The sequence below is a fragment of the Anopheles marshallii genome, chromosome 3 (genome assembly GCF_943734725.1).
Source record: "Anopheles marshallii chromosome 3, idAnoMarsDA_429_01, whole genome shotgun sequence".
Classification (NCBI taxonomy): Eukaryota; Metazoa; Arthropoda; class Insecta; order Diptera; family Culicidae; genus Anopheles; species Anopheles marshallii.
The window spans coordinates 31,170,969-31,309,467 of NC_071327.1; the positions used below are offsets into that span (position 1 = coordinate 31,170,969).

The 138,499-nt window shown below is 45.2% G+C and overlaps 20 protein-coding genes across 20 annotated transcripts; 8 read left to right on the forward strand and 12 right to left on the reverse strand.

The window, feature by feature from the left end:
- Nucleotides 1-2,788: 2,788 nt before the first annotated feature.
- LOC128714828 (sodium-coupled monocarboxylate transporter 1-like) lies at nt 2,789-5,047 on the forward strand. The gene is made up of 4 exons (XM_053809709.1): nt 2,789-3,282; nt 3,350-3,440; nt 3,506-3,915; nt 3,985-5,047. Exons 1-4 carry the CDS (start codon nt 2,789-2,791, stop codon nt 5,045-5,047), a joined length of 2,058 nt encoding a protein of 685 aa, XP_053665684.1.
- A 2,367-nt stretch (nt 5,048-7,414) lies between these two features.
- Nucleotides 7,415-18,380, reverse strand: LOC128715970 (protein spaetzle 3). Its single transcript, XM_053810893.1, has 6 exons — nt 17,630-18,380; nt 12,034-12,167; nt 9,216-9,340; nt 7,854-8,261; nt 7,653-7,778; nt 7,415-7,571 (listed from the first exon to the last, which is right to left on the reverse strand). The coding sequence occupies exons 1-6, from the start codon at nt 18,378-18,380 to the stop codon at nt 7,415-7,417; spliced, it is 1,701 nt and encodes a 566-aa protein (XP_053666868.1).
- A 10,924-nt stretch (nt 18,381-29,304) lies between these two features.
- Nucleotides 29,305-31,383, reverse strand: LOC128712483 (ring canal kelch homolog). Its single transcript, XM_053807373.1, has one exon. It carries the CDS (start codon nt 31,381-31,383, stop codon nt 29,305-29,307), a length of 2,079 nt encoding a protein of 692 aa, XP_053663348.1.
- Nucleotides 31,384-31,851: 468 nt separating this feature from the next.
- LOC128716323 (ring canal kelch homolog) lies at nt 31,852-34,295 on the reverse strand. Its single transcript, XM_053811243.1, has 5 exons — nt 34,165-34,295; nt 33,714-33,866; nt 33,216-33,617; nt 33,050-33,146; nt 31,852-32,979 (listed from the first exon to the last, which is right to left on the reverse strand). The coding sequence occupies exons 1-5, from the start codon at nt 34,293-34,295 to the stop codon at nt 31,852-31,854; spliced, it is 1,911 nt and encodes a 636-aa protein (XP_053667218.1).
- Nucleotides 34,296-37,603: 3,308 nt separating this feature from the next.
- LOC128716324 (uncharacterized) lies at nt 37,604-39,050 on the forward strand. Its single transcript, XM_053811244.1, has 2 exons — nt 37,604-37,870; nt 38,865-39,050. Exons 1-2 carry the CDS (start codon nt 37,604-37,606, stop codon nt 39,048-39,050), a joined length of 453 nt encoding a protein of 150 aa, XP_053667219.1.
- Nucleotides 39,051-39,990: 940 nt separating this feature from the next.
- On the reverse strand, nt 39,991-52,136 carry LOC128715728 (thioester-containing protein 1 allele R1-like). Its single transcript, XM_053810639.1, has 11 exons — nt 52,018-52,136; nt 49,997-50,177; nt 49,531-49,890; nt 48,476-49,459; nt 48,151-48,402; nt 48,042-48,084; nt 43,202-43,454; nt 42,184-42,491; nt 40,508-42,117; nt 40,290-40,443; nt 39,991-40,220 (listed from the first exon to the last, which is right to left on the reverse strand). Exons 1-11 carry the CDS (start codon nt 52,134-52,136, stop codon nt 39,991-39,993), a joined length of 4,494 nt encoding a protein of 1,497 aa, XP_053666614.1.
- A 1,527-nt stretch (nt 52,137-53,663) lies between these two features.
- Nucleotides 53,664-58,778, reverse strand: LOC128713373 (CD109 antigen-like). The gene is made up of 12 exons (XM_053808230.1): nt 58,699-58,778; nt 58,241-58,421; nt 57,813-58,175; nt 57,029-57,747; nt 56,703-56,964; nt 56,409-56,639; nt 56,301-56,343; nt 56,030-56,228; nt 55,666-55,964; nt 53,991-55,597; nt 53,773-53,926; nt 53,664-53,701 (listed from the first exon to the last, which is right to left on the reverse strand). The coding sequence occupies exons 1-12, from the start codon at nt 58,776-58,778 to the stop codon at nt 53,664-53,666; spliced, it is 4,176 nt and encodes a 1,391-aa protein (XP_053664205.1).
- Nucleotides 58,779-59,494: 716 nt separating this feature from the next.
- On the reverse strand, nt 59,495-64,433 carry LOC128712484 (CD109 antigen-like). Its single transcript, XM_053807374.1, has 12 exons — nt 64,291-64,433; nt 64,049-64,226; nt 63,619-63,978; nt 62,801-63,534; nt 62,472-62,736; nt 62,125-62,343; nt 62,005-62,047; nt 61,806-61,926; nt 61,194-61,738; nt 59,840-61,134; nt 59,599-59,752; nt 59,495-59,520 (listed from the first exon to the last, which is right to left on the reverse strand). Exons 1-12 carry the CDS (start codon nt 64,362-64,364, stop codon nt 59,495-59,497), a joined length of 4,014 nt encoding a protein of 1,337 aa, XP_053663349.1. The 5' UTR covers nt 64,365-64,433.
- A 1,450-nt stretch (nt 64,434-65,883) lies between these two features.
- Nucleotides 65,884-70,715, forward strand: LOC128712485 (uncharacterized). Its single transcript, XM_053807376.1, has 7 exons — nt 65,884-65,902; nt 65,993-66,169; nt 66,238-66,914; nt 66,994-67,140; nt 67,206-70,099; nt 70,169-70,358; nt 70,428-70,715. Exons 1-7 carry the CDS (start codon nt 65,884-65,886, stop codon nt 70,713-70,715), a joined length of 4,392 nt encoding a protein of 1,463 aa, XP_053663351.1.
- A 392-nt stretch (nt 70,716-71,107) lies between these two features.
- LOC128712486 (uncharacterized) lies at nt 71,108-76,377 on the forward strand. The gene is made up of 12 exons (XM_053807377.1): nt 71,108-71,263; nt 71,335-71,471; nt 71,566-72,032; nt 72,097-72,387; nt 72,469-72,664; nt 73,202-73,337; nt 73,399-74,302; nt 74,374-74,569; nt 75,235-75,616; nt 75,684-75,771; nt 75,833-76,123; nt 76,184-76,377. Exons 1-12 carry the CDS (start codon nt 71,108-71,110, stop codon nt 76,375-76,377), a joined length of 3,438 nt encoding a protein of 1,145 aa, XP_053663352.1.
- Nucleotides 76,378-76,974: 597 nt separating this feature from the next.
- Nucleotides 76,975-78,501, forward strand: LOC128715343 (zinc carboxypeptidase-like). Its single transcript, XM_053810226.1, has 5 exons — nt 76,975-77,267; nt 77,338-77,719; nt 77,784-77,871; nt 77,938-78,228; nt 78,308-78,501. The coding sequence occupies exons 1-5, from the start codon at nt 76,975-76,977 to the stop codon at nt 78,499-78,501; spliced, it is 1,248 nt and encodes a 415-aa protein (XP_053666201.1).
- Nucleotides 78,502-78,632: 131 nt separating this feature from the next.
- On the reverse strand, nt 78,633-88,117 carry LOC128712226 (myosin-VIIa-like). The gene is made up of 11 exons (XM_053807122.1): nt 88,097-88,117; nt 86,769-86,906; nt 86,558-86,680; nt 85,364-86,482; nt 84,750-85,265; nt 83,797-84,672; nt 82,271-82,471; nt 80,414-82,201; nt 80,224-80,339; nt 79,989-80,151; nt 78,633-79,919 (listed from the first exon to the last, which is right to left on the reverse strand). Exons 1-11 carry the CDS (start codon nt 88,115-88,117, stop codon nt 78,633-78,635), a joined length of 6,348 nt encoding a protein of 2,115 aa, XP_053663097.1.
- A 711-nt stretch (nt 88,118-88,828) lies between these two features.
- Nucleotides 88,829-89,693, forward strand: LOC128713728 (inosine triphosphate pyrophosphatase). Its single transcript, XM_053808595.1, has 3 exons — nt 88,829-88,945; nt 89,042-89,285; nt 89,365-89,693. The coding sequence occupies exons 2-3, from the start codon at nt 89,048-89,050 to the stop codon at nt 89,691-89,693; spliced, it is 567 nt and encodes a 188-aa protein (XP_053664570.1). The 5' UTR covers nt 88,829-88,945; nt 89,042-89,047.
- Nucleotides 89,694-90,031: 338 nt separating this feature from the next.
- Nucleotides 90,032-90,903, reverse strand: LOC128715552 (mannose-P-dolichol utilization defect 1 protein homolog). Its single transcript, XM_053810458.1, has 2 exons — nt 90,816-90,903; nt 90,032-90,717 (listed from the first exon to the last, which is right to left on the reverse strand). The coding sequence occupies exons 1-2, from the start codon at nt 90,901-90,903 to the stop codon at nt 90,032-90,034; spliced, it is 774 nt and encodes a 257-aa protein (XP_053666433.1).
- A 493-nt stretch (nt 90,904-91,396) lies between these two features.
- Nucleotides 91,397-92,481, forward strand: LOC128715551 (39S ribosomal protein L28, mitochondrial). Its single transcript, XM_053810456.1, has 3 exons — nt 91,397-91,417; nt 91,570-91,711; nt 91,781-92,481. Exons 1-3 carry the CDS (start codon nt 91,397-91,399, stop codon nt 92,479-92,481), a joined length of 864 nt encoding a protein of 287 aa, XP_053666431.1.
- A 244-nt stretch (nt 92,482-92,725) lies between these two features.
- LOC128715550 (TBC1 domain family member 19) lies at nt 92,726-95,037 on the reverse strand. The gene is made up of 7 exons (XM_053810455.1): nt 94,993-95,037; nt 94,620-94,793; nt 94,113-94,534; nt 93,734-93,980; nt 93,522-93,659; nt 93,053-93,387; nt 92,726-92,981 (listed from the first exon to the last, which is right to left on the reverse strand). The coding sequence occupies exons 1-7, from the start codon at nt 95,035-95,037 to the stop codon at nt 92,726-92,728; spliced, it is 1,617 nt and encodes a 538-aa protein (XP_053666430.1).
- An 850-nt stretch (nt 95,038-95,887) lies between these two features.
- Nucleotides 95,888-97,555, reverse strand: LOC128712487 (sodium channel protein Nach). The gene is made up of 4 exons (XM_053807378.1): nt 96,918-97,555; nt 96,763-96,847; nt 96,422-96,707; nt 95,888-96,351 (listed from the first exon to the last, which is right to left on the reverse strand). Exons 1-4 carry the CDS (start codon nt 97,553-97,555, stop codon nt 95,888-95,890), a joined length of 1,473 nt encoding a protein of 490 aa, XP_053663353.1.
- Nucleotides 97,556-100,782: 3,227 nt separating this feature from the next.
- Nucleotides 100,783-125,927, reverse strand: LOC128712488 (bridge-like lipid transfer protein family member 3B). Its single transcript, XM_053807379.1, has 14 exons — nt 125,884-125,927; nt 113,284-113,485; nt 112,042-112,913; nt 111,394-111,513; nt 111,014-111,306; nt 108,306-108,392; nt 107,042-108,225; nt 106,804-106,969; nt 106,571-106,700; nt 105,927-106,493; nt 105,724-105,838; nt 101,689-101,831; nt 101,031-101,492; nt 100,783-100,957 (listed from the first exon to the last, which is right to left on the reverse strand). The coding sequence occupies exons 1-14, from the start codon at nt 125,925-125,927 to the stop codon at nt 100,783-100,785; spliced, it is 4,560 nt and encodes a 1,519-aa protein (XP_053663354.1).
- Nucleotides 125,928-127,139: 1,212 nt separating this feature from the next.
- Nucleotides 127,140-128,822, forward strand: LOC128714061 (U4/U6.U5 tri-snRNP-associated protein 2). Its single transcript, XM_053808939.1, has 3 exons — nt 127,140-127,173; nt 127,257-128,496; nt 128,567-128,822. Exons 1-3 carry the CDS (start codon nt 127,140-127,142, stop codon nt 128,820-128,822), a joined length of 1,530 nt encoding a protein of 509 aa, XP_053664914.1.
- A 1,265-nt stretch (nt 128,823-130,087) lies between these two features.
- On the reverse strand, nt 130,088-134,844 carry LOC128712489 (nuclear hormone receptor HR78). Its single transcript, XM_053807380.1, has 5 exons — nt 134,788-134,844; nt 132,180-132,537; nt 131,031-132,096; nt 130,677-130,954; nt 130,088-130,605 (listed from the first exon to the last, which is right to left on the reverse strand). Exons 1-5 carry the CDS (start codon nt 134,842-134,844, stop codon nt 130,088-130,090), a joined length of 2,277 nt encoding a protein of 758 aa, XP_053663355.1.
- Nucleotides 134,845-138,499: the final 3,655 nt, after the last annotated feature.

Consider the following 138,499-nt stretch of genomic DNA (forward strand, 5'->3'; position numbering starts at 1 on the left):
CTGTCTTCATCCGTTCCTGTAAACCGATTGCCTATATTTAGGCGTATTTAGATGGCTGTCCTGTCTGGTCAAGGTAATTTACACAATTCTTTTTAGTTCTTATTGTGTTCTAACTTAATCATTTTTTTATATTAAATGTTCGTTCGTAATCGTTCCCTGGAATTAAGGTTGATGTTGCCCACATTACCGTGCTCGATGAAACAAAAATATTTCACCTGCTTAAACGAAATATTCAACCCCACTCTAATGATGTTAACTCGACGCGAAGCAAACAGTGGGCGATATTTAATTTGCAATAATTAATTAATAAATCACGCACAGCAAATCCAACCAAACAACATGGCGCTTGACGGATTCGTTTGATCATGTACCGAACGCCAAAATAAATACATGTATAAACATTCATGTTTACTGAGCTCTTCACGGTGTGTGGTAAAATGTGTTCCACGGTAGACAGTATGGTGGCGCACCAAATAAAAAAAAAACCCTATAATTTTCCCCATTTTTCCGATGACATCAATCCATGATAGAATGTTGATTTGTCTGTAATGCTTTGCATTTCCTATGTGGCGTTCAAATATGATCGTCTAATTACTGCTGTTTGACTGTTGAGCTATGGGATTGAAATCAACCGGTGAATTAACGGGGGACGATTTGTTTGATATTTCCTACCAAAATCATATCAAATAATCATCATAAGCCATGGTAAAGCAAAAAAAACGAACAAGAAAGAGAAACACAGTGCAGTACCATTGTCACATAATGAGCGATAAGGGCAAAAATGGAGCATTAAATATTGATTTCGATGAATCCATCGAACGGGCCAACGAGTGTTGGCTTTCAATTATGCTATTTATGCACCCATCCAGTCAAAAGAGGTCTTTTTCCAATTCATAACACCCACGGAGCGTGGCACTTTTCGTTCAATCAAAGTGCACCGGGTACTCCAAAATGCAAATGATGCCAATTCTCGTTAGCGTGTGACCTGCTGATGTGGTTGAGAAAGGATGCGTTTGGATGCGGGATGGATAGATGAAGAGTGGTGTCAAAATTGAATCGTTATTTAAACGAGTAAAGTAACAGTGCTTGACACGTCCATTTTGATGGTTCTGATTACAATGAAGGATAAAGTATGGTAATATTGCATGTATTGTAGTGCGCGTCAAACAGCAAACTCGTTTGCCCGAACAGTGTATTAATTTTAAAATTAATAAGTAATTTAAAAATGCTCCTAAATGTATGCGATTTACTTGATTATACAATGTTACTAAGTACTTATTTCGAATTACATCTTCGCCAAACATTTTCGAATATGCTTTTTACCAGCAGAACTTCACATAAAACTGTGCAGAACAATTCATTATAATTAACCAACATTTTGAACACTTCCACTATGTCGTTCATTTACATAAACCTCAACAAACGTACAAAGACTACAAATGGAAAGTACCAACAATGACAAGTGTACAGAGATCTATCACAATCAGTCCAAGAGGAACGCATCCGAGAATGCAACCATACCAATCAGCATCATTTACTTTGTCCAACAACCAAGACACTGGAATGGTATCAACGTTTCGCTCCGTGATTGAAATGCCCACGCGGTTCGTGCCGTTTCACAATTCTCGCACAGCATAATCCGCTTCATTGTCCGCTCCATTGACCATAGATAAGATGCATCACAGTGGTTTGTATGCTTTAGAAGATATTTACGAATGAGAGCCATCTGATCAGTCACTTGCTGGACCGGTAGATCTCAAGTTCTAGTCAGTTATTTCTAGTGTCAGTAGTGACAAACGGTGCGTTACGTTACAAGTCAAAGTACACTCTCGGACTCTCGAAATACAGTGTAAAGGTGTAGAGGCCATCAAAACTTGAATACCAACCAGCTCTGTGTTAGATTAAACAATGGCCGAATAAAGCGCGCATAAAAAACCGTAGATCGTGTGGATTCGGAATGATTATTTATCTCGAAGACAAGTTTATCTGTGTTTGTTCGTGGCGTGGCGTTTACCTTGCTGTCACAAGATGTGAATGCAATTTATATGCTTAGCTCGAAAGCTACGACACCTCACTTGTATCTTGGTTGCGGATGTTCAGTTCCATCTTTGGATCTCTGGTCGCTAGTAACCCACCGAGAAGTAACGTCAGTTAATGTGAATGTGTAAAAGTGAATAAATTCGTGTTAGCATTTTGGAGGAGATTGTAAGTGAAAATTAATAACGTCATAAACGTTACGCATATCAGTGTCTGTTCGTGAACTGTTCGTAGTTCTTAATCTTATGTGATCTTCAATATGTCCTAAGCTTTCGAAATCAACCAATTCTTGAACTATCTTATTCTGCATCAAGCACTAAAGTAAACGAAGTGATATCATATAAAATAGAAAGCTCCTCCCAAACACTACTTACGCCGCTATGAAGATCAAGGCCCTTCCGTCCGGTGAAACTAATTCCGGTAGCGTGCAGCACCATCACTGCACACTATCAATTGAGCTAAAAATAAACTGTTCTGCTCTCGAGCCGTGCTGATCCGGGACACTTTATCCCTCGTATGATTTATGACCGTGACAGCGCAGATTGTTTGGGGGGGTGCCCCCACACGCGCACATTTGTGATATCTACTTGGGAATTGTTTTTGATCAACAACTTCAGCACATGTTTCTACGTCACGTTGTTGGGCAAACATTTACCAGTAGTACATATTTTTGGACGGAACAGGAACTAAATCTAATCTCTTGTGTAATTGTAGTTTCTTGTTTTCAAATATTACATCCCTACGCTACGTGATGGATGAGGACACAATTCTACTGGAGGACCCTAGCGTGGAATTTACCACCGGCTCCAATGCGGAAACCACACTGTCACCTTCTACCTTCGATCCTGTAACGATCATCACACAGCTTGTCACCGAATCTACCAAACTTTTAACCTCTGCAACGATGGAAACTACCTCCACTGTAGTCTCCACTATATCCAGTACTCCGAGTACGGTAGCAATGGAAACGTCCACGGTCGCCATCGAAACAACTACGGTATCGGATGGCTCATCGATCACTACTCCTGAGAGTATCCTCATAACTAGCACAATGGCATCGATTACCGAAACACTTCTATTCTCGTGGTTCGATTACACGATCTTCGCATTGCTACTGCTGCTGTCTACGTTTATCGGGGTTTACTTTGGATTTTTGTCAAAAATTAAGCAGAACAACAAGAAGGAGTATCTGCTGGGTGGTAAAACGATGAACAAATTCCCCGTATCGGCATCCCTTATTGCAAGGTAGGTAGAAAATGCTGAGATCAAGATGATCGTCTCCTAAACTACCCACTTCTTCCTCTGCTTGCAGTCATATCTCGGGAATAACAATGCTCGGTGTGCCTTCCGAGATGTACAGCCATGGAACACAGTACTGGATGTTTATTATACCAGCGTTCACGGTACTACAATTCTTATGAAACTAGTCATATCGCCTGTGGCTAACCGATTTAATTTTCTCTTGCAGGTTGCACTCCTAATGAAAACGATCTACCTACCGGTATTCTACGACCTGCAGGTGACTTCCGCCTTCACCTATCTGGAGCTGCGCTTTGACAAGTTTGTCCGATCGGCTGCAAGTCTGGTGTATGCGCTGCAGTGCCTCATCTACATCCCGATCGTGATCTACGTCCCGGCGCTCGCCTTCAGTCAGGTGACGGGAATTAATCTGCACGTAATCACGCCCATCATCTGTGTGATCTGTATCTTCTACACCACCGTCGGAGGACTGCGAGCGGTCGTCTGGACGGATACACTGCAGTTCGTGCTTATGATTGGAGCTTGTATTGCTGTCATCGTGCTGGGCATCAGCTCAGTGGGAGAATTCATGGAAGTTTGGGAAGCTGCCGACCGTGGGAAGCGCCTTATCTTTTTCAAGTAAGTGTTTGTATACTACGGTTTGTTTATTATGTACTACATGCATCTCTCTTTGCTGTATTCTAACAGCATGGACCCTAACCCTTTTGTACGTTCATCGTTCTGGACTGTCTGCTTCGGACTAACGACACTCTGGGTCTCCAATCTGGCAGTGAATCAAGGCTGCGTGCAACGGTTCTTAGCCGTCCCAGATCTTCGGGTGGCCAAAAATTCCCTCATCATCTTCACCGGTGGTTTAATCTTCGTCAAGAGTTGCTCCTGCTTTATCGGGTTACTGATCTACGCCAAGTACGAAACGTGCGATCCCTTCTCCACGCAGAAGATCTCCAAAATTGATCAAATTCTACCGTACTACATTATGGACGTGGGCACAAAGATTCCCGGGCTGCCGGGACTGTTTGTGTCCGGCATCTTCTCTGCCGCCCTGTCGACGATGTCCTCCGTGCTGAACACCCTAGCCGGTACCATCTACGAGGACTTCATACAGCATCGAATGCCAAACGCTAGCGAAAAGAAGGCAAGTAACATCATGAAGATGTTGGTCGTACTGCTCGGCTTCCTGGTGCTCGGGCTCGTGTTTGTGGCCGAACGGATGGGTCAGGTTATGCACATTGCCATCGCGTCTTCGGGCGTCACGTCCGGCACCATGCTGGGCATGTTCTCGGCCGGTATGATTTCGAGGCGCATCAACACGAAGGGTATTATCAGTGCGGCGGTTGTGTCGATGGCAATCACCGGCACGGTGATGACGGGTGCCCAGCTGAATCCTAAACCCCCGATGCTTCCATTGCGGACTGATGGATGTGATGCGAATGTTTTCACCAACATAACCACCATCTTGACGGAGACTATCTCACAAGCGGCCGAAACGGACACGGTACCTCTAATCTTCAAGCTAAGCTTTATGCACTACTCACTGTTGGGTCTGATTAGCTTCTTTATCGTGTCGTTCGTTGTAAGCGAACTCACTGGTGGTGGTGACATCGACGACGAACGGTTGCTGGCACCGTTTCTACGCAACTCGGACAAGCTGGAAAAGGAAATGACACTGCTGAAGCACAACATCAAGTATGAGGAAATCGATATGGCACTGCGGGAACTACAAAAACCATCCGATCCAGAGAAAAAATAGACGAGCACAGGCTTAGTTCAAGCTACATTTATGGTAACAAATAAAGCACCAAAACCACGCCGTAAATATATTACCGCTAACGAATGTCACCCTTTCTTTTATTTGTCCAAAAACTTTTCCCCACTTTCAGAAATATTATTTTACTCCAACTTGTGTTTTATTTGGTTGTGTTATTGTGAATAATTTGCGTCCAAAGTCTTCTTTTTCTGATCACAGTTTTACTTCGAAACTCCCGGCACAGCTACGACCGTGTTAGTATTTATGCTCATCTTGCCATTTTCCAACCTTCACTCAACTTTCTCGTGACGATTCGACGACTAGTAGCTACTTATTATTCCCAGCGAGCATCTTGTCTTGTTATTCGTTCTCTGTTTCACAATTTCGTATCCCTCCCCGTACCGCACTGCTGTACCCTTTTCCACCGGGCAAAGCTCCTTGAGACGGGGAAGCTTCACTGGTTGTATAGTGATGTGCCGTAGGAACTTCCCGGACATTGCGCACGTTCGTGAAATTGTACATTCACAGCACATAAGTCATTTTGGCATTTTTCGTCCGTTCGTTTTTCGCATTCCAGCTTTTTCCACTCTCGCTGGTTTGCGATGGTAACAATACGGCGAATGGAGCAGTTAGAAAACTCGCAAACCATCACGGACGTGCAGCGTAAGTAAACTTTCAACCCATTCGCTGCCCGAAATGGCTGGTGAACATTTGTGTTGCTTATGCGGAAAGGATGAAAAGTGTCCACCATTGGTTGAGTGTTGGAAAATATTAACAGTTTTTGTTATATGTGTAAGCTTGTCGATGTGACGTTATAGATATTATGGCCAAATGTGACACTTAAATCAAGAAAGTAAAATAAAATGTTTAATGGTACTTGTCTACTGATCGTTTCACCTTCTGCATATTTGTCGCTCTCACTCTTTCAGTTGCTCTCTCAAAGACCCACCCAATGCTAGACAGTCTTCGAAGGTTCGAAGAAAAGTGAAAAGACGCTTTGCCTGTACATACCCAAAAACCACCACAAAATCGATGATGAACTTGAAGTTGAGAAATGGTCACATCCTAAATGTACCATCCTTCGTTACTTTCTCCTTCCAATAAACTTCTTACCATTCCAGCATTTTAAAGATTCCAACCTCGCCGAATAACATTCTGCCTTGCACCAGAATAGACGACGACTTAAAATAGGACTTATATTTCGAGTTCAAACACGCTCCTCATCAAACATCATTCATTTTCGTTGGAGTCATTCTTTCCTCCTATACTTCAGCAATTTCCAACTGACGAGGATCGATGGATTTACGGTCCCTTCGCGAACGCAACGATGCGTGCAGCAACGACCGAATGGAGGGACTTCTTCCTATTAAAAAAAGAATCCTCCCCCAACAGTACAGAAAAAAAACCAACAACACACATACAGCACGAAGCAAACATTCAGACACGCAACACAAACCGACCAAAAATAATATTTATGCAGTGAAAAGACAACCCGGAAACACCCGGTGGCATTGGATCCGGTACGCCGGCAAAATGTTGGCCATTCGTCGGTAGCAGAACATATTATTTTGACTGCAAAAATTCCTACCACCCGAACGCATTTTCCATTTCACTTCTCGCACGCGTTGACAAATGATGTTTCTATGCTAAAGGCGGACCTGCGGGATGTGAATGGAATTCGGGAATTTAGACCAAACATTGTGCTACTGCTTTACTGTCGGAATGGCTTTAAGATACCTTTGCAGGTTATTAACATTATAGTTTAATTTTAAAATAGTAAAGAATGCTTGGAGCAATGAAATAAATGTATTCCACTTGCATACTTTCAGGCGTTTTCGATTAATGTTTTTCGAGTAGTTACTTGACAGTGCATACCTATTGGCGTACTTATTACAGGGGTATTCCAGAAGAAGCAATAAAACCTTATTTCGTTTATATTAATTTAAATAGAACAATTTTAGAAAAAAATAGTAAAGTATTTTCAAATATCTTACTTTACTCGAATATTTATCTAACTCATTTCCATCTTTAGGTGATATTGGAGCCCCACTGAAGAATACACAACGGCAGCTGATATTGTTTCAATGGTGGTAAGTAGTTGCCACGTTTTATTGTTATGCTTGAGAGCAGAATAAAATGGATAGATGATACTTTAAAAAATTAAAATAAAAACATACAGCATAAAAAGGAAAGTAATGAAGGAACACAACAAGCGATACAACTCGTTGAGCTTTGCCGGTGCTTACGCAGATACGATGGAAATAGAATTGTGACACATACAGTAATAAGGCGCGTTACTGTGTTGGGCGGGGAATCTTTGAAAAATCTCTTCAATTTGGTGTCTCTCCCTGACGATCCAGAGATCCAGAGCTAAGGATTGCACCGGCAGACGCAACACGACGGAAACAGGAACCAGTCCATAAAGATGCCCTTACAATCGTTGTCCGGATCGTACGCTAGCAATCGGTGCCATTTGTACTTCTGCTCACAGCCACAGTCTCCGGAGCAACGGTTCGTTTGGGTTTTGCTAGGCCAGGAAGTGACAAGGGTAAGACAGGAGTTAAAGCACACACCGCGAGCAACCATTTCCACTCGGCCATCTACTTACGAACACACTTCCTGGTGGATCGCCTGCTCAAAATGCTGCGTGTTGACGATGGCGCGCACCTTGCCGGCAGAATTCGTCGCCCAGTATGGCGTCACTATCTCGATCTTCGACTCGCAGGCATCAACCCTGTTGGAGAACCCAGCCCGACAATGTTACTACCGCTGCTCGGCGATCTTTATCTGCCATGTTGAGAGATCTTACCTGCCCGTGTTGGATTCGCCGTTCGCTCCGCCGCCATTCCCGTTGGCTGGAGTTGCCGTCTGGCGTGCATTGGTGCTTCCTCCACTAGATCCACTGCCACTACCGCCGCTTCCACGTCCACCATTGTTACCACGGGTGCTAGTGTTCTGATTTTGACGTTTCTTGCGCAGTTTGCTGAAGTACGAATCGCCACCGAGCCGCACCTCACCGCCCGGCTCGCCGTACAGGTCCATCAGTTCCGGCAGTAGCGTAAACTCGTCATCGTCACCGTAGGGATCCGTCCCCGGTACACTCCGCTTACGTTTCCGCCCCGGGGACGACGACGGAAACCGTGATGCCATCTCGAAGTCACCATACATTCGCTTCATTAGTGCTTTGTTCTCATCGATGAACATCTCAATCTTGTCACTAGTTAAAAGAAGAATTGAAAAAAAACATCCAAATAGCACATTAAATCCCAATACGCTGAAGAATTTCTACTGATAACCATCGGCTGAAGCGGGTCGCGCACGGTCTAAGATGTCGCGGTAGATACTTCACCCAGAGGATACACACTTAAGGCACACCACCCGAACAAGTGATCGGATCGGCCATCTTGTACAACTGCCTCCGGCTTGCCAATACTGTTTCGAATGTCACGAGGTAGAGGTGTCCAAACTACCAGACAAACGGCCATTCGCGTGCGTGTACACCGGCGATGACAGCTGGCCTTGCCATTCTAATCAACCCGCTGAACTTCTCTTCTCTAACCGATGCGGGAAACAAATCGAGTGGAAAATCACTTCACCACATCAGTCTCTACAACGCTCTCTCCCTCGATTTTCGCCCAACGTCAGCGATGATGTTGAGAGCGCGACGCCAGTGGCCTCATTTCTAAATGTCACTTATTTATCTTTCTCATATTTTAGCGCATCCGCGACCCGGTGGATTGGACCACATTTGAATTCCGGAGGCATTGCTGGAAGTTGCTAATGTGTACCAGAATTGATAAAAGTAAGGAGAATGCATAAAAAACACAACGAACCGGACGGGAGACCTTTCATCATTTGTGAAATTTGATCAGATATCAGGTAGGGGATATAGTAGTAGCAGACATTAGAAAGATCACCGACTTGATGGTGATATTTGAAAGTCATAAAATTCCGTTTGCTTACGTGCGACAGCTCAAAAGTCTTCCAGAGCCATAAAATATTCAACAACATCAGAATACACTCTAATGAATTCTACGTGCCATGCTGCTCTTGTACATTGATTGATGCAGTTCACAATGGCGCGCCATAAAGCGCACATGTTTATGGGCCACTTTACCGAACCCGAGCTACGATTGTACATGTTCAGCACGTTCCTGTCCTCCCAACTCACCTAGGATAGGTATTGCCCGCCGTTGGACAGAACAGTTGATGGTACTTCTTTATGCAAGGAACACCCCTGATGACATCTCCATGAATGCTGAGCCCGAGTGCGACGGATAAAGCTGTCCACCATATCTGAAACGAAGAAGGAAAGAAGTGGAGGCTAGAATTGCATCGAAATTATGACGAAATTCTTGGATTAAAGCATACATTATTAGATTCAACTGACAGATTCTAGTGAATGACCTGTGGAATGTTGTATCGAGTGAAACAGCAGAATACTACCTAAGGAACTGGTGTACGTGTGGGACGATCGTTGATCGATACAGTACGTGTTCGTGTTGTGTTGTGTTCGCGCACCGTTGATGAACCTCCGCTATATCCCGGGAGCCATTCGTACGGAGGCCTGACCGTACTGACAATTCGGTCCGTGTGTGATTCATCGAAATTTGCAGGCCTGTTGGCCGTACCATACCAAAGTCTGCTCACGTCTTCCGCCAACTGTCACGACACTGCCGGTGGAAGTATAAACAACCTGGAGCTGGACAGATTTGTTCGCTGCTTCCTTTGGGTTACACCACCGGTACGGCACACAGCAGCAATAAAATCCGACCAGCGAAACACACTTTTCGGATACCGTCTCCACCAACTTAGCATGCGGTGATTGTCCGGAACTATTGGTACACCAGAGTTACCGCCACACAATCCACCGGCACCGTACCGCTAGGTAGCAAATTGATTTATTTCTGCTTTTATGGCGTGATGGTTGCGGAGCTCGGCTTCTTGTTTAAATATAGCCTTATACACCGCACACTGGGCGAGTTGTCAATGGTTTGGACGTGAACGATCACGACAATGCTGGCGTCGTTTGCTGGATGTGGACAGTGTGAAATGCGATCAAATGTACACAATAAACGGGAGCACTCGCTACCAGGTGGCATTATCACGGCCTTGTCCTTGGCGTGTCTAAGGCTAGAAATTAATTAATTATCATTTCATAACCAAAGCGGCCTATCGGTGAACGTAGCCATAGCCATGGTCGGTCTGTTAACGGGTCCGTACATATCCCTCTCGTCGACGCCGGCACCTTCAATTCGTTCTCGGAGGAAACGTTCTTGCAGGTGGTACACCCCGTCCATCTAGCAACGCCCGAGTGGGGAAGTGAATGTGAAGGTCACAGTGACCCAACCTATGGGAGATTCGATTCGTTCCAAACACCATGCGGAGAACCAAATCCATGAGGCCACCACCGCGGAGTACGGTACCGATCGAGTCTCCAATTTTATTACACCACCATTCTCACCGCACAGTTGCACCACAATACCTAATGGGTTCAATCCAACAATCATTAAACCACTGAAGAACATTCACTAAGAACGGATGGGGGGATTGACTTTATTGTCCGGTGCTATATTCTCATGCAGGCCGAAAATATCAACCCAAATCGAATCAATCACAGCGCCAGGCCACACCATAGCTTCATGTACAATTTGGGTGTGTAACGACAGAAGAATCAAAACTCATTTTCGTCCATTGACTTAAACATTACCCGGCACGCCACACCAAACACGACCGAAAAAAATGGAACAAGTTTCCGCCAGACGAGATGATGTTTGTAGCACGTATTTTTCAGTGCAACAACCAAACAAAAAAACCGCAATAACACAACTAAGCTGACAATCGTTCCCCCAGGCCAAAACAGTTCTTACGCTCTTGGAGCATTAGCCGTGGTGGAGCGATCCTACCCATTGGATTCATGTTTCCAACAGAAAATTGTCACGTGGGCGTCCATGTAAGCCGGTTTTGCGCTTAGCCAGACTAGCCTTCTCCCGAACCCAGAACTTGCTTTGGTGATCAGGCCCACCAACCCGGTCTTGATTGATCTCCCTTTCCCTTGGGCAGTCGCGAAACCGCAGTACCGAAACGCTTGCCAGTGTGGATCCGAATTTGCATAAAAAATAACGATCTTTTAATCTATCGCATCGCGTGAATGACACCGTCAGAAAGGTGAAGTTTTGGTGGTTTTCTGCTACGGTAGAAAACTGTTCCTGTTCCTGTTCAATTGGTAATTGTCATAAGTAATAATAGTAATTAAACTTGTAGCCATAGGGGCTACAACCTATGACCTATGATCTTCTAAAGCATCTTAAAATCCTCTCTGAACTCAGATCTCTTGAGATTGCACACATAAAAAACAGCCTCGTGATATGAGTGGCAGCGTTGATGTCTAAGTAGTCTATCATATTTGAACCGAGTGAACTGGACCTAATTGGACTACAGTCAAAAACAAAACCTCCACAAGGATTTATAGATGATTTGTACAATAGAATACTGACTGCCCTGTTGGACGTAGTACAAAGAGTAGAATATTGAATGCCGGAACTGAGTTCCTCAACCAATATTCTTACAAGAACGCATCTCCAGTATATTTCTAGTGCATCTCTGCAAGTGCATCTCCGAAGAAGAGACCTAGTACAAATCTCTTACTCATGTCAGGCACTTTAAAATCGTGATGCTCCGGTGGGCTAACTATGTCATGAACGTGTCACAAGACATTCCAACACGCCGAATCCTTTCAGAATATCTAACATAAGGAAAGAGATGTTCCAAAGAGCATACTATTCTATGATGATTCCTGGCAGAGCTCCTGAGCACTGTCACACTTTATATTGTCTCTTTTAACACTGTGGATGCTTCTTATAGGTCCAAATATTCTATATTGCACCAAAAAACCCAATTACCCTGGATGAATAACTTTAATTTCCGCATTGTTGACGGTAAAATTAAACGGTTTGTATTGCACGCTTATGGTTACTATGCTCACTTACCGGTATTTGGATGAATGTTCCGTTGCTGACTTGAGGATACGCGAATAATGGCACAACAGGAACGGTCCCATTCTTTATAAATATGGGCCCCTGGATCGGTGTGACTGTTGGCATGCGAGAGTTTTTTCGGTTATCTGTAACGAAACGGGATGCCCATTACTTACTGGCTGCACTGAACAATGGTGGTGATTACTTAAGGTAGAAAACGAAAGAAAATCATTAGCAGCACAACCTGCGACCTAAACGAAACCCGCTCACCAAAACACGTTCACTTCCTACAACGGTTCGTACGTGAAATGGTACATATTGCGGCGACTTTAGCGCAACTGTTTAATTCATACAAAACGCATAACGAGTGTGCATAAGTTTCAACCGAATCCGATTAGATCTACGATTGCCGGTGGTTTGCGAAATGTATACACGCTGCGGCGACATGCACGAGATGCATCCCGTACAGCTGCATCCATCAGACGGTTGTACTGTGCTGTTGCATATCAAAAACAAAAAAAAAACACCTCCGAAAGCTTCCCCACGAACGAAGCCTAATCTTAGCTTCGCACGCCATCCGGCCCTACCGCCAGCGTACGTGAACATTGGATGCAGTTCATTGTGCGCTTCTTGGAAGTGGAGTCTCTCACACCTCTGCCGGGTACAACTTGATTGAGTCGAATCAGTAAGGGATTGTGTATTAATTGGAGCTATGAGTGGGACGGTGTTAATTGAATAAAACGTTTGTCAGTGTAGTCGCAGATGCTACAGCTCTGGATGATGTAAATGATACCTTTGTGAAAGGGAGGGTCCATCTTTTTTTCGTGCGAGCTTTTCTAGCCACTACTGGTAAGCTTGAGGCGTGCAAGCTACGAAATCAGACGTCATCCATATAGGCGGAAGATTGTTTGGCGTTAGATCCACAACGGTATGCATCGGGGCGTAACGGGCTCTACGCCCCGAAAAGGAATCAACAAACAAACCAAGCCCAACCACAGACAATAAACTTAACATGGTGCAAAATGCCATCCACCATTACTGACTGGCGCCGGCTGTCAATTTATGCTGTCAAATTTCGCGACAACACACGGTGCACACGCTTGCGCACCCTCTAAACGCTGTAGCCGATCCGTTGCTGAAGATCGAACGGGCTGCGGCGACGCCGTCAGAAACACCCAGACCTCCTCCGTTCCGAACGCACGCCAATAAAGAACATGATCGCCATTAAATGGCGGCCCCGTGGAAAACGACCTTTCGCGGGTTTCATGACCGTTGCATTGCCGGCGGCGAAAGTCAAGGTTAGCGGTGACCCTGTTCCACCTCTTTGACAATCGACGTCACCTACGCAATTCCGCACAGTTTTAGTGTCAGTGCGGTGCGCATGATTCACACGCGCACGCACACTCGCCAGGGTAAAGAATGTTAATCGAACAAGCGTATCGACCGTAGCGTATGCAGTTCCCAAAACGAATCGAGCTGGAGCACATTCTTCCGGCGTTAGTTGTCCGTCGGTTTGCTTGCGGTTTGAGGCGTGTACGCATGAGTAACGGTTGAGCTCTGGTGAGAACTGTCCTTCGCAGGTTCATGAAAGGAAGGAGGTGACGATTCCTTTCACTTATTCATTTTCCGGATACATGTCCACAAAGAACGATCTATTAGCAATCGTGTAAGAATGTTAACAGGATCTCCTCTCTAATGTCATCCTTCCGAGAAGTACAGATTGTGAACTGCAGTATTACTCAACCTCACCGCAATCATTGGTCTCTCTGCTTCCTCTTTCCTTATCTTTCTCTCCCTTTATATGTCTCTTTTCTCTCTCTTTCTCTCTACAAGATCACAACAGCAAGTAAAGTGTAAATTGGTTGACAAATAAGTATACAAAGGTTTCGCGCCACTTCGCGACATAACCAGATTAGTAAACTAGTGCATTAGCTTGCACCGTGATGCTAATTGCGTAGATTAACCTCCGAGACGCTACATATCTCTTCTACTAACACCGCCAGTGTACCACTAGAGGTCGATCACGTCTGTCAAAAGCAAAGGTTTTCATGTTTGTGTTTATGATAGCGAGTTGTGGTGCTAGCGTTTCTATAGAAAAGCAAACATGAATGTCGAAGGGTAAAGTTATTAGCGATTCTGGTCGAATTTGATGCCTAAAGGCAGCTTGCTACGTTTCAAATAGATAAAAACAAATTTTCTTAAAAAAAAATTTATTGAAAACGAAAGCGTTGCGATATGAAGCGTGTGATGGCATTCGCTCCTGGTTTTCTGATAATCGTGTCTGTTCACAGATAAACCGCTGCTGTCAATAGCATGCCACAAGTATGCTTATATTTAGTATCGTCATTAGTTAAGGTCACATGATGCATGTTTGACGATTATTTTAAAAACTAATGAAAATAAATGGTCAATTCAACTGTCTTTTTATTTATAATTAGATTTGTCCCTTGAATTCCCATTCTAATGAATCAATATATCATCAACACTCTCGACTGCTTTAAAAGTGTAAAGTCTGCCAACAAAGCGTCCGTGGCCCGACAGTACGAGAACCGACCGAGTGATTGCTTTGCATCTAATTACTCGGAAGATGCTTCTGTTTATTTGAAGTATTACGAAACATTCAGCATTCGAGGTACGTCCTTCAACGGCTCCTCACACTACATATTAGCGCATCAGCTGACGGGTAATGCCGCGATGGCATGACAATAATTTCATCCCAAACGTGCAAATGCTACACCACCGCCGCGAACCGGCAGCTCCAGCACTCCTAATCGTCAGCTAATCAAAGAGAGCGTTAATCAGCGGCACATACCAGCCCACGTAGCAGAAGGTGAGATATTTCCATCACGTACAACACAGCCCAATCGTGAAATACTAAAGACGATCTGTGCTTCGTGCGTACGCCGCAGCAATTATCAGTTGTTGATGTTGGCTGCGTTCCCATGCGGCTCCCCAAACACGTGTCTGAGACACAAGGGTGCCTGCCAGTGTTGAAAAACAAAACAAGACACCCGAACGCATACAGACGGAAAGCTCAAGTGAGCGCGGGCCTACTAACATACTGACTTACTGGCTGACTGACATTGACGTGAAATTGCCCATTGACGGCGCAGCTCGTAGAGGGAGATGAGATTTGTTTGTGAATCGGTTTTTTTTTTCTACCCAACACCCCACCAAGCCCTCGACAAACAATCTACCGATCATACCGCTCTGCTAGGTCTCCAGCATTCGAATTTCATTATTTTGTTACAAAACGTCTCAAAATGATGGCGGCTTGTTCGTGCCTATAGATCACCAACTTCATTCGTCGCTAATGACAGTTTGAGAACATATGAATCCAGTAGCTTGACGAGTTACTGTCAAAAGCAAAGCAATCGGGGTACATCTCCTCAGTGCTAGCGACTTGTTAAAACTGTTGTCCTCTTCTTTCTATGCCGACTTGATGTATCCGACCACGCAACTCATCCTCCTGTCGCAAGTTGTAGGCGACTACTACTGCTGCTGCAACCTTCTCCACCAGTTGTTACTGCGAAACCCGCACGATCATTCGCACGTGCCGACATCCGGTCGGAAGTGGCCGGATGTATCACAATGCGCCCCGAAGCTGACGTAACGAATCTCGGCGAATTCTCACAGGATGCTAACGCGGGAGATGTAGATTTTGTGTTTCGTTAATTAAACTTTGCGCATTTTATGACACGCTGACGCACGCGCGGTCACGGCACACTTTTGATGATCGCACTCTACCCGTTTGTCATGGTTTCGCAACACATTTGGAGCACCAGAACAGGGAATGATGGATAATGTTTGTGAAGCGTGTCGGAGACCGTCCTACGCCACAGCATAAAACAATGGAGACCGTTCTTGAGCGTTACAGTCTGAGAAAAGTCACAATGTCGTACGGTGGAAGCATATTGAATTCAAATCTTCTTGCGAGTTTTTTAGGTTGATTTGTTTATTAAAATTCTTTCGCATTATTGTGAAATATTCCATTTCTTCACCACAAACTAAAAGTTCATTTAAATGTATAAACAGACTGGGACTGTGCTTTGAAACTAAAATCACTCATCTCACTACTAAACCATAGCTCATCGTACGATCGTCCATTCAAGGTTAAGAAACACTGACATTCACTGCACTACTCTTAAGGGCACCTGGAAAGCTTCTCGCAAACCAATAAATCAATTAGTCGCTCGACCCGAAAGGACCAAAGGGACGAGCATATGCGTGGGAACGTCAGCAAACACTCATCACCGGCTGCACACGAAATGACGAGTGATGGATCACAGCTGGCTCGCAGTGATCTGCTGGGACCGTAGCGACGGTGTCATAAAACCGTGCACGGTTCGTGATCTTTAAAAAGGCAATCACCCTCTCCGGTGCCGGTGATGATGAACGGTCCAAACGTTATTGATTTTCGTGCCTCGGACAACACGGGCCACCGTGGCCACTGGTCCGCACCAAGCACAATCAAGCGGTAGCGATTGTGGTAAGCTCTTCGCTATCCTGTACCAAGCCGATGCAAAGGACGTAGCTTTTACCGAGTGGCGGCCCATCGTCCACGATATGTTTGCACTGTTTGGATCGCTTTTGTACCATACCATTAGCGGCAATACGCTACACCGCGTGTCAGGGTTACGGTAAGTACACGGGGTTTGAATGCTACACAACAAATTATTCATTCCTTGCGTTGACATCTTAAGCATTGGAGAGAGGCTCGACAGTAGTCGTGGGGTGCATGGTGCGATCCTAATGTTTATCAGCAATCGAACATCGTACGTACATCGTGTAGCGGCGGACATTAGTGACGATTTCTTCACATAACCGTGCTCATTGCTTATATCTTAGTAACCTATATGAGGTTGTAGTTATTTCTATGGATCATCATTTGGCTTTTTATTTTCGAAATTAAAAAAATGAGATTGTCTAATCTTTAACCTTTTTTAAAATTATGCAATACCAAGGTGACCAACAAAATGAGAAAGAAGAGTAATCAAACATCATCCTTTTTTATTTTTTGTTGTGATTTGTACGTCAAAACGACAACAAAGTCCGTTAATATTCATCTATCTTCATATCATACTCAAATGTCAAAGCGTACCAAGTTAGTACACATCTAAATACCTTGGTTAGTACTACCTTTGTGTCAAAATATTAGAATAGAATAGAATTAGAATAGAAACATAGTTGAAGCAATTATAAATGTTTGGTTGATGTAGTATCAAATTGTTTCATATGTCATGATCAAATTGACTGCTATGAAGTTATCAACTACCTGAATTACCGCCTGATGTTGACTATGTATTCGTCAGATAACATCCACTACAGCTGTCATATCTTTTTTTACGAATTCTACGAACGTTAAAATTTCTCAAATATGAAATTCTTGTCCCGATGTTATGTAAAAACTTGAGACATTTGATAAATAGTTCAAAGATCATTTAAAGATCTGTCAAGAAGTGATCTTGTAGCACATAAGGAGAGCAAGATGGACAGGGTCGTATCAATGTCCAACATTATCTCCAACGCACTTTCGTCGTGGGTTTGAATAATCCCACCTCATAACAGCAGCTTGTTATCCCCAAAATGTCTCCTGCCAGACACTCACCTGAGATCCCAACAATCGGAGTCACCTCCACCGCCTCGTCGTAGTAATCATCATCCTCCTCCTCATCGTAATCCAGCACCGGATGTATCGAGGTGCGGGGCCCGGTTGACCCCACGCTAGCGTACACGGGCGGTCTCTGCGGGTAGTTGGCGGCACCGCCCTGATTGACGGGCATTCGTGGTGCCGCCGGTTGTGGAGTATTGGTGCGATAACTCGTGCCCGTCTGTGGGTTCGCGTGCTGATCCGCAAATGGACGACCGGGTTGGGTGGCGTAGCTACCGGACGAGTACTCGTAGTATGCGGGTTGCTGAGACGGTGGCTGCGCTTGTTGCGGTACACCCGCGTTCGGTGGGTTACCGCTTCCGTCCCCGTACGTACCCTCGCCGTACGTCCGACCGGGTGGTTGCTGCGTCTGTGGAGGCGGTGTGGGTGCCTGTGGATAGTTGGCACTTGGCGGGATGTACGATGGAGGAGGCAAGTAGTTGTTCCTGGGCGTTTGTCGGTACTGTATCGAATGTTGCTGCGGTTGCTGCTGCTGTTGTTGCTGTTGAGGAGTAGATTGCTTCGCCTGTCGCTGCGGTGGAGCATATGGAGCGTTCTTGTAAAAATCCTGATCATCTCCCTGATGACCGGCCGGTCCGTACAGCAGATTGTTTACAGCCGATGCATGCTGGTTTTGCAACGGACTCACGGTAGCCCACGTTGGGGGCTGTATGTTGCCAAATGGCAGCGTATAGTTCACCAAAGCCATTTCCGAACACTTAACTCACGAATAAGCACTGTATAATTCAATATAAACACTTGCTCGTACGCGCACACAACTGCTTCAATGTACTTTCTATGTTTAAAGACGCGCGAGAACTACATAAGGCCATTCTATTTGCATCACACGGCACCAAACAATCACAATCATTCGTTAACACTTTGTCGGACCGACAAGAATCGAACCGTACATCCACGGACTACGCTCGATCACTTGTTCGTAACAACTTCCCTGCAGGTAAACATAAAACAAAATGTGTTAGTGTTCATAATGTATGTTAAGCTTGCTGGAGAGCATTGCTTTAAACTCATCACCATAACTTATGCTTATCAATCAGCTTAGCTGTTTGAACACTCTTTATCACTTCTGCCCAGAATAACGATTAACTTGCATCATCAACTGTCGCCCCGGTACGAAACTTTCTCCTTCCCGCAGTCGGAAGGCGAAACCCGGTACCACATATGAGCGCCCTCCCCGAAAGCCCATTACATAACCTCCCCCATAACGACGGCTTCATTTGACTATGATCGTCTTCGATCGTGGCGTGTGTCAAAATTGCCATTCACTGACGGTAACAGGCTCCTTCTCACACGCACCAGCGTGCTGCGTGCTGACGCTGAAAACGAATAAATTTATGATTATTAACCACGATCAAAGCGAAACCCGAAGCGCATGTTGATACAATGAACTTTGGCTAACGTTTGCCAGTGGTTGATTGTAACCTGTTTTGTCCTGCGCTCTGAAAGACGGTAGCCGATTCCGTGGTTGGCTGCATCGCACATTGCCGAGTGTACCAATCCTGGCTGACATTTCCTGGCAAATGCTTAACTTCCTGACTACATGCAAAAGATTACGCGTGGACGATACTTATGCCATCTTGTTTTTTTTATGGTTCGAGGTGAAGATGATAAGATTCGTATTAGCTGTACTCATTGTAGGTTGTATTTGTGTCGGTATTTTAAGTTAATTTCCCTTCGTTCAAATCAGTAGCTCAAATGTCCAACTTCAATAAAGTTCAACTTTTCCTAATACAATATAAAATATATATTGAGTTCTCCTAAGAATTACTAGCCGCAATCAGGGAATGAATTCTTTTGGGTATTTTGTAGTAATCTCATCAATTTGTTAATTGCAGTCTTCCAATTTACCATGGTAAAGATCTTCAGATGCGTATCAAATGTAGTTTTTTTTTTTGGCTTAGTAAAGTCCCATCAAAACTTAAGCAAACCACAGTCATCCTGAGTGATCCGTAATTTCTTCGCTCTACTCAACATCTGGACCGGTTCTTTCTATTACGAATTATAACACCTAATTCCGCCCTCGGTATGCATGAATCAACAGCATACCCACGCAAGGAAGTGATTTGTACCTACTGATCATTATCGGCGAGACGTTTGGGCGTTGCTGGTTCTGAAATTGGACAACGAGCTTACCACATTCAAGAACGTGTTCTACAAAACATGAAGCTTTTGTGAGGAGTTTTTTTTATGTGAGAATTTTATTGTGCTGCTCAGCAAGTATGTGACTCACTATGATTGGGGTGTAGGTACCGCGATTAGATTATTTGCGTACAAAACAACAAGATTTTCTTGAGTGTATGTTTCCTTACTCTTATTTGCAATGGAGTTGATTTCCCCAGTGTCATTACTTATACGATAGATATCGCCTTTAGAATCTCCCTATCGTTAAAGCAAATGATTTATTTTTTTCGTTAGAATTAAAGCAAATGATTCAAAACCTCAATAGAGCTTAATAAAAAAGATGGACCCACAATGATCCAATAGTTCTCCAGCACGCACTAAACTAAAACGCACACAAAAGAACCTACCAATGACAACTGGAGAGGGCAAGTTGCACTACCTTCTCCACTCCTACCTTCCCTTCTTACATCTCCTTCCGGATAAAACATCAAACCACGTAACAGTGTCTTGAACAAGATTTATCTCACCCAACAATGTTGCCCCAGCGGTGACGGGGCGACATCGTACGAAACAAAAGATCTGACCCCTTAGCGTATTGGATTATTAGGTTCTTTGTTGTTTCCGTGCCTTGTTTGCGGAGAGGATGAATAGCAAACGAGGCAACAATATTACTAATAAAATATACATCCCTAATTGGTTTCAATAAAACCCCAGACCCGGTGGCCGTGGGAAATGGACATGGACGGGCAGGGTAAAATAAAAGGAATTTCCTGCTAGATGAGATACGCAAGATGCAGTAAAGTTTCAGCATGGAAAGTGACAGCTTCTGGCGTGTGCAGCCTTGGAGTGGAGATCCCAGCGAGTGCGATTTGGTGCATAGTACGGTAGTGCGACGCCCGGGCCACCCGAAGCAGAACCTCCGTGCTCCATATATGCCAGCTGGTGCTGGTGCGCGTTAAAGTCGTGCACTTATTATGTATGCAAATGACTGTCAATCCTTTGGCGGTGGCGTCGCAGTCCAAGGACAGGCGCGACATGCACCCAGTCCGGAGTTCACACACGAGCCGGAGCATACCAATTAAAGCCGTTGACAAGATTGTTATTGATCATAAGCGATAATCGATCGGGCAGTTTGTGGTGTTTGCTTTGCCAACTCGTCGAACAAATGGGCAGCCATTACGTATCATCCGCCGTACTGCAAATCGGCTCAAATCAAGCAAGATCGTTTCAAATATTCATATAAACAAAAGAAAACATACTCATAACGGGATCGTTTTAATCGAACACAAATCCTTCCACCAACAAAAAGTGCGCAGTGATCTGACCTTTTTCTCCCCTTCGTTACGTTTTTTACCCTTGCATGATTTATGACTGTCCTTTTCAAAGCAGTGGACGCTCGCATAAACTCTCAATCAAAAGCAATTGGCTGGAGCGTTTGTGCATTAAAAAAAACTGGCCTGTTCGTGTCCAGGCGCTGGCTTAAACTCCACAGACGAAAGTATGAATATGTTAATTCTGAACAATATCGATCAGCTTCCTGGACGCAAAACACGCTTGTACAGCAGAACAAGCAACAACAAAAAAAACATCAAGAAACAGGTGAATGATCGGTTACGATACTCAGAAGCGGTATCACATTTGGATGACACAATGCAGACATTCTTGTCGAACCGCTTGACGTACATTGTGCGTACGCGTAGCAAAAGATAAAAAAAAAACAATCGGAACAGAGGAAAAATATCTTCAAAATACCCATACCGCTTCAAGCTCTCTGTTCAACATATTAGAAGCCCCAGAAGAAACCACCCTCAGCTGTGTGAAAGTGTTATTTATCATTATCAACCACACGGATCCGGTGAAGACACCCTGCCAGACGGCAATATAAACATCCCTCCACCTCCACCCGCCCAAAACAAAACAAGCCATATGAGTGACGCGAATTAAACACCCATACAGCGACGTATGTGTGGTCAGTCGAAAAAAAAAACAAACCCCCCAGGCATGAGGTCCATTGATGAATATTAGCGATAGCCACGCCACCACGAACCGCCATGTGCTCTTTTGATGGTTACGTTACATAAAAAACAAGGCGACATCCTCACGCTCGTGTCGGAAACGCATTGTCGATGACAGGTCCGAGTGCGCAAATATCATTCCCCTTCCCGTGCTGGATAGAGTGCGAGTTCAATTTGGAACGATTTAAACGAAAGACTTCAATCACTAAAAAATAAGCGACGAACCCCCGGTTCATACGTCGCCAACAAAACCATTTTAATTTAAATGGTTTGTGTATTATTGTTTTGTGATTTTTTAAAAAGAATACTCACTGATTGCATTTGAACTGAACCCAGAATCTGCACTAAAAACAAGACAAAATTGTTTGGCACCATTTTTACGCTCCGGTGCCCTATCGATCCCGGACGGATGAAAGTGAAATCAATGGTTCTTAAGTAATGCAGACCAGCAGCGTCACGATCAAGCATGCAAAGCCAAAGAAAACCTGACGCAATCGGTCACCACAAACCATCACATAATATCGTCCCATCGCACAGGTGTTGTGAAACCGGACAAAAAGCTCCACATCTCCGTGCCTCGTGGTGGACCGGGCGAGATCAACCCCACCGGTGATGGAAAAGCAGCGTCGGCCACACAAAAAAACAAAAGCCCAAAAGGAAGCACAAACACAGCCCCGCCGCTCGCCATCCCTTTTCCGTTTTTGAGTTACTCTCTTTCGTTCTCTCACACTGTCTCTTTCTCTCCCTTGTTGTCACACTCCTTTCACCGTGAATGTCACTCGAAAGAGGTTGGCAAGCCGGGGAACAACAAGACGTGGACCATACCAAGACGCTCCCAACGGTCCGTTTAAGGTTAACCACCATCAACCATCCCAAACAACAAAAAAAAACTTAACATAATTCCGACCGGGCCAGAAAGCGGACCACTGACGATGCGGTTGATATTCATTCAATTTCTCAATGTCACGCGTCCACCGTACGAACCAGATTTGCTAGCACATCATCTCAGCTCTCGCCCAACGTTTGCCGATCGACCGATCGCTCATCATATCGAATCTAAACCGTGGCCACTATTTCACCATCGCGCAGCCATTTGGATTCGCGCCGCTCCTCCACTATTAAACACACAAACAATAATGCACACACTCACACACACACACATATACACATCAGATGATGGGTCGCAAATGAACAATTACAACCGCTTTATGATTTCTGTGTTTTTGCCATCAAGATCGGTAACCTTTAGCGATGATTTGCACTTCCAGCCAAACGGTTTGGGTTTGGGGGATGGAGAAGAAAAGGAGAAGGGAGAAGAAAATAAAACAGAAGAAAAACACACAACATCGACCTTGTCCACACCCCAGGTTCTGGGTGGCAAACAGCGCGCCCGCGCCTACCCGTGCATTTCCACGATCGTAAGGGCGTTCGGCCGCGGTTCCAAAGGAAACGCAGCGAAGCCATAATTACATTCGCTCGTTTTTGGGGGTCAGTTTTTCCGCCGTTTCCTACCAAAAAGGGGTTGCAAGTGCACTGCACCCAACCTTCCCTGTTGCTAATTTTCCCTTTCGACCTCAGCTGGCAATGAACTTCAACACCATAGCGGGGGTGTTGTAATTGGCGCGTAAAAGAAGGAAGGCAAAAAATTCACATGAATCATTCGTGAATAATCACCAGATACTGGCACCGCTCACTCACTTTAAACGCCCGATCGAATCTGATCGAGTTTATCACTCGAACAATAGAGAACACAAACTGCACACACGCACGCGTTCGCTGTCGCTACCGACTTTTGATTGCTTGCTTGAGTTTGCCGACAATAATAATCAACCAGACGGAACGATCGCGCGTCCTGCCACTACCAGCTGACGATGCGCAATGAAACGAATCTCACCGATCGATTATGTAAAAACTGTCTGATGAGTCGAGAGCGAAACGAGAAATGTCGGGAGAGAGAGAGAGAGGGAGCGAACACGATACGTGAGAGACACACTGTAAATCTTGCAAGGTAGGGGTGTACTCGAAGATGAAGTAGGCTGTGAGAATTTATAGTAGAGGGATGCTTTAGTAGAAAAAATTGAGCGTTGATTGCTCTCTGCTGTGACTACCACAATCTTAGCTCTCCGGAACATTTTGCACTCTTTTTCAATTTGGGTTTTTATTCAAATTTTATTAGTAAAATATTCGATTTGCTTAACGCAATATTAGCAACATAATTATGGCAAATTTTGAATAATACCTCCAATGTTTTATCGTAATGTAACTTCTTTTAAAATAAAAGCAATTAGGAGTGAAATAGTATTAAAAGAAATAGATAAAATTATCAAAGCTTATAACGCAAACTACTTAAACTGTTCATTATTGCAAAAAATATTTAAAATCTACAAATAAAAATTAATCTTTTTTGGAATCCACTACATTAAAAAAAAAACAAAAGACTTGTTGTGGTTTGAACAACAAGCGACGAACCTAAGCAAAAACAATTTTGTGTATAGGAATGGAATAGGTTGTCAAAAAAACACAATTAACAATAAACTGCTTAACAGCAACTTTTCTTAGAAAAACGTTGTTAATCTTTTGTATTGGAAAGAAAGTTTGTTCAAAAATAAATTAATTAAAAATAACTAATTAATTTAATCTTTGAATATATATTGGTGACGAAAATTATTACATTTTCAAAAATAAAAGGAATTTCTTACAAAAACAAGCAATAATCTTTTAGTAATAAAAAAAATTAAATCACATGTTTACTTGGTACAACTTTTAAGGGACATAATTTTGTGGAAGCGGTATGAAAGCACCCTAACTTTTTTTGTCTTTAAATATTATGTTTAATTTAGCACTATTCATAAAATATATTACCAATACATCTGGTGCTTCTTACACTCCTTTCGCGCTTTAACGTTTGTCACACAAACTTCATGCCATTTAATCGCATAAGTTCCATGCAAAATTAATCCGCCCAATAGGCAACCTATTCGAACCAATTTCTCAATGAAGCAAGAGAAAAATCGGCGTTCAGAGCAAAGATCTCGCCAGTTAGGTAAACGCTCCTCATTTGCATGACCAACCGATGGAGCGACGGAATGTGACGCGGAACCGACTGATCGAGTCAGAATTGATCTCCGGACGCGGGCCTGCTCAGTCAGAACCGGAAGCGGACTTGAAGGGGAAGCAGCATAATAAAAATCAACAGATCCGCATCGCGGGAAGATCCCAACCGACGGGGGGTGCCGATCCGGGAATAATTGATTTGTACAGACGAGCATCGGAACTCACCCGCATCTTGATACGTCACCACCGTGACGTTAATTAAGTGCTGATGATGATGTAAATGATGATTAATCTAAAGTGTTTCGAAGGGTTTCACCTGCAGTAGGGACATTACATTGCGCGCGGGTTTTTTCGTCAGCTAATGTACAGCTGTCTTCAACGAGGATATCGTCTCGGCTTCAATGGCGAATAAAGTGATTCGCCAGGTGAAGACATCAGTCGATGTGCTTCTAGCAGACGGCTTGCATCCAGTTTTCGAATCGATCCGGTTTTGTTTTGGGTGTCTTCTTCAACACGGACGATCGCCCCGCGTGGATTCATCGATCAAGCGCGAGCAAGCTGCCTGATATCGGCATTCCACGAATTCCAGAGTTCAAGGTCAAATCGAATCGTCCTACGACTACGAGTTTTTTTTTAACTTTGACGTTTTTGCACACACATTTTTCTCACTGTGGCTCTAGGAATCGTTCACCCTGCAAAGCGCTAGACAGAAAAAATACACGTCTTCTAATCTGGTCGCATAAAGAGAGACATTCACCTGGTGCTTCTTGCACAAGAACCCCGTGATCGGTTGACATTTCTTCATCCAGCCAGATGGTGATTTATGTGGCTTGATTTGTTTTTAATGAGTCAAGTTCGCGTACAAACTTTCAAACACCGTGCAAATACTGACGCACGTGAACCAAATCTACTTCGGTTCGGTGTCGAAGGCCCTTCAATCATTTTGCAAAAGCACCAACAGCAATGTACGACTGCACCACCTGCAAGTACCTGAAGCAATTGCGAGCAACCTTTCTGTCTGTGGGTCTTTGTGCTTCAAAACCACACAACCCGAAGGGGAGTCTACTCTTCTCCACTTCCTTCGGTGAGGTAAATGAGCCCTAGAAACGCAAAAAGCTCCTTACGGCTACAGGTTAAACGGAATAAGGTCTTCTCTGCTGTGACCTTCGGGGGCAACAGTTATGCTGTATATCGCAAAACCTTCAATTGTTTGCTCTAGCAACATTGTGCGCCACTGCACGGATGTCTAAATGTCGCTAAACAATACAGGAAATCATCGGAAAGTTTGTCACACCACACACAAATCCACGCGATTTCACAGCCGTCAAGGCTCCGTAGGACTTCAACCGCAGTCGTCAAACCTAAACGATCACTTGTCTTTGGAGAACCGATCCGAAAGACCACCCGCCGGGGTGCTACAGATTAAAATCAAATTCAGCAATCGCCCATTCTCCCGCGATTGTGTGCCGCCCGAAAGCGAACCGATCCGTACTATCGATCGTATACGGTCCTGCCAATCGAACGGTATGTGCAGGTTCTAGATTTGATTAATCATAACGATTATAAACGTTTTCATGCGCCACTGTCCACGGTCTGTTCGGTACGGATTAAAAGACCTCGGAGCAGCCTTCGGACACGGTCTGGGGCCACACCTCTGGTAGCTAATTTGTATTTACCGATCGTACAGTCGTTCCGTTTGATGGTTATGGTGGGCAAATTATTGACATCCAACGGGCAGCAATGGCTACCTAATTGCATCGCAAGCCTGTAAGGCTATAAAATGTAAACGATTATCTGCGCTGTTTCGCTTAAGTTTTATGGACATTAAACGTGCTTATGGGTTTAGATAGTTAGACACACCAAATCACACGCTACGCGCCTCAAGTCACCTGCAACAGATCAAATTAAATTAACGATTTTACCTAATTGTATCAACAAACCAACTTCCTGGCTTACTTCCTTTAATCTGACCCGGTGACATTGCATTTTGACCAAGTCGAACGAAATGTTTGCACAGTGTTTGCTCCTGCCAAGAAAAAGATTAAAATCGATTAAAAGTACCGACAAATTCTGTTCCCGTACAACATGCAACTTACTACGAGGAATACATTCGACACGGAAGCACTCCAATCACATCCTGGTGTCTGGCTGGCTTTAGATCCTGCTCCCAAAATTGGAGTAACTTGATATCGTTCGACCAGTACGGCGCCAATTGGCTATCCTTCCCGTCGGAGGTGTTGTTACTATCAATCAAGATTCTAAATTAACTTGTCACACATTTGTCCATTATTTTATAGTGACGTATCCGGGAGCGATATGATTGATCTCGACAAACGGAACAGGATCCACAGTAAAAGCGTAACAGGTGTAACACGGATACTCAAATAAAACGTCCTTGGGTGTCTCTTTCGATTGAGATATTATGATCCCTGAGTCTCGAAACAGACAAAACGTACATCAGAGTCTCTATCTATTCTGCAGATGTCTGACGACCACTGAGTTTTGGAGTAGACAAAACCGATTCTGAGGTCGTATTTTCAAGACTTACTGCTGTATAAAAAGATAAACATTTGCTGTTAGATTTGCTGGAATTACAGTGTTTGTAATTAAGTGTATAAAGAGATAACCATTTGCTGTTAGATTTGCTGGAATTACAGTGTCTACTCCAATGCTTATACAATTATATATTTTTTATCCTCATCATATATTCCATACTAAGTAGATTACCATTTAAGCATTTAAGAAGATTACTCACCCGTCTTGTTTGATGTGAGCTGACCAAAATATACAAGGTCAGATATGTCGAACTGTGCTGGTATCTGTTTCCTTGGCAAAATCTTCAATCGGTTCAAAACAGAGCAGAATTTGTAAGAAATGTAATTCACTTTCGAATAGATTTCTCCCATCGGCTGTGACACATTCACCATGCGCCAAGTATGTTCCAGCCGGTACTAGCGCCCTCCACTAATGTCGTAACGTATTGCATCAACGCAAGCACTTATCGATGTAAATTTAATGCATGAATTGTAAAACCAGCAGAACGCGTCGCGTACGTCCGAAAGTATTACCACTGGTCGTAAGTCATTGCTTGCATGACACACGACACAAATATCTAAAGAAAATCTTCAAACTCCTAGAAACAAGAACTAAACGTACTTAGAAACGAAAAACTTTGTATCAAACACCATGAAAGCTTTATCGTTAAATCACATTTCACAGTTTATTATACTTTAATCTCAACTTCCTACAGATATCAAATGCATATTTTGCGAATGAACAGTACAGTGTGACACTTTTGTCTCTCCCCTCGCCACCAATTAGATGTGGACCGAGTAGTCCACCAACAGGAAAGGTGTGTAAATATAGGTATTACCAGAATAGACGCTACTTGGTGCGCTAAATGGTGCGCGCTATTAAAATATCGAACATTGTACGTTCTACCATACCGTTTTGTATTATTGTTTTCATACTGTTGATGTGCAAATATGTTGCTGCGGCATGGCGCTTGTGCTTTTGGGTGTGTGTTTATGTTGTATTTGTCTTGCTATTATTATGCTTTGTACCTCCTACCTGTTCACTGCGAAATTTACGTTGCTTTTGTAGCCTTTCAGGAGACTGGTCGCATTAAATTCGGGAATGATCGTAACCTAATCAGAATGGGAATTGCTTCTTGTCCCTTACGCCTGTCATAATTAACTGCTGGAATGCACCAAATGATCTTTGCGTGCTTGTGTTTGGCATCTACTTCCTTCCCTTATTTGTTCGTATCTGGAACCATTGTCGGTTTTGACCTGTCATACCTATTTTTAAGACTTGCGTAACCATCCCTCCTAGGAGTAAGGGTCAACCTTTACATTGTTTCATTTCAATCTACCTAACACCTACATCCTCAGCCCGAGGTAAACACAAAACCCACTACATCACTACTAAATCGTTTCTATTTATCTCACTCAATGTACTTTAGCTGTTTAGATGGAAGTGTTGTACTATATACTACATGGTTAAAAATCGACATTTAGTATTTCCCATTAGGTAACAGCGGAATTATTCATTATTGTTTTTGATTCTTCGATATTCTAGCGCAAATAGAACTGCCATCACTAGAGCAAAGTTGCACAAAAATTCAGATTCAATAAATAAAATTGTTCAAGGTGGTACGTACAAATTTGATGCAACAAACAGTGAATCATTAATAAATATTGAGCAAGTAAGTGTAACGTTCTGATTGCAAAAGATTTGTAAAATTTCTTCTAGAGCCTCTCCGAGACGCGCCCATTGGGGGGCGTGGTTTTTTTTCGTAATCACAGGAAGAGAGTAAACGATTTTAAATTAGGCCTACCACTTAAACTGCTAACTGGAGAAAAGTTTCACCTTCCCATTCTACGCTCAAACTGTCATATTGGTTCACTGTGTTCCTAAAACTTATTCCGACACCGTCGGGTCCGGTCGTTCGCTCCCGTCCACGTTGACAGCGCAAACAACTGCCAGCTCAACTTCATCCTCCGAAAGTGATCGATCGGCAGTTTCCGGCCCGTCATAGTTTAACGAATCGGATGTATCGTTCGAGGAGGAACCGACCTGTTCCTTTTCGGTAGAATTGCCCACAGGTCCACCATCCGGACGAATATCCGCCGACCGGGTGCTACCATCCTCATCCTCCTCTTCTTCCGGTTGCCCGCCGGATTCCGCGGCAAGCGATTCGATGGCAAAGTTATCCGAATCCGACGACGAAGACGCCGACGAAAGGCGACCATCCTCTTTGTCCGGTTCTGTCTGCTTCATGCCGACAAACTTTCCTGCCAATCCACTCGGTCCGGGTTTTTCTGTGTCTGTTTGTTGTATATCTCGTACGCCGAACGTTCCATCCGTAATTCGACGAACAGCACGCGGTTTATCACGGTTTATAGTAAAACTGGAGGATCCTGTCGTTAGCGCCGGACTACGCGCTGGACGGAAAGTATTGTTTTCGAAATTGAATGCCCAGGTACGCAGTAATGGATCAGCTCCAGAACGACTGGGACTTTCCGAGCGGGCTCGCGCTGGTTGAAGGGCAGAAATGCCACGTGTCCCACGTGTGGGCGGATCATTCAGCGGTACATTCTCATACTCATGTTCACGCAAACGAGCCAGCTGGGGTGTATTGCGAAGCACTCTCGGGTAACTTCCGGTCATGGTGGGATACTCCCGGGCCGGTGGAATATAATCGGCTTGATCGATCGTCCCATACCGTACGAGCTCTTGCTGCTGCTGTTGCTGCCCATGTGATCCACCTGCTGACGCACAACCGTCACAGTTTCGTGAAAACATGAAGTTAAAATCGATGAACTTGTAATCTGGAGGCGTTTGTCCGACCCATAGAGGAAGCCACTTGTTCACCAGTAACCACTGCAGCGAGGGCTTTGTAACCCGACCTCCACATGCATTCGAGTACGTTGGATCTCCTGTCCCAAGGGAAACATCAGATTGAGGCAAACCATTTCCGACAACGAGCGACGGTGGCGCCGGTACATTGCCAACCGGATCCGGTGGAACTTGCTGTGATTGTTTCGATTTTCGGCTTATCTTCGGTATCGCGCCAGTTGATTTGCCTCCCATTGTACTACCCGACCCGGTACCATTCACACCAACAGCGGCAGCACTCGCCAAGCCACCCATAATGCTACTACCTTGTCCCCCACCATTTCCTCCTCCTGCACTTGATGATCCTGCCGATCCAGGCACGGGCAATGTACTATCATTTCCATTGGTTGCAGACACTCCACCAACCGCCGTTCCATTCGATGTGGATGATTTGTTCAGATTGTTCATCGATTGTGAGTTCTCTCCACCGAGACAGCTGAAGAAACTCTTCACATTCACCGACGATGAATCCTTGGTTGGGTTTGGTTGTGGAACCGTGGTACCATTCGTGCAGTGCGGACCGTTTGCTGCACCAGCTACACCGTTCGATCCGCTGCTGTTTGTCTGATTAAGTCGGATGTGACCCATCGTTCCGAGATGGCTGTGTCCGAGCACGGCGTAATGTCCGCCGAGACTGTAGTGATCAATGTTTCCACAGGATGAGCTTAAATGGCGCTCGATACGTCCAACACCATGCCCAATCACATCGAACCGCCCGAAAAGGCCCGCGGCACGGTTGGCAGCCGGTGCAAAGGATCCCGTATTCTGGTAGGCCGGTTCCTCTCTTACGCGCTCGTACAAGTTGTCGTACTTCGCTATTCCGTTGGATTGATTTTGACATCGATAGTAATGGTACGATTCCGTGTCGTCGAAACTACGCTGGCGTGGTGTCCGTTGTTGCTGCTGCTGTGAGGTGGACCCTGATGGATAGCGAACACGGTTTAGGTCCAGATGAAGATTGGGATATCGTCCATTGGAAGTCCCACCAGAAGGCTGATTCTGGTAATAGTTTGGAGCTGGTCGACCACGTGGAACATCATAGCCGGCAGTGCGATCATATAGCTCGTTACGATACGCCATCGGATGATACAGCTGTTGCATACTATGGAGCATACTTGGAGGTGGAGGCGGAATACACCCACCACTAGCACCTCCCGCTCCAGCACCATTACCAACAGCACCGTTCAGCGTACGAGCGAGACCCGAAGGCCCTGGTTGTGGTTGATTCAATACTGCGTGTTGTAAGGGGTTCGAAACAGCAGGGATACCCGCATGGGCACCATTACCACCGGCACCACCATTACCACCACCACCGTTTAAGGGTGCAAACTGTTCAATCGATTCGTAAATGTTTTCGTAGTGTACATTGTTTCCGTTCAGCACACCGTTTGATGGTTCCGGATTGAGACCCTCCGCCTGGCTGTTTTCGTCGTCATTGGCTCCGGCTGCCAGACCCGCCGGTTCGTTCTGTACCGGCAGAGTGGAACAGTTCGCGTAACGGGTGTAGGTGGTGGTATGGTGGGAAGCGTAGGATTGTTTGGTGGCGACCCGTGCGCCCTGCTGCTCGCTTCACAAGGGCTTATCTATCATCGCTACTCCAGCATAACTGCGGCCGATGCTCATCGACGAGGGCAAAATACGCCAACTGTCAGTCTCCGGGCTGTACACTTCAACCGATGCAAGATTCGAGAGTCCATCATCACCACCGACCACGTACAGCATGCCGTTGTGTGCGACAACTCCAGCGTTCCGTCGACAGAATGCCATATCACCCACCGCACGCCAAGTGTTTGTAGCTGGATCGTAAGCTTCGACCGACTTTCGTACCAACGGCCCGTCGTGACCGCCCACCGCGTACAGAATGTTATCCAGCACACCGACTCCCGCTCCGCTACGTCGGGCAGACATTTCCGCAATCTGTGTCCAGGTGTCCGTGGAAGGATTGTACCGTTCGACCGAGGCTAAACACTGTCGCGACGCACCGTCATACCCACCAACGGCGTACAGGAGACCGTTCACTACACCGACTCCTACCGAACTGCGGCGCGTCGACATGGACGCAATCAGTCGCCACTCTTGCCGCTTGGGATCGAACATCTCCGCCGAGCTTAAGCCTGTCGACCCATCGAACCCACCGACGGCATAAATGCAATGGTTAAGTACCGCAACACCAAGCGTCGATCGACGTGCCTCCATGTTGTGGCTCGTGGTCCACTGGTCCAGTATCGGATCGTACACATCGACCGTTTTCACACGCAGCGACCCATTGAAGCCACCGACGGCATACACCTTGTCGCCTAGCACGGCCAGCCCGGCTCGGCAACGGCGTGTGGGCATCTCAGCTACCTGGTACCACTTTTCCTCCCGCAGATCGTAGCATTCGACCGAGCGGATAGCTTTCGGTGCTTGGCCACCGATAACAAGCAACACCTTCGGCAATCCAACGGGTTGGCGTGGAATGGTGCGGGGCGTTTTGAAACACGTTTTCTGTTCACCCTTGAGCAGATGATATTTGAGTGCCTCTATAATGTAGTCTTTGCACTGAAGGTCACCCTTCATGAGCTGCTCCTTCTCGACGTACTGGACGAGATAGTCCTGGGAGAGTAATGGTAACCGTACGTGTTCCATAAGCTCTGCCAGATGGTGCTGGCGTCCATTCACATCGTACTGTATCCAAGTGATGACGCATTCGTAGACCTGCAATGCACAAAAATGAGAAGAGTCAGTGAGAAATAAAGATGAGTTGTTTAGTTTGACGATTGTGTACCTTCTCCTCTGTTGGTACTGATAAACGATCGCTCTTGATCAGATGAGCCACTTGATCACTGGTCAGATTTAGAAACTCGTCAAACTGAACGACCTCCCTAATAATTGCAAAGAAAAGAATTTTATTTATTAAAAACAATCGCGCTTAATTGTTCTTCGTAACTTACGAAAAATGTTGCTCAATGTATGTTTCCGCATAGTTCAGTAGATCGATGCACCCGTGTATGTCGGCAAAATCGCGTATCCCCAAACAATTGCTTGGATCGAGCTGGGTCTGCAGATAGTCACAGCACGCATCCCTCACATCGGTCAGTTGCAGCAAATTGGCCGCAGTCAGCAGTATCTGCACGTTATCTTCCGTAACCTCCACTACCGCCCGGTACACGTACTCGATCAGTAGCTGCAGTGCTCGCGGATCGACCCCTTGCAGTGTGATGCGGTCCTGTCGGCTTTCCTCGAACCCGGTAAACATCGCATAGAAGTACGGGCTGCAGGATGCGAGCACCATTTTGTGGGCAGGGATTTCAATGCCTTCCGCGACCAGCACCACATCACAGAGAAGATTTTGCCTAAAAATGAAATGGAATGAAATAGGAACGATATTCCGACCTAGAGGGAAACAATGGATGGAGCAGACATGCAGGTGGGAATTGGGTTACACGTACTCTCGCATCATGTTCATGGCCTCGAATGAACGCTGAGTGTGGATGTTGTTACGGTAGGCTCCGGTCGTTTTTTCCTTCCCATTTGACCGTGGCAGCTGCTTCTGCGAGCTTTCGTCCAGTGAATTTTGGCTTGCATAACGTACGAGGATGCAGCTGCAAAGAAGACGACAGGTTTGGAAAAGGTGTTAAATTAAAATTTCATAATTGGTATTGTATCCTTGAAGAGTGGTTTTCTTTTTTCTCTCGACGTATAAATCCCCTCACCATACATCGTGCTGCGAACGGAAAAATGTAAACAAAACATTCGCATCTCACTAACACTCTCTCACATCCTTCCCGTACACAAAACATCATGGAACGCACACAGCGACGCGCGTGAGATGGGCAAAAATCGATAACACCAATTTTCGCTTTTGGAAAATTGGGAACCCCGACCCGTCGGGAAGCTTACCTTCCACGCTCCATTGTGCCTTCTGCTGCCGAGTTTTGGCTGCTTCCGGTGTTGCTGTTGATGTTGTGCTGATTGTTGCCGTTGCCGAGACTGCTCATGATTCCTAGTGTGTACTGTATGAATGATAGCATACACCGTTCAAAGCCAATCCAGTGTTTTCCCTTCTGTTTGCTGGAACAAAACTCAAATCCCTCGATCGTTTACAATTGCACAATCACTTAAAAGCCACACCACTGCATCGTGAACTACTGCAAACGACCCAACCACACGGTTCTGTGCTGGAAAAATGATCCGGAAGTTCTTTCGACGCTACTGCACCACAAACACCAACTGAGACCGAGCAGCAGCTGGAACGTAACGTGACCACTTCTTCATTAGCGAGTGTTATGGGTTTACACTTTATCCCGTCACGGATATTTCCCTAAGCAATCACAATGTAGATGGACAAGATATTACGTTGTTTGTAGCGGGAAATTCGATTATTTAGAATTTTCCTGCATTACGCACCTACTTTGCATCACAAACACTCACACCACAGTGCAAAGGTGACGGAACGATGGCAATGATCAAGCGTAGTTTGCACACCCTCGTATGTATGGACATACTAACAGCAACTTTGTTTTGGATTTTTGGGACCAAAGCTTTGCAGAACTTAATTTTGAGCAATGTCACTCTGAATTGAAACTTGTTCCATTTCAACCTAATTCAAATTAAACGGGTTGTTGAACGCTATATTACAATCTGAACCATTCTGCATAGTGTGTGTAAACAACGCCTGACATCAGTCGGGTTTGTTTTCGTTGACGTTTGTGACAGTAATTCAATAATTTGAATTTTCAATTCACATTTCCGTTACGAACACGTGACAAAGGAATTTTTAAGGAGCTGTTTAATATTATGGAGCCTGTGAAATATTATGGCTTTTAGAAGAACACACCACAACCATGTGTAAAATGTTGTTTTAAGCTCAAGAAAAATGTTTTAAATAATAATGACCGCTTACTTCCCTCAACGTGGTTGACAAAGAGAAATTCTTGTACAAAAATATGATGATAGAAAATTTTGTGTTGCTATCAAGAAACGATCGTTTGAAATGGCATACAAAAGCACAATTACAAACAAAACAAATCTAGCTGTGCGAAATGCACTAGCAACTGCACATCATAAATAACCCAAAACGCAAAACTCCCGAGATCAATGATGCGATAATTTGCCTTCATTTCATCAGCACACAGCAGCACATTATCACCGGAATGGATCGTAGGTTGTTTGTTTTCCGTAACTGATCTGCTTTTGAAGATCTCGGTTGCTTGGCGGGAAGGCATTAAATGGCTGCACCGATTGTGTTTTGTCACGTGAAAAACAGCACCACACTAGACAACGTCGCACTTGCCCAAATGAAATATCAGGAATAACAATGCGTCAATCACTTGTCACTACAAAATACAACGTACTAAGTGACGAATTCTCGCACGTGGGCTAGTCACTCAATGTACGTTTTATATTAGAACAAACTTACAACCTACAATTTACACGGCATGATGAAATCCAAACTTTAACACACGATTCATTCTTTCCAGAATAATTATACTAATCCGACAGTCATTCGTGATACGAAGAAGCGATATTTTTTGTCTTAAGTAACTTCGATTCTTTAGAACCGATCTGGAGGAAGAACAATTTGCGTTATCAACCTTATTCACGTACTGTAACACAAAGCAATCGAGCAAAAACAAACACCTTTAGCAAGCATATTTCTTATTAGCATAGAAGCGGAAAAATATTGACCGTGATTCATTTTCAACCTCAAACAACATCTTTTTTTCATAACCTCACTTCCAACACCGTATTCCAATACAATTCCGTGCGCAATCAACCACTGAGATGTTGGTATGCGAATGCTCGTAGTAACCTAAAAACAACGAATATGTTTGCGGTTGTTTCGGCAAATGAATCCTTACGCTTGACAAGGGCGCCTAGAAAAGAATAGCAGATATAACAAAAAAAACTACTACATGCACGTGGTAGAAACGAGTCCGTGAACCACTGAACTGGTCCTACCAGAATTGCGGTCGACACTCTCGCAGACGATTTGCTCTCGAATTACCGAATACAGCACACTACCACCGACAGCAACCAGCCTGAACCGAGTTGCGTTGAGGAAGTTTCAACCAATATCCAGTTGAGCTGCGGCTTAGTGAGGTTGAGTCGTTGCACGAGCTATCGGAATACCTACAACTGTCTATCGATTTTACGGGGACTCCCAACGCCTCGGACGCACTTTACCGTACGCAACAAGACAGACCTCATTACAACTCTAACTGTCGAGTTTGTTGACCTCCAGACGACCGCGTGACATGTAGTGGAAGAAAAAGTGGAGCAAAACGTCTGGGAACACCTAGTAACACCAACTAGTACAGCCAAAGTAAGTAAGGGTACATCAGTTAGTCTTTTAACCACACCCCCATAACCCAGAATTCGCAGATAACTTCGGCACAATTTGCCAACTGTGAATCACAATTGCATAATACCATCTTCTTCAACTTTTTTGTACAAGCGATTTACAAAAAAAATTGTACCATTCAATAAATTTGAACAATTGTAGACACTCGTTGATAACGGATTCGTCCAAATTGTATTCACCATTTCCAACATTCCGTAGCACTCTGTTCTGGTTCTTCATCTGATAAGAAGTTGGCTGGATTCCGTCTACCATCCATTCTGTCCAAAAAATGGCATCTCTCGCTAGACACAAAAGTCGATCCCTCGTTATCTCTTTTGGTTGTCTTCAGGCTGGATGGTCGAAGTCTAAACCGTAGTCTATATGAGAGTCTGTACGCAAAGTCTGGCCCAGAGATTTAGATTGCCCAGATCATATTTCGCTTGTACAGGGGTAGTAGAGGCAAATGAATCATGGCGGCACGGTAATACTTTGGTTCAATTCAAAAGTTGGTATGATCATTTTGCCATCCAGCTTAGCGCATCACCAGGCGTGTTCATGATGCAGTACTATCACCACGTCTCAGACAGGCCCAGAAAGGACCTAAACAAACAAATCTATGTTTTCGTTTTTGCTATCAAACCGACGGGCGTGCTGTACACACGAGAACACAGAAGTGTTGCGATGTCCCGCTTGCAACGGCCCACAAAATCGTTGACGTGCCCGCAAACCAAACCGGTGACGTCGCTACAAACCATCGAAAGCCGTCCCGATCCAACGTGCGCCCGTTCGTGTGTGTATGACTCGCACTGCAACGCGCACTGTATAAACTGCCCTGCAAACGGTCGGCACAGTTTAGTCTCATTCGGATTTTGAATCGTGACGGTCGTAAGCGATAGCAGCACATCATTTTCGGGCGACTCGTTCCAGTTACGGCAATAAAAAAAAAAAATCGGTGTCAAAGTGTCCTTTCGAGTGTTAAGTTACACGAAAATCAATATGTCCGCGGTGGAAACGCAGCTGCAAAGCCCGATCGAGGGAAGCGATATAGTGAATGGTAATCAAACGGCAACCATACTGCAGCTGGCAATGGCCGCGCTACGGTTAACTAAAGCGACCGGTACGGATGGCAACAGTAATAATGGCCACCAGCAGCGACTACGACAACAGATTACGCTCAGTGAGGTGGCTTATCACGATTGCTATGACGATTGCTGGATCGTGCTGTACGATCGTGTATATGATGTTACGAATTTTCTGAAATTGGTAAGCCGGTCCGGTATATTGACTTAGACTGCAAGGCCTGGTTCGTTGATAGTGTAGTAGATAAGCAGGTGTGGTGGATGGGCATTGACACTGAAGTGATCTGACAGGGGACGTGTTGTGTGCGTGTGTGTGGGATTGTATTATAGAAAATTACTACTTCCAAGATAGTTTTCTGATATTAACTCAAGTTTTGTAATAAAATGCAACACAGGCGTGTTTCTCTAATTAAAAATTCTAATATAGACACGTCTCTCAATTTTATCAAAAAACAGTAGTGGGTTACTTTAACTATGAATACACTCATAACCGTAGAACATCTTAGACCGCATCACAAAGCAAAGAGAAAGAAAAAAAAGAGTGGTGAAAGATTTGTGGCTAGTACTGGCGCTACGACTTTATGTACCCGTTAAATCCCCTAAGAAAAAGAATTCTGTCAACCATATACAAAATTAAACAGAGTTAAGCATGGCAAAGCCTACTCTTTAAGAAGTCTGATTTACCCGAGCTTCTTGACACTACCGTTCACATCGCGCACGTTGTCATCCAACCAGCAAACTCGGAACAATCACTTTGAGTGTAGTGCTTTCTGTATGGTGCATTGATTTATGAACGTTCTAGATAATCTTATATCATCATCGTGTTATCGTGATTTCGGGGCAGTGGTTTTTATGTTTGGAACAGATACTACCGTAACTGCGTGTATGCCTGCCTTGAGGCACGTCACCATGGACTGTGAGATAGTGTGACTATGATAAACTCTGCCAGTGGGTGGGATCGCTGTTATCACAACACTATACTTCATCTCGCATTCGGAGATTGCTAATCGGCATGAGAGGAGTACTTCCAAAACTGTGACATGATCTACAGTTCTTAGGGAATACATGAAAGTTTATCTACACTGTCATCGAACTGATAGCATACGTATCCTGTTTCGTGTACCATCTGTAAAGCGTGACTAATATCTACTTTCGCTTTATCTTTTTTCACCTTCTAGCACCCTGGTGGGCATGATGTGCTGGTGGAGAATGCTGGACGTGATGCTACCATCGCCTTCCTCAATGTTGGACACTCTGGTACGGCGATCAAGTCCCTCAAACAGTACGAAATAGGAGAACTTCCACCGAGCGAATGTATCTACAGGTGTACGGGAAAGCTCACCCTAACGAACCTGCCCGACTAGACAATCGTTGGGGACTGGAAAATTTGAATGCCTTGTACGCACCAAACACTCGCACTAGAGCCCTTATTCCTCTCTACCAGCAGCATCCATTTCGCACCATGATGATGGTTTATCGTACCATGCTCTACAGCTATTTATTGCATTTTCGTTATCCCTCTTACGTGAACAAATGGTAACAGAGCTTTAAATTTAAATCTAGATGTGACAGTATTCGACCATATTGAAAAAACGGGACTCCGTTATTTTTATTTAAGCACATACATTTAAGCGAGCGTGTGGTTGATGGTAAAGTAGAACAGAAGCTTATTTCGTGTTGATAGTTGATAGTCTACCAAAATACACGAAATGTCCATATGTTGTTATAGATCTTGCAGTAGTTACTTTCCCTCTGACAGGGCCGCTGGCAAATAAAGTCGTACCCGTTTATCGCATTGTAAGTGCTGCTCTGCTACAGTCAGCTCGGAGGTCACCAAATGATTGAGTGGGTCAGAACAAACGATTTCATGGCAACGTTGAGGGCTAATTTTAGCTTTTGCTGTTTCAGCACTTTGTTCCAGAGTTTGTAAAAGAGGGAGAAACAATAGTTAGGGGCGTTTTCGTGCACTTGGTGCTCTGCCTCAAAAATGGAACTATGGACAAGATTACCAGCAGTGAGTTGATTAGTAAACATCAACGCATCAGGTTAATTCTAATTCTAAACTGTTGAAACAATCTCTATTGAAATAAACTATAAAGTAATCAACGCGTAGTTAGACATCTTTCATTTATTTCTTATCAACCTTATCCTGCCCGTCCCGCTCTTGATTCCAATTGCTTTAGTACAATCCCACAACAAAATAGAGCGTACTGTACCTTACCTATCTACCCGTCGGTAGCAGAAACCCAATCGCATCTCCGAAATAGAGTTCTTGTCATTAGTTGTTCTTATCGTGGCACACCGTTAGTGAAACATGGTCACTAGCATCGATGTGAGCAGGAAAGTGAAGAAACTGACCGTCAGCGTTTGGCTGCTACTCGCTTCTGTTCCGCCATTGGCTGGCTGACGACTGGGACTGTCCGACGACCGTTGCTTCTGGGACCGAATGGTGCACGCCTCGCTGCAGTCCTCCTTCTCACATATGTCACACATGGAAGCCTTCGGTCCTTCGTAGAATTGACGTGCGATGCGAGCTAGTTGAGACGGAAAGCATCATATCGATTAATAGAAGTTCACACCAGCTGGTCCAGGCCAGGTCTTACAGTTATCGTAGTAATCGTAGATTACAACTGGAGCCGGCTTCTGCTTCGCGACCTTGTGCGTACGGAAGGCAGAGATCGTTGGGCAGAGTTCCCGCTGATCCAAACTATCGAAGTACAGCACAACCGTGGTATCACCATCTTTAGTTTCCACTTTCTGTTGGGTACAGGAAGATAAAAAGATTAATGTACGAGCGTGGACGCTAACCAATGGCACTTACCTTAATGAAAGGCATGTTTTCCAGCGACGGTAGTGTATCCGAATCAGCCGTGAAGCCACTCGGGAAGCTCACCTCCATGACGGCCATATTGGAAACGTTCTGGCCAGCGGATGGTACGAAACTGGCACATACGGACAAATGTAGGTGGTCCTGGTTGGTGTTCGCATTCACCTGCGGATCAAGCACAAACCGTGGCCACTCGCCCGTTACGTTCATGTTGTACTTGTACGACAGCTGTACCACCGCGAATCCACTGCCCGTAGCCTTGATCTCGATGTTGCGTGCGGCCGATGGTAGCTCAAACTTCTGCAAAATCATACCATTCTCGGCATTGACCGTCATGCGCTTTTCCTGGTTTTCGTTAATCTTTGCCGTGATCGTGACATCGTTGTTCGGTGAAGTGATTTTGGCTGCCAGTTTTGCAAGTGCCTGCAATCCCACGACCGTGTCCTGCGTGGACTGGAATCCACCCTTGTCATTACGCTGTCCGATCAGCCACTTCATAATCGGGAGCGCATCCGTATCGAGACCGGCCTCCAAGAAAGCCAACATACCGTACGCACTCATTTCAACGTTCACCGAGTTGGGCCGACCGTACCATGGGTTCTTCTGTTCCGTCTCCGGGATCGGTTTGTGCCACCATTTCGAGTCACTGTCGGTGGTCGCCTTCGTGTCCAACTTGCTCAGAATCAAACCCTTCGACGAGTGATCAGCCAACTGTAGGGCGTACGCTGCCAACGCTAGTGCGTACGTATCGTCCAGCGATTCCGTGTTGCGGTACACATAGTCGATCGCCTTATTGATCGTGTTTTTGTACTTATCCACCAGATTGATGTTTTCCAGGAATGCAATAAGCGTGTACGCCGTTAGTGCAACACCCGAACCGGACCCGCCCTGCATATCTTTGTGCGAAACGACGCCAACCTCCGGGAAGCTACCGTTCGGTGCCTGATGATCGCTCAACCACTCGAGCGATTTGTCGATAACCTTCTCATCGATGGTAATGTGGTTGGACGCCTGCTTGAACGATCTAGCCACGAAAGCCGTCAGCCAGGTGCTACCACTCTTATCATTCTCACCAAAAGCGCTGAACGATCCATCCGTATGTTTGTAGCTTAGCTCGCGCTGATAACCCGCCTCCATGAACTTCTTCGCCTTTGCTTCGATGTTGGCCGTCAGTTTGTTGGTGGCCTTCAGGTAATCCAGTACGACAATGTTTGGCACAAAGTTGAGCATGTTCTGCTCACCGCACCCGTACGGCATCCGGATCAGTGAGTCCAGGTTCTGAATGGTTGAACCCATCACATCACCAATGACCGCCACCTCAATGCGGGTCGAGTCCGGTACAGCATTCTTCGGAATCTCCACCTCGAAAGTCTTCGTCACCTCCGGTACTGCACGCAAATCAACAAAGGCAGCTTTGTTGATGAACTGTGGCAGTCCCTCCGGTTCAACTAGCAACTGGCGCTCCACGGCGTCACCCGCGATCTTCGTTTTCGCCGTCACCTTGATCGTAATGTGTCCGAGCTTTTTAGGTTTCACCATGAAGGATACCGATTTGCCCGTGTTGGATGCAATATCCAGACGCTTCTGGCGGAACAGTTCCACTTCTGTGAAGAATTGCAAACATTCGCGTTATTCGTATCAGATTAAGATGTTGATGTTATCACACTTACTGGACGACTCAACGACTTCATTCTCCACGTCGGCAAACTCAAACTCTTGCTCGTCGTTATGCAGTATGACTTCAGCTGTCTGATCTTCTTCCATGTAGTTGAATACCACGATCGGTATGGCTACCACTTCACCACGCTTCACCGAGTACGGGAGATTGGTGGAGACAAAGAATGGCAAGAACACCTTCAGTTTGCGTGGTTGCTGAGTAAGACCAAGTCCGTACACCGGGTTCACCGAGAAACCGGTAATAATCCACGACGTAATCGTATCGGGAACCTTCTTCTGGAGCGTCTTTTCTCCGCTGAAGCTGTGAGGTAAGGAACGGAACGTTAGGACTACGACATCGAGCACTTGTTGTGTTAAAGCTTTACTAAAGGTTACCGACAACTAAAAGCAAAGCCCAGAATCCAAAGCCCATTCTACCATTTTTTGCAAAAATACACACACACACGCACACACACACTTGTTAACACATTGCACGACCGATTGGTTAGTAGACACCAATTACCCAAAAATGATGTGAAGAATGAGCTACATTACCCGCTAGTTAGCTCTCACCGTGATGAATGATTGAGTTTTGTATGCGCGTAGCAATTATGAGAAGCGAGATGTTTTTTTGGCCGTAAGATTGAGTCCTGCCAGACGATCTGCAAGTCCTGTGCGTCCAAAATATCAAACATCGGTGAAATGTGCTGACGGCGGTCGCCATCTTGGCAAATGCTGTGCCATATGAAACGATCATGTTATACTTCCACTGATTTAACGTACACTCACTCACTTAGCTGTCACAACATTTCGCCCAGCTCCAAACTAACCTGAAGCGTTCACACATGGTTCATGGTAGTTGGATTGGTTTGTTATTTCGTAACCAAGTGTCTGTTAATAAGTGGTACACCTTTTGGCACATACTAGCCCTGAAGCGATCTGAGCTGGAGCAGATTTAGGTTTTAGATTGGTTACAAAAAAAATATCGGGAGGTAAGACAAATAGAAAACATCTTTCCATAATGGTATTTACCCGGAGTAGGCATTCTCAAAAAGCCAAGTGTTTTGAATTTCCTGCGCGAGGAATATGCGTGGTATGTCACGGTGTGGCCGCGGTATGCGGCTGAACGCGAATGGGCCAGCCAACGGTGGCCGCGTATTGGTTTTCAGCACGTGTTGTTGCTTCTGCGGTATCGATCGTTGCTTTTCGATCGTCGTGTACAGCACGGTACCGTTCGGGGCGCGGTGGAACTTATAAATCGGTACCTCAGGCAATGTGTTATTTGCTGGAAAAATGTGTCGATCGATAATGAAAATGGGAAACCAGCTAGCGTAGGCGAAGATGCTAAGATGCGGTAGAGAATGGTGGTGTGCATTGGAAAGTTGTGGCCGTAATTCCGCAACAGCATGACAATCTGTACTTTCCATCAACGAAGCTAAACATTAGACAAAGGACACCACATAGGACATTGCAACAATTGATGCTGTGCATGCGAATGAGCTAACCTAGTGAATACCTGCGGAGAATATTTTGAAGCTCCCATAGAATCGTACATTCTACTTCTACTATGTATTCCTTTTGCTATCTATCATTTCGTGTACTGTCAAACCTACGGATACCTTTACGGATTGGCAACTAATAAACATACAACCTCTAACAGATGAAAAAAAAAATATACAGCAGAAATAAACTATTTCTTACACGATCTAGAACCTCCTCAATAGTACTTCTTAAAGACGAATGGACTACATACAAAATGAAGAAAACAAAAACAAATTTCTATTTTCCAACCTTTCCGGAGCTATAGTCTGCCAAAGCCACGTTTCGGGGAACTCTTTACGCACAACAGGTGGAGGGGCCTGAGCAGTTTGCACCCCGGAGACCGACTCCATCATTACGCTAGTTCCATATGCACTAACAGGCATAGGCATCGCGGCGAAGTACACCCGATCCTCAAGCTCAAATGCGTGCATGTAATCTTTAAAAAAATCAATTATGTAATACTGATTACTGAGAGTATTGTTGATAGTACTTGTCAATTCGATAAATCTAAGAACTGAAAACTCATTTTGCCCATTAAAACACACTTCAAACACCGTAAAACAACACTCGTTTCAAGCTTTCCCCACACTGTGTATAGCCAGGTACGTACCCAGAATCTTCAGTTTCCCAAAGCCAACGATCGGGGAAAAATGTTCTTGTCGATGATCGTTTTACAAACCGTGTGGTCGGTTCAGCACCTTTGCCACCTGGTAGGAAATATTGGCGATGTTGATGTTGTTGACCTGTTGATTGGACTGCTGAAAATTTCACAGCAGACGTGATCTCGAACGCATGGCCATAATTTTTGGCGGGTGCTATTGGGTTTGAATTTGATAATGTACCATTCATTTACTACACCACACTATACCAACGGTCTTATAAATATGTCGTTCTAGTTTAAAATTCCTACATATACATATTAAGTTTAGCATGAATTTTTGACACCGTGCCGATCACGAGAAATGTGCGTTTAGTTACACAAAGTAGACGATAGACATAATGACTACTTGAACATCACATAAAGAATCAATGCAAGTTCAATGCGCAATCATTCACGAACCTGGGACTAGACAGCCATAGCCACGTTTCTGCAAAATCTTTTCTAACTGTTATTTCGGCAGATGATTTCGAGGTAACAGGTAACATACTGGTACCAGACGCAACAGCAGTTTTCCTGATGCTGAATACTGCGTCCTCAGAAACGATAAAATCTCTGTCTAGGCTTAATGCAATATATACGGGAAAAGCTGAAAGAATTTAGGTTTTATAACGTCATGTTGAATGATATCCTAAACAAACTGTGCTCACTGTCGTTCATTTTTCCTACAAACAAAAACTACACATACATTATAGTGCGTTAGATACTCCCGTGCAATGATTAGATGGTGACGACTAGCAGCAATGCGCAGTGGAGCTCTATTCTCCTTATCTCAGCAAATCATAGATACTCCTTCACAGACACAGAGTATTAAAGTTGACGGTAATGGTTGTTGCAGTAACCCACGAAAATCATGCATGGCCAACCATACCTATACGACGGTGTGGAATGGGAAGCAGACAGGGGGACACAAAATAACAGTATTGGAAAAATTAAGCACACATATCCCACCTTTCCGGGGCGATCGTTTGCCATAGCCATGTTTCTGGAAATTCTTTCCGAACCTGTGCCGGTGCTATAGGGGCTGCGACACCCGATTTGGCAACAGCTACTACGGGTAAACGTGCAGAAGCAGCCATCGGCATCATCATCCCCATACCAGGCAGTCCCGTTCTATGAAAGTAAAAACGCCTGAAATGACCTGCACAAAGTCACAGCGGAAATTAAAACACATTAATCAGCGGACAGGTTGTTTACATTATCGCAGTACGCACAGGACGATTTGGCAGACAAAACGAAAGTACGGTGTCCGGTCCTAGCACGAAACCTACTTATGTCTACAAAATTTCACGATGTTGGATTAAAAATTCCTTCTACTACTTCGACAAAATGCAATCGACGGTTAGTACACAAGGTTGCAAATGGGATAAAGGTCTAATACTACGTTTCATACACAATGCAGTGAGTGTGTGTGCGGTAAAGGAAGAACAACACAGCGTCACACAAACCCCATAGCCGGAAATGTGCTCCAAAGCCAGGTTTCCGGGAAAGACTTTCTAGTGGCGGGTTCGTTTACCGGCGATGTTCCATCTACATCATCAAGTTGCAGGCTAATGCTAGCTTCCAGCGTTACTTGACCTTTTCGACGAAGCTTGTACAAGATCGTTTTGCCTGCGAATGAAATCGACGATACAGTGATCTCACTGCAATTACATCCTTTATGGTTAAAGTTCACGACTGAAGGAGAATACGGGACACCGAGTACCGCAAGATATGACTACACAACCGTTCTCAGTATCTCCTGTGGCAAGTTGCGGAAGGCGTGTGACCCATAACACTTACATCGGAGAACAATTTGTTGATAAGAGCATTACCCTAGTTCGGTAAAGAAAAGAGCTGTGCTATATAAACAAAGTTTGATGCATGGTGGGATCAGCAAGAAATGATTAATTATGAGCGGTGTCACTGCTCCGGTCAAGTCCTCAAAGCAACTTGCACAAAAGTCAACAGAATGATAAAATGATCAGCCAACTTCCGCACAATAATCCTCGTTATGATGTCTGGAAAATCCCTAATCGTAAGAAGAAATAGCAACGAAAACGAGTCCCTAATAATGGTATTGCGATGTATAACAATTTAACATGTGTTTTTCTCTTCCGTTAAGAGAATACAGCTTTACAGTATTATTCTCCGCACGACTCCAGTTATAATCTATACTGTACAAACAAAAAACAGAAAGTGTGTGTTGTGAATAAAATATGCACTCCCACCCTTCGTAGCTGGTTTTAGACAAGAATATTACACGATTACTCATTAATAGCACAACCGTTTACTACAGCTTCCACCAATGAGAGATAGAGATAGGAGGAGTACTAGCAGTAGAAAGTAAACAAAAACAAAATCCAAACACAAAACCACCAGCATGAAGAATGTACGCACCCATCCTCGGCCGCGCTATACCATATCCACGATTCTGGAAACTCTTTCCTTACGGTGGGGCTATCAGCTACGGGTATGAATGCGCTGGTGCCCAGCGAAGGAGAGGCAAACGCAATGGCTTCCGGAAACGCAATTTCTGGGAAAATCAATGCTTAATTGAGTAGAGTAACATTCGTACGATTACTTCGACATTTTTAACCAAATGACCCGCACCGGAGCAAGGTTTAGCGCTGTCCACTGTTCAACCGGTGTGGCGCGATAATAATGGGTACCGCGTGTATGGTGAAACGATACTAAACGATCAAAGATGAGCGAGTAAGTTCCTGTTTACCGAACCGAACCGTTTGTTTTTTTTTTTTTTGGTTTAACTATGATTTGTACAATCCCCCACTGTTGGGTGTGTAGTTGTTAGTTTGGGCGGACACCTAGGCCCTCATACTAGCGGTGACAAACCTGGCGATCGTGTGCCATATCCATGATTCGGGAAAGCTTTGCCGAACCACCGGTGCATCACTGTCTGAAGCCGTACCCGACGTGCCCGGAGCGAACTGCAATGCTCCACCAATTCTGTCCTCTGCTGCCACACGAATATCAACCACATCGTCTGTAACGTGACAGCAACGAAAAAAAATGCAGATCCTGGGACAACAATCAAGCGCACGGTAACTCCGATCAGATCATGAGAAATCAAGGTGCATTGTTCTTACGAGCTGCAATGCGGCTGAGTGTGGTGACACCAACGAACCAGAAAACGAACTATGATGTAATTGATGGGACGGAAATCTACTATCCACATACGTTCTGTTCTACCAAGCACGGGCAAGGTGTTATGTTTTGCACAAGTTATACTAAAGGCAAATGGTCACCAATCGAATCGAAAGCAGCAGTACAAACCCTTCAACGACACTTTCCCAAATCCACGACTCTGGAAAGGTGCGCCTAACAACGGTCTGCTCGCTTAGGGAAGCTATAACCGTGGTCGTGCTCGATAGAGTCGTTCCGGAAAACGGTCTGGCAGAGGTTATAATCACACCTGCTGGGACCGGCCTACTAGCAAATTGGTAGTATATTGGTGGACGGTCTGTGGGAAAATAATGCAATAGTGGTCAATCGTATAAGGATAATCAACGCTAGTTCTACCACTTTCCATGCCAGAAGAGTGTCATACTCTAGCAGACATGAGTGCAAAATTCTCTTGCAACTCTTGAATAACTGCTGAATGTTTCCCCGAAAGAAATTCCACCTGTTGGGAAGAAGGTACTACTCATATCCCGCCCAACGTTCAATACTTACGGGGAGGATCATTGGCGTTGGATAGCACGAATGCACCGACAGTCTGAAATGTTGAGCAAAACTTATGTTAGCATACGCATCCTTCATGCAACTCTACCGACAAACCTACATTGAAGTCTTGATGCTCGGAACGCGGGTTCCACGCGAAACGCTTCTTCCTGCGATAATATCCGTACGACCGCTCCTCATACTTTTCCAGCTCACTAAACACCTGCTCCTTTGTGATGTCATTGCCGCTCTTCAGTAGCAGTACGCTCTGATCGACACCCAGCAGTCCGACGTACGAATCAGGATTGGTGCTAATGCTAATTTCCACATCCTGGCCCGGTTTTGTCTGATCCTTCGAGAGGCCTACCTTCATCTGCAATTGACACGGATTGCTTAACATTTAAGCCGCAAATCTTTCAGTAACCTTTGCAAACCCAAACACTTACGAAGTTCTGCAGCTCACTATCGAACGTGATCACCTTACTATCGCTCACCATATCACCATTGGCGGCGATGAAGTACACGATCAACTTCGCTCTCGGCACCATAGCGAAGGTGGCAGGGAATTTGAACGTATGAGTTTTGGTTTCCGGTACTGCTACCGTATTACTGAGCAACACATCCCCACGTCCCAGCAGCTGGTAGGTAAAGAACTTCATGGGAGTAGTAGCGGTCACCTCCACCAAAACATCCTTACCGACGAGCGGCATCTCGGTTAGAACTCTCGCACGGATGTAAGAGTCAACGTCGGAATCGGCTTTGGAGATACCACTCAGGTAGAACTCTTGGCCCAGATACACACCAACCATGTTGATGTACGTACTGTTCACATCGGTGTTGATCTCCAGCTTCGCCATACCGTTCTGATCCAACGTGTAGTTCCTCACGAACTGCGTACTTTCGTAGGTGGACTGTTTTACTTCGACCTGGTTAGCCTGATCCTGTACCGGTGTTCCATCCTGATACGTAACCTTCAACCAGGCGGTGTAGGGTAGTCCTGGTTTGAAGTTATCATCCGACTTAACCAGCTCCATCTTGTACCGTCGATCGTAGATCATCACCTTGGCGGAAGCGTTCTGTTTCCTTCCGGTCAGTTCCTCCTCGACTACCGCCTCAATAACGATGTTCCGTGAGTAATCACCCTCTAGCCGTAGTTCCTCTCGTAGGTCAAACTCCACCGAACCCTTGCCGTCAATCGGAACCACCTTGCGGGTGATCACATCCTTGGCGAACGGTTGCACATAGTGAAACTGGAACTCGGGACTGGCCGATACTGTCGCCTCACCCTTCACCGGTTTACCGTAGGTGTACTTCGATCGTATGATAGCCTTCACCTTGCCATCTTTGAACGTCGTTATGCCAGGCGATTCTACCGTTACCTCAAATTTCGGCAACACATACTCATCCACCTCGAACACTTTGTTGTGTTTCTGTACCGATGGAAAGAGCAGAAGGTTGATGAAATATCAGCTACCCCATACGAAACCATAATCATCCATACCGTTCCCAACACTTCCACGTTGATGGTCCAAGCGCCGAGCACCGGCGCGGTCGAGAGTGTCAGCTCCGATTCGAACACTCCCTTCACCAGCTTCCCTTCCTTCCATTGCTTGATGCGGTTCGCCTTTGCATCGTTAATGTGCACACTGATGCTGTCCGCCTTCGGGAGCGGCTTGGTGTTTGGGTCCAGCACCAGCACACGGAACCGCACCGTATCACCCGGCTTGTAGATAGATTTGTCCGTTTGCACAAACACCGAGAAGCTCTTCTGCTGATACTCTAAATCGGTCTCGTTCTTGAAGGTTAGACCTGATAACCCTTCGGCCACCAGTTTGTAGGACGATTCCGGAATATCACCAATCTAAGCACAACAAAATGGAAACAAAACCACAATGGACAATCTAATTTGACCCTCTCCCGGTGCAGTAAAGCTGAGCGTTATGGGGTTGGAGGTTGGTTAAACTTACCGCAAACGGAACTAGCCGTGTTTCACCGGTGTTTAGTGTAATCTCCTGCTTTTCGATCACGCTGTTTGCATCCGTAATGGCGAGGCTGAAGCGGATCGGTTCACCCACGTCCTGATTCGTTACCGCCACGTGGTATTCCGAGTTCGGGCGCAACAGCTTTGCTCCAACGATCGAATAGTGGCTTCAAGAAGTGGGAATCATTGAGATAGAGAAACAAAATCAAATTATAATGTGTAATATAATTATGGCAATAGTCTAGGTGTCCCAACCAATCTAACTGCAATGTTGCGTGTAATTCTAAATGATACCTTCACACACAGCAACAATAGGATGTGAAGTCGAATATCCGGTGAAATACTGCACAAATTATCATTTTTATTCAAGATGGATTTACGATAAGCAACCCTATCCTACTGCCAACCTAACCCCATTCATTACGTGTGGTTAGTGAGTCAAAGCGCACGTTGTTTTCCCACACGTTTACTACAACCACTAGATGCACGGTGCTAATCTTGCCAATAGATCTCTCGTTAAATAAACTGTATTTTTATTTAACTTCCTGGCACTAATATTCAAGACACGTTGCTGTTTTCCACCAATGGATAGCCGCAAAAATAAATAGTGACATCACGTATCGTCTACTGCTGCCCTCCATTGTGCGCTTGTTAAGCACCAAAGTGCCATTAGAAAAGGGACCAAAATATTGCTGCATTCTGATGCATCAGCCTTTGCCACCCCGCATATCGCATCAACGTATTGTTCGGTTCAAACGTGTGGCAAGCTGACCACTTTTAATGGTCTGTTTATTTTTTGTTTTAGTGTACAATGTTGAAAATCAGCGAATCACGACTGAAAATGTAGTTAATATGAGTTTTTTTTGCGTTCTCTCTGTCTTTCCTCCTCCCAATCTTTCTCTTTCTATCATGATTCCACAACCATTATTATTCTGGCTGTTTTTTTGGGGCTAATTCTCGGTCGATGCTCTGCCGTTTCTTAGAGCTGGTAATACCAAATAGCGTCGATCATCCTCTTCAAGTATCAATGTACGATCATTAATCTCAGCGCTGATTATGTAATCTCAGCAGCAGCTGTCAGGCAGCCGTAAAGAATGACCTTCATCAAATGGGTGAGGTTATTTCCGAGTATTCGCTTGCGAAGATTCGCTCAACGATCGATGCGAACGATCAGTCAAGGTTAACGCAACGATGCTCGGCCGGGATTGGCTTATGGCCGAAGAACATGTTTTGTTTTCTTCTCGAGGCTATTTTATACCTCTTCACGTCCAGAAAGACGAACAAGAACTCAACTTTGTTTTTTGTTGGAATATGTCTTAATCCCTGTTTCGCGAATGTGGCTGTTGTGTGGTACAAAGAGTTTTAGTTCCGTAATGAATCTTCGCCCGAATAAAGAGAAATAACCGTCGGTACACGAACAAACTGACTGGAATTAGTAATGACCTCATGGTGGAGTATCACGTTCGTGTGGGTTGGCCTGTACGCTGGCCTGTACGCTCCAGTACACAAATGCGTCACCAACGTGGAAGGTAAACAATGCGCTTCGCCTCACCAAGATCGTTTCCTACGCAGAAACGGTTTGATTGGTATGGAGCTATAAAGGGACCATCCGGACATACACCGACGCACAGTTACACGAGCGTCTAAACCCCAAGATCGCCACAATCAACCGAGTCTCACACAGACTCGCTCAGACTCGTACGGAGGTTGTTTGTGCTTCCTGACCAAAAACGGAAGACTTGTCCTCCAGCGCCACTGCGCCACACTGCGCGTGGCTTTAAAAGTGGTTCGACCACTTTCTGCAACGATTTCGTCACCGTTCATCGGTCAGCGAGCACGGAAGGTTGGAAAGCATGCACCCCAAACCACACACACCAACTCAAACACTGCAAATTGGGAAAGAATCTTCTCGATGTGCCGCATTACTCACAGGTTACGCAGTCATCTGCATCGCGGACGTGTATTCTGTAGCCGAAACGAAAATCTTTAAAACATTTGCATACTAACCCATCGCCCTGCGAACCGGTTACGAACACTGCACTCAGCACCAGGCACACTAGCAGCACCGACGAGGACGTCAACGACGGCCACAGGATCCTCGCCGGATCCTTCGTTGAATGTCGCATGATGTGTTGCGACCAAGGTGATTTCAACGCGATACAAACAGCAAACCCCTTCGATTCGATACACTCGGCACCAACAACGTATTCGTATTCCTTCCGCGTACTCTTATCACAATAAGCGCTGTGAAAAATTAAATACTACAATAGAAACTGAAAATAACAACGTGTGATTCCCCCCGATTGTATCTGAAAACATATTGGACGAACAAAAAAAAACGCGCACTCTTGAACGGTTCGCATCCACTAATGAGTTCACCGCCAGTGGCCATCACAAATGGGAAGTGCACGATAAAAACACGACAGCGGGAGCGAGATGGGAATAATGGGACGGCGGCGGGGGTTGGAAGATTGTGATCACTGTGTTGCGGGGGTGTGATCAAGCACAAACACACACGGAAACGCACCTATGGTAGAAAAAAAAACGCACCCAAGCACAGCAGCGTCACGCCACAGACACCGATCAGTTCGGTTGTGGAGCACGAACTAAACCTCCAACCTGTTCGGTTAGGCTTTATACAAAGCTTCCAAACGCTCGGCGAGATCACCGCTGCTCCGAACGCGATCGCGATGGTGTGTAATCACGCACTTTCATCCATGTTGGTATGCGTCTCCTCGGAACCGGTCTCCTATTGCAACGCTGGTAGCGATCCTCTCTATGTCTAACGTCTACTTGCCGGCTCAATTTACGTCCCACTTTCCGAATTTAATGTATCCTTTGGCTTGCTCGAATGATTAAACTTAATTCTGCACACTGGTTTTTGGTGACCCTTTCGAAGGGTTGTATTCGGGCTTTTGTTTCACCACACCAACACACAGCCACGAAAAAAGCCGGCATCGCTCACGTAAGAAACCTGTTCCGCGAGCTTGTAAAACTTGTTTTTATTTACCACAAAACCCAAAACACGACGACGAAAACGTCAAAGAAAACCGTACTCAAAAACAAACCCAATCGCAGCTTGATAACTTCGCCGCTCATTCTTGTTTCCCTTGTCCTTCCCTTGTGCTACCACCTTACCGACCTGCTCGCATCATCCCTCCATCCCTTAACACAACAGTAACGAATCGAAGCCTAATCCATCCGAATTATCAGCATCTGTTGTAACTGCGGGGATTTATTATGTGCTCGAGTGCAATCGTTGTACGGCATCGAGAACACGTACCAACAAGCGGGAAAACCCAAGCTGATCGAATGAAAATTTTTTCTCACCTCACCCCCCCACCTTCTACAAATCATGACGTGCAAGTACACATTTCTGCGAACAGAGTGGGTAAACAAGAGTGTTGTTTGTCGGCGTTCGAAATGATTCTTTAAATTGCTGCCTAGCAGGAAATTCTCTCGCTTTCATTTTCTAGCACTGTTTGCTTATTGTTTGAGTTATGTACAGTCCAGTTGCAAAGAAAGACAATGTTTGCAATTATAGTATATGCGTTTTTATTGTGCGTTTGTATTTAAATCTGGGCTACAGTTTTATTTGCTTTTCAAAGGGATCAGCATCCGGGTCTTTAACATTATTCGGTTCCTATGGGTGATCAAACAGCGATCTCGTAGAACGATCGAGCACAGCGAGCTGTAATGAATATTGAAACATTATGAAAAATGCAATCAAAAAGCACATACTCTGTTGAAATATATACTTACTATTGTCATAATAATCATATATGATCACATTTGCCGGCTTCGCGTTCTTTACTTCGTGCTTCTGGAACGCAGACATGCTCAGCTTTATGATGTCCTCGCCGACGTTGTCAAAGTACAGTACCACCGTCGTGTTGCCTCGTTTAGTTTCCACCTTCTGTAAGAAGATTTCATCCGGTTGTCAACGTTACACCAATATCTACGCCATTTAGTTGACCTACCTTAACCAACTCGTGCTCCTTCAGTTGTTTCAGGGCTTCACTCTCAATGATGAACCCGCTCGGCATATCCACCTCCATAACGGCCATGTTTGAGACTGCTTGATCCTCCTTCGGGATGAAACTGGTGGAAACGGACAAATCGATGCAGCTCTTGATTGATCCTTTCCTAGCTTCGGGTTTCAGCGTAAATCGAGGACTGTTGTCAGCATCCTTGATGTTGTACTTGTAGGATAGCTGGAACAACGAGCAACCCTTACCAGTTGCCGACATGTCTACCTTTTTGGTGTTTGCAGCAAGCTCATGCCTCTGTAGCACCAGTGTATTATTCTTGTCCACCGATAGAATCTTCTCCGGGCCGCCAGGCATCGTCACCTTAATCGACATGTCCGCTTCGGAAGAGGACAACTGAGCGGCCATTTTGGAAAGTGCCTGCAATCCAACCACCGTATCTTGAGTCGACTCGAAACCACCTTTGTCGTTGCGCTGCGAAACGAGCCACTTCATGATGGGTAAACCTTCCAGTCCAGAGGTGGATGTTTCGAGCGTTGCCAACAGACCGTAGGCGCTCATCTCGACGTTCACCGAGCATGGACGATACCAGCAGCAGCCGCCTTTACTCTGTTCTGGGAGAGCTTTAGTCCACCACTGCATATCGCCTTCGCTATTCGCCTTTGACTTCAGGCTAGCATACACCTCGTCTTTGAGAGGATGTTTGGCAATTTGTAGAGCGTATGCCGCCAACGCGTGTGCATACACATCATCAAGTTCGCTGATGTGTTCCTTGATGTACGCCAATGCTTTATCAACTGTCGATTTAAATTTCTCCCCAAGTTTTGCATTCTCCAAAAACGCAACCACGGTGTACGCAGTTAATGCTATACCCGATCCAGCTCCACCTTGCATATCCTTGTGACAAATCGAACCAACCTCGGGAAATGCTCCATCGGGTGACTGTACCTTGCTAAGCCAACCGAGCGCCATGTCAATGACGTCCTCCTCAATGGTGATGTGCTGTGCTGCCTGCTGGAACGATTTCGCCACGAAGGCAGTCAACCAGGTGCTACCGCTCTTATCACTCTCACCAAACGCACTGAACGACCCATCCGCATGCTTGTAGGTCAGCTCACGCTGATAGCCTACCTCCATACATTTCTTTGCCTTATTTTCGATCTCCACCGTCAGTCGCCGGCAAGCGTTTAAATAATCCAGCACAACGATACATGGGACAAAGTTGAGCATATTCTGCTCGCCACATCCGTACGGCATTCGTATCAAGGAATCCAGATTTTCTATCGACGATCCCAACACATCACCGATAACGGATACTTCAACTTTCGTCGAATCGGGAACGGCATCCTCCGGTACCTGTACCTCAAATGTCTGGCTGATGTCTTTCACCGAACGTAAATCAACCAGCAGTGCCTTGTTAACGTACTGCGGCAAACCTTCCGGCTCAACGAGCAGTTGCCTTTCGATGCCATCTCCTGCCAACGCACACTTGGCAGTGATCTTCAGTGTTATATGTCCCACCTTGGTTGGTTTGATCATGAAGGTAAGCGTTTTGCCACTTCCACGTGATACTGGCAGCTTTTCCTGACGGTGTTTTTCTGTGAAAAAGATTTTTGCTTATTTTATCCCACCTCTCTACGTCAGAAGTCATACAATCGATACATACCTGTACGATCACCAGCGTCTTCAGAGATAAATTCAAATTCACCATCATTGTTAAAGAAAACGACATCTGCCTGTTGGTCCTCGTCCATGTAGTTAAACACGATCACGGGTATTCGTACGGTTTCGCCCAGCTTGACCGAGTACGGCAAATCGATCGACAGGAAAAATGGCATAAATACGTTTACTTTCGAGGGAGCGTCCAGCAATCCAAGTCCATGACTTTTGCTGAGCGAAAATCCGGTAATGATCCAGGACGTTATCGTATCTGGCACGATCTTTCGAATACTTTGAATGTCTTTGCTGTAATGCACGACAATCACCTTTTGGTTAGCAAATAATGGGTGATTTTATGAGCTATTACTAACCTATTTTCAATACTCTCCCAAATCCATGTTTCGGGAAAGTTCGCACGGACAGTCGGTTCTTGAGCAGATTGCACTAAAGTATCTGATTCCATTACAGCCATTTTGGCCATTTTTGTAGATCTTAGCATCATTGGCGCCGCTCCAAATCCACCAAATCCTACAGCGCTGCAGGCAAATACCCGTCCTTCAGGAATCAAATCTTTTGAAAATAGTCCAAAAATAGTAAAAAGGGTCTAAAAACATAGGTTTGAAGAATTTATATATTACTTACCTTCTGGAATAAACCTATTCGAAAGCAGCACCGCCTCAACTGCCTGTAAATAAAGCCACTGGTTAGGATGCTTCGTCTAAACACACATATTAATTTCTGCTACAGTACCTGACAATCCGACGTATTTCTATTCATCCAATAGCCGTGATAGTGTTGAGGTGAATCATACATTTCGAACTCTTGCTTGATCTGCTCAAAACTAATATCGTTGCCAGACTTTAACAACAGAACGCTCTGATCAACAGCTAGTAAACCAACGAAAGATCCTTGCTCCGTCTGTATGCCAATGTCTAATGGTTCTCCTGGCTTTAGCTCGCTCTTTGAAAGATTCAGCTGAATCTGAAATGAGAAGCAATAATGAGCATTATCATCTTCCCAAGAGCATAGATCCGACTATTTTACCTTATTTTCGAACAATTTTTCAAATTTAACTTTCGCATAACTGCTAACCATGTAACCGGTAGTAGAGATGTAGTGCACTAGCAGCTTAGCACAAGGCACCATGCAGTAGGTGGACGGTATAGTAATACTGATAGTTTTATTGTCTGACCCTGCTGCAGTCCCTCCTGCCAGGAGCTCCCCGCGCGCTAGTAACGTATAAGCCACAAACTGCATCGGTTTCGTACATGCCACTTCAAACTTTAACTCATTTCCTGGCATTGTTCTGCAAGAGTAACGAAAAACATAAAGTCTTTCTGCGTAAATATGTGCTATTGACTCTCACTTACTGTTTCTCCAACGGCAAGGTCCTCATAAGTGCATCCTCGTCGACCCGGGGCTTCGTGATACCTTGGACGTAATAGTCCTTTCCCCGATACTTAACCTCAACGCTCAGATATTCAAAGTCCAGTTCGTCTAGCTTTGCGTTCAGTTTTGCCATTCCACTATCATCCAGCGTAATGGTTTCCTTGAACAGATCAGTGTTGTAGTTGCGTAGCGATATCTGCACATCCTTCGTTCCTTCCTGCACTGGGCTACCGTCGAGATTGGTCACCTGTATCCAGGCAGTGTATGGTAGACCCGGCAAATATTTCGATTCTTCGATCATTCGAACTTGGTAGCGATCATCATGCAAAGTCACGGTAGTGGACCCTTTCTGGGTGCGTCCAGTTAATGTTTCACACACTTCCGCCTCGATCTCAAGCTGCCGTATGTATTCCTTTTTCAACAGAATTTCCTTAAGATTGAACTCCACCACCGTCTTGCCATCGATCGGCACCACCTTCTGACAAATGCTAGTAAAGTTGGAACCACCTCTGAAGCACATTGACGAGCCTAGCTTCACGGACAATGTTAACTCGCCAACTACCGGTTTTCCGTAGGTGTACTTGGAGTTGACCACTACCTTCAGTACGTCATCATCCAGAAACGTATAACCGGGTGACTCTATGGTTACCTCGTACGTGGGAAGTACGTACTCATCCACGTCGAACGATTTGAACGTTTTCTACAATCAAAATAATCATTATTGCAGCAAAAAATCCCTAGTAGGAGCCATTCTCTGTCACTCACCAGTCCAAGCACATCAACGTTAATGTCCCACGCACCCAGCACCGGCTCGGTACTCAGCGTGAGTTCCGATTGGAACACACCGCACTCCCCAAGCGTTGCGTTATTCCACTGTTTGATTCGATTGCCCTTACCATCGCGAATGTAAACCATCATGGCACTGTCCACCGGTAGCGGCTTCATGTAGCGATCCAGCACCAACACACGAAAGCGGACCGTATCGCCCGGCTTATAGACCGACTTATCGGTCTGTATCAATACCGAGCAGAATTTGCTATCAAAATCTAATTTTGCCTTAGTTTTGAACACCAAACCGGAAAGACCTTCCGCAACCAGCTCGTACTCATCCTCGGGTATGCTGTCGATCTGCGATTGAGGAAGAACTTAAATGTCATTGTTTAACTACCAACTGGCGTGATAATCATACTCACCGTAAAGCTTAGCAACCGTGACTCACTCCCATTCAAAGTGATCTCGTCGGATTTAATAATCTTCTCTTTCGCCACGATCGACACACGGAATGCAATTGTTGATTGTACATCAAAAGTCGACACCAGTGCTCGATACACCGAGTTTGGACGTATAACTCTGGGACCTACGACCGAGTAGTGGCTGTGCAAAGATCGAATAAACATAGCGTTACTAATTGCTGTCGGAAATAGATCATGCGAAACAGTTCGATCCATTATCCGAAACAGATGGACACCGGGTTGTTTTCTGTGCACAACATTCTAAAACAAATAAAAACCATCCAAACAAGCGTTGCTAGCGTTGGTGATGACTCATGCGTAAAAATACGCCCCACACTAGAGCAGGCGCTGACATCACCAACACCGAAATTGCTGTTGGTCTCCAAATTCTACTGGCACAAGAAATTACACGAACTTACCCATCTTTATGATCTTTCGGATCAGGCAGAGAACGTTTCAATTCACTACTGAAACACATTTCACCGCCCTTAGAAAACATGACGAGTGTTGGGAACAAACTTCTTCAGGCAACAAAATACCACTGAAAGTTGTAATAAGAGTTAAGGTCACTTTGTGTTTTACGCCGCACAGCCAACGCTCTAATGAGCCGCGAGTTCTCAGCTGTATGCTTTTATGCATCATCGTGCCAGGCTCCGGACCAACAGTTTGTGTGTGAGTACGCGAACGCGCATAGAAATGTTGGTGACATCGCGTTCGCGTTTGCGGAACCAAAACATACAATCACTACAGGTTGAGCGTTTGTGCGCAGTCGTCCGAATTCCACCATGCTCGGCCGCTTTTTCTCTCACGGTGGGTCACTCACATGCCGGTACAGCGATGTAAACAAAACATGACCTTGAAAATACGCGCTTTATAGCGGTGAGCAAAGACACCGCGAGGCAATCCATAGCTCTTTAGCGAGATTGCATTTCTCATCGCAAACATTTACACTACGAGTTAGTTAAGTTGAATATTTGCAGCATTTATTTCCAACGATACATGGACGTTTCTTCTTCATCGACACAACAACCTGAAGAGGTTTAGGTCTGCCATTTCTTGCTTTCCGTAACTTTATTTACCCGTAGCTGGATAGTCAGTCCTGCGTACAAGGGGTTGGTTCGGATAGGATTTTGGTCCGTTCCGTTCCGTTCGTGAAGACAGGCGCCGCTACCATCCTGCCACCGAGTCGCCCCACACATGGACGTTTTACGTTTTTCAGAATGAATAAACATCAACTACATCTGTGAAATAGAGTTAAACAAAACAAATGTTTAAAGCATTGTCACGAGTGCTGTGGAAATTTCGTGGAAACTTCATACCTTTCGTATCAAATGAGGAGAGGAAAATTGATCCCTGTGGAATGGTTTTTAACGCAAAACGGGCGTACATTGTAATTGTGTAGCAAACATCCAACAGATGCCGACAGTCCCAGACGAGTGCCACATGAGACTTATTCTCCAGCAGAATTACACTCTAAATGGAGAAATTTAACCAGATGGAGAAAATTTTCAGACATTCTAGAAGCGCTTTTAAGAAAATTCCTTCAATGCGTATGCTTACCTCGGTGGCATTACCGTAATGCTTCGGCTGTTCATCTATTTCATATCCTGTAGGGAGGTCTATGGCCGCTTTCCAAAGACCCGAATCGTAAACATACAACGGCTGGCACCTAACGAAGCACAGGTGCAATTCGAGTTTATTGTTTTCCATTGCTTTCCTCGTGCTATTCACGCTAATGGGATAACGGGTTGTGATGGGATTTGAAGATTTCCCATTGCTGCCACGGGCTTTGGTCAGACTGTATCGGTAGGAAAGCTTTACTAAAACCATCCCACTTCCTACTGCTGACATGCTGACGCTGCGGGTATTCTTCGGAAGGATACTATTTTGCAACAGTCGCTGATTCGTCGAGTTAACTTGGAAGGTTAAATTCCCCGCCTGTATGTGCATATGTGGTACGGTGATGTTGATACGAGACGCCACCATGCCAAGCGCTTCCAAAGCGATAATCCTTTCTAGTGAAGGTACGTAGTGATCACCAGCGAAGCTGTGCTTTTGGAGCCATTGGGCTACTCGAATCATATCCAGTTGGTTGATAGTGTTCTGTTTGATGTTTGCCATCAGTGCATAGGCAGTCGTTTCTTGATCTCTAATGTGTGCCGTCGCCGTTGGCTCGCGGTTCACAACTTCCCAGTAGCGATACTTCCCATCCGACACTGCCTTCTTGTTTAGTGTTTGTAGCATTGTTGTGCTGGCTGGATGATTGAAAAGAGTAAGTAAATAGGCCGTTTTCGCCATCAAGTAGACATCTTCGATAGTAGAATTCAGTAACAGCGAGACTGTTTTGTTAACGACCTGCAAATAGTGTTCTGCCCTTTCACTCTCAACGAAAGCAAATAAAACGCTACTTGCAAGCGAAAGTTCCTTTCCTCCCGTTCGCTGAATGTGTGGGTGAACGTTCGTGCAACTTTCGTTGAAGCTTCCATCCTCGGCACTCTGTGACATGAGCCAATCCAAACTTTCAGTAAGGAGAGACTTTTCCACGGGATAGTACTTGGATAGCTTCTGCAGCGATTCTACTGTGCTGGCTGTAAACCAGACGCCACCACACATGCGTAAGTTTCCAAACAGACTGTACGAAAAGTCATCCAAACGGTATCGCAACAGTTGCTGGTAACCCACCTCCATGTAGGAGAGAAGTTTGTCCCTAATTATTGGTTGCAGATCCTTTGTCTTCTGGAAGTAATCGTAGACAGCCATTGCACTTTGCAGGAAGAGTAAACTTTCCTCTCCATTACCATGGTAGGATTGAACCATCCGCTCCAAATCGAACGAATCCAGATTAAGAAACGTTCCTGTAAGTAAAATCAACCATGATTATCCTAGCTGATACATCCATTTTACTTCCTCTTACCGATGACCGAGAGAGTAACCTTTCCATTGCTTATAGTACTATCGTTTTCAATTGCCGGCAGAGTCAAATTAAACTTCAACGTGCTCTGTTTTCGGAAATCCAAAATACGCACATCTTGCACAGTTTTCATTAAACCTTCGGGTCGAACTGAAATCGTTTGTTTTAACGCATCAATCACACTTCCATTTGTTCTGCTTACGATGACTTCCACAGTTAGTTTGCCCACTCTGTCAGATATCAGTTTGATGGGAACGGTTTTAGTGGCACCTTCCGCAAGAATCAGAGAGGTGGGTTGCAACCAGGAAGGCACCACTAACGACACATTTGTTGCTTCACCATAGTTATGGACGAGACAATGAACCGTAACTTCCTCCAAACGTTTCATTGATGGTGGCATGTAGAGCTGTGCAAAGATCCGTTTCGTCGATTTTACTGTCAGCGGTGTCTTTAAAATTTGCAAACCATAAACTTTGCCGACCGCAAAACCGTTCACTACCCAGGTAGTAATAGTATCCGGAAGCGTTTTCTCGATCGAGATCTTTTGGCTGAAAGAAAAAAAAAACAATTCACATGAGATCCATTTTCAGGGAGATCCCTTTTGAGGAGACTTACTTCGGCACTTTCAACGATTCCCAGATCCATGTTTCCGGAAAGTCTTCTCGTGAGCTATAGTCGTGGTTTGGAGTTTTATCAGCTCTCTCAAACCCACCGAATGCATGTGGAATGAACCCAACTGTAAAGGTGTAAATGCATTAGAACGTCCTTAACAAATCATGTAATCATGTGTGCATGATCATGTTTGCCACATTACCATCTGGAAGATATCCATCCGTTAGCAACGTTACTCCAACACTCTGCTCGGTTTACGATATTGAAGAAATGGTATTCAATTCTACATGAAAAAGATATTTATCCAAGTATTATTACTTACTCCAAAAACATCATACGGAGACCACATAGCATTCGAAACGTCATCTTGGGCACGCATTGCTTCATCTAGCTTGTATTGTGAAATGTCATTGTTTATGGTCGAACTTTGCACAACACGCTCATCAACTCCCAACAAACCAACAAAAGCATCGGGCTCTGCCAAAATGTTGATCGTACATTTATCGCTCATTGGTTCCATTAAAGTGGACGTAATATTGAGCTGGTGCATACGATTCAAAGATACATGGAAGATACAAAGATAGATAGGAACGAGTATGTAAATCCGGTGTTGTAATAATATCCGCGCTTTTGTGCGCTGAAATGAATGATCCTGATAGTGTTACTTACAGCCGTTTTACTGGTTGGCAGAATTTGTATAATGATTGAAGAACTTAAAATTTTGCCATCCTCTTTGACGATAAAAGCCAAAAGTTTCATCTGTGGCTTGATTGCTGGGGTTGCCTTCAGTATAAACTGGTAATTATTGACCGGGGAGGAAACTTCCTGAACTCCACTTTCACACACTCTGCCAGAACAGTAGCCAATGTAGTAAACTCTTTTAAATTTTACATTGGAATATAGATTAACAGTGATGTTCTTACGGTAGACATAGCTAAAAATAAAAAATGACTCGATTGAATTATTAGATAAAGTCATTTTAAATTACCGTAACATACTATGCCTGATGTGTATTGAGGACAACGTATTCGACGGCGCTATCTTCGTACATCGGATAAGCGGAGACTAATGAGTAGTTGTGATTATTGTAGCTACCATCCACGTTCACTTCAACCGTGTTCAAGGTTGTGTTGATTGAAAACTGTATGATTCCGTTTGAGTTGGTCAACAGCGTAAGGATTTTGGGGATCGCTGCATTGCTGCTATCTGCGTCCTGCACAATGTAAACGATGGTGACACTTGCTTTTGTTAGCGGCTTCTCATCGAGGGTTGAAACTTTGACTTTGATCCACATCGCCTGACCCGGAAAGAAGGCATCGTTCCCATCTATTGCCTCCATAGTAACATTTCCATTATTGTGTACGGTAAATGCGCTGGTGGTGTTGTAGCTCACCCCTGTAGAACTCTCAGTAACCGTCACATCGAACCAAACGTTTCGCTCTTCGTAACAATTCTCGGCAACGATATTCATTGGAAAGTCCACGGTCTTCGTTCCAACTATGGGAACTTTCTTGCGTTGCACCTCCTTTGTTTGCGAAGGATAATTGTTGTAATTGGCCCGCACCACTACCGTGGCGTTGCCCCGTACCAGGCCACCGTGCACATAGGAAGCACTTATTTTCAGAGACATTTTTGTGTCATCGCAACGGAAGTAGGGATTCGGTACAGGTTCTACCTGTATTTTGAACAGCGGCAGGGTGTACTCCTTTACGCTGAAAGATGCTTTGTATTGCTGCAGTAAACGAAGAAAGGGAAGAAAGTATAGGTGAGGCAGTGCTTTAACCCAATCATTAACTACACGGTCAGCTTAACGAACCTGCTGATTCAATGAGGCACTGATCGTCCACATCCCATGCAGGGTGTACTCCGCCAACTGAAAGCTACCCTCGAACACTCCGCTCGTTAGTGACGCATTGATCCACTGCTTCATGCGAATCTTGTCCGGGTCAGTTATGCTAATGCTTGGCCGGGCAGTGTCCGTAACCGGGTATGCATTTGGGAATAGAAATATTACGCGGAACTGCACTTTATCTCCCGGTTTGTATGCAGGCTTATCAGTCTGGAACAGCACCAAATAGCTTCTATCGATGGATTCGAGCTCGGTTACATTGAGCAACACTTTATTCTGTTGTTTCCAAACTTTCAGCTTATAGCTTTGTTGCTCCAAACCTTCGAGCTACAAATAGTATCGATGGCGTCAACGCGTTCAATTTATCCAATGCCATTGGCAGCAACATTCAACTTACTTGAATCTGTACCGTGCTTAGCTGATTCGGATTGACCGTGGCCGAGGACCGGCCGACTACCGTCTCATTTGTGTCAACAATTTCACACAGAAACTCTTGCTCTTCAGCTGCTAAATTTGTCACTACCAAGTCGTAGGTATTGTAAGCTCGTACCGTACGTGGAGCAAGAATTGCATACCTAAACAATATCAACCAATTGATGTTCATGCGCATGTCGCTCAATCGCTTCCCGAATGACTCACCTTTGACCTGCACAATCTCGGGGAAAAACCCACGCGATGGAAAGCACTAACAACATCAATCGCACTATCGCCATCGCAGAACCACGCTCCGTTCGCTACGACTGCAAAATGATAACTGATCTGGCTGTGCGAAAGAGTAAACTCACTAAGCTGTCTAGAGTGCATTTTTTTAATGCTACGGTAGCTGATATGGTCGATCCGCCACGTCGAAAGATTCGGTTTGAACGGCCTAGAACCTGTAAACGAAATGGAAAATATAATTAATTAACTTTAGAATCATGGGTATATAAGAACAATCTCGATGCGAAAATGCATCGATGACCTACCGCGTGATCTTAATCGAACTGGGACCTTAATAAAGGCCGTTGCAAAAAGGAAGAGGTCAGCATTCAGGCTCCGCTTTCGACTGTCTTTCGACATTGGAATATATACTGAGGTTTGTTCATTAAACTACTTTCCGCAGCATCTAAGGAACCATCTCCGGTTTAGTGGTCTGTTGAAAAAATATTTATCTCTTAGACATGATGGGAGACCGAACCAGACCAGACGAAAATTCCACATCCTATTTTGCGTGATACTTCTTGACGAAGACGCCAACTTGATGAAGGCAGCTCATGATTATTACACTCCAACACCGCGTGTCTGGCAGAATCACAAACATTCCCAGCTAATCATAAATATTTGATGCAATTTCTTTAGATACATGGTGTTGTGAAATGAGTGAAATGATGGGATCACTGCGCTCTCGATCTTCGTATTTGCTGCATAAGTACTGTGATGGTGTGGGTATTTGATAAAATGTAAGAATTGTAATATAATAATCCAATGTACTGAAGAGCGGTTGCGACGCCGCTCTTCATACGAACGGACCGGACCAAAATCTGGACATCCGGACCAATCTCCCGTAGCAAGGAGTTACTCTCCGTCTACGTGGTAAAATTGGTTGACAGGCTGTTCTAACAAAAAAAAAGTGCAGTCATATATTTATGGAACACACTGTGCAATTTAAGTTCTACTCACTTTGCATAAAACTTGCACACAAGGTAGCTTCCATTGCCGTTCAACGGTTAGTCAACTGCAGCACCATCCTATTACAGATGTGTTCTATTCGAACAGAATGTTACATGCGGGTCAGCTGACCATACTGTTGAGTAATGTTTTCAATTCTAAAAATTGCAGCAATAAATCTCACACCGTCATAATTTTTCCTGCAATAATCGAGAACGTTGGTCGTTTCGATACGGACAAACAACAATGTTACGGCGGGTTCGTTCAACTTCGCTCATTTCGTCCGCATAACAACGCACCCAAAATGCATACAAATTATCACCGTGGCGATACACTTCCAACTTATCTGTCCAGTGTTCGTTATTACGTTCAATTGTTCACCGATGACCCACCCAGGAACATCATTGCAACGGAAAGGTAAACAAGGACTTGGGATGCGTGATAAGTGAACGCCTTTAAAAGTCGCACTTCGCACCATCCCCGTGAGCAGTTGACTGGCTGGCGTCCTTCGGTGGCGTTCGTGAAAGCTAAAAGCGAGGTAACAAACGGATCGCATCGCAAATCGTGACAATAGTTGGTGACAGTATGAAGTGGTTAGTGTTAGGTGAGTTAAAAACATTTATGTTCTGTAGTAGGCAATCTGATGCGGGTGCCTGTCTGTGAATAAAGCTGTAAAATGTTGTATCCTTTCCAGCCTTTGCCCTTGTGGCGGCTATTAGCTGGGCCCATGGTAGTGTCGTGAAGAGTGTCTTCGTGGGCACTGGCACTGACGAGTACGTGTATCAGTACGAGCTGGATGTGACGACCGGTGTGATGGAACCGGAGTACGGTTCAATGTACCGCGTGAAAGCCCAAATGCATATCCGACCAGGTACTTACATGAATGGTTCCCATACCCTTGAGTAGTCTCTAAAAAAGAGAAGCTGTTAATTTTCACAGACCCTTCTGGAAACGGAACATTTGTGTACTTCGACGATCCGAAGGTGTTTCTGTACACGGGTCATCTGCCAATGCCGGTAGAACCTACGGCAGAGAACTACACCCAGTACGCCAAGCAAGCGGAAGCGTTCATTCAACCATTCTACGTGACTTACGATAAGTTTGGACTGGTGCAGGAGGTGTTCACCACCAAGACGGACGTACTATGGAGCGTGAATCTGAAGAAAGGAGTCGCCGCTCTGTTGCAGCTTCCAGTCGACAAGTTCCCGGCGAAGAAGTTTGTCAAACCATTCGTGTTCACCGAAACGGAAGAATCCATTTATGGAAAGGTGAATGTCACCTATGCTGTACACTCCCTCGACGGACAGAAAGTCCATGTACTGAAGACACCGGACTATGAATCGTTTACTCATCTGCCGTACGATGTGTACTCCAATGTTGAACCGTTCCATGTCTATCACAACATTAGCACATTTGATTCTGTGGTCCCAGTGGTGGAATATGAGATGATCTTCAATCGGGATGGTGTGAGCGTTGTCAAAGCGCACTCCGAAAGCACCAAGTACTTGCAACCATTCACCGTTCAGGGTCAGAAGCAATTTATCACGACTAAACAGACAATCGTGTTCCGGAATACTGTTGCTCCCAGCAAGACGTTTGAGTTCTCCGGATTCCCAGTAAGTAACGCAAATGCTGAATGTGTCCTTTAAAGTTATCCAATTTCTACTACTTACCAACTGATTTTACTCGTTCCAGATGTACCACTACGTGCACTATGAAACGTCCGAGTCGGTCTTTGAGGAAACTTATCCCACCCTTGCCACCATCACACCGGTTGTAGACATTTCTACCGTTGGCCCCAAGGTTCAGGTGATGCTGTATGAAGCTGTCCAGTATCTGCAGGTAACCTAATCTACCTTCGAAACCGTGCGGGCATTTTATTAAGAACACGATACCTTTCGGTACAGGAAAATCAAATCACGAACCAGGAAACCGAAACTAAACACGGGCTAGCGATCACACGCATCATTGAAGCTCTGAAATCGTTTACCGTTGAGCACTACGGCCAGTTCTGGACCGTGCTGACCAAGTCAACCACCCCGAAGGATTTGATGGCAGTGGACATTTTCTACAAGGTGCTCCCATCCGTCGGCACGAAGTACTCCGTACAGTTCGTGATGGATATGGTAAAGAACCACAAAGTGAAGGAATCGGTCGCGTCCGGCATGCTGTTCTCGCTCGGCGTCAACGTACGTGCGCCGTCCGTAGAGCTTCTGCACAGTGTCGAAGACTTCATGAACTTCCCCGAATACGTGAAGCCAGATGTGGCTCACGCTGCCATCCTAACTTTCGGTACCATGGTGTACAAGACGTTCCAGCACGAAAAGTACTCGACGGAGATCGAAAAGTACATTAAGGTGTACTACAAACATCTGAAGGAAGCGAAAACGTTCGAGGAGCAGCTGGTTTGGTTGCACGGTTTGAAGAACATTCAGCTGGGAACGGTCGGAGAACTGTTGGTGCCGCTCGTTAAAGGTGAACCGGTGTTGGATCTGGCGTACGATCGTCACCTGCAGGTGCATGTGATTTATGCGCTGATGCAAATTATGGAGCACGAGCACGACACGCTCTTCGAGGTCGTATTCCCGATTGTGACCGATGATACGCTGCCTATTGAGCTGCGTGTGGCCGCTGTCAAGGTGATCGTCTCGATGGAAGATGTACACTACTGTTCGAAGCTTGTTGCCTTCATGACAGTGGAAACGAACGTTCATCTCTACTCGTACTTTATCACCACCATAAGAAGCCTGGTCAACTCGGATGTTCACTTCGACACTGACTTCTACCACTATCTGCAGCACGTCGTCACCGAGTTCGTCCACTACGATCCGGCAGTAGCGACAAAGGCTTTCTTCTACGATTACGTTGATGTGCAGCAGAAGGTAGGCAGCATCATTCGCGGTAATATGGTCGCCGATGTCAAGCACAACAATATGAACCAGTTCTACATTAGCTTCGCTCCTTACGTGATGGATCACGTATACGATCTCTACTCGGTGTATGTCAAGTTCGAGGGAGTTCACAATCCGCTCACGCTCTTGTTGCCTAAACTGTTCAATGTTGATCCGAAAACGATCAACGAACCGATTACGCACAGTCACAACAATGTTCCCGTACACGTCGAATTTACGTTCATGGCCAACGGTAAGGTTGTGTACACGAAGTACTTCAACGAGGAAACGATCAAGCAGTTCTACAGTTACACCTATCTGACGATCCTCAAGACGTTGCAGTATCAGTTTACGACCGTGCTAAACGTGGCAGAAGTCGAGCTGTATACACCGACGTATGACGGAGTGCCGGTTAAGGTTGCGCTGAAGATGCCGCTCGTGTCCCAGTTCAAGTACAACGTAGTGGTACCATCGACGACCAATCAGAACGAGGTGACGCTCACCATCAACAGCTTCTTCCGCATGTGGATGCACGGATACTACGGTGTATCGGTGTACAATCCGTTCGCCCTAACCTGGCAAGGTACGCGTCGCGTGCAAGCGTTCGACTTCCACGTCCCGCTAGTGTTCGATGTCATCTTCAACTTCCAGCAGAACTCGTTCAAGCTCGTCTGGAGCAAGCACACCAACGAGGTGTTCAATGTGGTCGGCTTCAAATCGCACGTCAAGACACAGGTTTACGCTAGACCAGACACGGAGGTGGACTATCTGAAATCCACTTGCCCTGTGTGCTTCCACTACGAAACGGTAACGGCCGTACCGGTACCAAAGAAGAAGGATGTTGTACTGTACGAAGCCCATTCTAAGTACACTGGACTGCATTTCTATCTGTCGGCGTTCGACGTGGAAGTTACACCAACGGTCAAATACTTCAAGTCGCTAAACGACATTTTCGCGTCGGAACTGTTCCACGACCTCGAGCACGTAACCGTGTTTGACTTTGTGACGAAGTACTTCACCTGGTTCTATACGACCGTGTTGTCCCCGAAACCCACGAGCTTCGGTGTTGTCGGATACGTTAACCCGTGCAAAGTCTATCCCTTCGATAAGGTAGAGTTCACGTTCAAGGTAGACAGCGAAGCAATCTCACACAAACTGTGGACCACACCGGACTTCCGTCAATACGTCAAGTTCACGGCCGTCTTTAAGAAGACGGATGTTGTCGTTAACCATTGGGACGTTAACGTGTACTACACGCACGAGTATGGAACGTTCTTCAAAACGGTCAACATGCAGATAACGCACCAAACCCCGGGTGAGAAGAACATGAACATCTGCATCGACTGGGTGAAGAACGTTGTGCCAGAGTCGGTTACCGGAAAGCTTTCGTACTTCCACGGTTACTCGTACGATCACAAATGCGTCAAGGATGATATGGTGGTGTCTATCGAATACGCCGGTGTACAGTCGGATGTGCAGAAGAACTTCACGTACGTTACGTCGTACCATAGCGTCCCTACGTACTTCTACCAGCAGTGTGTACCGCGCGACTTGCCCCAGTTTGAAGACTACTCCGTACCGGTTACGCACGAATGTGTTAGTATGCACAGCACCGTCCGTAAGTATCTCTATACCGTCGACTACCAGCATGTCTACCCGGTGTACGAGGAGTTTGTTAAGCCGTTCTGGTTCTGGGTGAAGCACGTCGGACCGGCCTACTACCCGCAGGTTGAACAGTTCCACTTTGTGCCGGAGAACCGGTTCGTTGTGGAAGTGGAGTATCCGATGTACTACACCTACCCGATTGTGGATGTCGTAGTAAAGTCGGCGTACGAAACGGTTGCGTTCGATCACGTACCATACTACGACTTTGTGTGGATGTTCCAACCCGACAGTACCGTGTTCACCAAGTAAGTACATCAAACAGGTATATTGTGGGGAAAGGTTTCTAGTTTTGGCTATTGTACTTTCTTGCTTAGGTACTTTGACGTGATGAAGTTCTTCGGCAATGTAAACAGCTGCGTTGTTAACCCTGTGTACGAATACGCTCCCTATCACTACACCGTCAGCAAGACGCCGGTCTTCAACGAATGGGTTCTTTACGCTTCCGACCATCCTGTCTCATACACCTGGGCCGTTTATGTGCAGAAGCTGGAAAAGAACCATGTTGTAAGTGGAACAGTCGCTTCCCGTAACTACGGCCGGGTTTTACATACTTTGTTTCCCTTCAATTATTAGGCCTTCAAGCTCGTCCTAAACGGTCACAGCGTCGTAGTTCAACCCCTGTTCGGAAAGCAGTACGAAAATACCGGCAAGAAGTACACCTTCACGGTTGATAGCGAGCTGATGTACGCCCTGGAGCATGGTAGCGTCGATGTGTACCCGTTCAAATACTACTACGTGTACGATACGATTGTCTTTAACGTACCACACGTTTCGCTCTACGTGGTTTACGATGGCTATCAGGTGAAGATCGAAACACCTACAATGAATAATGTTACATTCTATGGCCAGTGCTATGCGTAATTTTGACGCGAGTTTGCTTGGCTTCAGCGCCCAACTGATTCTGTTGAATTGAACAATTGCTAATAAACGAATACAGCTCTTCACTTTACTTAGCATCCTTGTAACTGACTCTATCCAATGCGTGTTATCACACGAATGACAATTCTAGACTCGTCACGCCCCTATAATGTACAATTGATTGACAACCGTAGACTATCGCGTAATCCTACAATCATGCTCACGATCAACTTATCATTGTGATAAGAACTCCCACCGTGCACACAATTGAGATTCCGATAACTGGCACTTGCTTTGTTATCGGGAAAAAATGGAGCTTGCGGTTATCCATTGTGTCCCTATAAAAGGAACGTTCCACTCGATGCAATCGGTTTCAGGTGTGTCCACTGAAAGAAATGATCGTTAAAGCTGTTGTACTGCTGCTGTGCTGTGCTGCCGGGTTGCTCCGTGGGGAGCAAGTCCGGTACGATAACTACCGCGTGTATGAAGTGGCGATCGCGGATCAAATGCAACTGGAAGCTCTCCAACATCTGGAGCGTTTCCCGAATGGAGTGAGTGTGCAACAGTGTGCCGTACGTTCGTGATTTTAGTACTCTACGGATGTGGGTTTTGTTTTTTTTAGTACCTCTTTTGGGAATCGCCTGTGCAGACAAATATGAAGCTTAACATTGTTGTGCCACCGCACAAGTATGCCGAGTTTGATGAGCTTAGCCAACAGCTGGCGTTAGCGCACCGTTTGAGGGTTCCGAATCTCCAACAGTATGTGACATGTTTCTGGCGTACGCTGTGCGCGCTGTAGTGCTCGTATTAACAAGGTTTTACTTTTAATTCGTCCACAATCCATTTACGCAAGGCTCATCGATGAGGAGAGTCCGCAACGATCGAGACGTGCCTTTGGTTGGGAGGAATATCAAACGCTGGAAGACATTTACAGCTGGATCGATGAAAAGGTGGCCGAATTCCCGGCGATCGTTTCGGTAGAGACGATTGGCAAGTCGTACGAGGATCGTGATATGAAGGTGGTCAAGATTTCGTACAAGCAGGGCAACCCGGGCATCTTTCTCGAGTCGAACATTCACGCACGTGAATGGATCACGTCTGCCACCGTAACCTGGCTGATGAACGAGTTCTTTACCTCCACCGCACCGGAGGTGCGTGAGCTGGCGGAAAACTACGACTGGTACATCCTGCCGGTGGTTAATCCCGATGGGTTTAACTACACCAAAACCACCAACCGAATGTGGCGCAAGAATCGCTACCCGCACAATGTGCTTTGCTACGGTGTGGACATGAACCGTAACTTCCCCGGCCATTGGATGGGTAAGCAATACGGGTGGGCTGCTAATGCACGGATTTACTTGACGGGGTTTTTCCTTCTCAACAGAGGGCGGTGCATCGTCTATCCCCTGTACCGACACGTACGCCGGACCGGAACCGGGTTCCGAGGCCGAAACGCAAAACATTATGAACTACTTCGAGAGCGTGAAAGAGAAGGTGCACGCCTACCTGTCGTTCCATTCGTACGGTCAGTACATACTCTTCCCGTACGGTCATCAAAACGCGGAATACTCCGAAAACTACTACGACATGATGGAGATGGGTGAAGCGGCCGCTGTCGCCATTTACAATCGGTTCGGTACGCCGTATGAGTTCGGTACCACGGCTGATGTGTTGTGTACGTACGCGTTCCACTATCGCTCGGAAAACTATTTTCCCTGTGGCGCATAATAACCGCTGGTTTGATTCTTCCCCACAGATATTGCCTCCGGATCGTCACCGGATTGGGCCCACGGTACGCACGGTACACCGATTGCTGCCACCTTCGAGTTCCGCGACAACGGTTATCATGGATTCATTCTGCCCCCGGAGCAGATCATTCCGAACGCGATGGAGGTGCTGGACGGCCTGGTGGCATTCTTCCGCAAGGGCAAGGAGCTCGGTTACTTTAATGTGTAATGATAGATAGTGCGACCTACGTAACACAGTAATCGATTTAGCATGATTAGATTAGAGCGTACGAAGTGTGTTCCAAGTGATACATAATAATAAACATAGCTCATTGTTGCACAATGCTACCGAATCAGTTATTGATCTTTGTTTTGTTCTTTACCCTAGTACCGTGTACGTTTATATTCCCCGTAATGCCATGATGCACAATTGATAACGGAATACAGTGTAGGGGATTTGTCCTTCACTGATATACTGGGTACCGTACAATGAACGATCGGTGAACATGTGTTTCGGCGTGATTTCTATCAATAGACACAACATTGATAACTTTACGCATGAAGTCGTAAAAGTACGCTAAATCATCAGTATCTTATTAAATAATGGAGCAGCTTTCGCGATAAGGCGTGAGAAGACTTTTGCGGATAGCAAAGACCAGTTTGCAACATTTTTGGCAACGGGCTGTAGTATAAAAGAAGCACCTTGGTGGCATTACTTTCAACCGTACAGACCAGTCGTCGCAAAATGCAATCATATTGTAGCATTTTGCTTGCCCTACTGTTGGTCACCGTATCCGGGGAGTTGGTACGGTACGATAACTACCATCTGTTTCGGTTGCCAATTACTGACAAGGGGCAACTTGAAGTGCTGCAGCAACTGGAGCAACGGAACGATGGAGTAAGTACGATCACCTTAAGCGTAAGGAGCACGGATATTGTAACACCCGTAGTTTGGCTAGTTTTTTTTCCTAGAACCACCTACACAAGTTCGTATGAATGTCAGCGTTCTTGTACCGCCAAGCAGGCTGGGTGAATACTTTCAGCTGGTAAACAACGAACATCTTGCCTCACAACTGGCCACCACCAATTTCCAAGCTATTCTTGATGCGGAAAACCCACCTAGAAAATCGAAACGCAGTGAAACTTTCGGCTGGGATGAGTACCAAACGCTCGATGCCATTTACGAATGGATCGAGGGGCTAGTGCTGCAGTACCCTGCCATTCTCACCGTGCAAACTATTGGACAAACGTACGAGGGTCGTGACATGAAGGTTGTGAAGCTTTCCCAACAGTCTGGAAATCCGGGAATCTTTCTCGAGGCTAACATACATGCACGCGAATGGATCACCTCTGCAACGGCCACCTGGCTACTGAATGAGCTTCTCACATCTTCCGAACCGGCGGTACAGGAACTTGCCACTTCCTACGACTGGTACATACTTCCGGTAGCCAATCCGGACGGGTTCCATTACACCAAGACGACCAATCGACTGTGGCGCAAGAATCGCTACCCGCACAATGTGCTATGTGCGGGGGTCGATCTGAACCGTAACTTTCCCTACCACTGGATGGAGGGTGGCGCTTCCCAGGTACCTTGCAACGATATATACGCGGGACCGGAACCAGCATCCGAGATTGAAACTCGTAATACGATCGAGTACTATGCAACGATCGCCGACCGGATTGAGTTCCATCTACAATTCCATTCTTACGGTCAGTACATTCTACTGCCGTACGGATACCAAGACGCCGACTATCCCGAAAACTATCCCGACCAGATGGAAATAGCGGAGGCTGCCGCGATCGGATTTGCCAGCCGTTACAATACAGCCTACACCTTCGGTACCATTGCGGATGTGTTGTGTAAGTGTCATCTAGTACATATATTACACCTTGCGTCGTGTGACTCTACCGTATGCGCTACTCCATTTCAGATGTCGATTCGGGATCCACAACCGATTGGGCGCACGGTTATCATCGAACCCCGCTGTCGATGTGCTTCGAGTTCCGCGATAATGGCCCGTACGGGTTCGTACTGCCGGCGGACCAAATCATTCCCAATTCCCAAGAGACCCTCGATGCGCTGATAGCTATGCTTGCCAAAGCCAAAACAATGGGCTACTTCCAACGATCCTGAAGTGGCGAAAACGAATCGTCAAATCAATCAACCATCGTGCTGGACAAGTTTTACAGCTCTCATGGTGCGGAGAATAATACACCAGCTCCCTGTCAGTTAGATAAACGTGTTGAGAGGCTTGCACAATTGAACCGAGCCGATAAGATGTAATAAAAATGCAAAGCTTCTTGGCGATTGTTTAAGCAAAACAGACGGTAGTACTCATTTATTGCCGGTAAGTAACGATGGCAACAAAACGGATCTTCGCGTTAGCGCTGGTTAGCGCTGTGACCTTGATAGCTTACGCACACGGTAAGCTAAGTTACGAAAACTATGCAGTGTACAAGGTCGATATAACTACGGTGGAGCAGCTTACGGAGCTCCAAAACCTGGAATCCTTGCCGAATGGGGTGTGTAGGACGAGTTACAGTGCTTGGTAGCAAGAGGTGTAAAGATTTGCCCGTATTTCTTTGCAGTACACCTTCCTAGACTATCCAGCAAGTGTGAACATGAGCGTTGAAGTTGTGGTGCCTCCAGATCAAGTGGTTAGCGTGGAACGACTCTTCCGAAAGCATGAGATCCAGAATACCCTTCTTACAAGCAACTTGCAACAGTACTTGCCAACTTTTGCATCTTTCTTCTCTGCACTGTAACGTCCAATGCCACCTTTTCCTTCCAGAATCATTAACAAAGAACGTCCCGCACGTAAAAAGGCGGAAGGGTTTGGATGGGACGACTATCACACGCTGGAAGAAATTTATGCCTGGGTCGATGAAATGGTCAATCAGTACAGCTCCGTACTGTCGGTGGAAACGATCGGTCAAACATACGAAAAGCGTGACATGAAGGTGATCAAGCTTTCCTACAAGCCGGGCAATCAGGGTATTTTTATCGATGCGAACATTCACGCACGCGAATGGATCACCTCGGCCTCCATCACGTGGATACTGAACGAGCTGCTCACCTCGGAAGATGTTCGTGTGCGGCACATTGCGGAAAACTACGACTGGTACATAGTGCCCGTTGCTAATCCGGATGGATTTGCCTACACGCACACCACGGTAAGGGCATAGGAAGCGGTAGAGAGTTCCGTTCCGATTTTAACAGAGTTTAATTTCTGCCTCCTAGGAACGCTTGTGGCGCAAAACAAGGACTCAACACAACCTGCTGTGTTACGGAACCGATCCCAACCGTAACTTTAATCATCAATGGAATAGTAGGTGGTTGTTGTTGCAAACAATACCAGATCTATAGCATACGATTCTTTGCCTTTGCAGATGGTGGAACATCTACGACGCCATGTTCGGACACGTACTCCGGTACGGCACCGGAATCCGAGATTGAAGTAAGCAATTTAACTTCGTTCATCCGTTCGATTGCTGCCAACGTCAAACTCTCGCTGTCGATACACTCGCGCGGCCAGTACGTGCTCTTCCCATTCGGTTACAATAATGCACCACGTGCGTACAACTATCAAGATCTGCTGCAGATCGGACAACGTGCCTCGGTGGACATGTACAAGCTGTACAATAAGCCGTATCGTGTAGGAACAACGGCAGATGTCCTGTGTAAGTTAGGAGAATTCTTGCTCAAACAGAACTTCACTAAATGTTCACGACATTCCACAGATGTTGCGTCGGGCATTTCGGTTGATTGGGCCTTCGCCGTGGCCGGCATACCACTGAGCTACACGTTCGAATTGCGCGATCAGGTTGAGTTTGGCTTCATTCTGCCGGCCGATCAGATTGTTCCGAATGCTGAGGAACTGCTGGAAGCGTTTGTCGCTATGATCGATGAGGCGAAGATTTTGGGCTATATGTGAACGGTGATGTGGTCGATACGATACGTTGCCCAATATCGATAATAAATGAAAACCTTACAATACTATCTGAGATTCGCCTCGCTGTATCTTATCACGCTGAGAATTGTGCATTCATTATGTCATGGGCAGGGTTCATGACTTGGAGGTTATGTTTAGTAACGTATCAAATGTTCAAATGATCGCTTTTCGCTGACGAAAATAATACTGATACGATTGGCGAGGTTTTTTCTAGATGTCCTACTACCCCAGGAGCTATAATTTGGCTCAATGCAATGTGAATTATCTGCATCATAAGCTACTATCGGACATTGCCTTATCAATGGGGGTTTTCCAGTACGGCAATACGCTTCTTAAATACTATCTCTTCTCGAAGCGATTGTAGCAAATCATTGCTCGTAAACTGCGTCACTTAATCCTATTCAGCTGATTGGGACCTCAGGACATATTGATTAACTCTTTGTCCCCAGACGAATTACCTCCTTTGAGTATTATCAAAACCGAGCCTACAACCCTGTAATAAGATAGCGATTCACCTATAAAAACCACCCACCGTGTGCCACAAATCTCATCGTTTCGTTGAGGTATCGATTGGGAAGGATGTGGTTCAAGCTAACGTTGCTGCTATTGGCCGCGATTGCCAGCGGTGGATCGGCCGAACAGGCCCGGTTCGACAACTATCGCGTGTACGAGGTGTCGATCGAAACCGAACGCCAGCTGCAAACGCTGCAGCACCTCGAACTGAATCCCGATGGCTACAACTTCTGGGAATCGCCCGTGCAGACCAACATGCGCCTCAGCATCGTGGTTCCTCCGCACAAGTTTGCCCACTTCGAAGAGATTACGACGGCCCTTGCCTTGAAGACGCGTCTGCAGATCGAAGACTTCCAGAAGTACGAATGAAGGAACTGTGGTTTTCACGTAGTGCATCAGTTAACTTCGCCTTCTGTTCTATATCCACAGAGTGATCGACAATGAGCGTCCGAATCGCAGCACTCGTGCTACCTTCGGGTGGACCGATTACTACACCGTCGATGAGATCTACGCCTGGATGGATGAGATCGTGGCCCAGAACCCCACCATCCTTTCCGGTACGGTGTACGGCCGATCGTTTGAGGGCCGTGATCTGAAGGCCGTCAAGTTGTCGCACAAGGCTGGAAACCCGGGTATCTTCATCGAGGCCAACATTCATGCCCGCGAATGGATCTCGTCCGCTACTGCGACGTGGCTGCTAAACGAACTGCTCACCTCGACCAACCCCGCTGTGCAGAATTTGGCCCAGAACTACGATTGGTACTTCATCATGGTTGCTAATCCTGATGGTTTGACCTACACCAAGACCACCGTAAGTAGTGTTGTATGGATAAAGTTCTTCTAATGTCATTAACCGTTCTACTTCTTCCCATTAGAACCGACAATGGCGCAAGACCCGTCAACCGGTCAATGATCTCTGCGTTGGTACTGATCCTAACCGCAACTTTGACTACATGTGGATGAGTAAGCGAATTGAAACCATTGACCATTGCGCAGCAAACTCTAATACCCATGATCTCTTCTTTCCAGATGGTGGAGCTTCGTCCGTGCCCTGCTCAGACACCTTCGCTGGCCCGTCGGCTTTCTCCGAGCCAGAAACGAGGGCTATGGCTGATTACTATGCCACGATCGCTGATAGAATTAACATCCAGTTTTCGTTCCACTCCTACGGCCAGTACCTGTTGACACCGTTCGGATACACTGGTGCTCCGCTGCCGTCCAATGAAGCCGACTTGCAACGCATTGCCACTGTTACTGCTGCAGCCATCCAGGCTACCTATGGAACTCGCTACACTTACGGAAACAGTGCCAGCGTCTTGTGTAAGTATTTGCATAGTGTATGCGGAATGTGTTCGAGCAGGATATGAAATGGTTCGTTTTCGTTTCATGTTTCCCACAGACACCACCTCCGGAAGCACGGTAGACTACTTCGTGGGAGTGCACGGCACCAGACTGGGATACACCTTCGAGTTCCGTGACACCGGTGCGACTGGATTCGTCCTTCCTGCCAACCAGATCATTCCTAACGCCGAGGAAACGCTCAACGGAATCATTGCCTTCGTTGCCGAAGCTAGAACACTTGGATACGTCTAAAATGGTTTGATTTTATTGCCTATACAATAAAGCATTACGATTAAATTAAACGGTTTGCGTGTTTATCTCTCCTTATCTGTGGTCCTGGTTCTTTTTTTTTGCGTACATTTATTCCAATCTGCAGCCGACTCCTAGTTCCGCTGCGCTTGCGCCTTAAAGTGACGTATGTAAGATGCCAACAGCTCGTCCATTTTGTATCCTTGCTTCGTTTCCAGCAGCAGTTTCGTCGAGCCCATCATGTTACCGAACTTGATATGGAAGAACGTGTTGCCCGAGCTCCAGAAGTTTAGCTCCGTGTAGCTGTAGCTGTGCAGCACCTCCTTCGTGTGAGGCTCTATCAAGTGGAACCCGGTTCGATTGATCGCTATCAGCAGAGTCGGCGGTAGGTTCTGATCGGTCGCTTGTTTCACCACAAAGAACGTTGATCCAAACATCGAGTACTGCTGCATTAGCTTCAGGAATGCCAGCTTAGCCTCACTCACACTGATTCCCTTGACGGAGTCGATTTTCGCTAGTATATCCCGCTTCCAGTGATCCGGTTTTTGCAGCCGCTCTGTATCCTTTGCAACGAGCATGGGTAGAAAATCGTAGAAGCTCTTACCTAGCAGCATCTGGTCGGAGACTTCATACTGTGCCCAGAAGATGTATGCTGCCAAATCGACGGCTTCCTCTTTGGTGAGTTGATAGTATCCTTGCAGTAGCTTAGGCACCTCCTGATGGAAGTGGAATATCTCGTCCGCATTTTGATCCCGTCCCGGAACCACGTTGATCCAGAGCTTCCTCATGAAGAACAGTTGATACTCGCACTGGATGCGGTTTTCGTTCGTTCGCGAAGGATGTGTCTCGCGTAACCACTCCAACAGTTCGTAGATGAAGTCAAACAGGAAGTAATCCTCCGGCACCGATAGTACCTTATCCATCACCTTGATGAAGAGACTGAATCCGTCGCTAGACTTTAGCTCCAACCGACGGGTGATCGTTTGTATAAGATCCTTCGTCTTCGTGGACGACTCTATCTGGAACGCTTCGTCGGTATCATCCGGGAAGTACACCTTGTGATAGATCTCCACCGTACGGTAGCGTATCGCTTCCACTTCTACAATGTACGGCGGATACTTCCTGGAACCCACCTTGATCGTTTTCTGCAGCCGCTGCAAACAGTCCACAGCGATCGGGTGTTTGCGAGTGCGCAAAAACATAAACAATTCCTTCTGCAATGACTGGCTGGGAAGCATCACGCCGGTGGCAAGCCACAACAAATCCCAACCGCGTTCCTCACTGATTTGGATCTTGTTTTCGGTCAGCTGGCGCATAATCTGACAGTACACTTCATCCCGCAGCAGATCATCCACCATTGCTGGGGAGAATATTTTACTGACGTCGATTTGATCACGGCTTTTTGGAAGATCTCCCATGTACTAAGGAAAGGGAGGAGAGTGTAAAGAGTATTTCAAAAACCATCTCACAATAGTGTCCTTAAAGTGTACCTTCAGAATTAGAGTGAAAATCATCATTGCAGTGTCACATTTGGCACGATCGTTTTGAAGGCGCTCTAAAAGAGGTGCCTTCATTGGATCCCTTGTATGCTTCCACAGCTCTTCCACCGTAGACTTGCGCACACTGTTGATGCTTGTTGATGAAGATATATTTCTAGGAAGCACGAAAAATATTACGTTATTAAAACTAAATTGCTTCGACCCCTATCACCCAGCTCACACTCACGCAATTGCAGGTCTAAAGTGATCGGTGGCGAACCGCTGCAGCGTGTGCATCTTCTTTCTCTGCACAGTGTTATAAATAGGACCTGCGGGCTTCTTGCTTTTTACCGCATTTTCTTTCTGTAAATGCGAGCATAGAGAGATGAATCACATGAATCGATCACGCAGAAATGGGTATCATAAATGATCTTTACCTTGTAGAAATTCAGCACAACACCGGATGGGGGCATAATCGTTGGAAGAATATAGATCGCTTCCGTTGGGAAGTAGCCGGACTTTCCGTTGCATTCTCCATAACCCCAGGTGGATTCTTCAGCCATGATCGATTCCCCAGTAAACCCTTGCCCAAGCGCAATGAGATCTCCCTTCAGAAGGGTCAGCACCGTATCATCTGTAGTGTCCGATTTGTACGACTGTACCACTACCGCATAGATGCTTCTCTTCTTCAATTCCTCAATTATGAAGTTAACCAGCTCCGACACAACGCGTGCGTCGAACGTTTTGAAGCAGAACTCCTCGCCCTGAATCGTGCCCAGGTACAATGTACCTACTTCCGTTTCACCATCTTCCTCGCAGCTTACGTGTACCATCTCAGGATAGGACAGTTCTACCAGCACCTGTTCCTGCTCATCGACAAAGAACAACCCGGACCAGTTGACCGCAATGATAATGTTTGCCGAGGCGAGCGATGGGCCACCGGACTGGACGGCCTCAAAGAATCGGGAAAACATCATACCCCAAGTAATCTTCGCAAACAGCACAATGTCCTCCATGGCAACACCTCTCTGAAGGAACTCCTTCACGCAGCGACTCTTTTTGAACGCTGTCTCTATCATCTGCATCCAGCGTGGAGTCGTCTCCGGGCGTAGAACGCTTCTCGGGACGAAATCTTTCAGTCGTTCCTGCAGTGTCTTTGCATTCATCTCGCTACCATACTCCGCGAAGTACTGCAGCGCGGCCAGCATTGCCAGATCCTTGTCCGAATTGCTAACCAGCTCACCCATATTCAATCCACGTACTATCTGCGCATAGATCAGTCCCGTTGCGACTGGATCGATGGCCGGATCGTGCCACGGTGCGAACAGTTCCTTGCGGAAGAATATCTTCCAATCGGCAGCCCGTTCGCTAAGGCCTTGCTCTTTCGCGTACTGCTCACAGTTCGATACGGCGTCCATCAGGAACTCTCGGCCACTTTGCAGCGATAGCACCTTATCCTGCATGGTGAGGAATATGGAGAATCCAAAGCGATCCTTCAACCCAACCAGATCGCTTAACTTCTCGCACAATTCCCCGGCCGTCGTTGCCGAGTCCGTCTCGACGGTTCGAGTAGTACCGTCCATCAGGATCACACTAACATTTATGGGTTTTTTCGTTTTAGTCGCCTGTAACTCCATCAACGAGGGAGGCTGGCGTCTTGTACCGTTCTGAAGCGTACGATCGAGCCGATGCTCACAGTACGGCGCGTACAGCTCCGGACCATCCCTGATGAAAGAACGCAGATACTTCTCGAACCGTTCCGAAGGTGGGAAACAGCCCACACAGAGCGACAGCAAGATCCAACCCTTAGCGTGTGAAGTAGCGGTCGGATTGTTGGTAAGCTGTTTGCAAATCTGACAGAATATCTCATCGCGCAGATTCTTGTTCAAGATACCATGTCCAATTACAAAGTGCAACTTATCCAGATTGTTGCTACGACTGTTCAGAAACTCCTGATAGTCCGTAATCTCCTCGTTGTTCTCCATGATCGATTTCAGTTCGTTTGGAATTTTCGACTTCTTCTTCAACGTACGGTGTATCATTTTCCGGTCGTGCTCGGACAGTGTCTCCTGGAATGCTTGGAAGTCTTTGGATTTCGCAAAGTTGCGCCCCAGCGTAGTGGACACCCGCTGCATCACCGGTTTGTGCTTTGAATCGTCGCTTTCATCTTCGTACTTTGCATCCGCCATATCGCCCATAAATCGTAGAATTGTGATCCAAAGTGCCTGAAGCAAGATAGGAAAATTAATGATTGCCCATATCCTACGGAATCGAACCGCTGCCCACGTCGTTACCTGCGCGGATATAACATCAGCCGTGCTGTAGAGATCAAGCAGGGAGGATTTAAGCTTTCGCTTGCTGAACTGATAAGACGCATTGTTTGCAAAGTAGGTTGCCGCAAATTTGGAAAAGTTGTAGTCGGATAAATCCTCGCGATAAGAAACCGTTTGCTCCTGTTCGTTCTGCTGACCCGGCTCTGCTGGCTGCTCAGCACCCTAAAGGTACAGATACAGATGGTAATGGTGCGTTAGTGAGGTGACCTGCTCAGATGGCCTTACCATTAGATCGAAGAAAAGAACTTTATATACACCAACGTGATGAAATATCGCTTATGTACATAGCGTGTGCCTAGATAAAACTTGTATCGACCTTGAACTTAACCGTGTCTTCTTCACCAGTTGGTTGTGTACATAAATGATATATGATACGTGTAGTTTGTATGATGTGTTTGTGTCATCGTTGTTAGAAAGCAACAATTCGAATGGTGCATGTATATACAATCCGGTATGTACTGTTTGTGTTTTATGATCTTATGCTATCATTAATGCTATCTACAGAATTTACAACGTGTCTGTGATTGGTCCTCGCAGCTAAAAGGTAAAAAAAGTCATGTAAAACTCCAATAAAACAGAACGCGGAAACGAGACAAACCTAAGGCGACACCATAAAAGGGCCACTTCCGAACACATGCGTTCCGTATTGACTAAGCGTCCTTCTTCTGGCTGATCAATCATCGTTGGCGGCACGCTGTACGCAACGATATCTTGACGTGCGTGTAGGAGTTGTCATGTACTGTAAGCTAATGGCTTAGAAGCTGGCCGATAAGAAACTGATATCGTAGCTATCCGTCAAAGTCTAGCAGCAAGACCCTTCGCACAGTCGACCCTCAACGGTCAGTCTGCAAATGTGACTCTTTGGCGGCGCTTGAGGAATACCTCTTTGCCAAACCATATCCATCATTCATCACTGACTCATGGTACTGACTGACTGACGCGCATTACATCGTACTATTACTTCGGCTATAAGCGTCACAAGCGACATATGCCGAGTCAATACAGCGTTCTTTTATACCGAAAAAATCTAATGTTGTATGTACAATTTTACTACTACTATTATCACTACTTCTTCCACTATAGTTGCTAGTGTACGTTTCGAGCGGGGCGCAATGCTGGGAGATTAAGTGTGCTGGTTTATTTACAAAATATCGTCTAAATATCGTCCCTCGTGCTGCTGTTTGTGGCTTAGAGTGTCTACTATGGGCCACTGTTGTCATAACCACACACGATCGTTACGATCGCTGTGTTTAGCTGCTGGCATGAGTGAGCGTACTAGTGCATTGTATGACTAACTACTATATCTGTTTCGAGTGACAGGTGCATGTTTGTAGGAGAGCATCGTTGTAGTGTGTGTGTTTTTCGAGAGCATGAACCACTTATAATCTAGATGATTCGTAGTAGTTAACCGGACGTGAAAGGAGCTTGGTGGGGATGATCTTTTTGTTGCGACTCTTCTCTTCGAAATACTGGCGCATTTTGCTTACGGCTAGCGATGGATTCCGTTTCGGTACCGGCTCGGGGCTCGTAGTACCTTCCAGAAACCCGAACACGTCGTCCACGATCTTGTTGTCCTCCTCCACGTTAATGGTGGGCTGCGGTAACACCACCGTTGTCTTGCGTGCGTCCACCTGCTGGTACGCCATCTCCCGGTTCAGTTCCTCCACCCGCAACCAGTAGTTGTGTTCGGCGTCCTCCTTCCAGCGCGCATTGCCCGACTTTCGGAACTGCAACTCTTCCGTGCGCTGTATCGCAATGATTTCATGCATGCGTCTCGCCCGGTACGTGATTCTGTCGCGCAGGTTCCGTCTGGTCAGGTACCCCCGACACTGTGCCTGCAGCTGTACGATCGCTCCGCGAAGTCGTCCGAAGGCGTACGTTTGCGACCGTGACTTGATTACCGCTTGCAAGCGTCGATAACCATTGCGCATCTTCAGATAGTCCGCACGGTAACCTCTTGCACGCCAGTGCTTCTGTATTGTGATTGCTGCCTGGCGATAACGGCGCAAATACCTCCAGAACAGTACCTTGCGGAATGCTCGCTGGATCAGAACGACGTAGTGTAGGTACACACGGGATCGTTCCGATTCTAGCAGATAATCGTGACTTTCCTTCAGGAACACCTTCGTCATTCCGAACTGATAGTCGTCCGGTATCGTGACGAGCACCTGCTTGCAGATATCTTTTGCGGCCTGCACGCAGTCTACCCTGTGCGCGGGCCCTATACCCGCCACGAGATGTCGATAGCGGTCGACAAACTCTCGGTACGTGTGTCTAATTGCATATCCAGCCTGTCTTATCTTGGCCGTTTCCATCATACCTGAGTATCGTAGCTGTCGTACGCACAACGTCTTATCGATAATCTACAAAAAATGAAACGCATAATTACACATCAGCCGTTTACTTCTGGGGAAACGCTGAGCTTTTGATTCACACTAACCTTAGGCCGCTTCACATCGTTCGGTTTGATACAGCGTATGAAGTACGGATGGCATGACGAGAGCGTTCGCATCAGCGAATCGAGCGAATTCCTAAACTGCAGCGACAGCGTTATCGAGCGTTTAGTCGTATCAAGCGAATCATCCGTACCGAACAGTGCCACCAGATACTCGTTGGTGCTTTTCGTCACCAGCTCCTTCAGATCGGGACTGAACGAGTCGCGATTCTTTTCCAGGAAACCTTCCACGCGATAAAACACTACGCCCGCAAAGTGCTGCACACCGAAGGCCGGATCCTTATCGTACTTTGGCTTTACGTACACCGTTTTTGAACCGTGCGTGGTGTGAAGCTTGGACAGCATCGTCAGATCGGTACCCTTGGGAAAGCGCGTTTCTTCATCGATCAGAGACATGAGGTTAAGCGACTTCATGCCGATCATGTCCAGAATTTCCTGGTTGTCGATGAAATCGATCGTTGTCCAGTTGATACCCTCCCTGGCGTATTCTGCTTGCTCCATCTGGAAGAAACCAAAGTCACACACTGTACGTTCACACTGCCCCAAACTGCTCAGATTGTCCACGGTATTCAAGACCCCGGTTTGATCCAGCGACTTACCTTGAAGATGTGCTTCACGAAAAACTGTTGCAAATTCTCGTTCGCATAGTTGATGCACAGCTGCTCGAAGCTGTTCACCTCGAACTGTTCGAACCCGAAGATGTCCAGCACACCGATCGACAGCCGTCCCTTGTTCGACGGTTTGTAGATCGCCTTGTTGATCTTGTCCACGATCGTGATGAACAGTTTGCCGTAGATCGCCTTTACGAAGGCATCTCGCGCCTCCAACGCCTGATCTTTGGACAACTGCGACACAACACGCTCACCGTGGGCAATGATGGTTTTGCGCGTCAGCGCACTCAGGAGCTGAACCTTCGAAACTCCGAGCAGCACTGCAACGCGTCCCACATTCAGCGTGTCGTTGATCTCCACTGCGTCGATGTTCTGCACTACGGTCGCTTTATATTTCACATTGCCCATGTGCAAGATGGCCGCCAGCAGACTCAGAATGGATTGGATCTCTTGGTCGTCGAAGGCGAGCACCTTCATGGCGGACCGTACATCAGCAAACTCTTTCGCATCGTTCCGACCCTCGCAGAGCAGCGTTTGGCCGCTCGTAAGGTATGCGTACCCTTTCGGTGCGTCCTCCAGATCGAGCCGTTTGCGTTCTTCCTTCGACATGCCGGCCAACATCGAGTAGAAGATGTGATAGTTGCGCTCGCCCCTGTTCTGCCGCACGATGCGTGACTTCTCCAGCAGGTACTGCTCGATGCGCGCCCCACCTATCGCACCTTCGGTGGTGAAGTGTACATCAATGTACTTGCCAAACCGGGACGAGTTATCGTTTCGCATCGTTTTCGCATTCCCGAACGCTTCCAGTATAGGGTTCGATTCGATAATTTGCTGCTCGATCCACGAATGCTTACCACTCGTCGCGGCCAGATACTGCAGGATCAGTTTGGTGCTTTCGGTTTTGCCCGCGCCAGACTCACCGCTGATCACAATGCACTGATCGCGCTTTTCGCGCTTCATCTCCTGATACGCACTATCTCCGATGGCGAAGATGTGTGGCGGTAGCTCACCCAGCTTCTTGTCCCGATACAGATTGATCTCGTTGTACGTGTAGATCGGCAGTATCTCGTACGGGTTTATCGCAACCAGCATGCTGCCTGTGTACGTCTGTTGGGCGACAACGAGTAAAGGTAATCAATACACAACATCTCCAGACCAGCTGCTCGCATCTAATTGACCTACATAAATCTGCTTCTGCCGGTACCGTACGATGAGATTACGCAATATGGCGTACTCCTGGAGGTCGCCCAGCGTTATCATATCGTGCACCGTTTTCTGTGACGACACATGCATTGGTTTGATTATCTGGTGGGAAGTGGGAAGAGAAAACATTGCAGCATTTGTGAGTAAGTAGGAAGGACGTCCAACCTGTTGGAGAACTCAATACACCTACCTCAGCGTCCTTAACCCAGAACTCTTCTCCATCGTCGTTGGCAACCAGCGTGCGTCCCTCGTGAGTACGAAGAACACGCCCAGCATAGGGTAGCTCAAACTCATGCTTATGCTTTGGCTGGATCCAAACCCATTCACCCTGTATAAAGTATGTATAGAGATACAATTTTAAATATAGGCAGCAAATATTTGGGAACGCAAAATAATTCAAATCGTTTTCAACGATCAATCATACGAAGTGAGTAATCCGGAAATCCTTTATCTAATCTTCTTGATAGTATGGAAAGATCCGGGTTAGGCTTATCGAGATACCTGTTAGCATTGTTTGATCAAGCAGGAAGACTCATCTTTAAGCTTCTCCTACCTACCTACCTACCTCATAATTCTAAATAAATATCCTTTGTTGCCTTTAGAAACCTAGGCACGAATATCCAAAACAAGAAACTGATCTGAACAACCTCAAGAGGTCTATGCCTGCCATTTCTGCCTCACTAGACTTATTTGATCACGTAGCCGTATAGTCAGTCATTCGACGTACGGAAGATTGACCCGGATGGGATTTTAGATCAGTCCTGTCATGTGAAGACCGGTTCCACTAACAATACACCACCGGGTCGTCCCAAGATACTGATCACGGACTAGATATTTCTGGAGCTTCTTCAACAGTACACAAAGCCTCCCTCACCTTGCTTTAATTTTTATCAACTAGAAGAAGATTAACGCGTGCGTTACCATTTAAAACTGGGCTTAAATTTCACTCCAATTATTTTTCCGTCGGTACTACTTTCCACCCTGTCCTGTTCGATAAGAGCTTCACGATAACGCCACATGTTCAACGTTCGGCACAATCTTAGATACTCGGTGTTCCCGTTTTACTGTGCTTTTCATAACATAATTAGCAGATGCCTTCGTGCCAATCAACAACATCACGTTAGGATGTCCGTGTTCTGCTATCACACTGTATAGGTAATGCACTTGTGGTATGACACAGGCTCCTCAACACAGCGGCACGTCGTGGTGGTCCACTATCAATATGAAGTCACTTATCAACTACCCATCGGCACTGTGGACGACTCTATCGCGAAGTCTAGCGGAGCTGTATCAGACTCGTCATCAAAATGCTCCAGAGTGGAACATCTCTTCTCGTTGTCGAGTTTTTGATTGCGACCATCCAACCACCCTTTGCTACACGGAAGTAGACATGTGTTGAGGTGGCGCTCAATGTTTGACGTGCTTATCCTTTTACCCCGTCAGCCGTTATCAATGACTAACACCGGCGGAATGTGGTACCTTTACGGTAAGGGAGGGGGACGAGTGAACGATACTTACAAGCTCCTCTTTGGTGTCCATCGTGACAAACAGAATTTTTCCAACCGTTCGCTTCTTCTCAGGAGCACACACTTCCTGTACTCGTCATCGAAATTGGTGTGGGCGAGCGAACCACGGGTGCAACGTCACCAGGCTTTTTGGGTGATTTGTGTGTTTCACGCGATCTATTCGTTCCTGCTGAAGCCTACTAGTTTTTCACTTATTTCACCTTGTACCACTTTAAACGGTGATACAAAATACAAATAACTAGTGCACTTTTATCGATATCTACCGATTACACCAAATTCACTTGAGGTTACGAATCAACGCGTGTTCGCGAGGGCTACGGGAAACGTCTGACGCTTCTACTGCCGGTACCTAGTGCACTGGTTCGATTCAATCAATCGCCAGTGACTGTACGGTGCTGAGATTCGTACGATATCACCCCAAGCGTGTTATCAATTATTGAGGCCCGTTATCTGTAGAACGGTGATGATAAGTTCTTCCGCGAAGTAAAACCTCCTCGCAGGTGTACACTGTTTGCCGTAATGGTTGCCGTAATTAATAAGTTTGGAAGAAATAATTAGAAATACTATCTTTTTAATAATTAATCATTCTTTGTATTTGAACCGCTTTTTGCTTGCTACCCATGCTTTCTCGATGAAATTGCGCCAAATTGCTCGAATGCTGCCGACTGCTCGAATGCATTGCTGCTCGATTGCTTGACACACGCGTGGAGTTTAAAAGTTCAATTTGGCAACACTGACCTTTATTTACATCCTCAACACGCCGGGTAAACATCAGAACGTTTAACATTTTCCTTTTTTGTGCAAAATTAACCGTGCTTCTTTATAAAGCTTTGTATTATCTGTACACTAGCTTCTTAAATAGTTAAATTATCTTTTAATTGGATATCCTTTGTGTTATATCATTATATTCATTCAGGTTTTGCCCGTATCGCCACAGCAAAAAATGGCAAGACCGATTTCGTTCGTCACGGGAAATGCAAAGAAACTCGAGGAAGTACGTGCCATTCTGGGGTCCTGTTTTCCACGGGAAATCGTTGCTGTAAAGCTGGACCTTCCTGAGTTGCAGGGTGAGATTGATGACATCTGCAAACGCAAGTGTCTCGAGGCGGCTCGGCAAGTGAAGGGACCGGTAATGGTAGAAGACACATGTTTATGCTTTAACGCATTAAAAGGACTCCCGGGTGAGTGTAATGTTCCAGCACTGGTATCTTTAACCGAACGAAAACTCCCTAGTTAGCGTAAAATTTGCTTCTCCATTAGGTCCATACATCAAATGGTTCCTCGACAAACTAGGCCCCGAAGGATTGCATAAGCTTCTCGACGGTTGGGAAGATAAATCCGCACAGGCAGTCTGCACGTTCGCGTACACGGATCAACCGGACGGCGAGGTGGTGCTGTTCCAAGGACGCACCGATGGCATCATTGTGGCACCACGTGGTCCACGAGATTTCGGCTGGGATCCGATTTTCCAGCCTACCGGTTATGAGCAAACGTACGCCGAACTACCAAAGCCGAAAAAGAACGAAATCTCGCATCGATACCGTGCGCTAGCCAAGCTGGCAGAGCATTTCTCCAGTGAAAGTAAATGACGCTGTAAATAAAGAAAGAATCTCACAAGCAATAGATCGTTGTAGAGTATTATTGGTAATTTATTTTACTACAAACTCGTTACGTGCACCATAATTGACGAACGGCGCACAACTGGCACTAGCAGTAGCCTCCGTACTCTTTTGTCATTTGAATAGTCTTTTGCATGCGTGGAATTGTTTGCGTTTTACATCCTAAACTTAAACGCACACTCTAGTCTGTTCGAGTTTTACACACTTTAGAATTGAAGAAGAGAAAATAGGAATCAAAATACAAACAGCTAGCGCAAGTTCTTCTTTTGGATTGACTAATCGTGTCCGATCGAAGTCGCTGACCCAGTCTAGTCGGTCTTCTTGCTCTTGGCCTTTGGTTTCTTTACCGCTGCCGCACCCGCGGACGCGGACTTCTTCTGCTTGTCCGCGTTCCAGTAGTACAGAACCTGCAGAGCGATCACCAGATTGGCGAAGGATGATGAACTGTACGTTATGATCATCATTTGATCACCAGTCTCCTGGATCGAGGTGAAGATCCGTGCCAACGAGCCGGCCAGCAGCATAAAGCACGTTACCGCCGACAGTTGACCGGTGCTACCGTTGCGATAGTTGGTAAATGCTTGTGACAACTTTCCCAGCAGCAGTATCGGTACGTTGAAGCCTTGTGCAATTAGCAGGTACTTTAAGGGCGTTAAGCCTCCCATCAGCACGTACACAAGCCCCGTGTAGGCGAACGTAAACGCCGCCGACGTTACGGTTGAACCGCCGAAGAACAGTACCATCATGGCGATGATGGCCGTTTGCAGAGCCAAGAAAGCTGTATCACCCCAGGCACTGAACGGGAACCCATTCACGAAGCTGTACGCCATGTGGATCGTGATGGCAAACAGATCGAGACAGACGCTGAACAGACTGATGCCGCGAGCAGATCTGTTGCCAAGAATCTTCGTAATCTGAGGCACCTTTACCAACACCGAGCCGGCGATAATACCCAAACCCAGACCCTTGCTGAGCAACGCACGGAAACAGTCGCCTATTAAGACCACCAGAGAGCATAGAGGGAATCAAAGGTTAGTGTAAGGACATTGGCAATATCCAAATCAATATCGTAAACTGTACAATACCACGTACCATCGAGCAGATCAAACTCTACGAAGTAATTATCATAGCACTTCTCGTCCATCAGGTACAGCATAAACTCCTTGCCGTAGTCCACCATTTCGACCGTTTGATTATGTTGCACTTTATCGTGAAAAACAGTTTTTTTACAGAAACGGTTACCGAATGCAGTGCGCGAGAAAAACACTAAATTACCGACGGCAAAAAACGACAACACGGCAGCAATGACACGCCGCCACAGCTGTCAAATTTCGATGCGGAATCTCACCACAGTGGTTGAGGATAATGCGGTACATGTCCGTTTGTATATTTTAAATAAAATGGTAATAATTTGAAAAGTCTTCATTTAACAAAAGTAATTTTCCAAGGAAAAGATTAAAGAACACAAATACGTTTTAATTATTGGCACCAGAATTGCGTTTCGAAAAATGGTCATGACCACCACACTGTGCCCAGCAGTTCACAAACTTCAAAATGCACAGACTGTAGCAAAAAAGAAAGGAAAAAATCTATCCTGCGCACATAATAACACAGCGGATTGTTCACACTTTTGTTGATATTTTGTATAAACCACTATCAAAATTTGGTTTTGAATGGCTTCAGCGACTCCACAGGTAGGTAAAGCAGGCCAATTTGTGGTGGAACTGTGCCCACATGTAACGATTTAGTTACCACGATGTAGTTTTCCGTCGCTAGTGTTTTGATGCTGTAACCAAGACTGTATTTCATCATCCAATGTTGTGTGTTTACGTCGCACTTTTTACAGGGAGCAAACTTGCTCTATGGATTACGGAAATCCAACAAATTCTCCAAAGGCATTGGAGCTCTTCTGCCTCAGGCATACCGCAAGTTTTGGAATGAATGGAAGAATCAACAGCCTGCGGCGGTGCATTACGTGCCCAAGGATGGTTAGTAGCAAGAGAATGTTCTCCACAAAGGCTTATCAATAATCGGACTCATTCGGTCGGTTTTCTTAGGAATGTTCCAACGCGAAGATATTACCGGGCTCGTGACACCCATCCAGAACGTGCCGATTCCATTGATTACTCCAAAGGAAGCGCACGATGGTATCTGGGGTGGTGAAGCGGTCATCAAGGGTTTCCAGAAGCGAAACCAATACAAACGCCGCGTACCACACTTCTGGGTTCCCGTGTTGCGTCGATCGGTGGTGCATAGTCGCGTGTTGAATGAGTACATGGCCGTCACGGTGACGGATAGAACGTTGGCTCAGATTCATGATCATCATGGGTTTGACCACTATCTACTAAAAACGCCCGCTTGTGATCTACGCTCGATGTTGGCAATTAAGCTGAAAAAGAAAATCCTTGAAGAACTCGCCGCTGGCTGCCCTAGGCTAGCGTCTGAACCTACAAAACAGCAAGAATATTCGAAAGAGTTTGCCTGCTACTTGGAGCAGTACACGCCAGAAGAGATCGAATGGTACGGACTGACCTATAACGAGGCACTAGCAAAGATGAAGATCCTCACCGAAGACAAAGACCCACAGCTGCCGCAGAAAATCCTTTTCCGACAGAAACTGATCGAGCAGCTAAGAGAAGCCGGCATCCGAGAGGCACAGGACGGAGAAAGCGGAGATAGTGAGGAGCTGAAAGGAATCAAGGATTCCACCTCCTCCTCATGGCTATCGAAGCTTAGCTTTAAGCCGAAAAACTGGTAAACGTTACGAAGATTACGACACACTGTGCGCATAAAGACTGTGGTCTTAATAGTTGTGTTTACGTGTGTGTGTGTGTGTAAAAACCAGGGATTTGGTGATAGGAATTACGTGAATCCTTTAGTCTCACTGCCTGCGTTGCCAGTCAGGAAGTAAATAAAACGACAAAAAGCCTGTTAATAATGTTAACGAAAACCATGATCTATTTCCATTCGGCAGTAGTTGTGCTGTTTAGCAGTCGGCAGTTCTAATCCCGTGACAGTGTCAGTTGAATGAGTGGCAGTACTTTGACGGAGGACAGATCGGACAGGATGGCTTCTATGTTCTCTACCGACGTCACTTGCATCAAGCTTTCTCGCCGGAAGCTCAGTATGATGATGGCAAGCAGGGACAGTATTTCGAGACTATCATATCCCAGAATTAAGTCCCACAATATGAGCAACTGTTCCGGTGGTAGATGGCCACTGAATGCGCGCATTAACCATTTGAACACTACGCGAATCCTACAGAGAATGAAGAACAGAATTAAATCGCGTAAAAACAGGCTAGTGCCCAGGTCCCAACAATTGCTTACGGTTGAATTTGAAGTTCCCGGAAATGTGACCATAGCTGTGGCTCATGCGTTTGCAGCAACTTCTCGAACAAGAGGCACAAACTCACGATACCCTGTGGATGGGTGTTGATCGTCGTCAGTCGATGGCAGTAACGAATGTAAAACGCTCGAAAGGTGTAATACAACGAGACGGGATTATCGTAAAGGTAACAAAACGGGGCCGCCAACATGCAGATACCATGAAACGGGACAAACCCACACGGAGGTCCTTCGTACTGTTTCGCCTTTGCTGAGTTGGTAAACTCGACCTGAATGAGTTGGCTTATTTCGGTGTCTCTGCTAAAGCAGAGCATAATCTGGATGAAAAATTGGAAAAAAGAAGGAACATTATGGTAGTTAATAATGGCTCTAGGATATTGTTCTTGAGATCCAGCTTTTACTCTTAAAAAGGGGAACAAGTTCGGTTCACTCCACACCATATCCAGCTTACCTGATAAAGTACATCCTCGAACACGAAATAACGATCGTCATTGGTAGCGGTCAGCTGCACATCCTTGAAAACCAGCTTGTCTACTATGGATTCATTGGTCAGTACCGACTGTCGCAGTGCTTCCCAATGTTCGACGTGCTGCGGAAAGGGACAAGATAACGAACATTACTAGCCACATATAAACACGACCACTCCGAAGAGTTAGAACGCACATGTTGTTCCACCTGACTGCCAAGTACGTAGGACCAGAGTGCCCCACGCAATGGTGGCGGTGTGACTCCCTTCTTTAGCGCTTGCTGGCAGAGCGGTGCATGCCGTTTTTTCAGCACCTTCTGGCACGTTACCGACCAATCACCGAAGTTGTTATCATTTCTCAGCACCTCCGAAAAGTGTGTCCGCAGCTGGCAGAGATTCTTCACCGTGAGGGATATGTGGGAAAATTCCCATTTCGGTAGAAAGCTTCACACAAAACCCATGAAAAGATAGCGAATGTTGGGGAAAAAAAGATAAGATTACTGAATAGTTAGCATTGTTTTAAAGTGAGACGTGATTATGGACACAACGATTGTGTTTGTGTGTGTATGTGGTTACTCTGTCTCATCCTGCTTCATCGGTCCCTTGAGCGATAGCAGCACGTCGAGCAGATCTTTGGGAGCGTACACCGGTCGATAGTTGCTGAGATCGATCTGATAGGTGCTGAGCTCGTCCCACTTGGAGAGGATCTCCTCCCGGTCGGATGCGGTACGCATCTGACCGTGCAGTTGCGCTTTCGATTCCGAGCACATCGAGTTCAACGACTTGCGTACCCGTCGTTCCCATTGGATACCTGCTCGGCGTAGATAGTTCAACGGATCGCTGCTGGCGGGCGTTGGACGAGTGTCACTTTTTACGGCATTCCGGATCAGATGGTAGATCACGTTCCGTATTTCCGTTTCCAGACCGTTCGCTTTGATGGCGTTTTCGAGCGTTTGCTTCATGTCATCCTTATCCACCTCCGGGGAGCAGGAGAGTTTCTGGTTGTGGTGTGACAAAAAAAAAGAAGAATTAAGTTGTATATCCCTTCAGACATGTCTACTACGTAGTCGCCGGTTTACTTACTTGAACCGTCTTGTAGAGATTACAGTACAGTTTCATCGTTTTAACGTCCTCCGCCAGCCGAAGGGCCGTATGATGGATGCTCGTGTCCTTCAATTCCTCCATGAAGCTTCTATCGCGTACCGCCAGCGGATATATCGCACCAGGTTCTGCCGGATCGGGCAACTCTGTCGACGACTAAGAAGAAACTGTTGCAATTTCCGGACCGAACGACAAACTCCTACCAAAACTACACCAGCCAATTGGGGGGTTTTACATGTGCTATATTGGAGCTATTTTCCTTCGCATTTCTATTCTGTATCGCTTTCCCTGTTATTTTGCCACAAAATTTACTGTACCGACCTTTCCACCTTGCCCCACCCCTCGCCATACTTACCGTTGTGTCTTCTGTATCCTTTGAATTGGTTGCCCTCACCAACATCGTTTCACTACCGCTCCACCCCCGTGCCGTGCCTGGTCACTTTCCTTTCGGTCTCCGGTGGCGATACGAATACGGCAAAGCCGAAGGCACACGTTTTGGCGAATCAATTTTACGACAACCCGTCCAAAAAACTTCAACGGCACGGTAAACATTTATTTATACCGGGGTTATAACCGACCACACCCTACCGCCGGGTATCTACCGAACCACCGCACTAGACAATTTCGAAACCAAAGGGGTACACAAGCGGCACGCTTTGGGTCAGGATTCGTTTTTGCGAAAGGATTTTCCAATCGGCCAGACGCGGTGCGCGGGTTCGTCACTCTACTTGGCTTTTCCAGTTTGCTTGGATTCGGTGGCACTGCCGCGCTGGTGCATTTGATTGGTAACCAAATAAACCCCCAATCGTTGCCCATGGTAACCGCCAACGGTAGGTGACCTGTTTTACAGTTTTCCGCGCAGTTTGATGATGGTTGGCGGTGCTCCAAACGAATTCGATTCGGAAGGTGGAAAGCAGTGGTGATTGGAACTTCTTTCTTTATAGGAGTTACTACGGCTTGAAGGGAGTTGCGTATTGGGCGAGACAGAAGTAGTCTTGCGTGACACACATTATTGATATATTTCATTCTTTGTAGGAGTTGTTGATGAAGAGTTGAAAAAGCTGCTTGTATTTACTACGTGACCTTGAGATTGTCATGTGAAATGTTACCGAACAACGTGATACGCTAGATGAATTCGTTTAAGAAAATTACAATGAAAACCTCTACAAAGCCCATTTTCATATCCTTTGCAATAACACATCTATGGAAAGTGAAATGTAATATTGTAAATGGCAAAAGCTTCTCACGCCTTAGTGTACAGCTGGATGTTTTCCTTCCAACTCATCTTCATCCGACTCATTGTCAGCGACGGTGGCGTGTTCTTCCTCCCGAATCTCGATCACCACGTACGATCCGAAGCGCACAGTAAAGAAGTAGATAAACTCGACCAAACTTAAAATGCTCGCACCAGTAAACAGTCCCAAAATTCCACCGATCGATACGACGACATCGACGTTTTCGCGCACTATCTGTCGCCGATAGCGTTGCGATGGTAGACCCATAATTTTGATCAGTACCGACCGGCCGGTTCGACGCTCCATGTCCGATTCGCGCCCAATGATGCGTATCTCATGCTCGGTACAGGACGGGAAGCAATCACACACGAGCCCATTCGTGCGCCACGGTTGCATAATGGTCGTCTGAGGAAACATCAGATCGCGCTGATCGAGACAGTTGAGCCCATCGTAACCGCAAACCGGACTCTTGTCGTACTCTGTAAGATATGGGAAGATCCAAGAATGCAGCACTTGGCACATTTCGGTATTCGGAATTTGTATCCATACTTCCCAGCAGCATGTTATGATGGCAGCAGTTACACGTTTTTATCTGTGCCGTTTTTAGACATTCCGTCACGCACACGCTGTAGCTGTACTTGGCGTACCGGGTATCGGTGTCCTCGTCCGGGAAAACGCAACGGCGGACATCTTTACCAACCGTTCGTACCAACGGATCGTTCGCAATGTTCTGTACGGTGATGAAGATCTTTCCCGCGTATCCTTCCGGCATTTGGTTGAACTGGAGCGTCGTTAGTAGCATGTGCGGAATGTCCTCTTGGTTCTGGACGTATGCCTAAAAGTGAAGATTTGAGTGAAATTGAGACAGTAGACTCAGGGTTCCCTATTACCGTTGTTGCTCGACTGAAGTTTAGCAGTAGCTCCCCCTTGGGAGATCCCATACTCATATCCATGCGTAGCCATTGTGGACCGTATCTAAAATAAAGCATAGCATTTAATGGAATTGAACATAGCAGTAAGGCCTCACCATGGAACGATCCAATACTTATTGACCGTCTGGATGGAGTTCAACAGAAAGCACGAACCCATCGTCGTTTGTATTGGGCGAAAGTAACGGCAGCAGTCAAACACTTCCCCGTTCCAACGGCACTCGTCGAACAGCTGCGAACAGTTTGCACGGACCGCCACGGAAAACCGTGGATATCCATCCACCGGACACTTGACACAGTCGTCACAGTCCTTGTACATCGCACAGTATGACTTGATCGAACCGTAATTGTACAGATTGTGATAGATCAGGCGTAGCATAAATTCCTCCACATCGTAGTTGTACTCCATCTCTTCGTTCGTGCGAAACCCATCGATCACTTGCTGTAACGCATCGTACTGCTGCTTGGTGTAGCCCATCTCACAAACGCCCACCGAGGGAAAGCTCGTGGTGTCTTTGCGTGGATCGAGATTCTCCACCACAATGCTGACCGCATCCTTGCGGAACAGTTCCATGTACGTTTTGATCAGCATGTAAGAACCGGTCCACGCGAACAGTACACAACCCATCCAGAACAATCGCTCCGTCCAGTGGTACTTGCGGTTCGAGATGTACCCAACACCGGCCAGGGAGCAGTTAGAGCAATAGTCGACCAGAATGCGATACAGCACACGGAACGCTCTTGCCACTGCCATCGCTAACCGTTATCTGCTGTAGTAAAGCAGCGGTTAAGCTTAAAATGGCGCATGATTAATTTGGATTTTGGATTAATAATTCACGCGTCCACCATTTTGCAGCATGAAATGTGCATTAGTTCGTGTTCTGACTGACTGCAATGTGCTCATGAATATTAAATCACCAATAATGTCCGAACATATTGTAATTTCGTGTCTCAAGCAAGTTGCTGATAAAAACCGATCGTTCGGTATCATTCTCATGGTGTATCCACCACATCGCTCTTCAAATTAGTTCTTTCTATTGCAGCGCAACCATCTCTTCACAAATGTTTCGTTGGGTTTCCGTGTTTTTTTATTGAATCCAATAGATAGGTAACTGTTATAATTGGTAAATATGTTTCTATTCTGTAACACTTTTACTAGGTGTTACGTCTGCCAGCCATGCTCGGCATTACCTTCTCTCGGTGTGTGTGTGTATGATGCGTGTATACATGTGGTGACTTTTCGGTAGTTTGAAAGGTTTTATAATTCGGTGTACGTGGGTTGGGGAATGTTTGCTCCGGAAACGAAGATTTACGATCCTCAATCATGTGCTTTAATGCGGGAGGTTCAGAACAATGTACCGGATGATATACTGTTTACTCTTATGAACACGAACGTTTATGTATATTGATGCCATTTTTCACCACACTAATCACAAGTTTTCACTTCTTTTCTTACATATTGCCTTAAACAGTCCACCTTTGCTAATGACCGATAGTGTAAATGTATGATGCATGTTTAGTGTACGCTTTTAAGCACAAGTTATTTTTGAAGTCGTTCCGTGCCCGTTGTCGTCTTTCCGTAGTGCCGTGCTCTCCATTTGAACGTGCAATCAATCAATGCTCAATGCCATTTTTAAAGTTTTTTTTTTTGCAGAAATGATAAAGAAACTACAGAAATATGTACTTATCGGGCACTGCAACCGCTTTGCGATCTTGACCTGCTACAGGAGTGTACATTGAGGAGTGTCTCGCCGAAGTATGCCTTCACATCTTCATAACTTCGAAATTAATGTCCCCAAGGCATGAGGTCTAACTTTGATTGTTTGATAAAGTCTTCTACTTCGCAGCCGTGGTGACAGGTTGGCGGAGTTATAAAGTCCTTACTAGCACCACGTTGTATAGGGCGTTCTTCTTTTTAGACAAACAGGCCAAACAGGTGTTTCTTATTCTCCCGGTCATCCATCGTTGTTATTCTAACTAACCTGGTTAGCTACCCAAGGAGCGCCATAAAGTCTATTCTAGTTAAGACCTGCTCATTGATTCTAGAATCCTTCCGAATAGACAACCATAATCTCTTCTACGTTACGAGATAAGTATATCCTGAAGGGTATACCTCTATAGTTGTTCAGTCTAATCTATCTCCGTTCTAGTTTATGAAATAACATGGTGTTATCTGCTTGTGGAACATCCAACTGATCGTAAAGTTAATCCATCAAAGTACTGACCTCACCGCGTGAGAAACACTGTTTGCTTAACCTCCAACTCCTGCACGCAAGCGTTCTGAGTTGATGGTCGGTTCTTACAATCGGTCACTCGCCTTCATCGAACAATATGAAAACGGTTACAATTTAATTATTGGCAAATAGGGCGAACACACCTGACAACCCTATGCCATTTTGCTTCTTCTCCCTTGTATGCCGCGCGTGTATAATATATTTGGTTCATTCCTATTCTAGTGCCTGTCTGCTTTGTATAATTCGTTCGGAACTGGTACTTCAAAATATATCCACACATACCATCCCCTTTTGTACAACGAACTAGCTAAAGGGAGGATAAGGGTTGATCGTGTATCACGAGAGAAAGAGTTAACTAAAACCTGTCACTCATCCGTGCAGTTGCACTTTTGAGGGAATAGTTGCATCATCATATCACTTACACAAACTAGCACTTGTTTGCATTGTTTCCGTTTTCCTAACACTGTACTGAACATTAACCGCGAACGGAACAACATTACCTTAAACGTCCCCGCACCATTTGTTTGTGTATTGCGAAATCCTACCCTAAATGTATGTATTTATGTTGACTGTACTCATGTTTGCCCCCACTTGTACGGAAAATGGTTAACTATCCTACACAACGCTTCCGTTTTCTCAATACGACCTTCAAATATTCAAACAGCTTCATTTCTGTTTAAAGCTTCTCTTAGTTTAGTACGGGACATGTGATAGCGAAACAAAGGGCAGGTAAAATTAATATCACACACAATCTTGGCTGAATCGTTTCACTATTTCACGCTATTGCTAAAGAAGAATGTAACGGTAGTGGTGCATTATATTCACAACGTGTTTTTGGAAGGAATGGGTGTTTAAGTAAGACAACATATTTCACCTACCAAGTGCCTTCTTTTCGTTCCCTATTGCTCGGTAAAGCATAGCTTTTACACGATTGCACAGTATTTGTTATTGCTAGCAAGTTGCGATTTGTTGTGCATCACACAATGTACAATGCGTATATTACCTTTCCTTTTGCTGTGGCTCAACACTTTTAAAACGAATTCATTCAATTCATGGCAATAACGCATTGGCATTTGGTTTTTTTTTCTCTGTTTCGTAATAAAATAAATCAATAAGAATAGACAGAATAACAACCGTTTTTCACCGAATACTTTTTAAGCATACTTTAAGGACTTTGATAAAAGAATGGTGATCATTATCACTTATTTGTAGACTGTTCGTCCATCATTGCGACTGTTTACTCATACATGCTACAACGGTGGGGTAAAGTATGATGATGCAGACTAGCTAGCACGGCCTAACGTACTATTACATTCGTGTTATTGCCTGGTGTTAAAATAGCATTCCTTCATTTGAGAGTGTGGGTGTGCCATTCACATTTTAAATACAATTCACTCACGTAACATTTAATTCCTCCAGTCAAATACAATCCACAAACAGAAACAGTAACAGGATAAAACATTTTCCCTTTGGAGCAATTCCTAGCTAGCACAGAATAGGAACCTAAACACGTGAAAACTGGAACAAACTACAACAGGCGTTGTCCGGTCTTGCTTGTTGACTAAAGTCCACCATTTACCTCTACCACCACCTTATATTTCGTACGCTAAAGAAGGTGCATGGAAGCAGATATTCATTTCCGTTGCCATCTTCAAAGAGCCTACACTCCACACCGACCGGACACGATGTCGGCACCGGTTTAGAATGGATTTTCGCCGCAGCACTGTATACAGTCCATGCAGTTATGCTATCTTTTGCCGTCCTGCTGACCCAGCTGCAAGTCACTCAACGATGTCAGTTGATCCTGCAGCGACTTGATCGTCGCCATTAAGGTACGCTTCTCGTCCAGCAGTGTGGTTATATCATCCTGGGCAGCTTTCAGGTAGTTTCTCAGTACTTCGTTCTCCTGTCGCACTTTCATCCTATAGCAAACGTGAAAATGATGATGTATTCCATCACGTGCTTAAAGTTTACCATTAAACCACAAACGCTCACCTATTGCTTTCCGACGTTCGCTCATTGTCAGTCAGTTGTTTCTTTAGGCTGTCATTGTCCTGTTTCAGCTGCTGCAGCACCAGGTGTAGCGATTTTACCTCACGATCGCGTTCCCGCTTAACCTCGGTGTCGGAACGATTCAGCTTCCGTTTGCCACCGTCCACCACGCTGTCGTCCGCTTTGCTACCAAACGTAGGCTGTACATAAAATACACCCGCTTCGTCGCGTGTCAGCAGCACCCGTCCGATGGCTAGATTTACGGGCAACGATCCGGGCGAGGTAATGTTTACCGGCGGACGATCCTCAATCAGATTGATCTTCACGTTCTCTACCGTCACCTCCATCGGTATCGGTGTCGGTATCATTTCATCCTCAGCCAGATCTCCCAAACCCACGACGGTGCTCATGGACAGCTGCAGATCGATATCCTTTACCTCAACGTTCAGCTTGCGCTTAAACCAGCTAAAGATGATCAACGATCAAGATGAAACGGCAAACCGCACGGAAAGAGAAATGTTACACAATAAACTAACCATATCAAGCAACCCTTGCAAGCGTGTGGTGGTACGGGAAGGGTCATTGTCAACCAAACTCCCTTGGAACCCCGCAAGTCGACCCATTCATCTTCCCCGTCCAATTAAATCTATTGCTTCATTACCTCAGGATTGTCTGCTTGTCAGTGATTTTGCACGAATCAGCCGGCAGGGTGAGCTCTTCCTCTAATCTAATCGCAACACAAGGCGGTGCTTCCGGATTATGCGGTGCAATGTTCCATGCTCTACATCTAGTTCCGAACTTGGTCTGTGTGAGTAGGTGGTTCAAGTTTACGTATTTTCGTATTTCAAACATATACCATATGATTGGAGCAGATAAATTTGAGCAAAAACCGATCATCGAGCCGTGGTTATTCGTACGGTAGTAAGTTAGGCGTAACGCGTACCGTAATTATTTTTATGTTTTTCAGTGTTTTCCAACATAATGAAATGTGACCAATTTACAGTTTTAAGAAAAGCGAAAAACGTAGTTTTTTTTGTTATTTTTTATCACATTCGACAAAGTCAAAATGGGAAAAAGGGAAAAGAAAAAAAAGGAAAAGAAAATTAAACTATTAACATTATGTTCAACATATTTGTTTTTGTTTTTTCATTGCAGGTTAAAAGAAAATGGTTTGCAAGTGTAATCTAGAAAGAATGATTTGTGAAAAAGAATTGTAGAGATATAATTTAAAACTTCATATTGAAAAGCATCAAACGCATCAATGGCGCAAAATAAAAGACACACAATAGAAAGTTAAAGTGAAGAGAAAGAGAGCAAATGTGTGAACACGAAGAAGAATAGAGATACATCGTAGAAGAAAGAGAGATTAAACAAACAAGGAAAAAGGATTCGTAAAACACTATACTAAAAACAAATCGCGCCTGACATACTGTACATAAATTTAGGTGTGAGATATAACATTCTTGGAGTGCTTTATCGAGTAGACAAAAGTATGGATGATAGACATTTATCGATTGAGGGCGATTTGTGGATAGAAGCCAGCTGGATTACGGAAGAAAATGGGATAAACACATGCAACTGCACTATCCTATCCTACGAGTGGCAACTCCCCATACTGGGTTACAAGGGTTTACGGGTTTAAACGCAGTTAACATATCACAATTACTACCCAATGATTCATTCCCCACTTTTATCGTGACATCTTGCAGGCTAATTCGTATGTACAACATTATCTAAATATGCAAACCGTAATGAATGTTTAAAGTATTTAGAAACAATGCTGTGCGCTTTCAGAAGGATGCCTTTGAAAGAGGGAATGAATTTTCAGGTGGTAAAAGCAATAAATCCTTCATGTAATAGTGAGTTACTCAACCCTGTATAAGCCTTTCTGTGTGCGAACGGGAGCTCTTACAATATGTTGCGTTAGTAATGCATTTTCGCTAAGCTTTACTTTTTTGCTTACTCCTGACTATTACTATATTAATAGGTACTAAAGCTAAACCATATTTTTCTGCAACTATTAGTCAACAATGGTACTAAACTAGAGCTTTCTAAAGCATGGTCATCACAAGCAATCAAGATCGAATCCAAGCAGATGCGATACGTTGTGAAATTGTCTGTGCTGGTTCAGTGTAAGGCTTGGAAATGAGGAGATGTTATCCTTCAATTCGTGTTGATTATACGAGAGTTAGGTTCAATTTGTTATTTTTAACATTAACAGACTATTTCATGTACACAAGGAGATACAATTCATATTCATACAGAAGTCAGCAGAGTAAATCATTTCTGGTACATTGGAAAAAAACTATCGGGAGTTGCTGCTAGCACACATAAACGACAAAGGAATCCACAAGCATGCTTCCTTTTCTCCGTGTAAATATGCACATTCCGTAACTAGCAGTGTCCACAAAGGGGCCAAGAATGTTTTTCGAATGAAAAATAAAGGAATCTCTCTTTCCATCACTACAACGTTTTGTACTCAGTAGCATTAAAACTGTTTGCGTACGCACAATAGAGCGTATGTAAAAAAATATCAAAAACAAAAAAAAACACAACATAATTCATACACTTTTAAATAAATAAACATTTGGTAAACATAAACTTAACACGTAAAATTACTGGTTGAACAAATATAGATACCTTGCTCTTACGGTGGCCACCCTTTATAATGTGGCGTGTAATGTGTATATGGTCAGCGACAAGTGAGCATTTCGTTTGATGGCAGTGCAACGATTTTTGGGTTGATTACATTGTATGGAAACAACATACATACACAACACAAACACACAGACACACGTACACCACAGGAAAAATACATCGATATTTGTACGTTCACAACCATCACGAACAGAGTTTATATAGCACAGAGTGTCCACCGGTACCAATAAAGAAATCGTCCGCATGTTACAGCATCAAATGGATAACAGCATGTGGTAAGAATATTAACGTACAAAACATTCACATCGGAAACCCCATCAGGAGCCACAGAGCGAAGGCAACGATATCAAACGAGTAGGTAAATTGTACAATGAATGCAATAAGGTTGAACAGTAACATTTCGAAACACAACCCGTTTGTAACAAATGCAAGCATTTTGTTTTTGTTTTTTTGTTTTGGAAAGGGAATCCATTCCCAAAATGAGATTGTATTATAATGTCCATATCAATTGTTGTTAGCGGATGCGCAAGTTTTACATATTTGCAGTGTTGTGTATGTGTGTGTTTTATTTTTATTATTGGCGCCGTTTGTTTGTTTTTATGGGTTGTTTCGGGTTTGATCGTCGGTTGTTATCGATTGATTATTTTTGTTATACAAGATAGAGATGATAGAGAAAGCATGCAAAAAAAGAAAAAAGAAAAGAAAAAATTTCAACAACATTAACACTTGGATAGTTTGAGTATATGTATATATAGCGCATAAATATGGTTAGAAACTGTAAGATTATTCAATATTTTGAATATTATATATATTTATATATTTGCTAGCACGAGTAGAGAAAGGACGTGACGTAGGAAACGAAATGAAATGCAAACTGGAGTAAACGAAACCATACGCAAGAGGCGTGTAGTGCGAGGAGGAAAAGGAAAGAATAAATACGGCAAGAGAAAGGAAATAGGTGCGTTTATGGTTTATATCGTAAGTTGTAGATAAATTTTATAAAACAAAACATGCCAAATTGTTCACTCGATTAAGTAAAGGCGTAGCAATGTATAGAGGAGATAACAAAAAAAGAGAAAACACCGGATACGAAACATTTCCGTCGATACTGGATGCTGTTATACATTGCAGAACAACATCACATATTTCGTTTTGCGTTTAAATTTGAACCGACAATTATTATAACGCGCTATGCGATGAACTATCAAATTTTGCAGTCGCAAAACGTTTAACACAACAGGACAGATAGTTTTAGGGATTTGTATGTACAGAGACTGTTTCACAATGAATCAATTGCACAGAGGGTAGTTGGGAACAAATTACGGGATAAAAGATTGTGTTTTGGAAAATATTAGATGTTACAATTCATCAAAATATTAATGCAATTTGTTTTTGCTACAATTACTAAAATTATTAAGGTAATTTACAAAGAGAAGTTAAGCCAATATTTCTCGACGTTTGGAAGTAAGTAGGAATGTAGTCAACCATGGAGACGCCTAATCTTTTTTGTCTCTTGGTTTGTTACCTCTGAAGGAGGCGCCTGATACATGGAGATAGATGAAATACATAATTTCAACCTGAAATGTAAAACAGCGGAAAAGTCTACTTCTTTTACTTTTATCCTGGCAAAATGTCGAACGTGTAGTGGAAATATTAAGATGCGATGTATTTTTAAATGATGATTTACGGATAATCATCATCGCTAACGCTTAGCAAATACGAATGCGGAAGTATTCAATCAATAGACACCGAAAGATAAAAGCAACGCTGAGTTGGAGTTGCGGAACCACCGTATTTCATTGCTATCATGAATAATATTAGAGGAAAAAAACACGTGACATAAAAACAAAAGATACAGACACAAATCGAAACGATTGATATGGGGTAAATCAGAGTGAGAAATATAGATAGAAAGAGAAAGGAGAAATGTATTTCGCTAGAAAGATCGTTGTGTTATGGTACGTGTTTTAAGTGATTATTTTGAGGAATTGTGGAGGAATTGTGTTTATACTACCATCATCGGAACGAATAAACGTACCTGAAATTCATCCCACGGTATCGCACCACATTCATCACAGCTTATTGCGGATACTTGCAATCTGAGTGACGATCCATTTCCAACATTTTGGCGTATCACCTCCACGGTGGTCAATCTGTATGCAATTAACACATAAATTATGTTTAAAATAAACACCGTACACCAGCAGCTTACGTATCCCCAGCTTCCAACCGTAAATTTACCTAAACGTCACCATTGATACAATGTCCCGTCGCTTAAGACTGCTGCTTTCGGACGGATCGGACGGAGAGGACATGTTTGTCAGGAACGGATCTTCACACACCTCGCTGGCCACCTCAATCGGAGCCATTTTGATTGTGCTTTCCTGCCCGAACGGATACAGCTTAAACATGGCGTCCATACAATCGGTCGTCTTTTCCGTATCCTCCAAGACGCGCTGCAGTTCCGAATCGGAGCTGAGATCCGACTGTACCGATAGCGTATCGCTGATGTCGTCCGACGTGTTTGTCTTGAGCGCGGAATCGATCGAGGTCATCAGATGCGAGAAGCCCTTTTTCATGGAACTAAGACCAGAGTTGATATCCTTCGAGAATGATGAGTCGGTGGTAGAATTGCGCGCCTTCGATTGTGGCTGCACTACAACATGCTGACCCTGAATCGGGGTCGTTACATTCGTGGAACCGACCGTCCGTGCAGTTACAACGACCGACGAAGAGGACGGCGTTTCAACCGAGGCAACGCCCGACGTGGAGGAAGTTGTCGGTATACTTTGGATCTGTACATTGTGTCTATGGAATAGAAGAAGTACGTAAGTTTCGGAAATGGTTGGGAGCTATTAAAAAAGAAACTCAAGTACTATCCGTACCCGTGGGTATTGGGATTGGAAATGTGATGTAGTTCCACCGGTGGTTCTGTTGCGATTGGGGAGGGACATTCGGTACTGCTAAAAATGTTAGAATTTCTTGTTTGGTCCATCGAATTTGGCCACCCTGAACCTGAAGCGGGAGAAGGATGGATTTAACAGACGGATAATTTGTTAATCGTAACAATACGCCCAACCCCTACAATTCTACAGAAAAAAAACCTAAATAGTTAAGCCAGAGTTAAATAGTTCAAGCGTTTTACCTAAACTGGCCGAATCTGGTAATACGCTTTCACCGTCACCTCCGCTTGACTCTTTGCCGGGTGTTTGGGAAGGCATCACGAGCGAAACTTCTACCTGCGGTATCACACAGCCAACAATAATCGATTTTTCCGTATTTGCCTGAAATATGCAAACAAGCAAGATGAAGCGAATAAGAAACATTGTTGGGTTATTTTTTTTATTCTTACTTACCGCTTGCAAAATACGCTTCGAATCCAATGATAGAAATGTGGCCAGCTCGGTCAATTCTTCGGCCAACCGAAGCAAAAACAGATACTGATAATGATCGATTTGAACACTAACTAGGTTGGAAACGTGGGCGATGACATGCAGATCGGCCGTCCGATTGTCCGTCTCGCTGTCCGCCTCGACCGATGGGAATGCTGTGGGTAGTTGCGGTTGGGTTCTCGCTTCGGGCCCCTGTACAGAAGCGGTAGAAAAACGTTTGCGCTTTTCATCATCCATCACCGTACCGCCGGCCCCACTCCAGTAGCTGCTACCGAGTGGCGTTGATTCTAAATCTAGTGATTGTTTTAAACTGTTGACGGACAGGATGAGACTGCTTTCGCTCGATTTGTTTGAAATGGAAATATTGCTATTGTGAATGCGCTTGCCACCATCGCTTTGCTCAGCACCACCAACAATGGTATCCGGTGCGATTAGTTCGGGTATTTCATCCGAGCGCCCATGCAACCAAATTGTTACCGGTACCGCATCGACAAATGGAATCGCTCGGCTTGGGCCGATCGAACGAGCGCCGTAAAACTCCACCCAAACCGGATCCAGCTTCAAGCACCATACATCCCGCGGTTCCCGCCACGTCGCGTAACGCGTAAGATTACTGAAAGCCGACTGTAGCCCATCGCCTCCGTTTAGTAGCGCACCATTCAATCCAACGCCCACATCCGTAGCCGCTATGTGTGACAGTATCCGATCGGTAACGATGCACAAATCGCCCGGTTTCGAAGGAAATCCGGAACCGAACACAAGACTACCCTCCTGTAGCGACGATATCGCTTGGGCAAGATCCGCCCGTGACGAACCCGTCTCACGGATATTGGTCAGCGCAAAGCGTGAAACTTCCACGTGCATTGCCTTTGGTCGATCACGTTGCTGCGGGGCGCCCGGTGCGGCTTCAAATATTAACCGCGGCATGATACATTCCACCTTTACGTCCATGTACATGATGTTGGGCTGCTGTTCGGTGTCCGATGCGCTGGAAGGGGTGGACGGGGAATTGAGGCCACTCGTGACGTTGTTCGTGCGCAGAAGGCTCTCGTGCAGGTTCAGTATGAACGAACTCAGCCATAGAAGACTGTCCAGATGGAAGTGCACTTGTACGGGGTTGATATGAACGAACGCTTTCGAGGGTGGCACTGTAAGAGCAGAATAAAAATAAACACTTATGACTATAGGCCTCGTTGAATTTTTATATAAACAACTTTAGAATACATACATGGAAATACAAAGTCTCCAGGATAGTAGAAGTACGTAAATTCCGCATGAAGTGTAGCCATATCCGGTGGTACTCTGTCTCTATCAGCTGAAATGTTTCGAAAGTCTATCATTAATACACGATTTCTTACAGATAATTTGCATTAAACAGGTGTTATTAAATACGCAAATAGAAGTCCTGCATGCAATCGAACGATATCAAACGAATATTTGTCGATCCAAAATACTTGTTAAGCTAAATACTAAATGAAACAATTAATATTCGTACAGGGTTTTATAAATCAACACATAATTTGCCTAACAAATTCATTGCAATAATTGTAATTCCCCTACAAAATTTATCAGCGAAAGTTTGAGCGAAAGGGCCAAATAATAACAGAATATGAAGAAGCATACGAGAATGTTGGAAATGACATCCAATTCTGACATATAAAACCCTGTAAAAGAAATGTGGGAGGTTACAAACAGAACTCGATTTCTTACGATGATTTCAACGTAATGTAATATTCATGTTAACAACAGTTATAATTATCGACTGTCCCCATAATATGCCCTCTTCTCACGCACACTTTCAACTACTTTTTATGCCAAAAGCGTATCGCTCGCAACTCATTTAAAACTGAACATTTGCCAGTTACATTCGTTCTCTTTCCGAAATGTTACTGCTAGTGCGAGTGGTCCGGGCATTTTATCGCATTGTGATAGTTTACTGCAACAATGCTTCACTGGCCGGTATCGGTTACATCTTTAACCGTCGGTACCACTGGACTGAGCGTCTTTTCTGGTTCGGTTGCACCCTGGTGGCTTGGATTTTCGCGGTGCAGCTGATACTCGCGTACATGGCCTTGTTCCGCCAGGATACCATCAGCATTGCGGTGGAAAACATAGACACCAGAACCGATCCCGTAGTGTTTCCTGCCGTCGGTGTCTGCGAGATGGGGTATGCGAAGCAGTTTTACCCACGGCTCGAATCGTTCATAGAAGATTTGAAGAAGAACGACGATATGGAGTACAATTACGACGTAGAAGATTTTCTGCTGAGGATTATTTTTCACAACTTGTACAATGTCGGTGCAATAACCAGCTACTGTGCGATGTACGAGGATTGTGAGGATTGCATGAAGTGTCCCAAGGATGACTACCATCACGTTGCAGCTATGATACGTGCTAACTGTACCGAGCTGTTCCACGAGTGCCGCTGGAACGAAAAACCGTTCGACTGTTGCCGTTATTTTAAACCCATCGAAACGACGATGGGATTGTGTTTTTTGCTGAATTCTGTACAAACGGTTGACAAGTAAGCGAAACGGAAACGACTAAATAAGCTGTCGCGTCTTACGATGCCATGCTTTCTTTTGACAGACATGGCAAATATTGGTTGCCTTTGGAAATGGATAATGAAAATCCCGATGGAGATCTATTATTGGTTTATAATCGAGCAGTATCGGTAAGTGTAACGCCGCACTGCTTGCTTTTATGCCTAAACCCTATTTTTTACACCTTAGACGCACATAATGAACGAGGACGACATCCCACATATCTTACTGGCACGGTTAAAATTTCAACAAATCAGCCCTGGGTACGAGGAGAAAATTTATTTCACTGTTCAGAACATCGTTAACGATCCGCTCGTACGTTCGGTGGATATCGACGTTAGACGATGCCTCTTCCCAGACGAGCTTTCCGTAGCAGCAGGCAACATTAGCTACCGGAAGTACAGCTACAGCGTTTGCGTTACCGAGTGTTTGAAAGCGATTCAGCTTCGTGTCTGTAACTGCTTCCATCATAATATGCTGCTCACAGGCAAGTTGTTGTCTATTGATCATAATCCATCATAACACGGTTTCGTATTTCTTCTCTCCTCAACGGTAAGGTAAGGACAACAGATCTGCATGCAATTTCCAAGGCATGCAATGTCTGGACAACTTCAATCTGATAGCACCGCCAACGAGAATTCTGCAACCTTGGTACACGGGAGGATATCCGTGCCACTGTCATCCGTCCTGTACGGAGAATGAGATCCGACTTGTGGGACGACATGCGTACGATAGCGATAATAACGAGCGATCGGTCAAACTAAAGCTGATGATCCATCCCACGCAGCGTTACCGGCGACAAATTGTACGCGAAGGCATAGACGTAGTCGTGTCGATCGGTGGAATTTTAGGACTGTTTACCGGGGCGAGCATACTTAGCATTGTTGAATTTTTCTACTTCTTTACGGTACGCTTCATTAGCTACACGGTGATCGAGGATGATCGTGATGCGGTGCTGAGCATCGAAGATACGGAATCGTCTGCAGATGAGCATGAGGAGCGAAACGTATATAACGAAATTTCATAACAAATTAACTACAAACACGTAACGGTATGAGTGTGACCATCAACTGGATGCACTAGCAAGGTAGGAAAGGGAACGAAATATGATAACAGTACTAAAGCAGAGAAGAACGAATGGTGAAAGTTTTGCAAACATATTCTACGGTTAGAATCAACCGTGCACGATCGGTACCTTTCTTCCGCTTGTTTTGAGCTTTATAGTGTTTCCCACCATGAAACGATAAATTATGTCACACGTGAAGGAGAAAAGTATAAATTATTGCATATCATACACACCCGCACACATCGCATACACGCAGTGCACGAATCGAAAAGATCATACATCATACTAGACCTTTGGTGCGTCTGTGTGTGTTTCGCGATCACTTACCAGCAACAAACTCTTTTGGCATCTGCTTGTTCCCGGACGTGGTCACGCGGTACAGTGTAAACTCTTCAATTTTCATCACTACGCAGGCACACATGAGCTTTGCCAGATTGTCTAGGACGTGTTTTTTCATCGGTGAAACAGTACTATGGCTGCTGCCACTGTTTGGCGTGCCGGGAACGGATTGGGCTGGGGGTTGATTAGTGCCATTGGTGCCTGCCGTACTAGCGCCACGCTGATGTCCCATCGGTGCAGGTGATGCGGGTGGCGCTTGCTGCTGACCGAAGTTTGTTGTTCTGGAATTTGTGAAAAGTCAATGACAGTCTATGATAAAAGAGATTCCAAGCAAAAGGCAAAAGCCCTAAAGGATATACCGGATATACCTTTCCAATGATGCATGCTGCGGTGGTCGATTTGGTTGACTTAGGTTTAGAATGGCTTCCCTGAAGGTGTTTAGTGATTGCTCCAGCCAGAGAGCGGGTGGTATGCTTGCCTCACGATATCTAGGATAAGTAAGATAGGAAACAGGCGGTGTTAGCAGCTAGTTTGATATCGCTTCACAATCATGGTATCTTCGATACACTCATTAACAATTAGTTTTGGCTATTTGTTGTACTTCTAAAAAGATTTGTCAAATTGCAAGCAAATCATCTTAAATCATATATGTTATCATGCCAGCATTCAAGAGCGGATGAAGCCATTAATATAAATCAATAAAGTTGTCATTAATTGCATTCTCTCGAAACTACCGTTTTGAAACTCGATACATTTTCGAATATCTGTCGTGCATAACTTTCCCAATTTATTTACTAACGAGTGCCGCAGTATGGAGCGCACTGTCTCGGCTAGCATATGCTGGCCAGTTCGTAAATTAAATTACTGCTTATTCATTGACATGTGACACTAGCCGCGTTCGTTGTACCGAGAACCGAGCCACACCCAACAGCGGACCATAACAACGGACAGCGGATGAGGCAGCGATGCCAAAATAAGCAACACGACGTGCCCCGATGGAAAAACGTTCTACTCACTTTGGCCAGTGGGATCGATCGGCTTTCGCCAAATGGTACGGATAGTAATCGATCTGGAAGCCCTGCACAGAAATCTGCAATGCTCCACCGTCCGTTAGGCTAGGATGGCTGGACCGTCCCACACCGGCGTCATCACACAGGTGAAGATCGATGCGCTGGCTGAAGAAGTGATACGACGTTTCCCGCACATCATAGATATTAAAGTAGCGTTGGGCGGCGGACAACTGTTGCGTATCCGGTACCTTCTTCGATTGGTCCAGCTGTGCCTGATACTCTGGCAGCGTTTCCAGTTTTTTCTGTGCTTTTACCCGTTGCACCACATTTGTCGAAGCTTTGATTAGGCCGGTTAGTGAGTCTACGAAATGGAGTGCCGCCTTGAGTTGTGAATCCGTCAACACCCACAACAAATCGTCCAGAATCAGCACCAACCGGCTGGCAACGATGCTACAGTCTGTTAGCCGCTTCTTGATCGTGATGCGACAGCGGGCCTGATTCGTTAGGAGGCGCAACGGTGTGAGGCTGAGGTCTTGGGTGCTGCTTGCTTCGATGCGCACCGTCTGCCAGGACAGTTCCTTGAAGATCAGTATCATGCCGCGGGTTGGATCCTTGAGCCTGGTCACGCGCAGATCGCCGAGCAGCCACTTGGGCGTGCGGGATTCCACCCGTATTCGCGACATTTGTACCGAGGCGGTAAAGGCGGGACTTTTTAGATTTACGTTCACCGTGTTCACCGCGATCGTGATACCGTCGATGACCTTGTGTATAAAGCTGTATTTCCCCTGAGGTACCGCCAGGCTGGAAAGCCCGGCAGTTGGTGTTCCGCTGCGCGCTATTTCGCATGTTTCTATCGTTATGTTCACTTCGTCAAGTGTCTGCAAAGGAAAAGCATATCATTGCGTTAATAAATGTCGGACCATCAGCATTCTATCGGTGATGTCGTGTTTAGTAGTGATACAAACAATACCCAGTAGAATAAATTATTTGCCTCTTCTGAAAGTTATACTTATTTTCATTAACCTGGAACAGAAAAAAAATCCAAGAAATCCTTAACACACCATGAGCGTTACACGACACGCCGTATTTATCGTCACATAATTAGGCAACTGACGCAACCGAGCTACTCCGCAGATGTTCGCTTATTAAGTTTGCTGTGTCGAACAGGTAAGGCGATACACGCCGTTCCCGCCCGGCATTGTCGGATGACCATTTATCCCGGTGCCCGTATATTGCCGGTCCACTTACCAGCATAATCGGTGTGCTTTTCAGCTTGGTCCAGGATATTCGAAACGAGACATGATTGCACCAGGCGGACGTCAGCCGTAACCAGGCCGGTAGCTCCAGCAGTTCCGTCAGCACATTCTCGTCCAGTTGCAGGTTGGAGAGTTCACCTTCGCCCCGGAATGCGCTCAGGTTTACCTTATCCGGCGATAAGTTCTTCGTGTAGCTGCAGAGTCGAATGAAACAAAGGCATCAGTACAACTTCAAATGTCAGTAAAACTCGGCACGAACAATCGGGACAGTAGGAAACGCCGTGAGGGACAAATAAATAAACCGGAAACAGGATATGGTACGGTGTTCCCTTACTCAACCAATTCGCAGTCCTTAGAGCAATGAGATCAGGGAAGAAGAAAAAAACGGATAAGAGTTCGGTAGTTCACAGCCGGATACGGTGGAAATGTCAAATAAAAGTGCGAAGAAGTGAAGCGAAGATGAAATTAAATGACATATTCGGAAAAGTCGACAAACGAGCGCTCGGGGAAATAAAATACTACCCAACCGTACATAAAATACTTGGCTTTTCTGCTCAGCTCCCAGTAACCCCCGGTGGATGTGTGAGAAGATGTATGGGAACTTTTACTTTCCTCCCAAATGTATGCACGCCGAATTTGTCGAAAGCTTCATGCAACGAAATGAATTGCCTCCCTCTCTACCCTATGTCTGTGTCTTTGCTCCATACACGAACACCAAAAAAAGGAAATGTTGCCCCAGGGCAAGAAAGAACGATAAAAAAAACCTAAACATCCTTAACCACCGGTGGATTTGATGGCACGTTGCGATTAGGGCCATTACTGGTGTGAGCGGATGGCGTCAGAAGGAACGGATCCAAATGACAGCCCGTCAGTAAAGTCGTCAACGTGTGCCTTCCCTCCGGGTGAGTATTTGGGCCAGTAGGAAACAAAATTTGGACCGCATTGCCGCAAGCTTTTCCAGAAGTCATCCAGTGCGAAATAGGACGACCGAAACGTTCCACAGTACCGCGGGAAGGCTAATGTGTGGCTGCAGAAGCACACAACCTGGGCACTGGCATAACCGTCCAAGAAGAAGGGGCCGCGTGTTTGTGAGTTGAATTCTAATCAGGGCAAATTATTCCGCACCGTGAGAATCCTGGTGGTAAATGGTCAGTGGGCTTCGGCCCGTGTGAGGGAAGATGACCTCAACCCAACAAATGATGTGATAGCAGAAGGTTAAGCGGACAAACTTTGGTCCAAAACAGACTCTCACACTCTCGATTCATCTACCTTTCCTATTTAAGCTGTTTTACATGACCGCAACGAGGGTTATGAGGAATGTCCATAGCAGCAATACCACATCAGACAACTGCTGTGCCATACGCATCATGTTCCTGTACGTATGTCCGTACTGTGTGACTGCTTGCGTGATTGCATTTCGCTGTCAGCAATGACATAACGCAAGATGTATGGGAAGCAAACCATCGAAAAGAACTCATCACATCCAGTGCCAGTGGTTGGTTGCTCTTGTGCCCGGGGACAGTCGATAATTTACTTGATTAGCGAGCACGTGCGACACCCGAATCGGGAAACATTGGCCGAAAACGATGCTCGTTTCAATCATCACTGAAGCAATTTTGGGCAGCAAATGCTGATGGGCTATGAATAAATGACATGCACGAAATGACAGGAACACCGCACGAAGCGGCATATTGGCGTTGGAAGTTGTCGACAGGGTGACTAAAATAATGGGCTTTGAGAGTTTGGGCTTTGGAGGCACGGAAGAGCATCGAGAATTGCACCAAAGATCAAGTCGGAAGGCACGGCATTTAGAATCAAGCATTGCTAACTATACTTGTTGTTGGTTCAAATTCGCTATAGTACTTGCCCCGTTTGGTGTAAACTTAATTTACATTATTAAAAAATGAAATTCTACGATAGAATCTTCGCACAGACTTGAAAAAATAGCGATCAACTATCTCATTCGCAAGCAGTATCGCTAAGCAAAGAGATTACATTCTCATTAGCATGATGAGCTTCTAATCCTTCCGGTGATGAATATCACAGTGTTGAATGTTTGCATTACACTCACCACAAGCTTATCTGACAGTTAGATGAAAGCTAGAATATGTAAAGAGCAACTCTAGAAGTCAAAGCGAAAAATAGGAAAGATCGCTAACCACAAGAGGAGGAGCGGAGGTAGTTAAATTAATGTAGATTTAAATCTAGTTTGTGCATGAAGGCGTACATTTCCCAAGAAGTCAGAAAATATGCAGAGAGAAAAGTGACTATTCCCATTGAATATGCATGGTCCAATTACCATGCTATCTAGCATTAGCCTTAGCTGTATGTCTAACCATAATCGCTTTGGTTTAAACGCTTCAAGGCACAATGGTCAGGTGCAAAAATCGCTTTGATGGTTGTAAATCATCCTCTTGAAGTTCAGCATGAGGATGAAATTATTTCGTCCCTCAGCAGACTTCCCTCAAGCACCAGATCATCCCTCGAGTTGGCTCAAAATAAAACGAGCTATCATCTGATACCCATACCTCATTATCTGCAGAGACCGTCAAAAAGACATTACCACATCATCACCGACAAATCCCTGTGAAAATGTGCCAGGTTTTAGCACTTCTCCCTCAGATAGAATGCCAAATCAGGATATCCGCGATATGCCAAACCTCCCCAAAGGGATGGCACGGCTGGCGCTGCTGACAATTTAGTTTGGGCCAATTTATCGCTTTGATGACTATAAACAAATTAGGTTTCCACCGGTGGCGCAGCACACGCACCCGAAATGTGGTCTTCACACTGTCTTACTGTCCGTATTCGTCCCACCACGATCGTACACTTTACCGAAGCCACCAAGCGAAGAATGATCAAATAAAGCAGAAACGAGATGGTTTAATGCATCCTGAGCAGCAGGAGTCTTCCCATCCAACGCTCCATTTCCCCGGAGGGCTTTGGTTGGCCCCATTTTACAGCGACAAATTAAAACGTCACCGAGACAGGACAAAACTTTAACCATTTTGTCGCCGACGCCAACGGTCGCAGCAGCAGGAACATCAGCAGGATGACCAGCAGCTAGAAAGAGGGGGAGGGGGGTGGGGGTAACTCAGCAGCCATGAGTCTAATACCGCGCTCGCGCCCTCAAAGTAGCAGAGGGCAGAAAGTTTATATTGAAATCACCGACGAACCATCCCGTTGTTAAAACAATTCGTCCTACATCTGAAAGGCCACTCCGCGGGTGGTGAGTGAATGAGGTAACTGTTGGAATAAGCACAGAGTAAACACACACACACACACATAGTCGCGGGGACTTTTCATCCAGCCGATGGTAAACTTTAGCAGGAATTCAATTATGCACTGATCCAGTGTCCGTGGTGGTTTGACTGTTACGAGCAGTCAACGAGAAGAAAAGAACAAATAGAGGAGCAACAACAACTCCCGCCCACAACTCACTCGGTACTTTCGGAGTGCCCTGTGGCAAAAGGGAGTGACTTTCAATTTGCTTCCAACCTTTGCCTGCTGTCACACCATTTCCGGGAGTCTGGTCCGAGGCAAACGCTCGTTCCGGACCATTACCGTCGCAGTCATTCCCCGTACTATCCGTTGGTGGTGGTCAGCGAATAAATGGTACGGGGAAAATGGCCGCTTCCAGAGGAATCCCAGCCCCGGATCGCATCACAATAAGTCATTTGCAATCTTTTTAATGCGATATCAATTGATATGCAATTCTGCTGCAAGTGAATCTTGGCCATGATTAATGGAAAAACATAATTTAGAAACATTTATCCCTCAATAGCTCAGAGTAAAACACGGGAAATTGATTCCACCAAAGCGAATATGACATGTAAAATAATGTAGGGTACCGCATAGAGCAATTCAAAATTACAACAAATTATCACTATATTAGAATTGACTGTGAACACGGCTGTCAATAAAAATGACTCATAATAAACAACCTCAAATTAAATCCACCAAAAAACAAATCACTTTGGAGATGATCGTTTAAGTGAAATACAGAATATTACATATCCTTCTTATTCGTTCTTTATCTTAATATCAATCCATTGCTGGGAAAGAATAAAACCTATTGATGGACATTAAATTACTAACACTAACGAACAGTGAACAGTCTAATATGCCATTTTAATCCTACCAACTTTGCGGAACTTAATATTTAATACGGATTTCAACATTTTCGAAACATTTCCATACTTTTCTGTCTATATCTTATATTCATTGTTCTGCGACTCACAATAAACTATACAAAATAAGCTCCCACCATACCCAACAACAGGACAAATTTGAATGTAAAGACACGCTTACTAAGCGTTTGACGCACATTAGCACTGCATCCCACACGCTTTGGAAATGATCGTTTCCAACGGTCCTACTCCCTCGACTGTAACGGTCAAGTTTAATGATAAATATTGTACCAGCATCAACGTACCTATGCTTCACACTCGGATTCTCACCATCTCGAGCCCATACCATCGTGCACTCGGGAGAGCGCTATTACCGAGCGCACCATGCATAAATAATGCTTCTAATGAATAACTGAACGGTTTTCGGTTCGGTCTTCTGCTTTTACCATTCGAGTGTTTCGTGTGTATGAACGTGCGGTGGCACCATCTTATCCACCCGATCAGACAATTCATCCGTCTTCTCACTAGTCACCGTTATCTCATCGATGCGCTTCCGGATTGTAAATTCCACAATGTTTTCCCACAACGCAAACGGAACACTAGGCGCTGGTTGGGTTGGGGAAATTTGCTACTTTCCGAGCAAGGCCAACGAGTACCGATGTGACCAAACTTTGCCGATGGCACAGATATGATTCCAATATATCGACGACTAAACTAATAACCAATCCATCTCCAAATACCCCCGAGGGGGGAAAAGAGCCTAACGTCCGTGCGTTCAATGCTTGCTTTCGTTTCCCTCGCTCCCATCGCTACTGCACACCGGTCAGACTAATATTGATGACACGCGCGGTGCTGCTTACGGGACGTGCTACAGGTTGCCGCAGTTCTGCTCGCAGGGTTTTCCCCAGGTCCGGCACGGGAACGGCAGGGCCACATTGAAAGGAAATAAATTTCATTCCATTATTTATGTATTCCATCCCCTGTTTGGGGTACCGCGTGTTGTGAGTTGGTGTGCAAAATAGAAAGAAAAGCTTCGTGATGAGCTGTAAAGCTAAGCACGTCCGGATGATCGATCCATCGCCAGCGTTGGGCGGAAGTGTAGAAAAGAACCTTCCAAGCAGCAGATGGATGCTTGGGGAATGCGGGGTGATGGAGGACATCTTTCTCATTTACAATCATGCTTCATCTGCAGACATCGTACCCCCACAGGACGGTGAACGGGATCGCAATGAGCAGCACACGGATGTGCACGTGTTGGCGGGTGGCCGTACGCGATAGATTTTCTCAACACCAATCATAACTATGCATATGCGCGCTTCCGCGCGAACAGAAATGAATCCCTTCACGGCCACGGCCACTCCGAACTCCGGGGGGAAATTTTCGAACAAAACACGAACATACACAAACGCACCAACGCTTCGCGGGTTCGCAAAGAGCACGTGCGGCCGCGTTCTACTTCGTATCTTCGGGTTTTTACTTGCGCGAGATAAATTGCTTGCCTCCATAATTTAATATGCGGCATGACAAAACAACAAACGCTAGAATACGGAACGGTGGAAAGTTTGCCACTAGCACAAAATGGTAAATTTTCTACAACCGAACAGCAGGGTGGTTGATTTTTCTCGGTTCGTTTCTAGCGTGAAGCTTCACAGTTTACGAGCAATCAATCACAATCGAGCAGAAAAAAAGAGAAAAATGATATGGAACATTAATTACACAATTGCACAAATTCCCCGATCAGCATCTATTTGCAAGTCGGGAAAACGGTGTAGAAGAAAATCGATCCCCATTCCGAAACGATCCGAACGTATACAGGTAATAAATCTGCTGAGTAGCAAATTGTCCCAACGCAGGGGAAACAAACTTCCGATGGGAGTTGTAGCAATAATTTTTCTCCACAATAATTGCTTTCCAGTAAAGCTTGTGTCAATCGTTGGCAGAATGTTCACACATCACAAGACAGGCGTACTCACTCAAACAGAACGTCCACCTGCACGCATATTTAATGGGGATTCCCTGTAATGTTTGTCTATTCACACACTGTCTCACTTATGTCATCATCATCACCACCATCGATGCATTCGGTCGGAACAATTCTGGGCACCTGAAATCGACCATCCAAGGTTGCAAATGTGGCGACAAGAGACAAAAGCAAATGTTTTAGATTTATTGTGCATCTCTCGAAATGTGCATCACCAGCAAAGGTGAAGGTGGCGAAGCGTGCGTATCCATTTACATTTGTCTTCGTGGCGTATGGCACGAAAGTTATGATAACTGCAACGGTAGCAATGCAGTAAATCGAGGCGAAAATAGCTATTTGTGATACATTTTTTTAAAATGGTTTTAATGTTAGTATAATGAATCTGAGGAAGTGTGTTTATTGCATTAATGCAACCATTACATTATGCATAACACATGAAAACAATGGGTTATTTAGTAAGATACGGACATCTGCTAAAATACAATTTCTTCCGGGTGTAACGAACTCATACTCATAGGCCATGGCTACCATAATTTATTTACTGGACTTATTTTTACCTTGCAGTCAGGAAGTCAGTCCTTACTGGGACTATTGCGGGAAGAGACGGAGAGGATTTTTTAAAGGACCTACCGTGCGAAAGACTGATTCCGCCACCAACTAGCAACTTAAATCAATACTATCGCAAGAACCTATTTTGGTGCCGTGACCAGGATTTTAATACAAAAATCAGAAACTAAACCATACATTTCGGAGCATTTATTGGACAGTTTAAATTTTAGAAGGACGTTGTACAATTAATAATACCCTACTAATACCAATAGATTTTTTGACCATCAACGCCTGAAAGTATGTAATGGCAATGTAATGCAATGATCACCAGTGAGCACGATCACGCGTATTTGAGCAGTGCAAAAATACAGCTTAGACCTTGTTTTATCTTAATCCTTCAAAGAACGTCTAGGGTATTTAGTGAAGTATGCTTCATTAGTGTTTAATTATGAGTAATAATTTGCAAACCTTCAAGCTAATTTAATATAGACACAACTGACTCATCGATGGTATCCAAAAGAAATCAAGTTCTATCAAATAAAATTTAAAAATCTTGGACAAGTTTTTTGTAGTTTTATTGAATATCAAATAAAATTTTATTAAAAACTTTCTAAAATATCCAATTCATATTATAAAATGACGACAAGAAAAAAACATCTTATTAATCTTTCACTTCCTGCAACCTTCAGCAATTCCATCACTTCTTTCACCTTACTCTTACGAAGCTTTCCCCGACCACCGTACAATTCAAAATTACTCTCCTATTTCCTCCGGCAAATGGAGTCTGCTAGTGACTGAAATTGCTGCACTGTAATGACGTCAATTTTACACGCCGTCTTGAAGGAAACGATCATCAAGTCAGCGCTCCCAACGGACAGTCTCCCGACTGGTGTGCAATGAAACGCGGGAGAAATAAAGTGCAAAAAAACTATTCCATTTTTTCATCTTTTCATCGGTCTAAGGTCGGACCCACCGAAGACCTTTCAAGGGGTCAGGGTGAAGAAATGGTACCAAGATTCTAGATGACGAACCAGAGCACTACACTTCACCCGTAAGGCACACGATGAGTCTAATGAGTGCACCACCATGTTAGTTGCCGCCAAATCGTTAACGGTGTCTCATGCAAGAAAAAAAAACGTTGTGGGAAGGTTACTAGTTTACAAGACGATGGGATGTAAAATGTCGCTTTTTCTTTCAGCATTCTTCCAGCAAAAAAAAAACCGTATCCTACGAGTAGAAACCATATTCTGTTTCATCTAACTTTCAAGTGTCGTTAGTGGAATCAAACAGGTTCGCAGTGGCTGTTACCTGATGTTCTTTTATCGTTCCACACACACACTTCATTCCAGTGCATCATGGTGCAGTTTTGTCCGGAAGGAAAGTTTATTTGCCGACCAACCCATCTGCAGTTAACGTAGATTGATAGAAAACGAACTACATAAACATCCATTTATCATCCGAGTAAAAGAAAAACTTTTCACAAAGCGATCAATAAAAAACAACTAACGTTTTTTCTAGTGCTCTTTGAACTCTTGGTGCTGTTGTTGAATTTACAGTCTAGCACAAAACGGTACTGTTAGTTTCGGCCGTTGTTATTTGGAAGCGACACGCAAAAGCATTAAACATCTGCTTCGCTCATACCCGATGTTTGTGTGCCGGACCTGGTGACGATGGGCAAAAACTTAGGCAAGGCAGCGGCGAAAAAACGTTAGTACGTCTTATCAACCAACCGGCGTACTGATTAAACAACAACCATAACTCCCAAGGTTAGGTGGCCCGCGTGAACCGGTATATGAGCGTCCTTCTTTTTTTTTTGTTGTAATCCTTTACTCATTCACCTGATAAAGCAGCCCCAGTCGACCGGGAATGAAGTTGCTGTTTCTTCATCGATAATCTCACTCGGTGGAGCATTGCCGGTGACGATGAATTTTGCAACACAACATGACTCCTTCACGGTTGCGAGCGGTTATAACATCGTCTCCCGTGCGATCGGACAATTGTTACTGCTTCAAAGAGAAATTCCTCAGCCGATTCGTACAGCATGCAAGATAATGCTCGTCGAAACACAAATAATGCAACGACACAATGCATCGCGCGTTCGTTATGTTTATGTTTATTTTATGCATTACGGACCAAAAGTGATTACTAAAAAGGACATGGCCACTGACACTGCAGCAGAAATACCCGGGGTTGCAGGATTGCTGCAGATGTTGTGTGGAGATGCTACAGTCAATCTCCCTTGCTGTGCAAAATGCCATTGCAAGTTTGAAGCTGATAACACATCTCCCTTGTTGGATTGTTTACTTTTCTGATAGAGAATCGTCAGCATCGTGTACGTTTAAGCACCAGTGTGCTTACATTGCAAATGAAACATTTTTCTTTTCATTTTGGTGATAAAGGATAGAAAATGTCAAATACTTCTATGGACATTTTGTTTTACTACCAAAAAAACGTGTTCGAAATTTCGTTTTCCTATTTTTACAATAGCTGTGCTTCGTCTTTCCGCTCCGTATCCGTATCAATTACGGTTTATTTCATTGACAACCAACGGAAGTGTGTCACTTCCTATCAGCATAATTGACATACATTTTTAATAACTCTGTCTCATCCGTAACCGCACGACACGCGGGAAAATCACAGCCGAACGTGGATTGTAATCCAATCACTGCCGTGCGACGATTGGTGGAGTAAAAATTGGTGAAGAAAATGAAATGAATGGGAGGGACCAAAGGAAAAAAATATATATAAATAAAACAAAATGTACATTTCAAAATTACAATCTGTCCCAATAACTTGCAGCTTTTCCACTGGCTTTTCCATCTACTACTCGGTGTTAGATAATTTGATTGCGGTGGAACAGGGAACGGCAATGAAAATAGGCAATATGTAGAGCTTTAAATTTAACTTTACTTTACTTTTAAAATTTTAACATTAGGCTGCTAAAATTAGGACACATAATATTTGTGGGAAGTGATCCAGTATCATGTACTTCAGCTGGATCTACGCTATACTGGATCTAATACATCTGAAATCGAACCTTATCGAACCTTATCTGGAACAACCTCGCAAAGCAAAACCTGGATATGTTTAGACATGATAAAAACCTAACTCGTCAATAATTGTGTGACGGACATGAACTATTCAAGTCATAATAAGTACGCTTTGCAAGAACGATACCAGTGCCGCTAATGCTAATGCTTATTAATTTACAATAATAATCACTTATTGTAGCGTAAGCAACTTAAATCACCGTCAGAAATTGGCGTCAAGACAGTTACATGAAGCTAGAATGTAATTTTTATTTGAGTCGATGGAACTTTTGTAGTCAAAGCACTTAAAGGAGTAGTTAAATCTTGGAAACGTGGACAACAAGGAAACATTAACTCTAATCTCGCCTGTCGCCTCCTAAAGCAATTACATAAACGTTTTTCGGGGTGTAGTTTCTTTGTTGCAGTATTAATAATAAGCTTGCCCAACAGGTCTGGGGATTTAATATTTGTATTACAACTTCAAATTAAGCATTATTCAAAACACAGACAGCTAACTGTTTATAACAAGGATTCTAGACAGCATTAAATGAAGAATATCCAGCTGATGCGGACACTCGGTTTTGTATCCAACAAATAAAGCTTAACGCATGAACTAACTTATCAGTAATTTTGACTGGTTATGAGTCCTTCCGGTATTGTTAAGATTAAACTTTCAATGTAAAAACATAGCTTTTGCATATCTACATCTATCGCACACTAAAAAAAAATACTTGAAAATGTAATCTTGCTCTCCTCAATTGTTATTAAACGATCCCTTAATAAGAATGCATAAAACACCAGCCAGTTAAATCCAATAGCGGATATTAGAAACGTAGTGATCTCCGGGATTAGTTGAGTGGATCTCTTCGAAACCTTTAAAAGCCTTTACATTAATTTAATTGCCAACCGAATAAAATCAACTGGCGGGAAGTACTTTGCCGATCCCTGACGTAGAACCGTTTATGCTATACCGTACTGGCTCGGTTATGCGTGTGCGCGTGTGTAGCTGGTACAAAACCCACGGAGTCATTTTATTTTTATTTCATTTCATTATCCCACTTTCTTATTTCCCTTTTTACGCGCGCCTAGACAACTGTTTTCCACGAAATATATCCGTGAACGTACCGCGAGCGGGCGATCCGCGCAAAAAAAAACAGCACCGTGACACGCAATAGGAAAATATATATATATACGTCTCCCGCGCGCGCCGTTACCATATGGTGCGCTATTTTCATGCTATTTTCCAGCCCCCTTCCAAAAACTGGGTGGAGAAGCACTTTAAAATTGCACCATGCCGGCGTGCTAGTGTTGAAGTTGGTACCACACACCTGAGCGGAATATTTCCGTGCTAATATAAAAGCGAGCATCATCGTTCGCAAGATCATAAAAGAGTTAGGAGGAGCAACTTTTCCATTGCAGCAAGTTAGTCTCTACGTAGCGAGTTTGTTAAAAGGGTAACTTGTAATCCACTTCGATAAAAGGAAGTAGTTAGCGTCACTATGGAATCATAACACACACTTCCCACGTCTATGGCGTTTCTTTTATATCTCCAAATCAAGAAAAATCTTCTTAGAGCCCTTTTTGCTATAAATTTTGCCTGGAATTATCCACTCTACACCCAACATTTATTATGGCCATCAAACTGGAAAGAAAATATTAACCAAGCTCAGGATTTCAAGTTTTGATATGTCGTACCGGGATACAAGGGCCCTGATAACCCAGCAAAGAAAAATTTCTTTTACTGTTGAGTGGGTGGTAGCAAACACACAAAAAAGGAATAAGAAACAACCACCACCCACACCTAACCGACTGGTTGATTGTGTTTAACAACCAGTCTTTTCTGCCTGTTATTTTTTTCTCGCGAGCCTCACTGCCACTGACAACACGCTTGCCAGGAAAAGGTCATGGCTTACGGGCACGGAAAACCGGATAACCGACCAAACCGGAAGCAGTATGTCTTAAGCTCGGTTTTCGCCGCAAACGCACGATAGTTATTTAGAGCGTTTACTAACATAGTCAACGTTTGTTTGTGTGTATATCTGTTTTTAAAAACACCGAAATGAAACCTATTTCTCTTTGGTGTCCGTAATCGTGTGATCAACAAAAAGTGAAATGAAATAATAATATCAACAACGATTTGGGTTTCCTCTCTCTCTCCCTGGGGTCGGCGAAACGACATGGTTTGCCTTGGGAAAAAAATGCCGTGAATGCGAACTGAAACGGAAAGGCCGGTTCCAGTCCCTATACGCTTGTTAGTGCGAACGACAACTAACGCTGGGTAACAAATTAATTTACATTTAAATGACATGCAAACAGACCTGACCGACCTGATACTTGCGCGAATGGTTTTTGCATTTGTTATTCGCCTTCAAATGGTACTTTAACGAATTTTGGACGCAAATTACTGTAAGTAACCGTGCGGTAACATTCATAACTGTCCATTATATGCGTGCAACTGTACGCAAGGTCAGTTCTCAACAAGGGCAAAGAGCGATCGAAAGGATCGAAATGTCGTAATGCGGCACACCTTCGCCTTCACAAATGCGTAATGGTGTAACGCTGCTGGACATTATTGTTGGCACGGTTCCAGGCCAGTGTGGGTGTCGTGCTTTTCTTCGATCATGAGCATGATTCGCTTTCCTCCAGTTCCACAGATAGTTTGCCATTTGCCCGCACATTCAAACGCATTTGTTGTAACAGCTGTTTCAACCGAAGGGTTCCTTCCAGCATTTATTGTAACTAAAACAAGGTGAAGTATGGTTTGAAAGCATAAAACAGAACAATTTATTGTATAAATACGGTTAAGGGACCACGGAGGCTTCCGGAAAGGATACTTCACTGTTCTAGGGCGCTCCCCCTGACCTGCCTGACGACGTGACACCCCCCACCATACAACCACTTACCGGGAGAGATGCTTGAGCAGTTGATTCTTTATGATGGACACCATTGTTGCACCACTTTGACCAAGGCTCTCGGATTTTCCCCTTCGATTGCTTTCACTGCACACACTTTCGTGGTGGTTTGTGATGTGCTTTTCTTTATTTTTCCTTCTCGCTCGTTCTCTCTCACACACCCTGCCGGTCTAACTTTCCAGCGGCACTTGAGTCGCAGCACTGCTACTTCCGGAAACACTTGCACCTACTGCCACCCTTCTTATCATACTCTTGCGAACGACGATGGTAACATGTGCATCGCACATGACAGAGGGTTAAAATCAACCGCACACATGCAACCGATCACACACACGTTCCAGGAGAAGGCCCCCACACAAAACACCTTCCTTTCTTTATTCGATTGACACTTTTTGACTTTTCCCACCCAACCACTCACTAGCACTGATTCATGCCATCACGTTAGCACCTGGGACTTTCGTAACTGGACACGTAGGTGATACGGAGAGGAGTAAATTCCTTTCTGGCCCGTTTACGGTCTTCCGTTTGCCCTTGCCATACCCTTACACCAAGAAACAATAGACCATCATGTTTCTACACCACCCCACAACTCACTGGGGACAATCTTTTCACTGTGGCTACACTTTGCTGCGCGTCATCGACTGGTCGATGTCTCGATGGCTGCCACACACTATGGGACACTCACTGTACGATTAATCACTGCTGATAAGCGAACGGAAAATGAGTTTGTTAGCGGAAAACCAGCGGACGACAAGTGATACGTCCTTCCCGAGCTATCCGAACGCAGTGAAAACAAATCTTCTTCTTATGCAGTGCCCTTTCTTCACCCGAAGTCCTTTTTGCTTTGCAAGTTGACGTTTCACGCGCGGGAGAGATACACGTCTGGGTTGAGTGCTTGTACGTTTGCACGTTGGTGGGTTTGGTTTCCATACCATATTTCTACTTTGATCGGTAATATTTCAGTATATATAGGTTTTTCTAAAACGCTTTTAAAATAATGCAATAAAAATAAGCCCTATTATACGTTAACTTTTATTATAGACCAATTTCGTGATCAAGTTTGTTTTGTTTCTATCGTCTTTGATAGTGTGCGTGAAATCGGCTGTTGAGCAACGAGTGACGTTTGCTCGGTCGGCTTGTTGTGATAGCTTCAATGCGGGAAAAATAGTTGTTTTTCAACAAGCTTTACAATAATTTCATTTCCTCCGCGTTAATAACCCAAATTCTACCCTTTTGTTAAGATAAAAATGGCCCCAGTGAAAGAAACCATCTCACAAACCGGTAAGTGTTGCTACTTTCATTCATTACTTACCGGAAATTTTACCTAGTAACCTCACAAATGTGTGTTGTTTACACTCTTGCAGGGCGACAGGCAGCACCAGCGGCCAAGAAGCCTAAGCTGGAGGACCTTCCAGATGAGGATGGTGAAAACAGTGGTCAGTTGGCTGTAAAACGGAAGCAAACTGTTACGGATCGATCCAAACAGTGTCCCTATCTGGACACAATCAATCGACATCTGCTTGATTTTGATTTCGAGAAGCTTTGTTCCGTTTCGCTGACCCGCATCAACGTTTACGCATGTCTGGTGTGCGGAAAATACTTCCAGGGTCGCGGAACTAACACTCACGCGTACACCCATTCTGTAGCGGAATCGCACCACGTGTTTCTGAACTTATCCACTCTGAAATTTTATTGTTTGCCGGATAACTACGAGATTATTGATTCGTCGTTGGACGACATTAAGTATGTGCTGGATCCGGTGTTTACTTTGCGGGACATTCGCAGCCTGGATCGGGAAGATGTGAAGCAATCACGTACGGTCGACGGTACCTTCTATCACCCGGGTGTGGTAGGTTTGAACAACATCAAAGCCAACGATTACTGCAACGTAATCCTGCAGGCATTGTCACACGTGAAACCGATCCGTGACTTCTTTCTAATGGAGAAAAACTATGCCAACATTAAACGGCCTCCTGGCGATACGGCCTTTACCTTGGTGCAGCGTTTCGGTGAGCTGTTGCGTAAGTTGTGGAATCCACGCAACTTTAAGGCACACGTTTCACCACACGAGATGCTGCAAGCGGTTGTGCTGTGGAGTAACAAGCAGTTCCAGATCACGAAGCAGGGTGATCCGATCGAGTTTCTTTCATGGTTTTTGCACAGTTTGCATAAGCAGCTGCGGGGGAATAAGCAACCGGACTCGTCCGTGATTAATCGTAGCTTTTTGGGAGAGATGAAAATTTACACACGGAAACTACCACCAACCGAATTGGATGATGTTCAGAAGCAGCTTCTATTGGCTACGGATGAATATCAGGAAAAGGAAGAAACGTCGACATTTTTATATCTGACGTGTGATCTTCCCGCGACACCACTGTTCATCGACGAACTGCGGGAAAACATTATCCCACAGGTGAATCTGTACCAACTGCTGGCCAAGTTTAACTCCATCTCGGAGAAGGAGTACAAAACGTACAAGGATAACTTTTTGAAGCGATTCGAAATCACTCGCCTGCCCAAGTATGTCATCCTTTACATTAAACGGTTCACTAAGAACACGTTCTTCTTGGAGAAAAATCCAACCATCGTCAACTTTCCGGTCAAGTATGTATTCAGATGCATCCATTTAACACCGTTGTTGTCCTAATCATTTATTTTTGTGTTTTTTTTTTAGAAACGTGGATTTTGGTGATATCTTGACAGAGGAAAACAAGAAAACTCATCGATACACCAAATACAATCTGGTGGCAAACATCGTGCACGACGGTGAACCCAATTCCGGCACTTACCGGTGTCACATCTTGCAGAAAAGCACTAACCAGTGGTACGAAATGCAGGATCTACATGTAACCAACATTCTGCCACAGATGATCACGCTAACCGAGGCGTACATCCAGATCTACGAACTCCAGGAAAGCGATGAAACGTAAACAAGTGGTTTGGTTTAAAGCTACTGTTTTTCGTAGCAACTCTTTACGCATTCGCTTGTGTTTCAATAGATAATTTTACATTTGGAAGTAAACATTAAATGTTTATTCGCATTTCTATGCCTAACTGAAAATATTGGACCGAAAGAAACAATCGACGCCACTTTTCGGGATGCTAAACGCAAAAAAGAGCTCTCTATTCAATGAGAAGCGACCGTAAAGTATGTCACGTCGCAACATTACATATAAAGTAAAGTTTATTTGTTTCAGTTGCGGGATTCTTCCGTATCTCACTACCGCTGTGTAATCAAATTTGTTTCTCCCGAGTGGAGAAAATATTGTCGTTTAGTGGTATATACGTGTGTGTATGAGGAGGGCTCTATGTTACGAATCATATATATATGTCAATCTATAAACTATGCAGCAAATACTCCTCGCAATACTTGTTATACATTGTGTATATAAATAACCTAACACATCGGCTCTCCAAAAACAGTCAACTCATTGACCGTTGAATGCCAATCTGGGACGTAAACCTGATGAAATCTTAATTGCTAAATATTGCCTTGTTTGTTCCACAATAAATCTTTCGTTTCGCCTTCGCTTTGCGCACATTTCACGAACAAACGATCGTTTTCTAAACAACTACTACACTGCCTCAGGTACGGATACATGTTTGTTGCTACAAGTTTTTGTCTATTGGATGGTAATGGTGCTAACATTATTACTCATACTCCAGGACTGCAGAAAAAAAAACACGGTGGTTCAAAACAGTTGCTCTAGATAAGCAACAATCTACCCACACACATTGATGATAGATTGAAATGCACTGAATAGATACAATTATAATTGCATCGCTACATTCGATGTCGTGCAACGCTACCCCTATCGTATAATAATTCTTTTTTTAGGGGAAGATAATAAAAAAGATAGCTAATAATACTACTCATTCTAGAACGAAATTGTTATCCTATGCGTAAATTGAAATCAGTTAACAGGGTATCAAAACGGGAAGGCCACGGTCAGGGTTTTGCTCATGTTGTGCATCTTTCAGAGGATCAACGAGCGATAAAACGTAAACATAGGTGGATTAAAACATAGACTAAAGGCCGATGGGTGCTAGGATAGTGAACGTATCCTGATGCTGCTTAAGCTGCCTTCGCGTTAGAGCGTCAACACATTTTGAATGCACTGCCGGTGGGGAAGAAAGACAAAACGCCAATCAATCAGTCTCTTCAGTAAATATGCTTCCCCCTGCTTGATGTCTTCTACTCGTCACTATCCATTGCCGTTGGGATACCGTTGTTGCTGTTGTTGCTGTTGCCCCCGACTGGTTCGTATTTTTGTACAAGGTTCGAAAACGATATTGCCCCATCGTTCGTTTGCATCACGTACGTCAGCACGCTATCGATCTGTACCTGACCGATAAGATTGTTAAAGAACAGATCCTCTAGATCGCACTTCGAGTTGAGTGCGCGCAGTGTCGGTAGCTTTAACAGTAGCTTCATCAACCGCTGTTCACCCTGTATCTGATCACGCGTATGATCACCATCACTGGTGCCGCGGTGCTGATGTTGTCGATGATGGTGACGGTTCTGGCTACGCTCGTAATAATCGACATCATCTTCCTCATTTTCATCCTCCTCGGTAGCGCGAAGGTTTTCCTCACTTTCACTACTCGCAAGCCGTGCGTGGCGATCGCGATAATATTCCCGACATTCGACCAGTATGTGCTCCTGCAACTTTACCAGATGTTGATTCTTTTCCTTATCTTGCAGTGCGTTATCTACGGTGGAAAGCATAAAATAGATTTGTATAATGAACGGAAAGGGATGTAAAGCATTATAGCACACTAACCGGGATTGAAAATCGATAGTAATCGCAAATAAGCGTATTCCTGATCGGTCAGATTCATCTTCTGCAGATCGTTCACGAACTCCTGTATCAGCAGAATGTATTTCATCAGGTAGTTAATCACGTCGACGCTATACTTCTTATTCAGGATGACCGTTCTCATATACTGGATCAATGCCAGCATGATCGTGTTGAACGAAAGCTGACCACTGCTCTGTGCCAATCCGATCATAAACAGTTCCGGCCACACCTGGCGCACCAGCTCACCCTGAAATCCGTCACTGAAAAAAAGCGTAACACAAGAAATATTTATTATTCCTTCATCTTTTGCCAGACAACATTCGATTCGACACCAACCTGAGCATCTGGAAGACGTGATTCTTCTTCATCCAGTTAACCGTTGCGAACAGCAGCCTCGAACCGGTCTCACACACGTAGTGCACACTCAAATAGTTAGGCAGCACGTTTGGCACCTGAATGTCGAACGCTACGCAGCTCTCGGTCAGTATGGGTTCTCCTCGTCCAATGCCACCGTAATCGAACTCAATGCACACCTCGTCGCTGCTGTTGTTCAGTTCAGACTTAATACCGAAATTGTTGTTGAGGCTGCTGTTCAGCTCTTGTTCCATGTTTTGGAGGAACTCCAGCGAGCTGCATAGTAATGATTTATCCAGCGAGCCCGTCTCACTGGTATCCATCGCAAGGGATGGAAACTGAGCTCCACCAGTCGACACATTCGAATTGCTTCCACGCAATCCAATACCACTACCACCAACGCCTCCACCGCCTCCACCATCACCACTCCTGTCGACGGTGGTATCGGCGCCAAGCAGAGAAGCAGCAGCGGCTGCAGCTGCTGCCGCACTGGGAGTCGTAGCACCCAGCGTAGCACTCGACATTGCTACCGCTGCTACGGCTGCCGTCGTGTTCAATCCAATCAGAGCTGCAATCGAATCGGCCGCACTGGTGGACACATTCCCCAGCTCCGGCCCCGCCTGCCGACCGTCCGGCACTTCCATCTTAAGCGATTGCAAACTTCCGAACGGACTTCCGGACATTCCACCCGCACCGGTTCCAACACCGGTAGCACCGGCAGAAGCAAACTGATGTCCAACCGAGCTAGATGCAGCCGGTCGTTCCGTCGACACCCCATCGCGACCGATCGATTTGTCACCGAACGTACGCTTGCTAAGGTTCGCGGTAAAGTCCGCCAAACTAAACCCGGGCAGATAGTTCAGAAACGAGGCGGCAGCTGCTGCCGACGATACGGAAGAGGACGCTGCAGACGCCCCTTTCGATTCACTCTTGACGCTTCCACTGTGATGGTACTCTTTGTTCCGATGCGGATTGTACTTGCTGTTCGGGTTCGGTCCCATCTGGCCATCCTTCTTGTCGATGATCGGTTTACGCTCGTGCTGGACGGCTGGAAGCAAAAAACCAGCAGTTTTTTTGGAAATTAAAAACACACCACTACGTAGCCAATCCTTCGCGGTAAAAGATACGTACAATCGCTGCGCATACCGCAGGCAAGACACTTTTGCAGCCGACAATACTGGCAGCGGTTCCGGTGGTGCTTCGTAACCTCGCAGTTCATTGACCCGCGGCACTGGTAGCCGAGCTGCTTCCGGATCGATCGCTTGAAGAAGCCCTTGCAGCCTTCACAGCTGATCGCACCATAGTGCCGACCGGAGGCCCGGTCGCCACACACCAGACACAGCTCGATGCTGACACTGTTCTGTTGCAGCTGCTGATGATGGGACGATTGGTAGGATTTGTCCTCCAGTAGACTGCTACCGTGGGCAGATGAGCCACTGCCACTGCTGAGCTGCTGCTGCAGATGCATGCCTCCCTCCAGTTTCATAATCTGTCCGGAGAGAAGGATGAGAGAAAGGCGTGAGATGAAATGTTTTAAATGTCACTATTTATTTTCAAAGTAATAAAAGCAACCTGATATTCATAAACTTCATTTGTTTATTCACTTTTCGAACAATACACTCAACAACCCTTTCATGCACTGAACAGTGTGCAAGTAGTCAACGTGTCCCACTGTGCGTTGATCGACTTTCCAACTTTCCTGAGCTAACGTTCACCTGTTGCTCTAGCCACAGGAGAAAAAAAAACTGTCCGTACGGTACACGGTACCTAATGGAAATGATTGCTACTGCCACGATACCCTTCGATACCTTCGCGCCCAAAGGGTACGAAGAGAGAGCGAGAAGAACGAGAGCTAGACAGCATACATAAATTCCAACCCTCCGTCAGTCGGAACTAACCCTTTGCATCGAGTGAACGTTACATCATCAACACGATCATCATCATCGTCATCTTTGCAACCTTCTGTTGATCGTCGATTCTACCATCAACCAGCAGTTCTTCGCCGGCTACTACAGAGGTCAAAGCTCTGGACGTTTCTGGCGTGCTCCGGCCGCAGCACGGGTCCCGCTTGATGCTGTCTTTTTCTTGCCTTTCCCACTGCTCTCACTCCACAGGGGGAGCCCTCCATTGGGTTTGGTTCATTTCTGCGCTCTATCTCGCTTTCGGTCGCGATCTAACATTACTTCTGGATGGTTGATTGTGCGCATCTCTCGGTCTCGGTGGCTGGCTGACTGGTTGGCTGGCCCAGAGTTCCCCTTAGCGTAACACACACACACACACCACGACCGCCACAGCTACTGTTTCTCTGCTGTAATTTGTAGGGATGCTTCTGGTTCTGATGGTTCCCGTTTGCCACTCTTCACGAATGCCTTCTATTTCCCAGCACCATAATCTCGGCACGAAGGGTAAGGTTAGGCCATGCACAGACGCGTACAACAACCACACACACAGCCTGCGTTGTGTTGCATTCGCGCACCTGCATTCGCCACGCACCGCGCTTTTACGTTCGTTCTGGCACTTCGGGAGCCTCGGTAATGCCCGAACGCTGATGCTGATGGAAAGATTATTGCACCTGAATCGATACGATACGGTCAATTGCTTTGAACCTTTTTTTTTTTTGTAATACAACTTTGCAGAAATGTGTGCATAAAAGCGGGACGCGTCCATTAACGCGTGGAAGATATTGAGGGACATTAGCAGTGCAATCAAAATTAATTGCAAGAGGGATAGGAATCAGATAGAAGCTTTCACTCACTGTTTAAAGTGTTCAGTGTCTTAAGGAATACCGAAACAAAATTTTACAATTTTATAACTTCATGCAAATTAAATATATTTTACTATTAACTAATGTGATTGAAATCGAATAAAACACGGGAAAAAGTTAATGAATTTATCGACAACCTGTATACCATTGTAGGCGGAATTCTGTCTAATGTAAAGTAAGTCAATTTTTTGAAGATTTTACATAGAATTACGCGGTGTAAATCTGAACCTGTCCAATAGCGGAGATCGTAACGCATGATTTCTGGATAAAATTCCTACTTCGGATGGCCATGGAATGGTGATTGCGACCACCGGTATTTTGGGGACAGACAGGGGCTTCGAGTACTAGTGGTAAGACTGTAGCCAAACCTGGATAATTTTCAAATTAAACGGGATTGTGCTGTGGTAGACGTGAAATCTATTAGCATCTTTGAAATTGATGAAAATGAAATTGATTCTGTATAAACCTTTATCCCAGCGGACACATCTCAACACCAAAAGCTATCCAGAAAATCGGTTTCAACTAACACAAAACCACGAGAAATGTATTAAATTATTCACCTCCACACAATCTACCTTAATTTTAAAAAAATAGAAAGAACATCTTTGGCGCTTGAACTCAAGCCAGCTATTGGACATCTTGAATTGGACAAATGACGCTATCAAAAATTATACAATTACTGTCATTTATACCGTTAAGCATACGAATGTTCACTAGATATGTTTAAATTATACTAAGTTTTAAAATTGAACTCACATTACAGCCTTCTGCCGATCGCGTACATCACCACACGAAGATCGCACAATCTGATTTTCCCATCAACCAGATCGCAACCACCGCACAACGTTCGCGCTCATAGTGCACCATATTTACACACATTATCCGCCCTCTGCTATGATGCACACCTCTATTGCGGCATCGCCCTCAAAAGCCGCCTTCCACACCCGGTCACCATCAGTGGAGCGGCAGGCATACATCCAATCTCAGCGTGGCAGTGGCGAGCTGGTGGTGGTGATGGTGGATCGCGGACATCGACCGCTGGTCACTCTCTCACACACACACACACACCCTTCCCGGGAGAAAGATGGGAAGCCCGTTTTGATAGATTTCATTGAACTTTACACGCGCGCGCGAAGCGCACTCGAGAGACGAACGATGCTGATCGCGTCGCTTTCTTCCATCCTGGTTGCCTTCTTTTCCTTCCCAGCCTTTCCCTACCGGGTAGCGCCCTTTTCTCGCGGCTCCGTGTTCATTATGGTCACCGTTACGCCTCGTCATAGTTCTTCCCATCCTCCGCATTCCTCCCGGGCTCCCTTTCCAATTGCTGCTTTCATCTGCAGCACAGAGCAAGGTGCTCTCAACGGTGACGCAGTAGCACCGATCACCACCGATCCATCGCAAAAGGGCTATACCCACGGATGGGTTGGAAGTGCGCCCGACGGCAAGGTTGGAGGTGGGAGAAGAAAAAGTTGCCTACGAAGTCACTTTTTCCTCGACACGATCTAGTTTTAATTTCTTCGCTGCGTATGAAGAGTGTGAGACAAGCACACAGCCCAGCGCGAGCTATACCCGTTACAAATTACACGCTTGGAAGTTAATCATGTTGGGTTGGTTTGGAGTATCGTAATACCATAAACTTTATCTTTTGGCCGTGATAAGGATGAGTATCTGTAAGGACTATTGAAATACTTAAAACTGGTTTTGGGAAAATAGAAGTAATACATTCTTCAATTTAAAAACAAAGAGAGGAAAACTTTTCTTTAGATGTTAAAATCTCCTCGTAAATCCCCAAGGATTTCAAGGTGATAAAACCACAACGAACACCGCTACAGATTCTTCGTCACTAATTCCCCCTGTCAAAATTAAAATGAGCAAACCAACAGATTTCATGGGTTGAAAACGCCTGAAAATATGCAATTATCAGATAATAGTTGACCTTTTTATTAGTATGTTTGATAACATTTCGGCAGGCGTTTGTTCGGATCATCCGGGAGACTTCAAGGTTTTGTGATTTAAAAATAATTCTGCACTTACTTCCTCCGAAATGGAACTTTAAACTGGATTTGTATCGTATTCTCTTGCTCCCTTCTTGCAAGCACTAGCGGTAAACGAACTATTATTCTGTTTTATATTTATCTTTTAACTCTCTTTTATCTGCACGATACATTATATAGCGGTAGAAACGTTGTGTTGAATATAAATAGTTTTCAATAACAATAATTTTCTATTTTTAGTACATTGGTAAGTTGATCCCTGCATCTCGATTTTGATAATTCTTTTTGGTGAGAGATTAAAAACCTGTCCCCAAAAACAACCCCAATTCCGGTAGTTCGTTGTTTGCTGTCTGCTGAGATGCGAGTTCCACACACACACACATACACAGAGACAATCGCTACAATCCAGAAGCGGGTTTGGGTGACATTCACCTCGCGGAGGCCAACATTCACCACCCAGTTTTCTTTAATTTTATTTCGCGTGTTTTGTTACGCCAGGTGTGTAAAACCTGCCCCTAGAGAGAGAGAGAGGAACAAAACAAGAACCCGTTCGTTCACTCGAAACAAGGAAGCGAGAGGATCGTGTGCGTTGAACATAAAAAAAAACAACACAACAAACCCCCAAACCAGCGCTTCAAGACGAGACACTTTCAGATCGGCATAATCTGTGTGCCAATTGGAAAAGGTCGACTGTCGCATATTACTTCGGGGGTGATGTGTGTGACTATGACCACTTCATCCCTCCCATATCCTCTCCCTCGACCGCTGTGAGGTCTTGCGAGGAGTAGTAACAATATGGCGTTGTATTAAACCGCACGCTTTGTGCGGCAGTGGGCAGAAGACTACGACGGCCGTAGCATATTAAATCCCGTAGGTAGGGGACTATATTTACATTGACCGATGGTTGGCAGGGTGTCTTTTTTCTACCTTTTCTGACACATACTGTAACGCACACAAACGCGCCAGGCGACATTTGATATCGTGAACACACGGAGACGGAACGTATTAAAAAAAAAACAAGGTGAAACGATTTGATTTCCCTTTGGGTCTCTCTGCCCCGGTTAGATCGAGCTGATGCTGATCGCGCGCGCCGATCGTTAACAATGGCGATGGCGCGGTAAAGGAAACGGAGCGATGAACGAACCGCGGCAAGAGCGAGACCGATCTCAATCGATCATCTCCATCAAAACGGTACACCAGCGTAGAACCGACGACGACAGTACAAAGGGCTTCTTTTCCCAACGAGCCCGGTTCTTGCGGCGCTCAGCAGAATGAAGTTGTCAAGCAGAATTGCATTGCATTCTAGAATGAAAAATGATTTATAAATTCCCACTAACCAATTACGCAAACATGCGCTCCCCACAAACCGTTCGTGGCCGTCGTGGTACGTCGATCGCACGATGGCCTGTTGCATTTACGCCGCTGACATTCTCTTCCCATCTTGCAAGGGATAGGCCAAATGTCACGATCTTGTTCTCGGCTTCACACACCCAACCACAGGAAGCCCAAGCATCGTTTCACTACAAAGCGAAAGGTGAACGACGGTGAATGGTCGAAAAAATGGGATCACTTTAAGGATTCGCTGCTGTATGCTTTTTATTGTCCCTTAGCTTCCCCCACTGTCTCTCCTCCGGTGACATTTACCTTCATTCGTTAGGGGTGGGGTTGGCGGGTTCCTTTCACCCTTGGCCGGTTGTTGCTGTTTTCTTCCTGTTCTGCTGTTGATTGAAACGGGAAACGTTGCCACGGGGGCCCAAGCTTGTCGACGAGACAATTTCTAACGGTAAAATGGAGCGCCTGCTGCGATGCCTGTTCTGCGTACGTCTTCAAAGTGGGAGGCCCCCCAGTGCAACAATCTGTTCAATCGCACGGTTCACGGTCACACGGAGCACTTTGAACATCGTTGGTGGTATTTCCGTAAGATCAACAACGTCATCAGAACACGGTACACACATTCACCTGAGATGGAAACACACTACTGCGAAGGGGGTGGAGCGCGGATACACACACACAAAGAATAATACACACTCAACAAACAATCGCACGTGAACTTTAGGCCGTTTCCTTCTGCACGCCCGACGTTGTGTAAGCACCCGATGTATGCTGGGGTGGTCAATTTTTGGACGGAATTCGGTTCTACACAGGACACTGCACACCTTCAGAACGACACACAAACACGCACCCACACTAAATCGGGTAGGAACAATTACACTTCACTAGACCGCAAAGTACTACTGTTCGGTTGGCGTTGTTCGTCTGGCTTGCGGGATGCGTCTTAACAGGTGCGTTGTCGTCGCAACATTTCGAATGGAAACAGGGAAGAGCACTGTTTCGAAGCGAGAACCTGTTTCTCTGCCCCAGCGCACAACTTCCAACCCAGCGATTTCGCGGAACAGCGCGACGGTCCCGTTTTTCCTATGCTGATCGCTTTGTTTTGACAGCAGCCGTAGCCACTTGTGCATATCAAGCTGCAACTACACGTGGCGTCATCATATTGCTGGAAATGTTGCGGTAGAATTTAGGCATAATTTAGATTCGAATTGGAATTGTTTTGATGAAAATAATTGAGTTTATATTTAATTTAATGCAATACACATTGCATCATATCGGATTGATGGCGAGATACATTAAGAAAGGAAATTAAATGAAATTGGAAACATTTTATGGTCTGCATTGTGTACACGGAGCTTAAT

Excerpts from the sequence above, each read along its gene's own strand:
- LOC128714828 (XM_053809709.1), top strand. The coding sequence starts at position 2,789 with ATGGATGAGGACACAATTCTACTGGAGGACCCTAGCGTGGAATTTACC. Across the intron at positions 3,283-3,349 it reads TCGGCATCCCTTATTGCAAG|TCATATCTCGGGAATAACAA; the intron begins GTAGGTAGAAAA and ends CTCTGCTTGCAG. Across the intron at positions 3,441-3,505 it reads TTATTATACCAGCGTTCACG|GTTGCACTCCTAATGAAAAC; the intron begins GTACTACAATTC and ends TTTCTCTTGCAG.
- LOC128715970 (XM_053810893.1), bottom strand. The coding sequence starts at position 18,380 with ATGGCTTTGGTGAACTATACGCTGCCATTTGGCAACATACAGCCCCCA. Across the intron at positions 9,341-12,033 it reads GAACATTCATCCAAATACCG|ATATGGTGGACAGCTTTATC; the intron begins GTAAGTGAGCAT and ends TCTTCGTTTCAG. Across the intron at positions 7,779-7,853 it reads GGCGAATCCAACACGGGCAG|GGTTGATGCCTGCGAGTCGA; the intron begins GTAAGATCTCTC and ends GTTCTCCAACAG.
- LOC128712483 (XM_053807373.1), bottom strand. The coding sequence starts at position 31,383 with ATGCAACAGCTGTATCATCCGATGGCGTATCGTAACGAGCTATATGAT.
- LOC128716323 (XM_053811243.1), bottom strand. The coding sequence starts at position 34,295 with ATGCTATCATTCATACAGTACACACTAGGAATCATGAGCAGTCTCGGC. Across the intron at positions 33,147-33,215 it reads TACATTGAGCAACATTTTTC|GGAGGTCGTTCAGTTTGACG; the intron begins GTAAGTTACGAA and ends TGCAATTATTAG. Across the intron at positions 32,980-33,049 it reads CAGTACCAACAGAGGAGAAG|GTCTACGAATGCGTCATCAC; the intron begins GTACACAATCGT and ends TGTGCATTGCAG.
- LOC128716324 (XM_053811244.1), top strand. The coding sequence starts at position 37,604 with ATGTCCGCGGTGGAAACGCAGCTGCAAAGCCCGATCGAGGGAAGCGAT. Across the intron at positions 37,871-38,864 it reads TTACGAATTTTCTGAAATTG|CACCCTGGTGGGCATGATGT; the intron begins GTAAGCCGGTCC and ends TTCACCTTCTAG.
- LOC128715728 (XM_053810639.1), bottom strand. The coding sequence starts at position 52,136 with ATGCGACATTCAACGAAGGATCCGGCGAGGATCCTGTGGCCGTCGTTG. Across the intron at positions 50,178-52,017 it reads ACCGGTTCGCAGGGCGATGG|CCACTATTCGATCGTTGGAG; the intron begins GTTAGTATGCAA and ends CACTTCTTGAAG. Across the intron at positions 48,085-48,150 it reads CCGAGCATCAAGACTTCAAT|ACTGTCGGTGCATTCGTGCT; the intron begins GTAGGTTTGTCG and ends TCAACATTTCAG.
- LOC128713373 (XM_053808230.1), bottom strand. The coding sequence starts at position 58,778 with ATGTTTTCTAAGGGCGGTGAAATGTGTTTCAGTAGTGAATTGAAACGT. Across the intron at positions 58,422-58,698 it reads CCGAAAGATCATAAAGATGG|CCACTACTCGGTCGTAGGTC; the intron begins GTAAGTTCGTGT and ends ATCTTTGCACAG. Across the intron at positions 55,965-56,029 it reads TGGGAGAGTATTGAAAATAG|CAAAGACATTCAAAGTATTC; the intron begins GTTAGTAATAGC and ends CGTGCATTACAG.
- LOC128712484 (XM_053807374.1), bottom strand. The coding sequence starts at position 64,364 with ATGGCGATAGTGCGATTGATGTTGTTAGTGCTTTCCATCGCGTGGGTT. Across the intron at positions 64,227-64,290 it reads CGAGATTGTGCAGGTCAAAG|GTATGCAATTCTTGCTCCAC; the intron begins GTGAGTCATTCG and ends GATATTGTTTAG. Across the intron at positions 62,737-62,800 it reads CTCAATACACATCAGGCATA|CTATGTCTACCGTAAGAACA; the intron begins GTATGTTACGGT and ends TTTTATTTTTAG.
- LOC128712485 (XM_053807376.1), top strand. Across the intron at positions 66,915-66,993 it reads TTGAGTTCTCCGGATTCCCA|ATGTACCACTACGTGCACTA; the intron begins GTAAGTAACGCA and ends TACTCGTTCCAG. Across the intron at positions 67,141-67,205 it reads AAGCTGTCCAGTATCTGCAG|GAAAATCAAATCACGAACCA; the intron begins GTAACCTAATCT and ends CTTTCGGTACAG.
- LOC128712486 (XM_053807377.1), top strand. The coding sequence starts at position 71,108 with ATGATCGTTAAAGCTGTTGTACTGCTGCTGTGCTGTGCTGCCGGGTTG. Across the intron at positions 72,388-72,468 it reads TACCACGGCTGATGTGTTGT|ATATTGCCTCCGGATCGTCA; the intron begins GTACGTACGCGT and ends TCTTCCCCACAG. Across the intron at positions 76,124-76,183 it reads AACAACGGCAGATGTCCTGT|ATGTTGCGTCGGGCATTTCG; the intron begins GTAAGTTAGGAG and ends GACATTCCACAG.
- LOC128715343 (XM_053810226.1), top strand. The coding sequence starts at position 76,975 with ATGTGGTTCAAGCTAACGTTGCTGCTATTGGCCGCGATTGCCAGCGGT. Across the intron at positions 77,268-77,337 it reads CAGATCGAAGACTTCCAGAA|AGTGATCGACAATGAGCGTC; the intron begins GTACGAATGAAG and ends CTATATCCACAG. Across the intron at positions 77,872-77,937 it reads CTTTGACTACATGTGGATGA|ATGGTGGAGCTTCGTCCGTG; the intron begins GTAAGCGAATTG and ends TCTTCTTTCCAG.
- LOC128712226 (XM_053807122.1), bottom strand. The coding sequence starts at position 88,117 with ATGGACACCAAAGAGGAGCTT. Across the intron at positions 86,483-86,557 it reads ACCGGCAGAAGCAGATTTAT|ACGTACACAGGCAGCATGCT; the intron begins GTAGGTCAATTA and ends GTCGCCCAACAG. Across the intron at positions 82,472-83,796 it reads AACGGAATCCATCGCTAGCC|GGTGCTGAGCAGCCAGCAGA; the intron begins GTAAGCAAAATG and ends CTGTACCTTTAG.
- LOC128713728 (XM_053808595.1), top strand. The coding sequence starts at position 89,048 with ATGGCAAGACCGATTTCGTTCGTCACGGGAAATGCAAAGAAACTCGAG. Across the intron at positions 89,286-89,364 it reads CGCATTAAAAGGACTCCCGG|GTCCATACATCAAATGGTTC; the intron begins GTGAGTGTAATG and ends CTTCTCCATTAG.
- LOC128715552 (XM_053810458.1), bottom strand. The coding sequence starts at position 90,903 with ATGGTGGACTACGGCAAGGAGTTTATGCTGTACCTGATGGACGAGAAG. Across the intron at positions 90,718-90,815 it reads AGAGTTTGATCTGCTCGATG|GCGACTGTTTCCGTGCGTTG; the intron begins GTACGTGGTATT and ends TGGTCTTAATAG.
- LOC128715551 (XM_053810456.1), top strand. The coding sequence starts at position 91,397 with ATGGCTTCAGCGACTCCACAG. Across the intron at positions 91,418-91,569 it reads TGGCTTCAGCGACTCCACAG|GGAGCAAACTTGCTCTATGG; the intron begins GTAGGTAAAGCA and ends CACTTTTTACAG. Across the intron at positions 91,712-91,780 it reads GCATTACGTGCCCAAGGATG|GAATGTTCCAACGCGAAGAT; the intron begins GTTAGTAGCAAG and ends CGGTTTTCTTAG.
- LOC128715550 (XM_053810455.1), bottom strand. The coding sequence starts at position 95,037 with ATGTTGGTGAGGGCAACCAATTCAAAGGATACAGAAGACACAACG. Across the intron at positions 94,535-94,619 it reads ATCTCTACAAGACGGTTCAA|AAACTCTCCTGCTCCCCGGA; the intron begins GTAAGTAAACCG and ends CACCACAACCAG. Across the intron at positions 93,981-94,112 it reads ATGAAGCAGGATGAGACAGA|CTTTCTACCGAAATGGGAAT; the intron begins GTAACCACATAC and ends TTTTGTGTGAAG.
- LOC128712487 (XM_053807378.1), bottom strand. The coding sequence starts at position 97,555 with ATGGCAGTGGCAAGAGCGTTCCGTGTGCTGTATCGCATTCTGGTCGAC. Across the intron at positions 96,848-96,917 it reads TCCATCCAGACGGTCAATAA|ATACGGTCCACAATGGCTAC; the intron begins GTATTGGATCGT and ends GCTTTATTTTAG. Across the intron at positions 96,352-96,421 it reads TCATAACATGCTGCTGGGAA|AGTACGACAAGAGTCCGGTT; the intron begins GTATGGATACAA and ends CATATCTTACAG.
- LOC128712488 (XM_053807379.1), bottom strand. The coding sequence starts at position 125,927 with ATGGTGTCCATCATAAAGAATCAACTGCTCAAGCATCTCTCCCG. Across the intron at positions 112,914-113,283 it reads AAAGCACACCGATTATGCTG|ACACTTGACGAAGTGAACAT; the intron begins GTAAGTGGACCG and ends TTTCCTTTGCAG. Across the intron at positions 106,494-106,570 it reads TCCAATCCCAATACCCACGG|ACACAATGTACAGATCCAAA; the intron begins GTACGGATAGTA and ends TCTATTCCATAG.
- LOC128714061 (XM_053808939.1), top strand. The coding sequence starts at position 127,140 with ATGGCCCCAGTGAAAGAAACCATCTCACAAACCG. Across the intron at positions 127,174-127,256 it reads AGAAACCATCTCACAAACCG|GGCGACAGGCAGCACCAGCG; the intron begins GTAAGTGTTGCT and ends ACACTCTTGCAG. Across the intron at positions 128,497-128,566 it reads ATCGTCAACTTTCCGGTCAA|AAACGTGGATTTTGGTGATA; the intron begins GTATGTATTCAG and ends TTTTTTTTTTAG.
- LOC128712489 (XM_053807380.1), bottom strand. The coding sequence starts at position 134,844 with ATGTCCGCGATCCACCATCACCACCACCAGCTCGCCACTGCCACGCTG. Across the intron at positions 132,538-134,787 it reads CTGCCACGCTGAGATTGGAT|ATTATGAAACTGGAGGGAGG; the intron begins GTATGCCTGCCG and ends CTCTCCGGACAG. Across the intron at positions 132,097-132,179 it reads CTGCGGTATGCGCAGCGATT|CCGTCCAGCACGAGCGTAAA; the intron begins GTACGTATCTTT and ends TTTTGCTTCCAG.